Here is a 142,839-nt window from a genome sequence, read left to right on the forward strand (position 1 = left end):
TTGAAATCTGTATTTCTGCACCAAACTAAATATCGAGCAATGCTCCAGTCCTTTACTGAGAGTACTATTGAGCCGAAAGCAAAATATTGGTCTCCATTTGAACATGAAGGACATGTCGAGTTTGGTGGAGTGACTCCTCAACTGTGTCAACAGAAGTGATGGCAACAACTCTCATTGACTCTTTTACACAGGTAATTTAAAAATGCACCTCTCATGGTGTAAAATTCGTGATGTGGCATACTTGTCTATAATACATGATGCAACATAAAGAAATGGATAACACTGTTTTTTTTTCATTTTCCATCTTTAATAGCTATCCTTGCATTTTCTAGAATTTGTTTCTTCCATTGTTCATAGTCAGTTTTTATATTCTGTTCTTCCTCTTCTTTCTGTTTCTTAGGGGTAGACACTTCATCTGAAAAACAGTCAATGACAATGGAACTTGAAATACTTTGATAAAAATTTCATAAATACCCAACAAGAAATGCATATATGAGAGTGCTAACAATGCAATTTTCAATGTTTTTAATATTTCCAAGATGCAAAACACTTTAAATAAAATAAATAGGAAATGTGTCCCTTCTAGTAATTATCGTTATAATGGGACATTAATCAAGAACGATAACAGTGATGCTACCCTAATTCATAATTGACCTGAGTTTTGTGGTAATAAGCATTGTGTATGAGTTTCATAACATAACTCTAGAATGATTAAAGTGACTTCACTAAAATTTAAACTTGATCATTGTTTTGTGGTAACAAGCATTGTGTATAAGATTCATAACACTTGGTTATGGCGAACATGATTGTTACAGAAGGGAAACGAAAAATTGCTTTTTTCCTATGTAAAGCGGCAAAACTCTAAATAAGGTAAAAGTGATGCAACCCAAAAATTTAAACTTTATTTGTGTTTTGAGCTTATAAGCATTATGTATAAGTTTCATAACATTTGGTCGAAGCAGAGTTAAAGAAAGTTGATGAAAATCTGTCCAGAATTTTACATGCTATTTCCATGGAATGTATATTTCTTAGAAGAATAACTCGTTTTTCTTTTTAATTGATTGGCACTGATTTATAAAAAAGTCAAAGACATTGCTGATATAATTAATTTAATATCAATTGTTTCAGGTTTATAATTTAATATATATAACCTTGAATATTAATTTCATAAAAATCTACCAAGAATTGTACAAGTAAGAGTGCTCATAAAGCAGTTTTCAATATAGTTGATTAATCCAAGGGGTAATAACTGTTTTAGATATGTTGATCCCCACTGATTTTTGCATGAGACATTACTTACATGAGAGCACGCACAAGATTTTCATTTGTTTTCTTGAGATATAGGTATTGTAAAACTTTGATATATATTTTTTTTCAATTTGGGAAGAATTGTACATTTGAAAAACCCTAAAATAATGGCATTTTCCATTAAATTAATCTGTCCAATGAGTAAAACTCTTTAAAACGATGATTGGCAGTGATTTAAAAACCTGCCCTAGACATTGGTTATATAGACCTTTGATATAAATTCGATAAAAATCTGAAAAGAATTGTGCATGTGTGCTTACTAATTTGGAGTGTTTGATGCCTAGTATTTCTATGTCTTGTGCAGAATAAACTTTATCAATGTTTTAATGAGGATATTGCAAGATATAAAATACTTCAAATTCAAAAATTATTGTGGACTTTTATGATTGTCATAGTTGACAGATCTACACAAATGTGAGTTAAATTATTGGGATTCTAAGAAATGATGCATAAAATACAAAATATGTACTGTGGATTCATTTATTTTCATGGGTACCAATTTTCGTGGATTAAGAAAAACTTGCATATTCGTGGATATTTAATTTCGTGGTTTTGCTGAAGTCTGCTTACAAACCTATAGAAAAATTATCATTCGATGAATATTTAATTTTGTGGTTTGACTGTGCCCACGAAATCCACGGAAATTGGTATCCAACGAATAATAATGAATCCACAGTTTACAACTTTCACAACAATAAAATCATTGCATTTTATATTGGTTTATGTTTAGTTTATCATGTTAGATATGGAAATATTCAATTTTCAGTGTAGACCAACAGACCAACATGTACACATGTTTTTTTTGGAAGATAATTCAACAATCAAATTATTTCAACCTTACCTTGACTAAGCCTTTCTATATCATCAACAATAGTGTTTTTCTTCTTTTCTTGCACAACTTTCTTGTTCCCTGTAACAAATAAAAATAATGGCCTGCATTACTTGTTTTATACTGTTACAGATATTTTATAATGTCTAAAATCTTGAATAGCTTCATTTAATTCATATACTTGTCTGAATTCATAAGATTTTAGGGCTTAATATGTTTTATAGATACTTCAATCATGTCAATAGAGTATGCTGACCTCCAGATGTCCATTTCCTTGTGTTATGCACTGCAACTTATGAAAATATACCCCATATCTGTACACAAAAAATAAACCCCATAATGATATTATACAGCTAAAATCTCAATAAATTAAAGAAAAGTTTCAGAGGAAAGTCAAACAACATGTATAAAAGGGGACTCTCAAACTATATAAAAGAAGAATGTGTCCATGGCAAACAGATGCCCCCCTTGTAAATATACTATGTCAATGTACTTATTCATAGCTATCAGCAATTTGTTTTCTTTGAAACTTCATGACATTTCTTTTTATTTATTTTGTCATTAGAGATTGCTTGGGTGCTCTTATTGTTCAATAACAAAAAGTAATTTAAATGAGGAGATTAGGAACAGTGTAAGTAACACAAGTTACAATTTGCCAAATTTTTCATTTATAAAGAAACACAACTCTAGAACAATCGAAGTTAGACCAACCAAATGTAAACCTTATCTGTGTTTAATGGTAATAATCATTGAGTATAAGCTTCATAACATTGAGGCAAAGTAAAGTATTTTCACCTTAGATCTGAGAAAGAGGAGATCTTGTATGCACACACAAACTATATCTAATTTTACCAATCAACTTTGTAGCTATTTTTTCCAAATCTGTTGTCAATTTGTCAAATGTTGACCTCTTTATACTGCAAACTTCTATCAGTTTGCTTCTGTCAACTTTCATTTTTAAAACTCTGCAAATTAAATAAAAATAAAATCTATAATAGTTGCACTAATTTTAAGTGTAGTTTTTTTATTATCAAATCAGTTATTTCTAGCATACAGGTTTGGTCCAAGGACACAGTCCTTTGGTTTCGTTGTCTACGAATGTAGTCCCTAGTGTAAACAGTGTATAACTTGCATGTTTTATTTGATACACTTTCCCAAGTTATTTCTTGATATTAAATGCATAAAATATTAAGTAGGGGGATATAATTACATGTTTAAAAAATTTGGGTGGTGAATCTTTATGTAAAGTAGTGATTTGGTCCAGTTCCAAAAGGTCAAATTTTAGCACGTCTGAAGCTGTTAAACTGAATTTTACACCCCCTTAACACAGAATTGTCAATATTTTGAGTTAGAGCTGGTAGAAGTTTCTATAATTTTAATATTATTTGTCTCACTGGTAGTACACTACACTGTAAAATTCTTTTTGAGAAAGAGCAGGTGCGATTTTTTTAATTTGAATTTATTGTCTAAAAGAAATGCACTACGAAATAACTGTGTTCTCGGCTGTTTGTTGCAATGTATTTTGAGTATGTCAGTCCTTTTGGATTATGTAGTATTTTATTAAACACTCCTGCTTTTGGTGGTCATTGTGGCTAAGGAAGTACTTTATGTAGGATATCATAAAACACTCGCAATATCTGATGGTATTTGTTTCTTATGAAGTATTTTATGAATTGAAATGAGAAGATGTGGAATGGATGCCAATGAGACAACTCCGAGACCAAATGACAAAGAAATTAATTAATATACGTTTTTTTTAGGTCAACATATGGACTTCAAAACTGAGCAGAGTCAATTCCACATAGTCAGCTACTGTGGATTCATTAATTTTCATGGGTTCCAATTTTAGTGGATGAAGGAAAACTTGCACGTAAGAGGCCATTTAATTTCATGATTTTGCTGTAGTTTTTTTAGAAGTCTGTAAAATTTGTCATTTGTTGAACATTTAATTTCGTGGTTCACCTGTTCCCAAGAAATCAATAAAGATTGGTATCTAATGAATAATAATGAATCCACAATATATGAAGTATGGAGTATATTATAATACACTCTTTATTTCTGGTGGTTTTTGTTGCTAAAGTATCATTATTATTACATGGTATATTGTTACTCTTGTATTTTTTTTAATTCTAGTTCATTTATATGTTTTAGAGTTAAGTATGAAGTTCCTTTTCATTTAACTTGTACACTTATTTTTTAGGGGCCAGCTGAAAGCCACCTCCAGGTTGGTGGTTTTCCCCACTGTATTGAAGACCCATTGGTGACCTTGGACTGTTTTCCTATTTTTGGTCTGGTTATTGTCTCTTTGACACATTCCCCATATCTGTTCTCAATTCTATATGAATTTCATTGATTTTAGTTTTTCAGTAATCAATTCAATACATTAAAAAAAAATCAATTTCTTTTTCCAAAAACGTCACAAATAAAGAAAATATATTTTTTAAAACAAAATCTCTGTTTAGCTATATAGAATATCACAGCATCTTTTCTATATGTATATAAGCTAATCCTTCCATCAATATTCTCGATTATTTTTTAGTTGTACAACATATGAATATTAAAACATTAAAAGTGATTCTTATTTAAATATTTGTTTACCTGCATGCTGCACAAAGGGAGGACGCCATAAAGAGTGATCCAGAGAAATCCATGTCTGCTCCACTGAAGGACTTTTCATATCTGTAATCATAAAACATATCTTTTAAACCATACTACATATTCTCTAAGGAACCTGCATGGCCCACCTTGATATTCATACATAACTCAAAACTCAATATAAGAATAAATGTTCCACAGTGATTATTTTTAAAGGAGCATTAGCTGTTAAGTTCATATTCACCAATTTGACTAAAATTCTAATATTTCATTTATAACATATAGTCATATTAAAATGATTTAAACCTGCTGCATTTGATTACACCTGTCCAAATTCAGGAACCTGATGTTCAGTGGTTGTCGTTTGTTGATGTCGTTAATAAGTGTTTCTTGTTTCTTGTGGTTTTTTTTAATACAGATTAGACATCCCATTTAAATGGTTTTAAACTAGTCATTTTTGGAGCCCTTTATAGCTGGCTGTTTGGTGTAAGCCAAGGCTCTGTGTTGATGATGGTAGTTTGTCCTATGATTGTTCACTTTTACAAATTGAGACTTGGTTGGTGAGTTGTCTCATTGGCACTCATACAATATCTTCCTTTATCTATTTTAAAAACTTATATCAAAATAACAAAAAGTTCACAAGAAAAAGATAATGAATCTCTGTAGTTCTTTTAAAAAGGGAGATTATAAATAATAAAATGGCCTTACGATTGTAAAACTTGACATGCCAAATCTGAAGCTCCAGTACAACCAAATTTTATTGCCAGATCTCTAATTGTGGTACGTTCTTCTAAGCCTAGCATACTTTCAAGAGTCTTAAGACCATTTCTATAAATCTTTTTATTCACTCCTGATAGTCTCAAGGCTTCACCCTGAAAAAAAATTATATATTTTTTATTATACTGAAGTTTTCTTTACAACTTTGATGTCATTCAATCTGGCTTCATGAGTATTTCTATCAAGGCTACTTAAAACCAAACGATTAAGTTGTTTTTCAGTGTAACAAAGCTGAAATAGAAAAAATCTGGTCGATTACTGGATAGTATTACTGCCCCTTCATTTCCCTTTACCTACCATTATGTATCATTTAAATTGCATTTTTGGTTTTGGACTGTTAAACTTCAGATTATTTCACTGTATAAAATGTTTTGATAAGTAAATTCTTTTTTTCTTAAATAAGCAATTATCAACTACCTGTCTACCTTATTTGGTTTATTCAAACTTGATACTGTACAAAACTTGGTGATAGAAAAATGAAGGATAAGTATAATTATATAAAATGCCCATATGCACATCCTCCATTTCAAACCAAAGACAAATTGTCAGATTAATAACTCTCTTTGCAAAACCTGCCAATTTTTTTTAAATAATGTATTCCCATTTTGAATAAACATGATAAACATGTCAGCTTTTTGCAAATATATGTTACACAAACTTTAATTTAATTGGTTGCAATTGAAGGAAGGGTAATAGGATGGACAATATTTTAGAAAATACTTGTAGATAATCAAATATAGTCAATATAAGGTATTTAATAAACAACCTAACACACTTACATCTGCCAAAGAAACATTACATATTAATCGATCTATCTGAACAAGTACTTATAGATCTGATGCTCACTAATGATAAACAGTCAGGGGCATTACTTAAACTAGTAACTTCTAAAATTACCTATACAAGTACTGTAAATTCAGAAATTATTGCGATGTTTTTATTATTGCGAAAAAATGCAACAGTGTTATAATCGCAATAATTTAAACTCGCATTTTGAAATATTTTATATGAATAAAAAAGGATTTTTCTCAATATCGCAAAGATTTAAATCGCATTTGAGTCTAAAATGACAAAATCGCAATAATAAGTGCACGCAATAATTTCTGAATTTACAGTAATGTTGAAAACGAGGCTATTTTAAATATTACTTAGTAATTTTTCTAAATATTTGTTTTAAAGGTGTCCAATTATCCAGATTTTACTAGCTTTAACAAATTTTCAGTCATCTGGTTATTTTTCCCATGAAATATAAACTCTAATCCTTCTGAAACAATAATTGCCTTTCTGGCGCACTTATCTTTCATATTGCTTCTGGATCAAAGATTGGTCTCTTGAGACTATTAAAATATCATTTTCCTTGAAAATCTTGAAGGAAGACAGATAGAAATAGAAACTTGTGATTTAATTAAGACTGAAAGTTATTTATAATTTGTAACCCAAAACAATTACATATGTGCCTTAAATAAGTGTTTAATTACTGATTATTTCAAAGATGCATAAAATAACTTATTCAAGAAATATTTTTGTCGTTATTCTTAAAGTTACCCTTTACCTCTATTATGTCTATACTCCTCTCAAATTTAATAAATTCTTAATTTTATGAAATAAAATGATGTAAACATTCATGAAAACTACATTAAGTCCATGCTTCTATTGAAATTTAAAATAACTCTATTGAGAAATTTTATAATTTTTAAAAACAAAAAATTACCTATATAAGTAACTAAAAAAAATAACTTGTTTAAGTTACGCCCCTGACTGATAAACATGATAAACATGCTTTGAATCTGATGTACAGTACATAGAAGTTGTCATTTGTTTATATAATTTAAACGTGTTTCACTTTTCTAATATCATGTATATAGATTAGACCATTTGTTTTCCTGATTGAATGGTTTTACACTAGTAATTATGGGGCCATTTACAGCTTTTTGTTTAGTGTGAGCCAAGGCTCAGTGTTGAAAGCCGTACAAATTGTTATTTGTTTGAGATTTGTCTCATTAGCACTCACACCACATCTTCCTATATCTATCTACATATTTTACAAGCAGAAAATTTAAGAGCAATGACAACTTATATATATTTAGGAAGCTATGATTTGTAATTCCTGAGAAGAAATCAACAGAAATTTTATGGGACAGACCAAAATATAGATGGACAGACAGGGGTAAAACAGTTCCTTCTCTAGAAGCAGATAATTATATAATCAAAAGTACAATTACTACATAAGTAAACAAGTAAAATAAATGTGGAGATATTTATAGATTATCAATGGCTTTTTAAACAAGAGTGCATTTTTCACCCGCAATCTCATCAACTACCCATAGATGAAATGTGGCCAAGAAATAGTGGAGTTTGAATGACCATTTATAATCTTTTAACAGTGTTTTTCGAAACAAGGTAGGCCAATTTACTAATGACAACTTACAATTTCTTTTTTAAACGACTGAGAAAAACTCATATCACTCCTGTAGGATGATTTGAAAAATTATCACCAAAAAAATCAAAACAAAGTTTTAGGGATAAAATTTACTTTATTTACTGGTTGACCTGAACCAGTAGCTGCTAAGTCTATACACATCACTACACAACATGATCCTGTTAGATTGAGAGCAGTTAAACTTTGGCTACCAACTCTAATATCAACCAGCTGTAACAACTCTTCTGCTTTTCTGTAATATAAAGGGTTTTCATTTCATGTTAGTTTGAATTTTAATCATCCTAATAGGTAGATGAAGTAAACTCGAGGCTCTATTTAAGAGACTGTGTCTCCAACCTGCATCTTTAACAATAGCCATATATTGACAAAAATCATCATGAAAGGGAAATAACTCTCTAATGTCAGTTCACTCATTCGGTTATCAGTAAATTGTAATGTCAATTTACAAATGATATTTACCTTCCCATTTATTCATGCATTTGTAAATATGTTTGTACATGCGGCCCGAGACCACAATTAATTTCTCTATCATTTCTTTATAACGTTTTGTCACATTTAAAAAAATTTAACTGTTCTTTTTGTCTAATTTTTTGTGTGTGTAATGTACAGTACAAGTCCAAAGATATATGCAATTTTCAGAAAAATTGCATCATTACATCATACAAATTTGGCCAATACACATCCCTACCCCTATAGGCAAGTCAAGAGATGTTCCGAAAAGTGTAAATATAACCTTTTTGCACCTGGCCTAATCACTCTTTCCTTATTGAAATCAGTTAAAATAAAACATCCAAAAGTTTATTTCAGCTCTCTTCTTTCATTTCCACCCCAGAAAAGCTAAGAAATGAATGAGAAAGGGAAAGAAAAAAAATAAAGAAGAAATACACCATAACTAAAGGGAACTATATTCGTGAACAACGAAAAGAAGGGTCATTAATTGTGGTCTTGGGCCTATTAGGGGCCAAAAACTTGACCAATTCCAATAAAACTTGGCATGATTTAAGCTTAGTGTATTATGAGTCAGTTTACAAAGTTTCAAAGCCATGTGATATATATTATAGAAAATGTGGCATTTTTTATATCTCAACTTTGGTTGCTAAATTGTGACGTTGAAATAGAAAAATTTCAACTTTCAAATTTTGGCTTCAAAAATCCCCCCAAAACACCAAATTGCACTTTTTTATGTCTCAATGTATAAGATATTATCTATTCAAAGTAAATGATAGCATACTTAATGTATGAGACTTATAAAAAATTGACAAAAGTTAATTTTATATGTGCCTATGCCAAAAAATAGAGGTTTTCAAATGAAGCGAGGCCTTATATGAAATGTAATATTTTCCACTTACAACAATTTTCTGAAGTTTTTAAGTTAAAACAAAACATTTAACATATCATAAATGTTCTTTTCATGTAAATATAAGTTTCAAATAGCATAACACATGAGTTTTACATGGTCTTAAGCAATGTCAAGCTTAAAACAACAAGTTGTCAATTTAGGCTGTTCTCTATATTTCCATATTTAATTGCATATAAATGATATTGGAGATGGAAATATGCTTCTTTTTGCCCAAATCCTTGCTGAGATATGATCAAATATGAAGCCTGGATGTAACAAGACTTGCTTTTAACTATATATGTAGACAGTATGGTCTGATGCAAGGTTTTTTCAATTTTCTGTTTAAAACCTGCTTGAAATTTCAGTCTTGAAATGCCAATATTTTAACCACCAGCCATCCAACAGAAGAAAATAAAGGTATTCTGTGAAACAGACAAGTTTAAACAACCAGTAATAAGTGCTTTGGATATAGATTCAGTGCAGTTTGTTTAAAGAAATACAATTTTTAAGTGCATAGAACTTCATATTTCACTTGCTTCGTACGAACCACTAGACCTAGACTATTAAAACAGTCCAATTTGTACTCTTTTTATGCTTTTATCCACTTTTCTTTGTGTTCAGAGTTCACAAATGAGTAAAACACATGAAATAAATACCACAAACACAAATAGATATCAGAAAAAAAATGTCAGAGAAAAATTAAGGATGCTGCTTTTGCAAAATTATTGAAAAAAGTGAAAAAGCTACTTTTGGGGCATATCAGCTGAAAAGTGACTTTTTTTACAAATTTCTATCAAATAAAAGTGGAAATCATTTCTTCTCATATAGTTTGACAAATAAATACCAATAGATCATTCAGAGAAGTTGTCAAAGTATAATTTCAAAATTTGCTGAAATGCACCTCTTAGGCCCGAGACCACAATTAATTTCTCTATCATTTCTTTATAACGTTTTGTCGCATTTAAAAAAATTTAACTGTTCTTTTTGTCTAATTTTTTGTGTGTGTAATGTACAGTACAAGTCCAAAGATATATGCAATTTTCAGAAAAATTGCATCATTACATCATACAAATTTGGCCAATACACATCCCTACCCCTATAGGCAAGTCAAGAGATGTTCCGAAAAGTGTAAATATAACCTTTTTGCACCTGGCCTAATCACTCTTTCCTTATTGAAATCAGTTAAAATAAAACATCCAAAAGTTTATTTCAGCTCTCTTCTTTCATTTCCACCCCAGAAAAGCTAAGAAATGAATGAGAAAGGGAAAGAAAAAAAATAAAGAAGAAATACACTATAACTAAAGGGAACTATATTCGTGAACAACGAAAAGAAGGGTCATTAATTGTGGTCTTGGGCCATGCATTATATCTTATTTGTTATATTGTTGTACTATCATGCCTTATGTGAGGCCTTTAGTGAAATAAAATGTTTCAATGTTTCAGTAAAAAATGCAAATCACTTGGGTAGAAATGTCTGTGGAAACATAACACAGAAATGTCTGTGGCAACATAACACTGAAAGGCTGTCAATGTCGGAAGAGTATAGTTTTATTGTATAGTTTATGTTTTATAATAGTCTATTTTCATATGACTGACTTTTGACTCCTGGTAAAAAAACGGGTTCTTTTATTTTTTGAAAGGTTACCTACTCTGTTTTATTAAATGATATTCATGAGCAAATCAGCCCTAATACGGATAAATTGGCCTATGCAATACAGATGACGTCCACTGCCAATATAAAATTCAAAAGTTGATATTGCTTTTCGAACAGAACCAATATGGAAAAACAGGACCAATACTGAAAAAGCCCAGGAAAAAAGCTATATTAGCCCATGGGCTAATACGGGACGTTATAGTAGTCTCAGTTTAAATACATATGCTGGTGGACACAATTTATCATGGAGGACAATATCAAATCCTATGTACACCCACATACAGGTTTATAACACTTTCATTATTTGTTCAATCTACTACAACTAAGAGTTGTTTAACGACTTTGACAACAAAGGAGGGTGTGGTATGTACAGTTGTCAATATTACATAGTCATTATGAATATATATTTATGATTGAATAATACTGAAATTAATGATATATGTGTGTTCCTTATAGAGGAAGCTCATACGAAGTGTGACAGGATTGCTTCCCTTAGAAAAACCTAGTAGCTACTTAGTCAGCCGTAAGCAGTTGAACTAAGGAAGTACTTCTTTAGCTCAGTCGGTTAGCGCGCTGCCTTGAGACACAGAGGTCCCAGGTTCCAGTCCCGGTGGAGACAAGCAATTTTGTAATGAAATTCATGCTCTCCGGTTACATTGGTGCCCAACAATAATAACCCAGGGTTAGAAGAATTACCTAGTCAGGTAAAAATATAAATATAAAAAAATGAAAATATCATCATTATAGAGTATAATGACTCTTGAGGTGGGGGAAGTGTGACGGGATTGCTTCCCTTAGGAAAACTTAGTAGCTACTTAGTCAACCCTAAGCTATGCATGTAAGCGGTTGAGCTTAAGGAAATACTTCTTTAGCTCAGTCGGTTAGCGCGCTGCCTTGAGACACAGAGGTCCCGGGTTCCAGTCCCAGTGGAGACAAGCAATTTTGTAATGAAATTCATGCTCTCCGGTTACAGAAGAAAAGACACATATGTCAACCCACTTTAGAATAGAATAGAATATTTACCAACATATATAACATATGCAATACACAGACAATAGATATGTAACGATGCAATAAAAAATAAAATAATAAACTACAGAAAATACACAACAAAATAGTACTATTAGTAGCAATGGGCGGGGGGGGGGGGGGGGGCATTATTATTAAATGTCAACATGACTATCTAATGCGTATTCATGAGCTGTCAAAGTGAAGTGATGTTTATTACCTTATAATAGATTGGGAAGTTACACCTAGATTTTGAGCTACACTTCTAACAGCATTTTTGCTCATGATTATTTTGGAATGGATATACAGCTGATTGTTATTTGCTAAATATACATTTCCCGCCTTTTTTGTATAAATGTAAAAATATCCCGGTAATATTTCCGGATAAGACAATGACTGGTGTAATTTTAAAGCTGAAAACTCATTTATTTTTAACATTTATCCAATGTAGGTAAAGGGGAAAAGATTAATTAGTAGTGTTATGTTGTGCTTCTTAAACATGTGTAATGAGATACATGATTTACAAACGAAAATAAAAGTCACAGAACAACGCAGTCATTTGTTTTCGAAAAGTCGAAAGTGAAAGAAGAAGTTGGTTTTTCAAAAACAACAACAAACTTTCAAAATGACGAAAAGCAGGAGCGGTTTCACATTACAGAACAATTATTTGTCAACGTGATAGAAGAGAATTAACAATTGCTAAATCTTGAATAATCAAAAATGGTAAGAATTTGTAGACATTTTACTGTTCAAATTATTTATATGTTTATCATCGTGTAATGTGTTTTCGTACTAATAACAATTTTCACTGCTTACAGTTTTCACTGTTGAGTTTTTATTCCGGTGTTTACTCAAATTTAAAAAGCATGTCCTGTAGATTGATTTAAGGTATCTAGATTTTTTTTCAATGCTTACTACGATTATTTACTGTTTCCGATTACTTTGCGATTTTTGTATGTCAAAAAAACGGCGTCATATGCGTATGAAATAAAAATTGGATCAGTACACGGACAGGAAATGACTACAAAATCCGGAAATTAATATTTTCTAAAGTCGTGGTTCTAATGATTGCTCGAATCATAAAAAAAGTAAATAAATACTTTTCAGTACTAAAAATTATCAGTAAATAGTTTTAGGTTGGTAAATTGTGTGCTGAAATTTTAAGATTTTGATTAATTTCAGATTGGCACCTGGTTTGTACAAAATACATTATTTTTTCTAAAATAAAATGCAGTTTTCAAAATTTAGGATTAAATATAAAAAGTCAAGACTGTTTCATCTTCATGAATCAAGGAATTATACAAAAAAATTATAAATGAAATATTGAATAATTAGATTTTGAACAACCATTTTATATAAGAACCCTACTAATTTTAACTCGCTGGTTTGTAATTAAAACGGCCCAAAAAACACATGACAGTCATATGTCTTGAAGATCCGGTATCTTACTTGCAAAAAACATATCTGGACTTTATTTTAACCCTTCAGAATTTTTTTCTATAGCTATTCTAGTGATGCATATTTTTGACATTAAATAAAAATGGCTAAATAGGTCCGTTTTATTTAATTTGTTCTAACGTCTTTAAAAAGCGACGTTGAATATGTTTTAAATATGTCAAGTTGTAGTGGTGTTGTTGTTCTAAATATAGAAACCGAAAAACACGCCACAATGTACGCGTATGCAGCCGAAACCGACGAAATGTGGTTGATACGAAAACATATGACATACGAAAACATATGACACGACGATACATGATGATAAATTGATATTTGCAGAGAAAATTTCGAATCTGTAATTTTTATTCCTCATTCAAAGGAGGAACAAAATAGAAAATCACAAGTAAAACAAAAATTGGGCAATGGAAAACCCATTTAAACACCATAACCATGATAACAGTTCTACCAACTTTTCATGATTCCCATGAGATTTGGCCTATTAAAATTGTAAAGATCAAAGAGAAAAAACAATAGGTTAAAGGAAAATGCAGGCAAGTAAGTGCTAAAATGTTTGAATTTCATGCTTAATGTGTGAGACCTGGCAGCCCTGCAATTAATTATTAAAATAAAGACACTCAAGAGTCATGACAGTCTTCAATCTTTGTTGTGATGACAGAGTTATATATAATCTCTCTTGTAAAATTATTATCACCAATGTAGTTTCTCCTTTGTACTTAGATATTGTAGGTAACGCTTTAGAAATATTAAAGAAGCAATGTATGAAGTGAAAAAAAGAAAAAAAGGATTAATTGGGTAATTGATATGACATGAAAAATTGAAATATAATAACATTGTGTACTCCGCTAATAGTTGAGTGATATTTTCTGCATTTGGCAATTGATTGTTAATAATTTGTCTAAATCTGTTGGAATTTGTCCTGTTATGAAGAAGATTTGATGAAATAATTTGTCTCTGGCATCTGAATACAGATCATCACATTCAAAAAGGTAGTGTTGTACATTTTCTTTTAGTTTGCAGTGATCACAGGTTTCCGAGTTGATGTGCTGGTTTATTATACTAAGTAGAGGGGCATTATGTTTTCTGGTCTGTGCGTCCGTGTGTCTGTTCAGTCATTCATCTGTCCTGCTTCAGGTTAAAGTGTATGTTCGAGGTAGTTTTTGATGAAGTTGAAGTCCAATCAACCTGAAACTTAGTATACATGTTCATTATGATATGATCTTCCTAATTTTAATGCTAAATTAGATTTATGACCCCAATTTCACGGTCCACTGAACATAGAAAATTATAGTGTGAGTGGGGCATCTGTGTACTGGGGACACATTCTTGTTTGTAACTGAATTTCTAGCTGCTTTTTTACATCTTGTTTTGTAAATACTATGTCATCAACTGCTAGTGTTTCTGCTTCTGTAGCAGCTTCTTTTGCCCGGGAGTCTGCAGTATCATTTCCTTTTATGTTGGCATGTCCTGGTTTCCAGTTTAAGTTTTTTTAAATTCCATGTTCGTTTAAATTTTTTATTTTCCCTTTGATTTCATTAATGGTTTTATGATAGCTGTCACTTTTCCAATCAAAAGTTAAGATACCTAATGCGGTTTGACTGTCCGAAAATAAAGTTAAAGTATCAATTTGCGCTTTTGAAAAAGATTCTATGTAATCCAGTACAATTTTTATTGCTACATGTATAAGTTCAGCTAGCAAAATTGATCCTTTGTTCAATGAGAGACAGGTCTTTTTAATTTTTCTTCTTGATCATTGATGTAAATTATAGCTCCTGCACCGCAAACATGACCCATCTGTAAAAGCGACTGCTGTGTTTGGTGTTTGAGATTTGAGTTGTTCAGAGATAATTTGTTTCTCTCCTCTATTTGGGCTGTTGTTCTTGATTTTGAGCTGCCTATGTTACGCCAGTAGTCAGGGGCTCTAATGACTGATACTAGACCTTGGTATTCATACTGCGGTTCTATCTTGTTTATATCAGTCAATTCTGTATCTCTCAGTCTCATGTCTTCTGTTTGTTGAAACATTTTTCCTAATGGTGATATAATTTTTCTGGATTTTCCTCCTCTTTCCAAATTTCAAATTTTCTTTTAATTAGGACATTATTACTGCATGAATTAATTTTTCCTAACTCTCTGATGGCCATTTCCTCTCTTCTTAAATCTATTGGTAATGTTCCACTAAGTACTTCTAATGCTTCAAGGGATGATTGAGATGGTAGATCTAAACACAATGCTAACCCTTTTCTTTGTATTTCATTTAATTTGTCAAGATGACTTGAAGTGCTGGATTGCCAAATGCTGCTAGCATAATTACAAATTGAACATACTAAGCTGTCAAGTGTCTTAGTTGGTACTAATGCTATTCCTTTGATTTCTCTTATGACAGTGGCTATTTTGCTGGCTCCAGTAATATAGCCTCTTTAACATGTTTAATATTATTAGGTGCTATTTTACCAGCTGTGGCATAACTTCCTCAGTGCTTTTTACAGGCTCCAGCAAAATCAGTCAGCTGTATAAAGTCATGCTATTTTGCGGACCTGTTTTATTTAAGATTTTTCTGAATTCAGGCTATATTCTAAATTGTTATATTGAAACTGAAGTCAGCTGTTTATGACAGTCTGCTGATAGAGGAGGAACCTAGAAACCTGCCCTGAATGGTTTCAAGTTCATGTGTAGACAAACTAATGACTATAAAATTAATTAAGAAATATGATCAAAAATCTATACCATTTTTTCAGAATTCAATAAATTTTAGAAAATGGTATAGAATTTCTCAGAAATCATTAACAATACTGATTTGACTGTCATTACAAAGATTTATTTTTATGATTGGGATTTTCCAAATGACATTTTTTTCTGAAAATTCAAAATTGAAACTAGAAGTACATTAACATATTTATTACTTCCTGAATTTGACTTGTAGTACATAAATAGTAGGCTTCTTTATACTTCTTTTTTCATAACTATAAAGATATATTTAACATTATTAACTATTGGATAATCAAAAGTCAGTCTAGTATTCCAATCAACATGTCCAAGGAGTGGAATAAAGGATAATTTAAAGTCAAGCTTTCCATTTTGATTTTATTTCTAAGAAATCAATATTGAAAGTTGAAGTGCACTAAGTACTTCCCTAAAACATAAATGCAGTACAAATGATTGAGATAGTAGATTATGTCATATTTTATCAATAGGAAAAGTCCAGTTTAGATTAAATAAGCCTTTCCTTAAGTCAATATTGAAAGTAGAATTACACTACTTCCTTGAAGCATATAATAATAAATTTGCTGCTTAATAAGAACTTAACAAGTAGTTAATTGTTTCATTTATTTTTCAAGGAGTGAAAGTCTGATAAAGATTAACCTCCTTCTTACTCATGTTACTTCTTATGTCAATTATAAAATAACAAGTCAATTTTACTTCATATAGTTCTATTGTGATAAACATGATAAATGCATTTTTTTATTTCAGATGTGGTTTGAGGAAATTTTTTAAGTTGTGAGTTATTTTAATCAGTTTCAAAAAGGTAAGAATACCATACATATATGTTAAGTTACTTTTGTGTTGGGTTTTGTTTGTGGTTTATGCATTTGTTAAGGCAGTTTAAAATTTGATGTGTTCTTTGTTCTTGTTTTATGACCTTGTACAGTCATGACAGTGCATTTGAATATATATGTGAAACATTTGTGTACTGTATGGTAAATTTTGCGAAATAATTTCTACTACTAAAGATAGTGAAATGTTTAATACACGTAGTATCCATAAACTATAAAAAGCAAAAATGATCAGCAATACAAGATTTAGATAACTGCTTTATAATAAAGCTCCTTGAAATTTATTTCACTTAAAATAATGTTGATTTTAATCCATTTTTGTGTTTGGTTTATTTTGTTGAAAATTTTATTTAATAATTGTTTAATCAATCCTACAGAAACTTTAAACATAAAAAATAATCAGCAATACAAAATCTATAAATTTTTGAAAATATTTTTTTAATTTTTTTTAAAGTTGTCTTATTTGCCATCATACCATATTGTAAATGCTGTTAGTGGTCTTTTTTCATCAAGAATCTTTTAGAGTCAGTAATTATTTTTCAGGTAGCAATATCATCCAAGCTTAACAATGCCTGGTGTGCAACCGGAAACTGAAAAGAAGAGGAAGGCTCTAAAAAAAGACCTTCATAAAGTATTGGCAGAATCCCCTGGTGGGATCATTAAAGAATATGTGTGGCCTCGTCTTTCAGCAAGTTCGGAACTAAAATTGACAAACTCTGAGTTCAGAGTGGGGTCAATGGATGATATTTTCTTATTGTTTAGGGATATGGTCCATTCAGAAAAACGAGATGGCAGGATATATATTTGTCTTAATCAACATGTATCACCAGCAGGCAGCAAACCTTTACAACAAAATGCAGGGAAATATGTTGCACCAGCAAATAGACATAATTACTCACGAAATCCAGTTCAGGCTCCTGTTTTATTGCCTCTTAACCCATTCTCAATGCCAGCTCCATTAACACAAGCTGTTAACAAGAAATCAAACAAGCTTGATGAGGGGGGATGGCCAGTATTAGGAACTCCAGCACCACCCAAAACAAGGAAACAACAAGAGACAAAATCTACAAATGAGTCGTCGCATAAATCAGGTCCTGCCTATCATGTCTATGCTCAATCTAGTCAGGGACTGTCACATCCACATTCTGTAAATAAAAACAAGCATTCAAACATTGAATATGATGATGGTGATGATGATGATGAATATGATACAGAATCAATTGGAACTGCGAGTGATTACCAATCATCAGAAAATGATTACTCAACAGACAGGAGGTCAAGTCAGCACTGTGACACCTCAACACCACTTCAATTGCATAGGTCAAATCAGCATGGCGACACGGCTTCACCAGTTCAATCGCTTATATATAGCAGGTCAAATCAGCACAGTGACACCTCAACACCAACTCGATCACTTGGCTCAAATCAGCATGTAGACACCTCCACGCCAGTTCAATCCCATAGGTCAAATCAGAAAGGTGAAACAACAAAACCATCCCAATCACTTTGTAACCCTACTACACCATTAGATGCAAAGAATTTCAAAGATAAAGAAATGAATATAAAACCTTTTCGATTGGTGGCAAATAGTAAAGGACTACTACCAATTAAGCAGCTTGAAACTTGTGCCCAAGAATGTATAGAATTATTAGCAGAGTCTAATAACTATGTATCGCAGGAGAGAATTCAAGCGTTACTGCTGCAGAGATGTAATATACCAAGTTTACAAGTGTTGGGACTTCGTAGAATTGATGAACTCAGTTGTGTTAAAGAACACAATCGAGCAATTGCAAGAGTGAATGCATATGTGCAAGCTTTTCTCAAAGTAAGATCTATTTGTACATTGCATGAACTGAAGTATTGCTTGAGAGAATGTGACCCTCAGAAAACTGATTTTAATAACTTGAACTTGGGACCAATGCAGCGGCTTCCAATCATATATGAATACTTTAAATTCCCTACTGATATGGAAGAAATTCCAGTGATTACAACAGTAGATATATTGGAACATTTGAGGAACTACTTAACACAGAATAGTAAATGGAGTGAAAAAGTAGACTTAACACAGTTTATGGAATACCTTGTTCCTCAGTATGAAGCAGATAATGCCTATCAGCTTGGGATCAGAATAAGTAGTGTGGCATTGGCAATACAGGTTTGTAACTTATCATATGATCAGTGGCGGATCCAGGGGGTGGTCCCACGGCGCACCGGACCACCCCCATGACGAACCTCAATTTTTTTTAAAGTGTCTATTTTTTCAATAACAAGCTAATTAATAAATTAACACTTAAGATTAATCCTTTCATTGCACTAATTGGTTATGGATTACCTGGATACCCGGAGATGTCACAATGATAGAATACGGATCAATGCGTTTCACCTGTATACATGTAATTAAATTGTCAAAACAGCTCGTCAGTATGAAGATTGATTGATTGTTGGTTGCTTAACGTCTAGTGGCAAATATTTCATGCATATTCAGGACGAGAACAAGTTCACAAAAAATACAATAGGTAGGTGGATACGATAGAGGCCATCTGGGATGATGGTCGGGGGAATTTGGACTGCCACTGGAAAATGAGGGTATATTGGATAGGGACAGAAATTTTGCCTTGCAACAGGCCACCTACGGACCCCTCAAAGAGTTTTTGCAAGGGTTCTTGACGTGCAAAGAGCGTGGCACTCTCTTTACACGAGGCATCGGATTTAACGTCCCCCTTCTGACCGGACGTGACTGCGAACTTGATACATCCCGCACAGCCAAACGGACGTCCCACTTCGGCAAGCGTTTTACTGCCGGTCGGGAGAAGAACAAGTGACCATATTTCTATACCCCAGTCACCCTAGGGGTTTCAATATGAAGAAGTTGACTTCTTATTTTGAAAGGTAAATACAAATTGACTGTCAATTCTTTCAAAACCAGAAACTGTAGCCGGTACTCTGAAAGAATGTTGCAAAACAAACTTTCCAAATATTTCTGTTATCTTAAAAATCATAGCTACCATGGGGGTGACGAGTTGCGAATGTGAGCGATCCAACAGTGAGTTATCACTTTTAAAAACCTACCTGAGAACAACTATGGGGCAATCGCGTTAAACGGACTTGCGTTGATGCATGTGCACTACAGTTTGGAACTTAACATAAAACAAATTATAGATAACTTTGCAAGGAAACACCCGCGATGCATGATGTTGAATGACCTGATAAACGACTCTTTGTTAAATTAGTAAATTTTGAACAATTTTACGTAGAACTATTTTTACCGATTCGGAACATTTTAGCTAAACTTTTTTTACAGCTTGCCTAATTCAGATGACAGTTGTACATGTATGTTGTGCTATTTTAGATTGCAAGATATTGTATAGAGTCTTAAATAAAAATCAGTTTTACATGTCTTTAAATTCCTTTACCTAGGAATATGTGCATTGCATGGTGTTGTCCAAATTCATGATCTTCCATAATGTCGAAGGTATTTTTTAACCTTTTTCATACCATTCAATATTCATTTGGGACCACCCCCAAATTTTTTTCTGGATCCGCCACTGATGATATATACATTAACATCTCTCTTAAGTAAAGCATTAAAAATCATTTGGATGTTTTTTAGGCATTTTATTAGGAGCTTGGTACATTTGTACATCTAAAAGTTGGTATGTATTAATTTGCTACAAATTTTGAATTCACAATTTTACTTAATCAAAAATGTTTAATAAACACTGATATTTTGAATGAAATAAGATAAAACTGACTTCAAAATTTTGAAATCCTTTCAGTGTTAATCATATCTTCCTTTTTAGTCTGACCATGTTCTAAACCGGGGTGGGGGGGGGACACTTCAATACATAATTGATAGAGGTGCCGCTGGGGATCTGTTACCCCACCCTTTTCATATAATTTAGATGTTAAAAATGTATTCCTTTCCATATATTGCATAGGTAAAAATGTAACCTTTCCCCATTTTGTTAGGGTTTTATGTGGTGTGTATAGTACAACTGGAATACCAATGTGTCAAAAGAGAGAAAATTACCGGTAGTTAATAAAAAAATATAGCCGGAAACACCAAGAAAGATGACTAACATGACTAATGATTATAATCGATATTCTTTGAACATGTTGAACAATTCAGGTACTGAAGATGGCCCAAAGACATGCTTCTGAGAACAGAAGAAATATAATAGAGATGTTCAAAGGTCACCTTCATGATGACATTGAGAAAGCATTCCAGAAGTTCAGAATGACCGTCATTCATACATCATCTGATGGATCATGGGAAGTTAGGAACCGTTACATGACACTTGGCCCGGAAGTGGCAATACAAGAAATCTTTGAGAAATTTAAGTTTATTATGTTAATGGAGGAGCCTTCTGGTAGATCACAGATTAAAATGCATCAAAAGATTGAATCCTCCATCCTGAACTTTCTTCAGATTCTAAGAGCAGATGATAATGCCAGTGCCTTGTTTCATTTAGCAATATGTGTCAGCCATTCTGTGCTTCAGGAGGCAGCCATGAAACGTTTGTTACCCAAAGAAGAAGATGAGAAGACAGAACAGGATAGAGAAGAAAGAGTTAAGCCACCCAAAGGTAGGACTTAAAAATGTATTTGATTTTTAAGAATTTCAACTAAACTATCAAAGCAATACATGAATAGTTGAAAAAAAGTTTCTTAATTTGATATTTTTAAATTGAAGGTTGAAACATTTTATGCCAGTTGACAAATGACAAGAATATTTCTATAATCTCATTGACCTAGGTTTTTTATGCCTTGCTATGGTGGAGGGGTATAAAGTGTCACTCTACTTTATTTGGCCTTTTGTTTCAAGCTTCACTGAAGAGTCTTTTTTAGATGAAATGCACGTCTGGCGTAAATACAAAACTCCATCCTGGTATCTATTAGTATATATGATGAGTTTATCTGAACGTCCCAAAATTAGTTTCTGTTCTCTAATAGCAGTTTGCCTCAACCAAATGGTATGAAACTTAAACACAATGCTTGTTACCATAAAACACAGATTAAGTTCGAATTTGGGAGCTTTCACTTTTACAGTTCTCTAGTTATGTCCCTTTATAATGAGATTTGCAACTGTGTCCCATGGACACATTCTCCATTTATTTTTGTTTTGTTGTATGCAACCTTCATAGCCCATGAGTAAGTAGAGTTATATAAACTTCAATTGTTTAACTACAAATTAAAGGAGTGAGTAATTCAACACCAAACAAACAATAATGGACTTCAAGAATTAAAGTTGGGGTATACTGTTTTACCTCTGTCTGTCTGTCCTTCCATCCATCCATCCATCTGTCCCTCCATCCATCCTTCTGTCCCATGAATATTTTCATCGCATTGTTCTGAGGAACTACATTAGAAGAATTTCTGAAATTTGGTTTTAGGGTTTACATGAGTCAGCTATACCGTATGATGCATTTTCAGATTCCTGTTAACCATCAAGTATTTTAGTCGGGGGATGATCAGTGAGCAGTTTCACTTGTTTTAATTTTTTTGCAGGTGATGTTATTAATCTGCTGAAGAATTACCTGAAGCGTTGTTTACAACGTGGTGCATTAAATTTATCATTGCTTGATCAGATAGAAGAAAAAATTGCTGAGGAGTGTAAATTTCCGTCCTTTGTTGAAATTGGTTATGGGAGATTTCTACACTTTATATTACAGGAAACAAAAGAGGTAAGTTATGATGTAGAGTATGGGCGATTTATTCGCTTAACCTTACAGGAGATATATATATATATAAGAAGTAAGTTTCTGGCAGGGTATGAAAGATTTTTACACTTAACCTAACAGGACACAAAAGGAGTACTAAGTTATTGTTAATATGAAGGGTTGGGTGATTTCTAAACTTTACATTCAACAGAAGAATTTAGTTTTAGGTAGGGTAAAAGTTTTAGAAGTTGTAAACCTTAAACTTTGAATATTGCTACTAATGTAATCTGTATTTTACACTTTTTTCTAAGTCATAGAAATCTGTTATGTATTTGGTATACGGGTATTCAATACCTTTAAAAGGCTGATTGAATTCAATTTCCAAGGTAGTTAAGACACAAAGTAAAGGATTTAGAAAAAATGTAAAATGCTTGTTTTAAAATTGTGATTAATTTGTGTTATTGTTTTTTTTAGTTGCTTGAAGAATATGGAGGAACATCACTTGGTTCTGGTTCAGGGAGCAGTGATTCTGAGAGTGGCTTTAAACCTTGTAATGGGGATATTCTTAGCTTCATCCATCAGTGTATACAGTGTGGTAAAAACTCTGTAAGTAATGGTCAATCTCTATGTTTTACATGCAAATTCAAACATGTTCTGACCTAAATTAGTACAGTAGAATTGGAAAGCTGCTCTGATCAAGATTCTGCATGTTGTACATTTTGTTTTTATTAATAATCATGGTGGGATTATACTGTATACCAATTTCTAGTTGATTTTTATGAATGAGTCACACTTGATGATCTTTGGTCAATTGAGGTAAACCACATCATTGAACAATCAGTTTTTACTGGAACGTAAAATCATAAGCATTTTGACAGAGGAAATTACAGGAAAGTGCACAAATTTAAAAGTCTTCTATAAAAATTTGTATAGAATACAATAACTTTGGCATACATAAAGGAGAAAATTATCAAATTTATGTAGGAAGAAGACATAGATGCAGCTTTATGTAACCAGTTCAATGTAAAGGAGACCAAACATTTAGGTTACGGGAAGATAAACAATCTGATGACAGCATCTAAGAAACCAGGTCAACATCAATATCAGGAACACTCATTGGTGTTTGAAGTTGCCATGGGAACTGATGTCAGGTATATTGCTGTATATATAAGAAAGTTCAAATTTATGCTTTTTTATTTACATGGTTTGTCAGTCATTCTCAACAATCCTGTTATCATTCTGAAATCAAACAGTTGCATTGACTATATTTCTTTTGACTACAGAGTGGAGAAATGGGGTACTGGAAGATATTTTGTGGTAGAATCTGTTTCTCTAATGATTTTTCGAAGATATGCATCCTTCCATTTGAATGATTTTCTAAAAGATGTGTCCATTCGTTGTTAAGTCATCAGGCATGTTTTTTTTTTTTTTTCTTGACATCCCAATCGCCAATTCAGAGTGAAGCAAGAACATTTTATGTTGTAATTGAATTTTGACAAATAAACACATTGATTTAAAAAAATAATCAACAGGTAAGGAAATGATAAATTGTCTAAGAATCAGAGAAATTGCTTAATCCTTAAAATATGCTGCTTCATACATCATGTACATACTGAGAGCAAATAAAAGTTAAGTTATTTTTAGGATACACATTGATTCTTTTATCATATTTTCAGAATAAAGACAGAAACAAAGATAGGAATGTTAGGCCATCAAACTAAAGAAGCAGCCCTTGCATGCCTACATAATTGCCCACTATTAGAGGACATGGAGATATGGAGCCACTGGTCTCTTGTGTTTGAACCAGAACTAGGCAAACTGAAAGATTTTATACAGAAATATGGAGGAACAAATACTATTCCAGTTGATGGTCAGTCATATACAGAAAAACTTTGAAATTATGTCAGATAAATAAAGCAGAATTTAGGATCAATCAGATTTACTCAATCCTAAATCCCATAAAAAATAAATGCTTTCAAAATACCAGTTTGAGGTTTTACTTTAACACTTAAACTGCTTTCAAGGTTTCACAAACTTTGGATACAATTTTTTTTGACAGTATTAATATTTGGATTAAGATAAACATATATAATCGTGGAACAGCCAAAATTCAGATATTGACGTTTTCTTATATTAATGATAATTTGAAATCTTTAACTTCATACAATTAACAACTAGATATGAACTCTTTAACCATGTAAACTTCATACAACCAATAGCTAAATGACAAATATTTAAATCTGTACAGTCCAAAACTGAGTAGAAACTCTTCAACGTCCTACTGAACATGCTTATAAACAACTTAATGTAAAATCTTGAACTTCATACTGATCATGAACAAACAGCAAAATGTTTTAATCTAACTTCATACAATCATTAGCTAAATCTGAAATCTTTGACTTCATGCAATCAACAACTAAAACCAACCTGCCTTTGGAAATATATTTATTGGTCGATTAGAATTGATTTTTGAAAAAATAAAATAGTAAACTTATTTATTGTTGATAAATGATCTTGAGGTATTGAAAATATTATTTTTGTGATTTTTGTGATTAGTAGATTTAACTAGAAAAAACACTTATACTTTCAATCCTAATTCACATAATAACAGTTAAATATCAAAATGAATATGTTTTAGGTGGTAAAAGGTCATTTACATACCATATCATTGCCATTGAAACATCCCCAGGAGTTTTACTGAAGTTGACCAGCCAAACGTCCACAGAATTGTTTGAGGAAGCCCTGATGCAGAGGAACCCCCGAAATGTTTGTGGGCAATTGATGTCTCTAATTGTGTCAAATAAAGGCATAAAGAATATCCCTATGGCTCTGATAACTAACCAGATGAAATCTCAATTGTTTACCATGCATGCTGCTGATACTAATGACAGTCTACCTGGTAGGTTATAATTAAACAATATTTTTAATGTACTGTTTTAAACCTTTCTAGATTATAACATCAATCATGTGATCAACTTAATCTGAAATTAGTTTCTCTTATTGCAAGGGGAGAGACATTAATTTTTACATTGCGATAACTTTTAGGACATTCCTATGTATTGTAATCAACTAGATTTCAACTTACGTAACTTTCCTGTTTGACTGGTTACATATAAACATATAAAAACGTGGACATTATATATGGAGTGGAAAATAACATTCCTTTCCTCTTGTTAAGGTCTTTCCTTTTTCAAAAGGGAAAGACCTTACTGTATTTCTTCTGTTTATTATTATTCTTCCGCCAAACTTTGACGAAGTAAGCAGCCTTAACCGTAAGATGTGTCGCTTTTATGTTCACACTTTGTATCGGTGTCATGAATAACTATCCGGAACTCACCCTGTGAGTCGAAATATTGTGTCGGTTCGGAGTAATCCCTCCGAAACCCAAAAACCTTGTTATTGTTCCAACACCGTAACTGTAATAGGTAGGAAAAAAAATGAAGGGTGGAATTTGTTCAGGACCAGACCCTGGTTCTTCATTTCATTTGGACCGAAAAGATTGTACGATTCATTGGTAGGGTTATGCCCCTATTAAAATTAACCGGTTGGCCACCAAAATCAGAAACCGTAAGTCGTAGACACCTAGGATCTTCACCATTCATCATCAATTCATGTGACTTTGAAAAATACCTCAAGGTCAAATGTGTATGTTGACCTTGACCTTTGACCTAACACCTTGTTATGGGATAATCTCAGCAACCTTGATACTTTCAAAAGTGTTGTATAGTGGAAAATGTTTGGGTCATTGATGCGTAACTTTGTTACATTTTGACCGAAGAGATTTGACCTTTCTGTAAGGGGCATAACTCTTGTTTTAGGTTTCTGAAATGGCAAAATAAGCTTTTACTATATGACCAAAGATCCTAGACCCATGGGGTCTTCAGCAATGACATTGGAGACTAATGACCTTTCAAAGGTCAAAAGGTCAAAGGTCAAGTCCTTTATAGCGAATTATGTGTTTTTGACCTTATTTAAAGGATTTTCAGTGTGTTTTAGAGCTTTTTAAGGTTGACCTTGACCTTTGACCTTACAACTTTTTAGTTGATATCTCAAAAATGATTGTACTTACAGAAATAGTAAATAGTGAAAAACGTTGAGGTGGATGAGGCACAACTTTTTAGCTCACCTGGCCCGAAGGGCCAAGTGAGCTTTTCTCATCACTTTGCGTCCGGCGTCCGGCGTCCGTCGTCCGTCGTCCGTCGTCCGTCGTCCGTCGTCCGTCGTCGTCATCCGTCGTTAACTTTTACAAAAATCTTCTCCTCTGAAACTACTGGACCAAATTAAACCAAACTTGGCCATAATCATCATTGGGGTATCTAGTTTAAAAATTGTGTCCGGTGACCCGCCCAACCAACCAAGATGGCCGCCATGGCTAAAAATAGAACATAGGGGTAAAATGCAGTTTTTGGCTTATAACTCAAAAACCAAAGCATTTAGAGCAAATCTGACATGGGGGTAAAATTGTTTATCAGGTCAAGATCTATCTGCCCTGAAATTTTCAGATGAATCGGACAACCCGTTGATAGGTTGCTGCCCCTGAATTGCTAATTTTGAGAATATTTTGCTGTTTTTGGTTATTATCTTGAATATTATTATAGATAGAGATAAACTGTGAACAGCAAAAATGTTCAACAAAGTAAGATCTACAAATAAGTCAATATGACCAAAATGGTCTGTTGACCCCTTTAGAAGTTATTGCCCTTTATAGTCAATTTTTAACCATTTTTCGTAAATCTTAATTATCTTTTACAAAAATCTTCTCCTCTGAAACTACTGGACCAAATTAAACCAAACTTGGCCACAATCATCATTGGGGTATCTAGTTTAAAAATTGTGTCTGGTGATCCGGCCAACCAACCAAGATGGCCGCCATGGCTAAAAATAGAACATAGGGGTAAAATGCAGTTTTTGGCTTATCACTCAAAAACCGAAGCATTTAGAGCAAATCTGACATTTAGTAAAATTGTTTATCAGGTCAAGATCTATCTGCCCTGAAATTTTGAGATGAATCGGACAACTCGTTGATAGGTTGCTGCCCCTGAATTGGTAATTTTAAGGAAATTTGCTGTTTTTGGTTATTATCTTGAATATTATTATAGATAGAGATAAACTGTAAACAGCAAAAATGTTCAGCTAAGTAAGATCTACAAATAAGTCAAGATGACCAAAATGGTCTGTTGACCCCTTTAGGAGTTATTGCCCTTTATAGTCAATTTTTAACCATTTTTCGTAAATCTTAGTTATCTTTTACAAAAATCTTCTCCTCTGAAACTACTGTACCAAATTAAACCAAACTTGGCCACAATCATCATTGGGGTATCTAGTTTAAAAATTGTGTCTGGTGACCCGGCCAACCAATCAAGATGGCTGCCATGGCTAAAAATAGAACATAGGGGTAAAATGCAGTTTTTGGCTTATCACTCAAAAACCAAAGCATTTAGAGCAAATCTGACATGTGGTAAAATTCCTTATCAGGTCAAGATCTATCTGCAACAACAAAAGAAAGAGAGTTTTTAACGACCTCAGCTGGCTATACAACCCTTGCACAATCAACTGAATTTTTGCAGAAATCATTAATAGGATAGATTGCCCTTATATGATAATTTTTTATTACCTTTTTGGTTTTTTTTGGCAAATTGGGGGGGGGGTTCAACACCTATTGACCAAATTAATGCATTACTTTGCATTTCTTGTTAGATAAATTTTACAAAAATTCTCCCCTGAAACAACTGTTGAATTTAAACAAACTTGGTTTAAATCACCACTAGGATATCCAGGAACCACTGTGTATGATGACCCTGCCTGCCCACATGGCTGAAATAAAACATAGGTTTCAAATGCACTTTTTAGTATTATATCTCTGAAACTAAACGACAGTACAACAGTTGCATTTATCATGCAACAATTGTAAATAAAAATATCAGGTGAGCGACACAGGGTCCTTGGACCCTCTAGTTTACATTTGACCGAAGAGATTTGACCTTTCTGTAAGGGGCATAACCCCTGTTTTAGGTTTCTGAAAACTTTTCAATACATTCTATGTCTATTGGAACATGTATTTTATATTACAGAAGGAAAGACCTCTCAATTGTTCAAGAACAATTGACATTTTAATTATAAATTCATTTCTTCAATGAATACTGATAAAAATATTTTTGTTTGACAAAATTTATAGTTTGAAAATAATTTGTTGTAGTAGAAATATTTATATAAGTAAAAATATTATTGATAATATCTTTGCACATGTACCAAAAAATTGTGTTAACACATGTGGAAGAATATTTAAGAATGTTTTGCGTCAATCTCCCATGCAGAGTTATCGGTTATTGCTCTCTCTCAGAGCAAGGACCGATAACTCTGCATGGGAGATTGGTTTTGCAGGATTTTTTTCTGAGACAAGTGCTTTTGACTATCCACAAGAACTTGCGGTCATCTGATGTTCAGTACTTCAGTACTTTGATTTCCTTTATTTTAGGAGCACCACCATCAGACAACCATACAGATGAAGCTGTGCAGTTTGTTCTGCAATGTCTGCTTATTTTGCCTGTCAAAACCTGTGTGTCATTAGCCAATCAGGTATAAGCATGCATTAATTTTTTTTTAAGATATTAAATTTTTTAATTTTTATACAACCGCAAAAAAAATGTTTGCGTCGTATAATTGTATCATCTCGTCTGCGTAGTCGTCGTTGTCCGAAGAAACATTTAGTTTTTGGATAATAACTTTTGTTTTAGTGAATGGATCTCTATAAATTTTTACCAGAAGGTTCAATAGCACAGAAGGAAGGTTTGGATTGATTTTGGGGGTTATGGTCCCAATAGTGTAGGAATTAGGGGCTAAAAAGCATGCCCAAAATAAGCATTTTTGTAGTTTTCAAACAATAACTTGTGTTAAAGTGTATGAATCTCTTTGAAATACACCACAAGTTTCCATACAATAAAGGGATGGTTAGTATTGACTCTGGGGGTTTTTGCTAATTTTTTTTATGTAATTAAGGGCAAAAGGGCAAAAAAAGGGGGAAAACTAGGTTTTTCTGGTCAATGAACAATTAAGACATTAAAGCGGTGTAAGGGAGGTAATTCAAAAACAATTAACATACAATGTTGGTTATGTTCTGATTTACTTTCCTTCACTACTTGTAAATTAAGTATAAAGAAATGTCAGGTTTTGGTCTAATTGCAAAAAAAAGGGGGATGGTAGCAGTTTTCTTTTTAGCTCACCTGGCCCAAAGGGCCAAGTGAGCTTTTCTCATCACTTGTCGTCCGGCGTCCGTCGTCATCGTCCGTCGTCGTTAACGTTTACAAAAATCTTCTCCTGAAACTACTGGACCAAATTTAACCAAACTTGACCAAAATCATCATTGGGGTATCTAGTTTAAAAAATGTGTAGCAACCCGGCCAACCAACCAAGATGGCCCCCACGGCTACAAATAGAACATAGGGGTAAAATGTAGATTTTGGCTCATATCTCTGAAACCAAAGCATTTAGATCAAATCTGACATGATGTAAAATTGTTTATCAGGCCAAGATCTATCTGCCCAGAAATTTTCAGATGAATCGGACAACCCGTTGTTGGGTTGCTGCCCCTGAATTGGTAATTTTATGGAAATTTTGCTGTTTTTGGTTATTATCTTGAATATTATTATAGATAGAGATAAACTGTAAACAGCAATAATGTTCAGCAAAGTAAGATCTACAAATAAGCCAATCTTCTCTTCTGAAAACCAAACTTGGCCACAATCATCATTGAGGTATCTAGTTTATAAAAATGTGTCTGGTGACCTGGCCAACCAACCAAGATGGCCACCATGGCTAAAAATAGTACATAGGGTAAAATGCAGTTTTTGGCTTATAACTCTAAAACCAAAGCATTTAGAGCAAATCTGATTTTGGGTAAAACAATCTTTAGGTCAAGATCTATTTGCCCTGACATTTTCAGACAAATCGGACAACCTGTTGTTGGGTTGCTGCCCCTGAATTGGTAATCTTGAATATTATTATAGAAAGAGATAAACTGTAAACATCAATAATGTTCAGCAAAGTAAGATCAACAAATAAGTCAACATGACCAAAATTGTCAGTTGACCCATTAGGCATTAAGGAGTTATTGCCATTTATAGTCAATTTTTAACCATTTTTCTAAAATTTTAGTATTCTTTTAAAAAATCTTCTGCTCTGAAACAACTGGGCCAAATTTAACCAAACTTGGCCACAATCATCATTTGGGTATCTAGTTTTAAAAATGTGTTGCGTGACCCTGCCAACCAACCAAGCTGGCCGCCATGGCTAAAAATATTACATAGGGGCATAATGTAGATTTTGGCCTATATCTGAAACCAAAGCATTTAGAGCAAATCTGACGGGGATAAAGTGTTTATCAGGTCAAGATCTATCTGCCCTGAAATTTTCAGACAAAACAGACAACCTGTTGTTGGGTTGCTGCCCCAGAATTAGTAATTTTAAGGAAATTTTGCAGTTTTTGGTTATTATCTTGAATATTATAATAGATAGAGATAAACTGTAAACAGCAATAATATTCAGCAAAGTAAGATCTACAAATAAGTCAAACATAACCAAAATTGCCAGTTTACCCCTTAAGGAGTTATTGCCCTTTATAGTCATTTTTTAACAATTTTCATAAATTTTTGTAAATTTTTAAAATATATTTTCCACTGTAATTACTGGGCCAAGTTCATTATAGATAGAGATAATTGTAGCAAGAAGAATGTCCAGTAAAGTAAGATCTACAAACACATCATGATCACCAAAACACAATTTTGTCATGAATTTATCTGTGTCCATTGTTTAATAGACCATATTGTGCACATAAACCAAGGTGAGCGACACAGGCTCTTGAGAGCCTCTAGTTTTTTCCCAAATTTCTCAAATTCCAAATTTTTTTTAAAGTTTGAAGAAGAATTCTTTAATTGCACAATAATGCGCAATAGATTTGTAAGATCTTGACATTTGTTTTGTGTCAGAAACTCATATTATGTCAAAAATTTGATCACAATCCAAATTCAGAGCTGTATCAAGTTTGAATGATGTGTCCATACTGTTTAGGGTTCGACCTCTGCGGTCGTATAAATCTGTGCCCTGTGAAGCACCTGGTTTATTTTTATTTGTCTCACAAACAGAAATGTGAGATGAATGTTGCCAACAAAATTTTTCAATATTTATTAAACAAATATTGTATGCTGGATGTTAGTTGGTCAGCTAACTTTTTTCTAAAAATTTTCTTGTGTGTAAGAAAAAAAAAAATGAATCAGAATTTTTTGTCAGTGGCATATGCAGCATTTACTAAGACACATGGAAGACAAATAAACAATGAATGAAATAGAAGAAGAAAAAAAACCAGATGTGTTTGCTACACTACAATATTTGAGCGTTACATATTCATTATTGCATAAAATTAAAGGTGAAATAACTGGTCCTTGAACCCTAGTAAAATAAACTTGCATTGACCCAAACTCTGCATATTAGATAAATTTATCAAACATGTTTTTTAAGAATGAGACTTTTTCGTCCATTTCAGATATTTTTGGAGCCATTAGGTCAGGTGGTAGGATCATCTAAATCCAAGTTTTTGTTGTTATCTGCATGTCAGACAGCAGACGACAGTAACAGACTGCAGGAACTAGGATGTATGTTAGGGGTAGGAGAATGGACGAGTCAGATACAACAGAAATGTCAGATATTGATGACAGATGTAGAAATCATACCAGAGGAGGAGGCTGAGATGATGGTTCTGGACAACAATGAAGTAGAGGTTTGTAATGTTAAAGGTTAATGGTCAGCTGCAATCCTTTGAGAGTTCATTCCTACACTCTACAAAGTGGCTGTGTTATGACTGCTATTGTGATATCAATGTGCACTTGTCCTCATAAACCCATGTTTGAAACAATAGAAATAATTTTTTTATGCCCCACCTACGATAGTAGAGGGGCATTATGTTTTCTGGTCTGTGCGTCCGTAAGTCCGTCTGTCTGTCTGTCTGTCCGTTCCTTCGCTCGTCTGTTTTAATGCCAAATTAGAGAATTTATTCTAATTTTAATGCCAAATTAGAGAATTTATTCCAATTTCATGGTCCACTAAACATAGAAAATGATAGAGCGAGTGGGGCATCCGTGTACTGTGGACACATTCTTGTTATTTTTTGGAAAAGTTTGTTGCTAATGACACTTTGAAGTATAAATCTTTCAGTTTTACTATCCTCCATTTTGTTTGTGTAATTAAAAATCCTTTGACAATTAATTTGATTTAAACAGCCTTAATGGTTAATATGTAGAATTTTAAAATCAAATTTCATAAGGATATATCTAGATTTGCATTGACCTGTAACAATCTTCAGGGAGGTGAAAATCAAACTCATGACATCCAACACTTGAGGCTATCATGCTATCAAGTGACCACCAAGGCTGATTGGATTGCATGTAAGAGTATATGTTAGCAAGAGAAAAATCAGAGAAATTTTATAAACATTATATTTATGCTTTGTTAACCAATGACATTAACAGACAGTCAATTTATTTCAATTAAATTTATCTTTTTAAAAAAGGAAGATGAAGAAGAATTTGAAACAGCCTCAGTGAGCTCTGATCTCAGTGATATCCTGTTAGAAGGAGATATTGAAGAAGAAAATGACAAATCTACAGATAAAGCACCATTGACAGATATTGAGGTGTCAGGTAATGTCATTACTTAGACTTTACAGGACGTTTTCCTCTCTTTCATCATAAGAAAAGTACCCACTTTCACAGTTATAAATTGTATCCTTAAATCAAATTGAAGGGACCAAATTCTTAATTTTCAAAATATTTTTGTATCTGAAAAATTACTGTAAGGCAAAAGATACCAAAGGGACATCTTAACTCATAAATCTAAAACAAACTCATGAAACTGACAGTACCATGGCAAAAAAAAAATGAAAAGATAAACAACAGTTCACAAAACACAACATATGTTAAGAACTGCTCAATCCATGCAATGTTTTATCATGTTAAAGTTCCCTTAACATGCTTAAGTGGATATCAGATGGTATGCAAGGACCATTAAAAGATGCAGTTTACTTACAGTTAGTTGCTTATAGGTGTTACTGTAAAACTTTACCAAGAGCTCAACCTGTTTTTAAAATTGACAATACAATAGGGACATTTAAATTGACCAGTTGGTATTGTTAGATTTAAATCTACCTTGATGCTACCTGTAAAAAAATTTATTCACCTAACCCAAAGTTTCAGCATGCTTTTTTCCTGAACTTTTTCTTACCTAGGATTATTCTATAGAGAGATTTTTATTTTACTGTCATTCAAAATATTAGGAGTTATCAAGCCAAACAAGAATGACTATATCATATATGTTATTTTCTTGCAGTTTATTTTAAATTGCATGGCCTAAAATGCACTACATTTCATCTTAATGTTTGCATAGCCACTACTAGCAGTGTTTAATACCCTAAATAATCCAGTCGTAATATTTCACTCACTTTATGAAACATCAAAATCATATTTGAATAAACAATTTCATTTATTTTTTTACACTGATATTTGACATCTCATCCAGAATTCCAAAGTTTTTAAATAATTCCCAATTTTATTCATTTTTCACTACTTCACTAGATTTTTTTCTAAATCCATAGTATAAATTCTGATTAACTTCCTATGATATACATCCTAATTTAACAGGTGCAGAATCTATACATAATTCAGAATCTTGTAAAAAAAATTTATCATTTCCATTACTATATTCCAAATAGTTATCCTCACTTTACAAATATTTTGTAATATTTTATTTATATTTTTACTATATATCACTTGATTTTTCTATATCCACAGTAAACATTTTATTTCATTTCCTATTATAAATTTCCAAATCAAACAATATTTGATCCAGAATTTTATAATGACTATTTCCAATTTCCCATTCACTTAAAACATTTCCCCACGTTAGGAATATTTTAGAATATTTTACTTTCATTTTTCACTTTATAATATCACTAGATTAGACTATATCCACTGCATTAATTCAACATTTTATTTCATTTCCAAGATCCCATTTAAATGGTAAATCATCTTAAGTTTGTAATAGATCCCAAATTAATAATGAATGTTTTTAAAATCACATTTAAAGCCACAGAAACATGTTGGATGAACTCACACTATATCTCCTACTTGAATTCCAGTTTTGAAATTTTTTAATCTTTAACATAACTAAATCCCATCATATGAAAATTTGAATTTCCTTGAGCAAACACAGCATTTTATGTACAAAAGTCCCACTAATATTATAATAGATTTCAAAGAAAAAACACAGCAAGGTATACTCCAAACTTATTTTCAAATTTTACATGTACAACATCATATGTAAGCCCCACAAAACAGTTTGAATGAATTATTTCCTCCTTGGTGTCCTTCATGACAATAAAATCTTGAAAAAAACACATCACATTCTAAGAAGCAAAATTGCTATAAAAAATCTAAGAAGTGAATTCAAATAAAATAAATCCAATATTGTATGCACAATGACACCAAAAGATTACAAACATTGCAAATAATAATCCAAAATGAGAATCTTGAATGGTCATGTGAAAAAATGAACAACATATCCATCTGAAAATTTAAACTGTAAACACCTGAACAGCTATTTCTTGTTTCACGGGCAGCTGGACAATACTATATATAAGGGTTAGAATTTTAAAGAAGCATTTAGTGTGTAAAAACATTTTAATTTTCAAACATAGTAATACATATTTAATTTAATCTTTTACTGATTTAGAATTTTAGGTAAAAAATAGATAAATTATATATATCAGGGATTTAAAACAATGAAAACAAAAACTATTTTCTTCCCTATCAATTTTTTAATAGAATAATCCTAGGTAAGAAAAAGTTCAGGAAAAAAGCATGCTGAAACTTTGGGTTAGGTGAATAAAAATCTTTACAGGTAGCATCAAGGTAGATTTAAATCTAACAATACCAACTGGTCAATTTAAATGTCCCTATTATGTTGTCAATTTTAAAAACAGGTTGAGCTCTTGGTAAAGTTTTACAGTAACACCTATAAGCAACTCACTATTAAAGCTGTTGTCAATTTAAAAGTTCATATGTATTTTAAACACAACATAGAAAACTAAATACTAAGGAACTGAATTAACTATGAATGAATTATTTTATAGATTTGTTTGTTGAACTTGTACACTTGTATATATGTCATTAGAAAGTTGACATTATTTTTTTGTTGTTGTTATTATTAGAATGTATAAGTGAGACCACAACACCAAAAACCAAGGAAAAGGAAGATTCAGCAGATGAAATAAGTGATTTAAATGATATGGAAATTAAGAATGATGAAGAAATACAATCAGAACTATTTATAAATCCCTGTGAAAGAGTTGTAAATACTATTCGTAAAGAAGAATTTGGAATCGGTATAGAATTAAATGAAGATGGACAAAAATTGAAAATAGTTCAAGATGAGAGACTTGGTAGAAGTTTGGATCGTCTCTCAAAAGATTTGTACAGTAAAGATACTCACTTTGTGCTGGAATTGATACAGAATGCAGACGACAATGATTACCCAGAATCCTTAGCTAAGAATGGCCAAATGGCTTCTGTGAAGTTTATCATGCAGACAGATGGAGTGACTGTTCTCAACAATGAAAGTGGATTTTTAGAGAAAAACATCAGAGCACTTTGTGATGTAGGAAGAAGTACAAAAGGAAAACACAAGTTTGGATATATAGGTAAACATTTAGCTATCTTGTGCCACATAAACTACTATTAGATTGTAACTGGAGAGCATGATTCTTCTCACAAAATCATCTTTGTCTCCACCGGGACTCAATCCTTTGATCTCTGTGTTACAAAGCATTGCTTTAACTGACTGAGCTGAACAAGTACTTCCTTAGTTCAGCCGCTTATAGCTGACTAAGTATCTACCAAATTTACTAAGGGAAGCAATCCTGTCACGAGATTATCAGGCACTGCCCTATAATCACACTTCACTTAATTGACCAGTAATACTTATAAATGTTGGGTAAAAAATTATCACATCAGAAAGTTGGGTCAAAGTTCTTACAGTCAGATGAAACACTTTACCTCACACAGCCATGGTATATATATAATGAGCAAGTAATACAGCAACAGGGAAGACCATTATACAATGAATAAAATGAAAGAAAAATTAGCAAACATTTGGTTGATACATGTTTACTTTGGTCATGTTGGTAGGGGTTGTATTGAATTTGAACATGCCGTGATCATTTGCTCTGTGAATAACATTCCCGTTTCTTTGCTCAATTTGTTTGTGTTTTGTCAAGCAAGTGTTTAGATATATATTGTGTCATGAATAAATACACTTAAACTTTTATGAAATACAATAATAAATCTTTGGTACACATTAAAAAAGAGCTGGACCATACCTTATATATTATATCTTTTGTAGGTCAAAAGGGTATAGGGTTCAAGTCAGTGTTCCGAGTGACAGATAAACCAGAGGTACATTCTAATGGCTACCATATCTGTTTTGATGTTCAGAGTGGACCAATGGGATACATTTTACCACACTGGGTAGATGATAAATTGGATTCATATGAAAGGTATACACATATTTATATTTATATGCAAGTTTTCTTCTATACACATGATATATTTGATGCTATTCAATAAATAGAACTTTTAAAGGCAATTATTTGAGAAAAAGACCTGTTCTGAGTCTACCTGGTCTTTCGGTCATAGCTTGCCTTGGAAGTACAAAATTTATGCTCAAATTTAGTATTTTTATTATTAGTACATTGTATTGATTACTGACTCCGAGTATGATTAACTAACTCCAAATTTGTATGACTGTATTGTGTGGTCTTCTTTGTTTTTTTATGCCCCATTTATCATGCCCCAATTATGGGCAGTATGTTTTCTGGTCTGTTCCTTCGTTCGTCTGTCCGTTTGTTCGTTTGTCAGTTTGTTTGTCCGTCCGTTTGTCTGTCTGTCTGTCTGTCCCGCTTTAGGTTAAAGTTTTTGGTCGAGGTAGTTTTTGATGAAGTTGAAGTCCAATCAACTAGAAACTTAGTATAAATGTTCCCTATGATATGATCTCTCAAATTTTAATGCCAAATTAGAGATTTTATCCCATTTTCACGGTCCACTGAACATAGAAAATGATAGTGCAGATTCTTGTTGAAAAGTGTTATTTTACATGCAATTTCAAGGATGTTCTTATTGACTGAGTGGTTGATTTGTCCCATTACTTTTTATTACAGTTGGACAACAAAGATAGTGCTTCCCTTGAAAGAAGAGATGAAGATTCATATGAGATCATTAGCTGCCAGGTTTAATGACATTCATCCATCTTTATTGCTGTTCTTACACAGGTTGAGAGAGATAACTATTGATAACAAGGTTAGTAGATCATTAGCAGCCAGGTTTGATGACATCCATCCATCTCTGCTGCTGTTCTTACACAGATTGAGAGAGATAACTATTGATAACAAGGTCAGTTTTATTTTAGCATAACAAACCAAAAAAGAAATCATTTGCTATCATTTTGTTCTTACTAGACGTTTTAAGTTAAGGTCTGAAAAGTAAATTTCCTTTTCCATTCGGTTTTGGTTATTTTTAAACTTTCATAATAATAAATTCAATACTGTAAGTTCAGAAATTATTGCGTGCATTTATTATTGCGATTTTGTCATTTTAAACTTAAATGCGATTGTAATTTTTACCATATTGAAAAAAATCCTGTTTAATTCATGTAAAATATTTCAAAAAGCAAGTTTAAATTATTGCGTTTACAACTCTAATAAAAAAACTCGCAATAATTTCTGAATTTACAGTATTTATACTGATATAAAGTGATTGAAGCAACTTGTTAGGGATCATAATTTCAGGTAGAGAATTCGTCCCAGGTGATGAGGAGAAAGGATTTAGGTAATGGAGTGATAGAAATAAAACATAACGATGGAAAAGACAGATGGCTGGTTGTCAAGAAAATGTTGGATGCTTCAAAAATATCTCTCCAGGTAATTCTTTTATTAATTTAAAGTATGGCTTAACTTTTATTAACTCATATCTGTAAAAAAAATCTCCTGGTTGGCTGAACTTGTATTAACACATATATCTGTACAAAAATATCTCCCCAGGTATGATGTAACTTTTGTAATGTCACACCAGTACAAAATATTGCTCCTTGTATGGATATTTTTTTAATTCCACTAACCTATACAAAAAAAGAAGGCAATTGAAAGGGATTTTCGTTAAACAAAGATTGAAAATTTATTTTTTAATCATTAGAGAAACAGATACTTACATGGTTACTTGGTTACTTGTGGATTATAGAATTTATCCAATCTTGATAGTTAAATTATAAATTTAAAAAAGGCTTGGACTTTTAAATTGATAATTCAACTATCTAGAATGGATAAATCAGATTTTTCACGGGTATCAATGTAAGAATTCATATTTATCCTCAACCAATAAAAAGACTACAAAGTATTTTATTGAAAATAAAAATGCTTGTAAGCCTCAAAATAAACCTTAGTAAATTTTTATTTGTAGGCCAAATCTGGTGTTGAGGTGGAATCTACAGAGATATCTTTGGCATTCCCCCTGTCAGATCAGTGTGTTTTAAGTAAGGTAAGTAGAAACAATTTATTTTTGTCAAGCCTGCGACTTTTGTCGCAGAAAGCTCGACAGGGATAGTGATCCGGCAGCTATGGGGGCGTGGGGGGGGGGGGGGGGGGGGGGGGGGGGGGGGGGGGGCATAAGCTAACTCCTTAAAAGCTTTATATTTTAGAAGGTGGAAGACTTGGATGCTTCATACTTTGTATGTATACAATTACATGCCTCATGCTACTAAGTTTTCGTCAGTCACATGTTCAATGTCCTTGACCTCATTTTCATGGTTCAGTGACTACGTGAAAAAAAAGTTTATAAGTAAGTAAGTAAGTAAGTAAATTATTTATTATAGTGACATGTGTAAATTATGTACAGATTATAAACATATAATATATGATAAATAGTAATACACCCGGCCCAATGGACCTATAAGTCACCTCAAATAAAGTAAAACAATATAGTTTATATTTTTTGTAATGTTGAATTCTCTCTTATTATAAGTGATAGGATAACTATATTTGGTATGTGCATACCTAACAAGGTTCTCATGCCTGTTAGACAGTTTTCACTTGACCTTGACCTCATTTCATGGATCAGTGAACAAGGTTAAGTTTTGGTGGTCAAGTCCATATCTCTGATTCTATAAGCAATAGGTCTAGTATATTCGGTCTATGGAAGGACTGTAAGGTATACATGTCCAACTGGCAGTTGTCATCCGACCTTGTTTTCATGGTTCAGTGGTTATAGTTAAGTTTTTGAGTTTTGGTCTTTTTTTCTAATACTATATGCAATAGGTCAACTATATTTGGTGTATGGAAATATTTTATGATCTATATGTCTGTCGTGCAGGTTTTATTTGACTTTGACCTCATTTTCACGGTTCATTGCTCAGTGTCAGGTTTTTGTGTTTTGGTCTGTTTTTCTTAAAAAACTATAAGCAATAGGTCAACTATATTTGTTGTATGGAAGAATTGTTAGCTGTACGTGTCTGCCTTTCCTCATTTTCATAGTTCATGGGTCAATGTTTAGTTTTCTTGGTAAATGTAAAGTTTATGTGACAGTTGTAATTAAGCTTTTTATGTACCGATTATCAGGTTATCTACATGTTGATATTGTAAAATATCAGCTGCGAGACATAATATGAAGCTTTTTGTCGAGTGAGCGTAGCGAACGAGATCAAAAATCCTTCATATAATGTCAAGCAGCTGATATTTTACAATATCAATATGCAGATAATCTGATAATTGATTTATCGGGTTATATTTGCGTGTTTCGGAAGCATTTTCTTTGTTTCACCAGCACACAAAAGATGACTTGATAAGTTCGGGTCAAAGTTATTAACTTCGGTTCAAACATTATGACGTCGCTGATATGTCCGGGTCAAAGTTATTAAGGCCGGGTCAACGTATTTGACGTCACAAAGACATGATACGGAATAATATTAAGAGTTGAACAGAGTGATATAGACAGTGGGACGACCGATAATAAGGACTATCAACATAATATCAATGATTAGTAAAGGAGGTGAGACATTTCAGCGAGTGCACTCTTCTGTTACTAATTTCATATCTGTCAGCCAAAATATAATGTATGTATGGTCAATGTTAATTAATAATTACAGTAAAAATGAAGTGGAATTTAAATCTACAGTAAAAGGACTGTAATTTGTGCTTTATTTTAATATTCATAATGTACATTGATTGGTGTGTCTCTCCAGAACAGTTTTGTAAATCTACTGACCAGTTATACAATTACATTTGATGAACAAAAATGTTAATGTGTCAGAATTTTTAATTATATAAGGAATTGCATTTAGTGGAGTGAAACACTTCACCCTATATATCACAGTAAAAAACAATCAAGAATTATTTTAATATATGCACTGAAAATTTTAAAACTACTTGGATTTGTTCAAAAGTTTTTAAATTGAAAGTTTTTTGTTAATTCTCAGTAACATGTTTGAAAGATATTGGTGTGTTTTTTGTTTTGCAGGTTATGCCCCCTAAACAGCCAGTATTTGCCTTTCTTCCACTGAGGAGTTATGGGTTTAGATTTATCATTCAGGGTAAGAACCTAAGTAGCTCATATCTATCCTGTTTGTATGAAAAAAGAACACTTAAGACAGCAATTAAACAACAAAAATTTGCCTACTTACTTCTTATTGGTGATTTTTAGATGTGGAATCCTATTAGCTATTTTTACTCACAAGAGAGTACATTGTCAATCATGTCAATCGTTATAGAACATAAATTTTATTTCCAAATATAATTCAGACTTTTAACATGAACATGTATAGTCCCCTTTCTGCTTTTATGATTAAAAAGGGATTTCAATTGACACTATGTAAACAAACAATGTAAGCTTTAGTTGATGTGTTTTCCTCGGTTTTAGTTTGTAATTCAGGTTTGTTTACTCTCAATGAATTTATGACTTTTCAAGAGCAGTATACTGCTCTTCCCATTAATTTAAGGCCATTGTTCAGACCTTTATAGCTATAAGACTTATATAGATAGACACTTTCAAAATGTGCCTTGAAAAGGAACACATGATCATGAATCTGGATGTATGAACAAAATATAAATAGATAGAAAAAATGAAAGTTTTAGTGTACCTATCACTAGAGATCCTGTAGAAGGTATCTTTTGGGAATCTGCCTTACAAATATTAAAGCATAACACAAGGTATTCTTCATTAGTGTTGTATATAAAAAAAAAAATTGAGTCTTTCATGTATTATTTCCAGCTGATTTTGATGTTCCGTCCAGTAGGGAGGATGTGGATTGTGACAGTGCATGGAATCAGTGGATTAGAAATGAAATCCATAAACTATTCTTGGAAGCTCTGGAAGTGTTCAAGGTAATGTTTTACAAGTTATGTCTATGAAATATCATAGCTGATTTCACAATACTCTGTCAAACAGGAGATTGGACACTTTTCTGATTCTGTCCTTACATTACTTTAAAAACTGGCTTTCAATTATCATGCTTGAAAATGATGACCTTGTAGTTGTAGTAGGCTTGGCTTTAAATTAGATATTTTATTCTCCATTATTGTTTAATTTACAAAGTAAAATGGTAAATATCACAAGGATTTGAGCAAAAAAAAAATCAAATATGAAAACAACCAAATGTACTTTATTTAGATAGTGTTAATAGTAAATTGATTTAATTGATACAGACTCCATGTTGCAGGTGTGCATGATTTGTCATGTGCTGGGTAATAAAAACGTTTTCTGTACAATGATAGTATATTGCAACATGCTTCTTGTGTCTGCTGCTTGAAATGGAGATTTGATATTTGCAATTCTCTTTTCAGAATCACAAAGAATTTACTGGAATGAAAGCCTTGATCAATTTTCTACAGTTTGTTCCAGTAGAGGGAGAAATCCTAGATTTCTTCAGACCTGTTTCTACACAGATTCTAAAACAACTTAGAGCTAAACCTTGTCTTCCAACTCAGCCCTACAATGGTGGTATGATTTTTCCTCATGTAGTCTAAAATTTTGTACATTGTTTGACATTTTTCAACTCTCAAAATGCATTTATGTCTTTTCAAATTTTGTTTTTAAGCATTCCTGATATAGATATATTTTCTGCTCTTTAACACACATCTCTTTAATACCTACTTCCTGTCTTCTGACTCTTGGAATAAGAGGAGAGCGGGTAGTGCTTTTAATTTTCATAACCATCTCAGATCTATATTCTAATATCTGGAGTTATTTGCAGGCATTTCCAAAACAATTTATGTATAACAGATATTAATAAAAACAATATAACATTTCAGGTGAAGTATTATGGAAGTTACCAACACAGGTCGTTACAGTAAAGGACTCATTAGTGCATGAAGTTGTCACACCTGAATTCTTACAGAAACATTTGGACCTTTTCTACCTCCACAGAGAAGTTGCAGATATGTTGAATCCGACCTTAATACAGTGTTTAGGAATAGAATCTCTAACAGTAAACCACCTTATTCAGATAGGAAAAGCTATAACAATGTCACCTATCGATGAAGACGGTAATTATCTTTATATAAATTGGTTGGTAAAATATTTGGTAAAAATTGATTGATAGCTTTATTTTGTGAAAAAGCATTTATATGTGCTTGTTTGAGCATCGATATTCCTGATGCATTTATTTATGCTTTTATAAATCTAGTACTAAATTCACATGTATTAGTCCAAGTCTGAATGTGTTTATTCATGAAGAAAAAATATAATCAGCTCCTACCTATTAGGTCCCATGTTAGCAACTATCTCAAAAGATTTTTTTTGGGGGGGGGGAAGTTATTTTACCCAATATAGTAAAATTTTGGTAATTTTGTTGTAACATCCAGATTATTATCCCCCCTTAGTTTCAATCATTTATTCAAGAGTTATCTCCTCTGTAAAATCTCCTTTTCTGTGATTCATAATTATAGGTCAATAATTGAGATAATGTCTTAAATATATCTCAAAGAATAAGATAAAAAAAATTATAAAGATTTTTTTTTAATGTGCACAATCAATAAACTGCAGCATTTTGAAGTGAATCAAAGAATCTGAAATGTTTACACCATTTCATTTATACATCATGGAACCGAATAATTTCTCATTTGAAGCTTATAGAATACATTGATTGTTAGGGACCATAACTTTGTGTACCAGTTTCATTCTTCATAAATGAAAGATAGCTCCATTGAAATGTGTTATTTTCACTAAAGTAACATAGTATTGTGTTTTTCTCTTTATGCAGATTTCTATACCAGGATATATGTAATAGCTAAATGGTTAGCCTGTGTGTATCGTAGTTTGGATGAATTTCATGACAACCAGGAGATTTACAGTGAACTAAAGAAGATGAAGATCATACCTCTGGCTTCCCAAGTGTTTGTATCATTAGAGGATAATACTATCTTCTTTCCTTTGTCGCTAGAAGAGATGGCAAGATCACAAAAGTACAGAGGTATGCAAGTAAACGCTTAATAGTAATTTATAAGGTATTAAATGGCTTATTCTATATTTATTCATTCTTTTTACATCCTCTACCTGTATGACAATTGCTTGAAATTTAATGACACTCATTGTACAGTAAAAAAAAATCATTAGTGCTTCAGTATACATAAACCAATGGCATGCAGTGACTCAGGTCCAGACCTGATATTGATCTTGTTATATATTTTATTGGTCTAGGGCCTGCATAAACTATTTATCACATTATATTGTAGGAAAAGAGTTTAACTATAAACTATTTATCACATTATATTGTAGGAAAAGAGTTTAACTATTCCTTGGAAGATTTAATTTTTAGGGAAATATCAATATGCAATATATAACAGATAAAAGATTTTGCATCTGGCTTGTACAATGGAGTTATTGAACCGTGAAAATTTCACTGAAGGGTTAAATACCTGCTTCTTCCACAAAAATTAGACACATTATTGATTAAAAAAGTGATTCAGGCAGCTTCTAACCTTTAGTTCTAATTATAGAATAATAAACTTTTTGTAGATCCAATATCCTATCTACAAGAAGACATGAAAACCATTCATCCATTGTTTCTGGCAGCACCTGACAATGAAGTCAACTCCCAGGTTCAGAAAATGTTGGTAAAACTGGATGTGTGTCAGTTAACACCAAATGAAGTAATTAACCACCATATTCTTCCTGTGTTAAAGTCAGATACGTGGAAGGTGAGAACTTAGTAGAAAAAGGTGATGATGGAAGTTTTTAATGACCTTTACTGGCTATTCAGCCCTTGCACTGTCACTCTTGCTTTCAGTCCTTTTATATGTCCCTTGAAAACAAAGTTCTAGGGTATATAGGAATGACCCTGTCCAACCATCCCTCTATTTGTCTGTCCATGTGCCTTGTTAGCACAACTAGTCATAATGTATGTCTTTCCATATGCCTTGTAAGCGCAACTCCTTCTAAAGGACTTGATAGGTTTTGTAAGATTTTAAAAGTTGTTGAACACTACTTCAATATGTTTTTTGATGAATCTCAGTTATGATCCTGCTATTTTAAGGGTAGATAATAAAACTATATTGCAAAAATGTAATTCCATATACCAATATGTGCTAATAGTATCATATGAACATCTCCTAAATTGCTAGATTGATATTGATGAAACTCTTCTACTGCCTGTGCATGTGCATCAAGCAATAAAATCTTAGTCAAACATGTGAAAAGGGAGATAATAAAAAAAATATTGAATTTAGCACTATTGTAAAAGATCTAGAGGATAAACCCATGGTTTTTTTTTTAATTAACAGTAATGTATTAGAATAATTTAATTTTGGATGTAATGCGTCTTCTGATTGGCTGACATCATTTTGTTTATCAGCCCATAGACATAATTTCGTGATGTCATCAACCTTTCTTCCTGATTTACTCCGGTTTAAAATGGATTTAAGAATTAAATTATAAGAAATGACTGTAATATTTTTCTGTCTATGAAGAAATAACATAAAAAATGTGGTGCACAATGAATAACCTGTGTAGTTCATTTTGTTTCTTTAGAAATTAAGAATTCCTTTTTTTAATCTGTTTCAGCATAAAAACAGAGAAACATTGATTAGCTATCTGGTTTATATTAAAGAACAGACAGAAAAGAACAGTTCATTGGTCAACATGGATGAGTTAGCTACTGTTGCCATAGTGATGACCAATCAGGGTGAAAAGTATCCCAAAAAAGACAATGTTTATTTTACACCCGTATATGGAAACAAATATAATTTGATGCAAATTTTCCCAGGTTATATATATTTATACACTTTTCCAAGAAATATTTTGATCAATTACTTACTTAACAAATTAAAAAAGTTAAATTTTACTGATTGTCTAAAGCACATTTCCTTACTATTAGCTTTTGGTGATATATGATATATACGGATATTTTCATGGTTCTCTTCGATCATTCAAAATCCAAGGTGACTGGCTTCAGATTATAAGATAAGATTATCGGATAAATATAGATTCTACCACCACATCAAGTGTAATACGATATTTATCCACTCAAGACAGTTAAATTTTTAAATATTTAAAATTCAACTGTTGAGAGTGGATAAATATTGTAATACATGAGATTTAGTTGTGGAATCTATTTCTCTAATGATTTTAAACACTATGCAGGCAAACTTATTTCTTCTTTTGAAATGATCTTCAAAAAGATGTGTTCTTTCTATGTGAAGTCATCAGGCATGGTTGCCTTTTTTCAGAAGAAAGCAAGAAAGTTTGATCGTCATAATCGAGTTTTGACCAATGAAATCAAACAAACCACATGTTGATTAAATAAAAATTAATCAACAGGTTGGGAAAAGGATATTAAGTAGAACTAGAGAAAAACTTAAAACAAAATTATTTCCATGTTATTATATTGTAAAATGTTGTTTATTACTCACCTTCACTAAAATTTTATACTCTGTAGAATGTTTTCTACGAAAGTGCATGCTTTTGTAATCCTGTATTTCTGCGGTTTATCATGTCTTGCCTTGTCTATTTTTCAATAAAAAACATGTGATATCTTTCATAAAACAGAAAAAAAATATACAATGCTTTTCACTACTTCATTGAGGTTCATATTTTACCCAAATAGATATATAAAGTAGACAAATTGCAAATAAAAAATACTGACATTAAATTTTTAACTAAATTAGAAATTAGTAACAGGAAAGGGATATTGTAACTGGTACTATATATTGGTATATTTTTCAGGATATGATTGGTGTTTGTTGGACAGTGTTTACATTCGGGACCAGAGCAGTAACACAGAGAAACAAAAATGGCACAAGTTTTTCTGCAGACTTGGCATTACTGATTTAATCACTGTTAGACCTATACAAGTGGAATTGGATTCGGAATCAGTTGTAGGTGTTTTTCCTCTTTATGTTTTACTTTGCATTACAAAAAATATACTTTTCATAAAATGTTTTTAATAAATGAAATTTAAGTGAACACATACACATTTCTTATCTTTGATATTTGTTCAGATGTTTATTTATGTTTCAATATAATTGTATAGATTTTTTAGTCGATAAATGTTCACTCAGTACACTAAAAAATGAGCTCATTCTCTTGTTATTCCATTACAGAAAGAAAGTGCCTGGTCGTCTATAGAACAGTTGTATCCTGATGACTTCAGACAGGGTTGTGTCATAGAGGATTACAGCTGTGACGAAATCAGAGATCTACTGAAATCTAATAAGTGTCCCCAATCTTACAAACTTCAGATGAAATCTCTTTGTGAATACCTGGATCAGGTGTGGGATACACAGTTTGTTAGATACACAAAAACAAAACTAATCAGAAAGGACAATAAACAAGAGAGAGATGTTGAATCCTCCTTTTGTATCTGGCTGAAAACTTGTGACTGGTTACCTACCATTGAAGTGAAAGCAGGAGTAGAAAATAATGGTGCCATTAAGTATACAGAAGAAGTTTGCTGTAAGAAGCCCTCCACTTTATATTATCCATTTGAAAAGATTGTTAAGTTGCTCCATTACACTGTCAATTATGTTAGTGGGCCGTTTGATACAAATAAAAGTACATTTGCACAATTTTTGGGTTTGAAATTTGAAGTATCCTTAGAGGATCTAATCAGTAGTTTAAAAAAATGGGGTCAGAGGTCAGATGGCGGTATTCCAGCATTATTTGCAACTTCACAAAGCCATATAGAGCATTTGTACAGCTACCTTGGGGAAAATCTAAACAAGAAACAGATCCAGGACCTCTTAGACAAGGCACCAGTTATTTTTGTTCCTGTGATTACAAAAAGTGTGGGGAGAGGAGATATGAATCAACAAAGATTTGCCGTCAATGTTGCCGGTCAGATGCTTAGCAGACAGGAAGTTTGGTGGGAAGACAAAACAGAACTATTCCAGAAACATCAGGATATTCTAACTGAGATCCATGCTGATATTGGTAGAAAGAAGATTCTCTCTAGATATATAAATTATTCTAGGTCACCTAGTCTAAGAGAATTTTTCATGATGGGAAAAATTCAAACTTGTCCAGATGTTGAAGAATATTCTGAGTTACTCGTTCATGTTGCAAGTTCACAGAGTCGAGTAGAAACAGAGACTTTACATGATGTCATGAAATTATTGTCAATGATCGGAGATTTAATGTATGTTGATGAAAATGATCCAGAAAGTGCAACCAAGAAAATGTTAAATGAAATCCAAAGGAAGAAAATGTTGAATCGTTTCAAAGGGCAGAACATCATTCCAACCAAACGAAAAACATGGACATCCCTTGAGAAAAATCCTCTAATTGCTGACAACAATGAATATGAAAACATCTTTAAGAATGAAGACAATGTTCATTTTGTTCTGATGGAGGAAAATGAACATCGTAGAGGGCAGCACAATGTTAGAGCTTCAGGTAATCTATAATCTTTATACATAAGCTATCAATTAACATGACTAAAGAAATGCCAAAAATTGTATTTTCCACCTTATAAAACAAAACAGTTTATTAGCAACATTCATTTTCCTATATATATTTTAGTGATAAATAAATTTTCAAAAACAATTTTGAACTTATTTTTTCACCATTATTTGTCTTACCTGTAGAAAAAGTCAGAAGTTTTTGTGGTGTAGTCTGTTTCCAAGATACTATAAGCAATAGGTCAATAATATTTGGTGTATGGAATAATAACATGGTGTTCATGTTGTATGTCAGGCTTTATTTGACCTTGACATCATTTTATGGCTCATTGGTAAATGTATTTTTGTCGTAATAAGGTCTGTACCATAAGCAATAGTCTACTCTATATTTGGTGTATGGTATAGAATTCAATCATTATAAGTTAAAAGCAGGCAAGACATATCAGTGTGTGAAATCTAGTTTATCAATTAGACTCTCAGATTATTTGTCAGTTATTCTAAAAGTCCCCTTGAATATTTTTGAATTATTTTTGTGGAATTCATGTTTCAATTTCAACCTTAGATTGATGATTACTGCAAATTCATGAACATTTTTTTCGAAAGAAAAAAAAATGTTTAAAAATATAACACTATTTTTTGTTTATAGCAAATAATTTGAATTACTCTTTTTTCCACATTCTGTATTTAACCTATACATGCTATAAAAAAAAACCATTTAAATAGTTTTAATCTATGAAAATCAGCAGAAGCAGAGTTAAACCTATACAAAGTTGATTCTGCAACTTCTGAAATATATTTATATAAAGAATGATATGTAATGTACACTTCAAATATTTGACGAGAAACAATGTTGCCTTATTACAGCCAGAGAATCCTACCATATAAATCCTGAGGCCATGATGAGTGTTCTTAGAATGTGTGAGATTGAGAATCTCAGTGATGTTGTCGAGGAACAGATTATTCCTAGTGGGTACAAACTCTCCCCACGTTTACAAAACTACATGATAAAGTGTGTACCACTGTTACAAGTATTCCTGTTTAATAACTATGGAAATATCTACCAAAGTTTGATTGATGAAGGCCTGGTAGATACACTTTCCAGACTGAATTGTATTGAGGTAAATAAAATATATATACTTTGTATGGTACATACTTTGTTATTTCAAGATCATTTTGACCTTATGATCAATTCAATGGAATTGACAATATGAATTTCTTTTATCTCCACTTTCTTTCTTGATTGGTTTGCAAAAAATATTTCTCCCCTGTAGAGAAAATTTGTCAAAGATTGGTAAATTTCTTGATTTTTTCTGAAATTCCTATTGTGACATCATGAAAAAAAGAAAACCATAATGCCCGATGAATCCCATATAAAGAACACAACTTTTTGCAAATCTTTGAAGAAGTGGAATAAATTGTTTAGATATCATCTTCAAATCAAAAGAGAGACAGATCCACCACTATATCTTGTGTATTATGAAATCTCTACACTCTCAATGGCATACCTGCCAACTTTTCAAAATCCCCATGGGGGTTTTATGTGCAAGATGACTCTTGTAGTTCTATGAAACCTTCATGGGGCTTTGAAATGTCTTTTAATGTTGTTTTTTGGCTTCTTCATACTTTTACAAGCCTATAGCCTATAGCCATTGTAAAATTAATTGTTTTGTTTAAAAATGTGAGCTTTTGGGAGCCTCCATGGGGGAAATCCCCTTCAAATTATGAGTGACAGTTTGCAGGCATGCAATGGTTTAATTTTAAATGTTTATGGAAATCTTGACGGGCCTTGCATATTAAAATATTAAATGATGCAGTGGTTGAATCTATATGTTTCTTATGATTTCACCAGGCATAGACTTAGATAAAGTGTAAATACATGGTTTGATTTTGATTTTCTTTTTTACCTTACAATTTTGATGGGATGAAAAGGTGTGCCTATTATACACAAATAAATATGGCACATTGTCTAAAAAAATATTGCTTTTCTTTTTAAGAAGTTTTCTTTATTTCAGACTGACAAACTTGAAGTGAAATATTGGTTTAAGAATGACCCAGATATCTTTAGATTGAAGGAAGAGATTTGTAAACTTAACAAAGAGGAATTCTTTTTTCAAAAACGATATGAGGAATCCTACAACTTTACTGATATCAACAAGGCTATAGCGAAGATCTTCAGTAACAATGACCGTGCTTGTTTCAATGATTTAAGGTAAATGTTGCCAAATTATAATGTGAAAAAGCCCATGGCAATGGAACAGATGAGCTGAGTCCTTGTTATTAATTTTTGTCTTCCCTTGATGAAGTAAAACTAGCAAGACTAAATATGCTGTATGTCACTTTACTGCCTTCAACAATGAGCAAAGCCCAAACTGCATAGTCTGCTATAAAAGGCCCTGAAAAGACAAATTTATGTAGAAAAATGAACAAATATGAAACACATCCACAAATGACAACCACTGAATTACAGGCTCCTGACTTGGCACAGTCACATACATACAGCATATTGCTGGGTTAAACATGTAAGCTGAATCCCAACCCTCCCCTAACCTTGGACAATGTCATAACAATACAACATAAGAACGAAATATAAAAATCAGTTGAAAAAAGCTCAACTCATCAGATGGACACAAATAGAAATACTACACAGAGTGAACGTCTGTCTGTCATTCATGCCACAAACTAAATTAGCTTTAATTATCCTGAATATGTTTTTTATGCCCCATTTATGGGCATTATGTTTACTGGTCTGTGCGACCCTTCGTCCGTCCGTCCCTTCATCTGTCTGTTCATCTGTCCGTCTGTCCCCCTTTCAGGTTAAAGTTTTTTGTTGAGGTAGATTTTGATGAAGTTAAAGTCTTATCAACTTGAAATTTAGTACACATGCTCCCTATGATAAAGTAAAATCTCTAGTTTTGCATTAAAATTAGAAAGACCATATCATAGGGAGCATGTGTACTAAATTTCAAGACCATATTTTCATGGTCCATTGAACATAGAAAATAATAGTGCAAATGAGGCATCTGTGTACTATGGATTTTATTTTCAGCAATTATATACAATTTAAAATAATTACATGTATCATTTGATTTCAGAGATTTGCTTACAGATATTCACAGTTGTATATTTGAGAAAACAACCGAGTCACTGGAAGATTGTTTAAGGAGACATAGTGATACTGACATTGATGAAGCTGAAGTTGCATGGACAGTCCCACCCTCTATGTTACCAGATATTGAACCAGTGGGTGAGTATTGTAAAGTAGAATAATTATTTTGTTTCTATATTATTTTGTTATGTTTGTTCAGTTATTTCTGTGCAATCTTAAAAATCTCTATTTACAGGTATGGATTCCAACTAAGACGATGTGGCTTATATATTAATGAAAAAGCTGCCCAATAACAAAACAAACTACAGCATAAAATTATATATATATGTCAAATTTTATTTAAACCAGTTCTCTGTCCTCTTTTAACATATAACTCTTCAAATGGTTGTTTTTTATTATGCCCCACCTACAATAGTAGAGGGGCATTATGCTTTCTGGTCTGTGGCTCCGTTCTTTCGTCTGTCCGTTTGTCTGTGCATCCGTTCAGGTTAAAGTTTTTGGTCAAGGTAGTTTTTGATGAAGCTGAAGTCCAATCAACTTGTTGCTTATGATATGATCTTTCTAATTTTAAAGCCAAATTAGACTTTTGACCCCAATTTCACGGTCCACTAAATATAGAAAATGAAAGTGGGAGTTTCAGGTTAAGGTTTTTGGTCAAGGTAGTTTTTGATGAAATTGAAGTCCAATCAACTTGAAACTTAGTACAATATGTTCCCTATAGTATAATCTTTCTAATTTTAATGCCAAATTAGATTATTACACAATTTCACAGTCCATGGAACATGGAAAAGGATAGTGCAAGTGGGGCATCCATGTACTTTGGACTCATTCTTGTTTATATCCTTGGTTTTCAAATATTCTTTGATATCTTATGAATAATAAATAAACTAGAAGAGTTCTTTGGATGCATGACATTTTTCAAGTGTTTTTTTTTTTCTCTCTATAAAACACAAAAATAAATTTAGCTGAAGCAATCAAAGATCTGCCATGAACAACACATTTTCAAAATAGAAAAAAAATATTACATTCTACAACTATTGAAAATGTTACTGAAAGGGACAGGCTCATAAAAAGGTGGACTTTTTTTTTAGCTATTTAGTTTGTATTATTGAATATTTTAATCAATTCTGCACATCTCAAAGCGATAATTCGCAAAATTTTGATTCAAGACAATATGTAACTTTTTTTTATGTGTTAGATTTTTTATAATATAATGGCAATTTTTTTTGCTTTTTTTGGAGATCATTTACATATTGCTTTTTTTCTCCAGTTGAAGAAGAAGAAGAAGATGTTGAAGAAGAAGAAGAGATCACAGCTTCAACCAACGAACCTGCTATTATGAGAGCTTGGCCACCTATGTCAGATGGCAAAAATCATTCTAAGGCAAAAAGTAAATGTTTAAAGTAGAACAAAATATTAATTTTATTTAAAACTTCAATGTTGTTTATCTATTGCAATTATTTCTTGCATATATATACAAGACATGAAACTATTAAGAAACGAAATAATTAGGTAGTTTATATCAAGTTGGTTAACATTGATGAAAGATTAGAGTTAAGAACCTTTCTCACAGGGATAAATGTCAAAATATCCTGAAAAACATGTACTAAGAGCTAGAGAATATATATTATGGATAGTGGTGGTAAAGAGTTTAAGTTTTATAATTAAGTATATGTTAGCTGTTCTTTATGCTTGTTGTCTGGCGTCTGTCTTCTGTTGTGGTCCGTCGTCCGTCATCATTAACTTTTACAAAAATCGTCTCCTCTGAAACTACTGGTCTAAATTTAACCAAACTTGGCCACAATCATCACTAGGGTATCTAGTTTAAAAAATGTGTCTGGTGACTCTGACGGAGTAAAATTGTTTATTAGGTCAAGATCTATCTGCCCTCCAATTTTCAGACAAATCGGATAGCCCGTTGTTGGGTTGCTGCCCCCGAATTAGTAATTTTAAGGAAATTTTGTAGTTTATGGTTAATATCTTGAATATTATTATAGAAGAGATAAACTGTTAACTTCAATAATGTTCAGCAAAGTAAGATCTACAAATAAGTCAACATGACCAAAATTGTCAATTGACCCCTTAAGGAGTTATTGTTCTTTATAGTCATTTTTTAACCAACTTTCTAAATTTTTAGTGATCTTTTAAAAAAATCTTCTTCTCTGAAACTACTGGGCCAAATCTAACCAAACTTTGCCACAATCATCACTAGGGTATCTAGTTCAAGAAATGTGTCTTGTGACACGGCCAACCAACCAAGGTGGCCGCCATGGCTAAAAATAGAACATAGGGGTAAAATGTAGATTTTGGCTTATAACTCTGAAACCAAAGCATTTAAAGCAAATCTGACATCGGGTAAAAGTGTTTATTAGGTTTAGATCTATCTGACCTCCAATTTTCAGACAAATCTGACAACCTGTCGTTGGGTTGCTGCACCCGAATTAGTAATTTTAAGGAAATTTTGCAGTTTTTGCATATTATCTTGAATATTATTATAGATACAGATAAACTGTTAACAGCAACAATGTTCAGCAAAGTAAGATCTACAAATAAGTCACGATGTCCAAAATTGTCATTTGACCTCTTAAGGAGTTATTGCCCTTTATAGTCATTTTTTAACCATTTTTCTAAAATTTGTGATCTTTTAACTTTTACATAATGTTTTCCTTTGAAACTTGTGAGTCAAGTTCATTATAGATAGAGAAAATTGTAAACATCAAGAATGTTCAGTAAAGTGAGATTGACAAACACATCATCATTACCAAAACACAATTTTATCATGAATTCTATTCTCGTCTAAAATTTGTGTCCTGTGTTTGATTTGTTGCTTGCACATAGACCAAGGTGAGCTACACAGGCTCTTTAGAGCCTCTAGTTATTTTCAATTAATTCATGTGGAATCAATTCATTTTAAAATTGTTTTTTCATTCTTTTCAGGCACAGTTGACAGGGATGAACAAGCAGAATCCAAAGTATGGCCTCCTCCTAGAGCTCCTGATTACATGAAGACTGTTAAAGACTTACCATCTGGTGTTAGAGTGGTTAGAGAGAGCCAGGAAGGGGACCAGAAAACATCTCAAAATACAACAGACAAACTACCGGTAGCTGATATCATAAAGTCTGGTATGTTATGAATGATTTATAGTGATCATAACTATGGAATTCTTATCAAAATCAATCCCAGCATGAAATTATTATTTCCCATATGAACGAGAACTATGAGGATATAAAATGAACACTTTACTTGTACTTAAAGTGAGGAAATCACTATGTGATCCGTGTAAACTCATTGAACCTTTAAACAAACTTATAAGCAAGGGTTATCGTACCAATATTGTAATTAGATCTCTGATTATAGTTTGCATTGACACTAATATCGATTTTGTCATTAGCAAATTAAAACATAACTAAATTGTATCTTCTTTTGAGGCGGGGTGTAAAGAGACACAGACACTTTAATTTTTATCTCTATAGAAGTCGCTCCTCACTATCCTACTTCCTGTCAATACATTTATTTTTGGCATTGCACAAGACATGTCTTCTCTGACTGTTCATGACTTTAAAATACTAAATCCCTGGGATGTGTTTTAGTTGATTTTAGTCTCTGATGCATAATTTTTTATTGGGGTTGACCAGAGTGACATTCCCTCACATCATTCATTTTGTTTTTATAGTGTGGAAAACCCCCCAACAAATCTTACTGAGAATGATGAGATGGGGAGACACAAATGAATAAATTGACTTTAAACACTATTTTACACATTTCCCTTCTGTTTCTCTCGAAATTATCGTATATTGAGCTCTCCTTTACACTATTTACGTTTCTTTTACAATCCGGAAAAATCGGTATGACGAGATATTCTAAAAATATCCAACCTACATTATATTTTATAGTGACGTCATTGTTGGAATGCCACACTACGCATAAGCAGGGATATCCTTCACTGGTTATTTAAATCATTCTCAAAGATTGTGCACTTATTAAAAAATAGTATTTGTTAAATTTAAACATAATGATGGTTGCTGTAGATGATTCAAACATCAACATGCAATACTTTAATTTGTAGGTCAACAACTTTCAAAGTAACCAAAAGTCCGAGGGCCTACATGAGATTGGGGAGAGAAACGATCTTTTCCATTTTTTTCTGTAAAACTCTGTTTTGAGAATCTTCCTCCAATTCAGGAGCACCACAATTTATGAGCTAATTATCCACTAAAAAAACACTTAAAATGTATATGATAAGTAGTCTTCCATTAAACTGAATTTTGTGTACCAACATAATCATTGTAATAGTAACAAAAAAAATTTAAAATGTTGCATTTTGTAGTTTAAACCTATGTATTCATGAAATTTTACAAATATTTCAAAATGTAGGATTTGGAAACAAGCTTCACACAGTTTACATCAATCATATTGTTATTTTTATTAGTACCTGTATCCCTGTGATGAGAGATGTAACTGGGAACTTTATCAATGGAAATTTAAAACTGAATAGATTTTTCAGTCCTAACTTTCTTAAGAAAAAAATTAAAAATCTTAAGAGTACTGTCACAAAAAGTGGAAAATGGCCCTAGCCTGCAGTTCAGTTGTACACTATTAAGATTTCAAAAATAATTGTAATTGTTGTTAAATGACAGAATTCAACTAGTTGAATTTTAGATAATTAACTATCAACTTTAATTGAATGTTTAGATTTAGAAGATGCAGATCTCTTCCATTGGTCTAAATTGAATCCTAAACTAAAGGAACGAAATTACATTAAACAACAATTGATTCCAATAGTGTCAACCTTCCACATGTTCTAGCTGTTCTATTTTTTTCATTCTATATATGAAGACTATCAAAAGATACCCCCCCCCCCCCCAAAAAAAAATGAAATAGAAACAAGGGCCGTCTTTCCCCTCAGAGCTATTCAGCTCTTTGATTATTAATTGTTTTTGGCTTTTAATTAGCTGTCAGTAACTGTGAGTACTCTCAAATCGTATTTTCTTGTTAATTCGACCTGTTGATACTGTTTATAATGCTTTTTTGTTATACCAGCTTTGATTATTTGGAATATCTTCTAATTTTCACTTCTTCGTACTACATTTGTATAAACTTCAAGATTTACCTGTATTATTAAAACCGTTTTTTTTCAAAAGTGATTATTTTCGAAGGGTTAAATATTTCGCAGTGGTGTCTTGCCATGGCTTTGTTTGGACTTGTTTGTTTGCTTTTTGGCCTTGAATGTTTGTTCCTAATATTTTATTAACTGTGCATTTGCATTCAGATATCACAATCAAATTTATGCATTCATGGTGTGTTAATTTACATTTTTTGATTGAGTTAAGCCTGCCAATCGATATTTTATCGTGTGTTTTTCTATGTTGTGATGTTATGCTATTGTTTCAGGAAAAAGGGAGAAGGTTTGGTACCATTAAAACGTTTGATCCTGCTGCAAATGTTTGCACCTGTCCTAAGTCAGGAATCTGATGTACAGTAGTTGTCGTTTGTTTATTTAATTTATACGTGTTTCTCGTTTCTCGTTTTTTTGGAAAATGACGCAGTCATTGTTCCATAACTGCCGACCTGAACTTCATTACATTTCTCTGCCTACCGCGCTTGGTTTCGTATTTCCTATTTTCCATACAAACTGGAATCTGCTTGTGTTATCATTATGCATCATTGTGTAGTATTAATTCAGCCAGGACCCAGTTTACACTGGTTTTTGCTTGTATTCCACTACACTCGAACAAAGTGTTGTAGTTTGACGGGAACCAGTTTTAAAATTTGTAAACTACAAAACGTAATCGGTTATTGTTCATTCCGTTTTGGTGTTTCATACCGACTTATATGGTTTGAATAAGCTTAAGACCCTTCAAACATTAATGTGATAGGTATATTAAAGATTGTTTTACAAAAGGATTGAACTGTTTTACTTTCAAAGTCGTACTATAGGGATATCTGTCATATACGGATTTCCACTCTCACCGGTTAATTTCTTCTTTTACACGTGCTTTGGAAACTTCCTGTTTAATCGCAAGTTTTAAAATTGTTTTTGAGTGAATTAAACTTATTTTAACAATCATGAAGCGTTCCAGAATCATTTTAAAGCAGTTTCTTCTTCTCTTTGATGATGGAAAATAGGTTTTCTCAAGAAAATACCGCAAACGATCGCAGAGGAATTGAAACGTACAAGTCAAGTCGGCACCTGGTTAAATTGGCATCTAGTCAAATCGGCACCTATTCGACGTCAATTCGGCATCCAATAATATTTGTTATAATATTTTCTATTCAATTAATTAATTACTGTTACCAAGTACATAGTGAATATGTTGTTGTGTATTTTGGTAAACCACGAAACGAAAGTGAATATGTAGTGTATAAAGGTAAACAACGAAGCCCTTACAAAAGCTGTTGTTTTAACAATTAGACAATTTGTGTAATTGTAAAAACAAGTCAATTATTAAAATAAAATGGAAAACTATGAGTCCCTTTCAATAAATCAAACTTTCATGCCAAATAATTAGCAAATTTAAGGTGTTTGTCTTTCAGTAAAGTTTAAACAGCATTAAACCAACAATCCTGTAAAATGCTCAACTGGTTGAAATAATGCAGAAAAATACACAATATCTCATGTATTAGTCCAAATAATTATGACGTCTGGCAAGGCTATTTTATTATTTTTCTGGGACGCCTTCATACGACGTTCGTAGGAAGGCGTCCCAGAAAAAAAATTAACATAGCCTTGCGGTTATAGGAAGGTGTTCCAGAATAAAATTAAAAAGCCTTGCCAGACGTAATAATTATTTGGACTATTAATATATATATATATATATCATTAAAAATACACCAAAAAAGTCATTAGTTGAGAAAAATAAATATATACAAAATGTACATGAACACCCAAAAATGTGAAAGTTAGTATTTAACTCTTTTTGCTTAAATACTGAAAAAAATTCTGGCAACCCCTTTCTTATTTTTACCCTATTGCGTAAAATACTGTTAAATATATATATTTAACATGGGTGACGAATTGACTATATCAGGTGTCGATTTTAACCAGGTGCTGATTTGTCCAGGTGCCAATTTAACTAGGTGCCAGTTTGACTAGAATTCTTTGACAAATGTTTGAAACTATCTGAGTTTCATTAGACCTTTGATAGCAGTAACAAACAGATTATTTACTTAATATTTTGTGGGAGAAGGGGGTTCAGACTGTGTGGTATCAGGTCTGTTTGTGCCCAATACATTTTCGCACCCTACACGTTCGCACATTCACACTCTACTCATTCGCGCCCAATTTTAATTCAAATTCAAGTTGAATAATTGGAAAATCATGGTTGTTGTTTTAAATTGCTTTGGTGTAAATACTGAATGTATTTATAGCTTGGTATGAGTAAAACATTGAAGATTTAAAAGGAAAAAACACAAAAGATAATTGTTTTTAACAGCTTGGTCCCATTGATCTGAAACAACGAAACAATAAAACATAGCAATCCACTAATATAACCAAAACATGATAAAATTTATTCAACACGCAGAAACAAACATAGTCAGAATCTCACTTCATTTTGAAACAAGTCAATGAAACAAGTTATAGCAATACACTAACCAAAACATGATTAAGAGTTATTCAACACAAAATAAAACGTTGACAAAATACCACTTTATTTAGAAAGGATTATTATTATTTTTAGCAATACCTTATCCAAAACATGATTAAGATTTATTCAACACAAAAAAAAATTGCTGTCTCACTTTATTTTGAGACAATGACAACAATTATACTTATAAGAAAACACTTGCTTACAGAGTTATTAAACACAAAACCAATTAAGATTGGGTGCGAACAATGTAGGGTGTGAAAGTGACAGGGGTGAAAATGAGTGGGCGCAAACGTGAATGGAAGCGAACGGACCCAGATTCAGACTATGTACCAGTGAGAAATATACAAGCCTTTCTACGGTATTTATTTGTACAATTCAGCTAGTCTTGACCTATTCATTTGTCTTAAAAAACCAGCCAGTTGTCACCTTCACTTCACACACACACACATATACGAATATCAATTATATGCTCACGATACATGTTGCATTGTTAAACTAATTACGGTATGTGAAAATCAAGACTTGCATAAAAACTATCCCAATATTAGAGACAGTGGCGTCATTTTTCTTCAGAGCTTTCAGCTCTTTGATTATATAGATTGGACCGTTGGTTTTCCTGTTTGAATGGTTTTTCACTAGTAATTTTGGGGCCCTTTATAGCTTGTTGTTTGGTGTGAGCCAAGGCTCCGTGTTGAAGGCCATACATTGACCTATAATGGTTTACTTTTATTAATTGTTATTTGGATGGAGAGTTGTCTCATTGGCACTCACACCACATCTTCCTATATCTACTTTATCATACTAGCATATCAATACCGGAAATCTGACTTTCGTAGATCAAAAATATTTTTTATGAGAATTAAAAGATCAAAAGTTGTACAGTTTATATTATTAAAATAAAGATTAAATGGGTATAATCCTGCATGCAGTTGTAGTTCTGTGACTGCTATTAAAGTATTATCAGATTTGACGTTCTTCAATATATTCTCTAGATCATATCAGTAGTCAAACCTACCGATGGGGATCTTTCCATGTCTTGATTTGGACAATGGTTGTTTTATTTCGTTGGACACTTAAATTCGTGGATAAAGTCATCCATGAAAACCACGAAAACTGGTACCACATGAATAAAAGTACTTTCACAGTATGTGATTTTTTAAAGAGTTTACTCCCTTAGATGTTCTGTAAACTTTAATAAAAGCTAGACTACCAAAGCTCTGCAAACAACTTCTGTAATTAACCAATTGCTGACTAACAGCAAACCAGTAACTTCAATATACTAAGTAAGTTTTGACTCATAGATATATTCATACAGCAATACAAATTTAAATGAAAAGAAAACTAAAATATTAAGATATTGAATTTTGCATTTCATTTGACCTTATAGCATTTTGCATCACAATGAATTTTTTTTGTACAGATGAAGAAGAACATCCATCTGAGGATCAGCATCAAGAAAGACCTAAAGAAACTGTTGATGAAGATAAGTCTGTTCCTCCAAAATCAGTCAGTGATGGTATACCAGCAGTGGCCCAACATGATGATAGGCCTCCTTCATCTAACCAGCATGATAGGCCTCCTTCATCTAACCATGGTGATAGGCCTCCTTCTTCTCACCATGATGATGGGCCTACTATAATACACCATGATGGAAAGCCACATTTGAATCATCTTGAACAACATGACAACCATTCCTCAACAACATTAAGAAACAAAGTTCCTGTTGATGCCCAAACAGGTAAACACTTAGGAACTTAACATGCATATGACTATAATAAAACTATGAGAAATTACCTTTGCGAACAATCCATCACAAAACTAGTGAAATTTCTTAATATCTTCAATTTATCAGTATATTTTGATTTGTAAAAATAAAGACACTCTAAAGTAACAAAATGAAATGGCTGTAAGAAAATATCGGATATTAATTTGTTGTTGCCAATTGAAACAACAAAGGAAATCTGGTAACAAAAACCAGCATTTTTCATTTATTTCATGAATTTTGCCCGATTTTAAAGGCATAACTATGATTTCATAACAATGAATATTGTCTTAATTTGTAAAAAATTCTCAATTTTATGTACCGGTATGTCCCTAAGTTTTTTGGAAATTTGAAGTTGTTTTTAGACTTTATTTTTTTGGGGCCAAAAAGAGTCAAAAATATAATCAAGCCCCCCTTAACTGAAGTCTTTAACCTATGCAAGAATTTGGCCTGACCTTCAAGTAAATAACATTTAACCAATACTATAGTCCGAGAAGCTTTTACCTGTATTTAAATGTAGTTTAGATTCATTTGCATAAGTCTAAATAAAAGTCTCCATAATTGTTGTAGGTTTACCAATATGGGTAAAAGAGTTAGAATATGAAGTAGAAGAACTGGCAAGTGGAAAAACCTTGAAATTACCCAATTTTACAATGTCTGATGAAGAAACTCCAGCTATGGCAGAGATTGGGCAATATGGCGAACAAATTGTGTACAACTATCTACTCAATGAAAAAGAAAATAATGCAAACATTTCATCTGTAAAATGGTGCAATGAGGAGAAAGAAATCGGCCTACCTTATGATTTCACAGTAGGCTTGAAAACTGAAAAGGAGGAGTACACTGTTTACATTGAAGTTAAAAGTACAATATCTGATACAAAAGAAATATTTGAGATATCTTATCCTCAGGTGAAGTTTGCACAGAACAACAGGGAGAGGTTTCATGTGTATAGAATTTTTAGTTCTCTAAATCCTGACAAAGTTAGACTTGTTCGTATACAGAATTTAGCACAGAAAATCAATGCAAAACAAGTGAAGTTATGTTTGTTAATATGAAGTGCCTTTACTTTTATATCATTGGAGAATTCGTTGCTTTTCTATGATAAGTAAGGAGATGTAAATTCAGTAATTATTTGGATGTTTTTAAAAATGCTAAAACTGAGACTAAGAGAGACATATACTGTTATTATAATTACTGTAAATTCAGAAATTATTAGGATGTTTTAAAAATCCAAAATTGGGACAGTATCATGTTTGCAATAATAAAAACTTGCATTCATAATTTCAGCAATGATTGTCTTTCATATGTTCCTAAAAATTTTGTAAACACATTAATTAGATATTATATTTTGTCCTCAGCACAGGGATTTTCAAAATAAATGCACACATTAATTTCTGAATTTACAGTTATATTTCAATTTGTATTTATCTACGCAATCAATGTATCTGGTATAATAATAATTAAATAAAATTTACACAATATTGAATAAGTGTAAAGGATGAAAAACCGCTTCTTTTTTTGTGGTCTAACTCCTAATTCATTTTTATGATGATTTCTTCAAAATACATTAAAAACTTCCTTTTGTAGAAGACAACTTATTGAATAAAAATGTATGTAACTTTTTTTAATCAAAATATAGAACAGAATTGATCGCAAAACCAATTTAGCATTGTCCCTTGTTGACTGATAAATTCAAATGGGAAATTCAGGTAAAGCCATATATGAATTATGAGTGAAAACACTATTTTGGATTTTGTCAACAAACATAAAGAAACTCACAAAAAGCATGATTCTGTGTCAGAAGAAGAGACATAAACAATTGTATGGACATTCAAAATGTTTTGCATTGTTTTAAAATGATCTAAGGATCTTTATAGGACCACATGGCAATTGACTGTCATCATTGTAATGCGTTTCATCTCTACACTTAATTTTATATACATATGTTCATCCTAGCAATCAAAACCAGTTTTATAATCTTTTTTTGAGATAGTCTTTTTTCTATAGTATATTATGTTGTTTTAGATAGACTTTCAAATGAATATAAATGATTTGATGATTGTATTTAATTTTTTCTTATGTACTTTTATTGATGTTTTGAATCTAGATTCCTTATTTTTAATTTCATAATATTTAGATATTGTGTGATATTTATCATGTATTTTTTAATGGTTAAAGGAACAGATTCACTTAAAAAAAAAACCATTATCATATAAATCAGAATGAGATTTATTGTGTATTGTTGATTATTAGATTGGACCAAATAGTGCTTCTCTGTGTTTGACTTATTTTAACTTTAATTTTATCTACGCAAAACCTGTCATTTTATGTGATTAAGTTCAGTATTATTTTGATCCATGTTCTTCTTGAGGACTAATTACTGTCAGTTACCAGTAACTGTCACAGGCATTTTTTTTACAAAAAAGAGACATTTCCATATTATCTTGAGACAAATACTTTTATTTTATCCAAAAAAAATTTGTTTTGTTTGATCTGATTTAGACACAGAAATGTATAGTTTTGCATTTGTTAACACATTGTGTGAAGATCTACTTGTGTCAACATGACTTGATCACGCTTTATGACATCATTGGTATTAGAAATCTTCTTATTTTCAAACCTTGTAAAATCAAAGCTTGCTTTAGACCATAAAATTACATTCATAATATGTAGAATGGTATATAAATCTGACAATCAAATTGCTCCTGTCCAATACAGTGTTACTTTTTGATTTCCATTGACATAAATTCACTGTTCAGTTCAGATTTAGCAAAGACAGAAGAGCTTTAGATTTTATTGAAGGAATAATAATGTGTTTGGTTTCATTTGACATGTCTTCTGTATTTTTTACACAAAACAGCTAAAAAGACTTTTTTTCCAATTAAGTGGAAATTTCTATTATTTTGCAACTAGACCCTACTACAGCAACCAGTCATGGTGTCCAAACAAATTCATTAAAAAAAATCAACAAACCTAAGCAACCCACTTTAAATTTATAAGAGTGTTTTAATTTTGAGCCTGTGTTTATAAAACTGATTTTTGGTAACCGATTAGTTATATCAAAAATGTTTCCAAACAAAGTGCTAAAATATATCCAAGTAAAAACTGATTTTGTGACAGTTACTAGTAGTAGTCCAGTAGAGTTTTCATTTTATGTGATTACATTTATCATATAATTTTTATTTCATTTTTTGTATTTTTGTTACTTTTTTATTCAAAACTCATTATGTCATTAAGAAATAAAGTTATAAAAAAACATCATAGTTTGTGTTATTCCAGGTTTAGGTGCATATATTTGTTTCCTTTTCTCCATCTGTAACCATTAGTCATCACATCAATCCACCGGCCTGTTTTTTTCACACATTCAATTTCCACAATATGTATTTTATTCCCATCTTAATTGGGCATTGAGTTTTAAGGTCGATGCTTCTGTTCGTTCGTCTGTCCTTCTGTTCTGGCTTCAGGTTAAAGTTTTTGGTCAAGGAAGTTTTTGATGAAGTTGAAGTCCTATCAACTTGAAACATAATACACATGTTCCCTATGATATGATCTTTCTAACTTAAATGTGAAATTAAATCTTTTGACTCCAATTTCAAAGTCTATTGAGCATATAAAATGATAGAGTGATTGGGGCATCTATGTACTATTGACACATTCTTGTTTTTCTTTAATTTTCCCATAAAATATATAGGCAAGATGTTCCCATGTATTTGATTATAAAGATTGATTGATTGAGCTATCCTGTTTCACTCATTTGCAAGTGAACACATTTAAATTTGTATGCCCCACCTAGGGACATAATGGTTTTTTTTTATGTGTGTCTGTTTGTTTGCCCATTTGTCTGTCAGTACGTCTGTCCCATTTCAGGTTGCAGTTTTTTTTTTTTATCAAGGTAGGTTTTGATGAAGTTAGAATCCAATCAACTTGAAACTTAGTACGCATGTAACCTATGATCTTTCTAATTTTCATGCCAATTTATAGTTTTGACCTTAGTTTCAGGATCCACTGAAACATTCTTGTTTTTAATATGAAATGCAAAAATTATGAAATTCTTGTCCAATTTATTTATTTATTTCATATCTTATGCTTCATTCAAGAATAAATAAGGAAATGATGTAGGATTGCCATTGAAACAATTATCCAACAACAGCCAAAGAAAAATGATGTGATCAATTACCAGTTGTGAAGAGTAAACACATGTGACATTTTCAGACCCCACCCTTTGTCATTTACATCTTGATTACCATATTTTTCTCTAATGTTATAGTACGGCTTTTGTTTGGACTCTTTAACTTTGACAGCAAAGAGTGGCCATAAATTATAGATATTTGGTACCAAACTTGATCTTGATAAGCCATTTAATCACAGCAAATGTTTATCATCAAGTTGTGATATACACCCTACTACTTATCGTATTCTGGATTTTATGCAATAATGAACATAGTGCATAAATAAAGTAACCTTATGTTATATTGAGAGAAGTATTCTAATTTATTATGACAAGGAAGTGCCCTGAGAAATAGTATCCTCTTATTTAATTGACTTTAAAAAGGCATCAAGTTGTAAAGTACAAGATGTTTTTTTTTCTTCAGGATATTATAGTTTATCATAAATAGTTAATACGCAGGGTTATTGTTGACTGAAGACCATTATAACACTATATTAACAAGAAAGGCAGAGGTACATAGATCAAATATATTTGTCAGTGTATGTTCACTTGTGTTTATGTTTTTCGATTGAGTTAAACCATTTCAATAGGAATTGTATGTTTGGGTAAGGGTGAAGGTTGGTATATAATTAAAACGTTTAAACCCACTGCATTTGTTTGCACCTGTCCTTAGTCAGGAACCTGATGTTCAGACGTTGTCGTTTGATGATGTGGTTTATAAGTGTTTCTAGTTTTTTAAATAGGTTAGACCGTTGGTTTTCCAGTTTGAATGGCTTTACAGTAGTCATTTTTTGGGGCCCTTTATAGCTTAAAAGGCTCCGTGTTAAGACCGTACTTTGACCTATAAGCGGTTTACTCTACAAAATGTGATTTGGATGGAGAGTTGTGTCATTGGCTCTCATACCACATCTTATATATCTAAAGATGTGTTAAACTGGTATAATACAACCACATTTCGTTTCTATACAAACTCAGGCTATCTATCTGCAGTCGTGTTTTCACAGAGGAGTAGGTTTCTTGATCGTGGTTTGCTTTTGAACATATGTTTTTTTCTTCGAAAAGTGTATTGTTAGTAGTTGGTGTTGTCTATTACACTTCAGTGTTTCTGTTGTTTTCCTCTTATAGTTGATGGGTTTAATTCTGTTTTAGTTTAAAACCTGGATTTGTTTTCTCTCAATTATTTTATGACTTTTAAACAGCGGTATATACTAGTACTTCTGTTGCCTTTATCTATTGCCTGTCTAATACTATGTTTGTTGCTGCACCAGCTAGAACTTCTTGATCGTTATTGTTTACTTTTAAAGTATACCTTTTTTTCGAATTGGTGGTTTGTTGGTGTAATTTACATGATCAAGATCTTTTCCAACTTTGTTATGTTGGCACCTCCTAGAGGAAGAAAAAAAAGTGCACTGCAAAAGTTTTAAATTTTTGACAAGATTAAATATATTTTAATTACATTTATCTAGGGCATGGTGTGCGTTAAAACTTTCCTAGATAAACTTAGGTAATTTTGAGGTGTAAACGCAGCCATTTTAGCTAAAGGATCCACATGAACCTTAAAAAGGATTTACTTTGAATCACGGACCGTAGATACTGTGCACGTATTGATGTAGATACATCTACTGTAGACTTCTAAAGACTTGGAGATAATTCTGTAAAAGACAAGATTTTAAACACAAGCAACATGATGGTTGGCACTAATGGGACAGACGCTGCTCATTATTCAATATTATAAGATTACTCCAAGTATTGCTTTTCAAAGAAAACCCTAGCTTTTTACAGATGGTATTTAGTACTTTACTGTTTATCTTGTACATCATTTGCTGCAGACTCGGGAATCATTGTTGGATGTCTATCGGATAATGAAGAACACCGATAAAAGTGTTGTTTTGTCAGACCAAGGAATTGTATATTTAAATAGACAATTCCTTGATCAGACATACAAGGATTTTTTTTTCATGAATTGGTACAGTAAATTTTTGTATTTTGTCTATCAGGTTTCTAATTTCAAAAGCTAGGTGTACAACTTTGTTACTGTTTGAACCAATAATCACTTATTGGAAGAACGCATTAATTATTTCTCGCATTAAAAAAGATAAATCCCATATATTCTTGGTATTTTGGGGATTTACTATAAATATATAGCTGATGACAAAGGACAAAAAAAATGAGAATGATACCAATAGAATATTCAAACTCATTAGTCGAAAACCAACTGACAATGCCATGTGAAAAATCAAACACAAAGCACAACTTATAAAACTGAAGACTTAGCGATTCGAACCAAACCAAAAACTTGTGTGTGTGTGTGTGTGTGTGTGTGGGGTAATCTTGGGTGCACCGGAAGGGTATTGAGTTGGAAAAAAAAATCAAGACCTTATGTCTAAACTTATACACCTGAGTAAATATTTCCATAATTGGACTAAGCTTACGTATAAGAGAAACATAGTTGTCTGAGACTTCTTACATTATTTTCACTTCTTAGCTCAGCCACTTTGTAAACAGAAAAAACACACACACACATTATAAGATAAATAATAATGAATAATAATAAAGTCCAAAACTTTGACACTATGATTTATTTACATTTGTAATTTACTTTCAAGTATTTGTACGTGCCATTGCATGGATCCCCAAACTGGTGATTCTTAGATTCTAATTTACACGGACTTCTTCTATTGCACTGCCATTTTATTTTCCTAATCGATACTGAAGATCTACAATAATGAGTCCTAATAGAGGGGTGTGGACAAACACTTCAACCAGTACTCCTTCCGTAGATTGCTGAAATTATTTCGATGCGTGGTTTTGGCCATCTACAGTGAAGGTATGCGGATTGATTTTCACAAATAATTATGTCGGAAAAACCTGAAATTGAGTTAATGTAAATTATTGCTTTAAAAGTATATTTATATACATTTATATTTTCGAGTTCACACTTGGTAAAAAAAATCTGTTTGTGTCATAGTCCTGAGTTTAAATGTGTTGAATGCCACACTCTAGACTAGGACACGAACGAAAAAAATTAAAAGAATCTACAATTAGACCGCAAAAAAAAGTCACTATTGAGTTCAGACATCGTATCTGGCAACTTATTGCATATGTAGTGTCGATATTAGTCGTTCTTTCTCTGACATCTCTTTGACAAATTTTGTGTAAGGAGCAAACACATATTAATGAAGTATTTATAGTGTGCACATGTATGAACATACCGTATTAACTGAGATATGTAAGCGCCATACAATAGATCAGAGGGTTATCAATGCTATCCTTCAATCATGTTCATGTAAAAATGTTTGTTTTGATCGATTTTTAATTTAAATCTTAAAAAATAATTGCTGAACATTTTCCTGAAGTTTGAAAAAGTTTTGATTCTTACCTAGTTCGCATTAGAAAACTAGTACTATAACAACTGCATATATATTGTATTTATCAATCTTAAAATTGAGAAAGGAAATGGTGAATATGTCAAAGCGACAACCACCCGACCATAGAGCAAACAACGGCCGAAGGCAACCAATGGGTCTTCAATGTAGCGAGAATTCCCGCACCCGTAGGTGTCCTTCAGCTGGCCCCTAAAATATGCATAATAGTACAGTGATAATGGACGTCATACTAAACTCCGAATTATACACAAGAAACTAAAATTTAAAATCATACAAGACTAACAAAGGCCAGAGGCTCCTGACTTGGGACAGGCGCAAAATTGCGGCGGGGTTAAACATGTTTATGAGATCTCAACCCTCCCCCTATACCTCTAGCCAATGTAGAAAAGTAAAACAATAACAATACGCACATTAAAATTCAGTTCAAGAGAAGTCCGAGTCTGATGTCAAAAGATGTAACAAAAGAAAATAAATAAAATGACTATTTCAAAGTTGCTTTAGATTTATTCTATGCTCTCTGTTTTGACATTTTGCGTTTTTTTAAAATAGATGAAATACAAAATGCTATATTTTCATTTCATGAAATTTAATATCTATAACTAGGAACATGTGTCAAACACGTTATAAGTATTGATCATTATGCAACAGTTGTTGAATGATGTATTGAACACTCGATAAACAAATTTTGGGTAAATTTAAATCTTAAAATTAAAAATATATCTCTCTCACTGTACTCTCATATGAAGGTTTTGAATTTCCCCCCCAAAAAAGGACTTTTTTTAGACATAAAACTGTCTATGCTTATTTCAAGAAGTCTTTTTGTCTCTGTATACAACAGTCCAAAAGTCTAAAATGACTAAGTTGTACACATCAACTGCCATATGGCAAATTACTGCTTTAGCTGTAATCAGCAATGCAACTTATCAGTTGAATGACCATACCACTATTAGTCTTTATTTTAATTTAAAACGTTGAAATTTTAGGAAGGATATGACAAAAAATTATATAAAAAAATTAGCTGAATCCATCCAAAGTTGATTTTGAGTGTGGGAAAAAGAACTTTTGTTTCTCAGTAATTTCTTAATATATCATCGTCGAATTTTAGAGAAAAATATGTTTTGATCATGTCGTTTTTGCAGCATTGACTTCTGAGCTGATGATATCCTTAATGACTAATGATCAACAAGCAGTTGTACCTTCACAGTACTAGTTGATATTTACAAAACTGTAAAAACTTCCTGTTATCAAATACATCAATATTATACGGCGTATGACTGAAATAATTTTTACGCTATGTTCTGCCGTAGCAACTATCTAAACTCGGGTCGACTTGCCTATTTTTGAACATCCGTTAGTTATGTTGCTCTTGAAACGTCGTTGACGTTTCTTTGAATCATTTGTAAAGTTGTTTGTAATGATCAATTGATATAAATATTCTAAACGGTTATATATTGATTTTCAAGCATAAAAAAGGGTTAGTATTTGGTAACAAGCACTTCTATTGGTTAAATTACAAAGAAGTTTTCATACAAATTTCGAACAGTTCCTAGAAAACTAAAATACTGTTTATATAATACCATAGCATCTGCAACTGAAAACATGACGAATCAATACCTTATGAAGAACAGTGAAGGTTAAACCATTAAATGTATAAATTATGATGTATCAAATGATATTATGGGAAAACTCTACACGTATTATATCACGATTCTTATATATAACATTAAACATGATACAGATACAGATTGTAAGGGTTTTGTTTCTTAACATACCAAGGGATGTGAAGATTGACCAAGTGCAATTTTTTTCGTTTTTGAAAATCATGACCCTTAAAAAATTGTGTAATACAAGAACAAAGATATGTGCATTATCTTACTTACTTTTATGCTGTCAAAAATATTTTATTCTGTAAAAATTAGTCGAAAATTGTAACGCATTTTACCGACCTCATTATAGCTTATATTTATTACTTTAATGTACTGTCAAAGAGAGAACATTCGATGCATATTATTCACATTAAACTATAGGAATCTCAAATAAATTCCTTATTTAACAGCAAATATTTTGCACTTCGAAGAAAAATTAAGATAAATATACAAAAAAAAGATGTAAAATAACACGAAAAAGCTACCTTCAGGAAAATTTAAACCGGAAAGTTCTTTATGAAAATGCAAAATCAAAAGCTCATACGCATCAAACAAATCAAACAAATCAAAAGCACATATACTTCAAATTATTTGTAGCCGATTAACGAAGTAGTAAATTTGTCCAACCAATCTAGTCAAATTTGTACAGTTTTGCAAGTTTCTTTCTTGATAATTACTCACCATACCGATTTTTTGAAACCGTAGACCCGAATTGTGCAGACATATTATTTGTTACCACTTTGTTATAAAAATAGCTCAAACATTTCAAACAAATGGAAAAACAACCATGACATTCCTCACTTGGTACAGGCATACATGTATCATTATGTAGAAAATATTGAATTCTAATATGACGTGCTTCTTTAGCTTTGTTAACAACACTGTGATAAAATTCTCGATAAAATATACTTAGCGCAGACTCAGAGATATACATAATAATGGCTGTTACAATATACTTCCCACGTAAATCTACATGTATTGGAACCTATTTGCAGACCCTTTGCCGATTTTATTGTTTTAAAAAGTACAATTAAAAAAAGACAAAATAACTTTTATTCTTATTCGTATGCCTAATAAAAAGAAGTAATGCACAAGAGCTCGGTGAAATCAACAAAATAAAAATTAAATAATATTCCGCGAAAGTCTATTAATCTTTTTGGCGCATTTAAGTCATTTTAAAACATGACGTCATACAAATGAAACCGCTAAAGTTGAAAGTTTTCTTTTACGTGAACCATCGGAATTCGTATGATATTGTATTACAACTGATCTTGAGGTAGGTTTTGTTTTATTTTCTATTTTATTGCATTATTTGCATATTTACTCATTTCAGCAAGTCAACATGGCTGCTCCTTAGTTACAAAATGTCAACTTTGGATTTGACGGAAGCTTACGAACACAACATGTAAATTAAAAATGGCAAATGTTGGGTTTGAGAGTTTAAAGAATTAAAAAGTTTTTTTCTAGCAGTTATTCACGAAATAACCTACGCAAGCTACATAATTATAAAGATATTTGAGCTTTATCTAACAGGGAGTAAAAAAGAACAGCCACACACACAGCATACCCACCCTCGCTTCAGTTTTTTAATGACCGTATTTGTCCTATTAGAATCGAAATAATTCATGGAAGCCATAGATTGTTGGAAATTTGCACATGGCCTGGGCCGTGATATTCGTTGATTTTATCCCTCGCTAACGCTCAGAATAAAATTCGAATATCACGGCCCAGGCCATGTGTAAATTTCCAACAATCTATGGCTTCCATGAATTATTTCTTAAATAAACCTGGTTATAAACCGATCATTTGCATGTTAGCCAAATATATCATTTTACCAAAAGCGTCTTTTATTGTTGTTTAAAGGAGTTGTTATCCCAAAAATATATTTATGCTTGTCTGAAATTTCTTACATTAAAATGTTTTTTTTTAGTTATTTTTGTTTTCATCACTCGAGACAGCTTTGACATATGTCATGTATTCTTGACTAATTTTGAAAACCTTATGTTTTCCGCTTGCTTGTCGTTTTGTTGAGATAGAAACCATATAAAATTGAGAATGAAAATGGGGATTGTTTCAAAGAGAAAACTACCCGACCATAGAACAGACAACAGCTGAAGGTCACCAATAGGTCTTCTATGCAGCGAGAAATTCCCACACCCGGAGGCATCATTCATCTGGCCCCAAAACTAAAATATATACTAGTTCAGTGATAATGAACGCCATACTAAACTCCAAATATACACAAGTAACTAAAAATTAAAAATTTCTTTTTTCACATATATCTTTGAAAAAATATAATGTATTACATTATAACATAAATATTCTGGACGGTAAATGATATACAAAATTGACCAATTTAATATTTGTAAACATTCAATTCTCTCCGTTCATTTAACCAACATATGTATTAATATTTCAATCAGTTCCCAGAAAATTAGTACATGAAGTATACAAAAACCAACAAAATACCATCTGCTACTGGAAATACGAAGAAACAATAGTTTACAAATATCAGCGGAGTTTCAGTCAATTTAATATGAACAAAGAATCAATGTAAGGATAAGAGAGAACTTCTTTAAAGTTGAAATGTAGAAATGAAAACATGAATTAATATTTTCTTTCTTTACACCATCATCATGATATACATATTGAAGGCAAGATGTATTTAGTTTTAAATTAACGACGATTTGTGACTACATAAAAGGAAACCTCTTAAGAACAGTATTACTATTTCAACTTTTCTTTTAGCATAGTAAGCTGAGTAAAAGAATTCATTTGATTAATATTTATCTAAATTAACAATGGATGATATCTACGTTTTCCAAAATGATAATGGAGCAGGTGAAATGTCCTCTAGTTTCTATTTGGTTTTGATTGGTTAAATGCTAGTTTCATATCACAGACAAGTGCACTTAGGCTTATAAATTCCTTTAAAAAACAATCGTCCTTCTATGAATATATTTATATTTAAAAATGCGTAGTTTAACAATCATTATCTTAGAAGATCAATAATTTTTTTTATTTATTTTTGAACAAAGTTTGAAAATAGTCATATCTCTTACTAAATTCAAAAGGCCAGATTTTAGCGGTAGGTACTTTGCAATTTTTATTTCGGTTTTCATTAATTTGCTCAATACATAGTTTGAGGCGTAATATATAGCAGCATATATTACAGTGAAGATGAATATTCATATCAAATAATTCGAGTTAATATATAACATAGAAACGTCTTTGATACATACTTGTTTACTATAGCGTAATACAGTTATATTTCATGAAATATACCAATATAACAGAGTAAAATGCATTTCATTAATTGACCAAAAACTGGGGGTGATCTCAGGTGCCCCGGAAGGTTAGCAGATCCTGCTCCCCATGTAATAAGTTTTGAAGTCATGTACATTTTTTTGATAATGTGAGATCATTGGTAGTCTCTGTCAAATTTAGTCTATACTTCTTTCTAGACACTCACACTTTGATTTGTCTTCAAGATAAATTAAAGTTATGCTTATCACATCAATTGTGTAAGATCAAATTTCCTTCGTTTATTTCAAGATAAGATATAGCATCGATATATGGATATTATTTTGGATAAAACTCTTTTAAAAATCCGTTTCTTTTGTGTACGAGTAACATTATAAAACAACAAAGCTAATGTATTTCATTATGTTTTTTTTATTTTATTTTAAGTCATCATTTATTCAACCAGTTTTCACTCAGACGCGAACAAGGACAGTGAAGTATATCATAATTGTAGCAGTAATGCTTTTCATGATCAATGGTAAGTTATTAAAGTTTTGATCCAATATTTTCTGGCATCTTGTAATACCACTTAGACTTTTTTCCACTATTTTAAGTGCATTGTTAAATTTATAAAATACCAACTACTCTGCATATCCGCTTGCTGGTGCATTATTATAGATTTGGTTCGCAGAAAGGGTCTTTTTTTCAGATGTACCTTAAAAATAAAATCAATTTTAATAAACAGAGACACCATCGTTCGTGTATTAAACAACAGTTATTGAGAAAAAATAGAAAAGTTATTCTTTTGGTAATTTACTTTTTTTTAAATTTTATATAGAGTCATGAGCATTTTTCGACTGTTTGATATTTTTAACTATCGTGGGTTTACTGACTGTAATCACATATATAGGCTTGTCCCGACATATTATTTTGGAAAATTGAATATTATCATTGAAGGCTTTAGTTTTTATTTTGGATAATCACAATCCATACCGTAATATTAATTGTAACGACAACATGATTGACCATATACAAACAAAAAGCCTGATTTACAATAAGCAATAAATGAAAGACAAGATATAACAGACAACACTCTCTGACTACTATTGATTAGATGGTAATGCTAGAGCTAGCTAGACTCTAGAGTGATTATTTTACATGGGGTTTATAGTTCTGTACTGAAGGCTGGTCGGTATAATTATCATGCATTATATGTGCTTTCATCAAAAGTGGTTTAAAAATTGACAGTCTGTATTCTTTATGTTTATGTTTCAAATGATACATTGCATAATAAATACATATATTTATAAATATATAAATATATATGTAGACTTGACTCTACCTATGGTACAGGCCAGCAGCTGTAAAAGTAACTGTGCTAAGAATGCATGAGACTGGTTTTGCCATCGGAGGAGATGTAAAGACGCTACTTGTACAAAATATTGCTGTAGATGTAATAGCTGTAAGCAAATAGTCCAATTGTCAATTACTGATTTGATTCTGTTATTACACACTTTTTAAACGAATTAATTCCCTTTGTGAATCGAAGTCTGGTTCCATACCGGACAAAATTGGCTTTTTCCAATGCAAAACATAGCAAATTGAAAGTGGCGTATCGGTGGTTCAACTAATTTATCACGAAAAACAAATTCTGATGACAAAAGTATTTAGGTTAACAACAAATTAATGCAATTAAAAGATTTGAAAACCTTAAAGATTACTCATATTACGCACAGTTAAATTTGCTCTTTCTGCTAGCTCCCCATTGTAAATAAAAATTAATGTCCCTCATAAGGGAGAGAAATAAAAAGGGATCTCTAATAACAGGGTCAATTGACGGGAATTGGCAAATAGCCTATTACTTCCTTAAAATATTTCACAACTCGTATCTGATTACTGTGATACACATATTCTTAGGTAAATACAAATGTTAAGTAAGAAAATGATAATCTGAAACAATGCTATAAATTGCAAAATGTTTTTCTTTCATATCAAATAGGAACTTAGTTTATTTAATGAATGGCTATTATCTATTTTGAATTTATTGAACCATAAAACTAATTTTTGACTCTTCACATTGAATAATCCGCGAAGCGGATTATGTAAAATGTGAAGAGTCAAAAATTAGTTTTATGGTTCAATAAAATCAAAATAAATTATTGCCATTCATTATAAATAAATTTCTATCAAAAATAAGGCTTAAAGAATTTTTATATCATTTATATTTACAATAACAACGTACACACATGTTGGCGTATGCATACACAACGTCAGAGTGGGCGTGTCGCCATCAAAATTGACAACATTGAAAATAAAACTAATAATTTTAACCAATCAGAAAACAGTAAATACACCAAATTTATTTATTAACGACTGGTATTGTAAAAGAGATCAACCTCACCAAATTTTTCAATTATAGGTAACAAAATTTAAAATCTAGCACAAAATTGAACTGTTTAAAAGTTATTTTGAGACAGGGACGACAAAATTTCATGCATTTCACAGAACAAATAAAATTTTTGAATAACGTATGCAAAGCTTTACTTTTGTTTGTTATCAACCATAAAAGGACATGAAAAGGTTTATAACCTCACAAAATTATGAGTTATTACCAATATAATAATTAAAGAACGTGATTTCATTGCAACTGCGAAATCGGTGTTCAAATGAAGTGGGAACAATCAAAAATAGTGAACAAGAAGAAATACTCATACTTTGTAGTTATCTAAAAAGGCCCACCGTGAAAAATGAACAAAAAAAAAAAACCAAACGATTTGCGAAACATAAACTTAAAACAATAAAAAATAACGTTATCTGAACCATGTGTTTTTCTTTTTTGAGTGTATGTTTAGTTCGGAGGAGTCGGGCGTGGTCTTTTGGACAGAAAAGTATTGTTGTTATTATCATATTTCTGTAATGCATATGAATTATTGATGATGATACATATAAATATTTTCACGTAAATTTTTTAGGAAAAAAAATATTAGCCCAAACACAAAGTATGACATTATTTTTTAAAACTATTTTTTGAAATTATAAACAAAGTATACCCTATGCAACATTTCATAATTATTTATTTATAATTGCAGGTTATGCCCCGTCACATTGTCCTCCTTCATTTCCCGGTCTCCCACGACCACCTGGCTGTTGAAAGTGTGATCAATGGAGAGCTGGCAACCTGAAAATGTGACTTTAGAATATTGAAATAAATGTTATATCTACTATTGTGTCAGAATTTCAAATTATAAAGTCACATTATCGAATAAAAAATGCCATCGAATATCAGTCTTTTTTCTGTTCAACTTTTTCGTCACAAGAACTAGGAGAAGAAAATCGCAATTAACTTCAGGGTAGACCGTACAATGATATTCCATTTGTTCAGAATCTTGATTTTAATGATAAGTAACTGTCATATATTGACGTGAAATAGGCAATAAGATGATGAAACCTGATGTTTAAAGTTTGAATATACCTCCACAGATTCAAACAGTCATTTTTAATACAATTAAAACCGAGAGGCTCATGAACCGCTCTTACACATTTTGCATTCCTGATCGATGAGTCATAACGGTTGACTAAGCATCAAACAGAATTAAACTTGTCAATTGGTCACAAGCCTAATTCGAAATAAAAACTGTTTTGCGGACAAAAATCCATAGACCTTTCATATTGAGAATTAGTACAGACATAACAAAGATAGTAAATAAAAAATACAACAGCGAAAATGTATACAAAAGAAAAACCAAATCCTCTTAAAACTAAACATTTTAGGAACTCAGATTTCGTAAAGGTACGCAATTTCTAAATCACCAAAAATAACCGTAGTGCTGCTCACGAGAAGCATCATATGTTATATTTAGAGGGGTAGAAGTATTTAGGTGCAAGTTGAAGCATGCTTGCGGCAGTGGAATTGTCGTGCTGTATTTAAGACCCATTGCTGGACTTCGGCTGTTTTCTGGTCTTTGGTCGGGTTGTTGACTCTTTGATGCATTCCCCAGTTCCATTTTCAATGTTATTGTGGTAGTCAGAATCCGGTTGTCGTTTCCCCTATTGTTCTGTCACCGAATGCGACTTATAGTAGGATTGTTACATATAATTAAGGACAAAATTTTTATGGTATCGAACAGCTTACACTTCGGATAATACTATCGAGTTTTTTTGGCATTCGCATTACTCTAATTTGTTTTGTTGACTAATATTTGCCATTCTCTCTTTTTTGTCTTTTAATCATAGTATTGTCTGTTTGTTAGACTTGTGTTTTCCCCCCTCCTACTGTTATCTTCTCCTCTTATGATATAAGGATCCTCTTATTAGTAGAGAAGGTAGGCTAAAGCATCTTTTTTGCAAAAGTTTTTGTGAAAAAGTCACGTAGATAAAACACATGAATTTCATCATATGTGTGACGTCATAGTGACATTTGACCTTTCAGATCAAAATGTCCAGATTATAGTAACCTGTTGCTGTATTTATGCAATTTGCACAGTTTTGAAATACATTAATGGGTTTACTGTATCTGATGAGTTAAGCCTATTTTAACTGATTTTTATAGTTCGTTCTTATTTTGTACTGTTACACCACTGTCCAAGGTTAAGGGGGAATTGAAATCACGCTAAAATCTTTAACCCCGCCACAGTCTGTATTTGTGTGACTGTGCCAATTCAGGAGCCTGTAATTCAGTGGTTGTCGTTTGTTGATGTGTTACATATTTTTTTCGTTCATTTTTTGTACATAAATTAGGCCGATAGTTTTCTTGTTTGAATTGTTTTAAATTTGTCATTTCGGGATCTTTTATAGCTGATTGTGCAAATAAGGGCAACAGTAGTATAACTTGTTTAAATTCACAAACTGATTGAGAGAAAACAAATTCTGGTTACAATCTAAAACCAAGCACATCAAATGCTAACATCATCTGCCAATAATCAATGTATGAAATTTTTATCAGTGTTTTCTTAATTTATTGAAGTTCATTAAACGTTCTGTTTCTGCTGTTTTGTTGTATACGTTCAGATATTGTTAAAAGAACCGTCGGTGATTGGACAGAACGTGAACTGATAAACAGTTTTTACAGAATGGCTAAATTTATCACAGTTGGCAATTTGGAGAAAACATATGATGGTCGCCTTTCAATGTTTTTTTTATTATCTTGGACATTTATGAGACATTGTCGATGAATGCAAATTCGTTGTCCGGTTGATATATAGTTGAACTGTCCTAATAAATCTATGACAAAATATTGTCAAAATTCAAACTTACTATTTTTTATGAGTATTAATTAGAACGTCTTACAATTTGTCTATATCTCGAATTTTAAGAAATATTACGAGGGATTCAATGAATTTGGGTTATCTTTTATCGGGTATATCAAATCCTAAATTTACATCTGTTGGTTTCTTTCGAATATTTAATGATTCAACGTTGTTGTTCCTTTTCTGAAGCAATACAATTTATTAATATATGTATCTGTACAACCCGCCAGTGTTTTATTACGTTTTAGTAATTTACATTTATGTGCATGCTTTGTCTATATTCAATTTTGTTTTTCATTGACATAGTTTTTTTTTTAAAGTGATTGAGATTATAACATAATTTTGACTTTTGACGTTTTCACCAATACGCCTGTTTGTGTAGCTCACAAATTGTTGTCAATATAATCGGTTTTATACGACTGAGAAAAATGAGAAGTTTAGCTAACTACCATGTCTAATCCATCATTTTCTACATAAGGAAATGCCTGTACCAAATAAAGGCAACAGATGCATATAGCTGTTCGAAAGTCATAAATCGATTGAGAGACAACAAATCCGGGTTGCAAACGAAAACCGAGTTAAACACATTAACTATAAAAGAAAAGCAACGAAATAACCCTGAAATGCAACATAAAACAAACGATAATGCAACATATATAGAAACGAACTATAAGTTAACAACTGCCATATTCCTGACTTGGTACATTTACTTTTTTACTTTTTTTATGTAGATACCGACAGAAAAACTATAAATTTAATCGAATAAACTCGTTTTATTTATAAATAGGTATAATACAACTACATGTATATTTTGTTCTTCGTTTAAGGTTTAAATATTATATCATAAAATTCAGAATAAATACACAAGCTATCTATGTCTTTTTGTATTAAGGATAAAATTCTTCCTAATCGCTAGAATCTGTTGTACCCATTTCTGTGAAAATAAACAAAAATAAGGTTGCTACAAACAAGTTAATAAAGTATTTGTTATGTATTTATGTCTTGTTCAATCTTAATATAGCCTATCTGAATTTATTTAATTTCAAAAGATCAAAATAGCACTCGCCACAAGCCAACATATGCTTCACATCATACAGGGTTTGTACTCTGTCATCATTTCAATATCTGTATAAAAACGATCAACACCTGTCAAGGTAAGCTAGGTTTAGGATTAACTTATACAAAATAGGGTCAATATTTCGAATACAGACAGGCAATGAATCCTGAATTACATGCACAATATATGTTTACATGTAATTCAGGATTCATTGCGAAATATACGAATTTGTATTGCCTCTTAGAACATTATCCTCGAAAGCACATATATGTAAACATTTATTTCTTGATATATTATGTGGTTTTCTATTTGGTATTCGTTGTCATTTTGTAATAACTTTCATGTATTTAGTTATTAGGATGTACATAGTTAAACAACGCGTTCCTCTAACGATATCTTCCCCAAAGTTTAAGTTGAGTTCTAGTTTAAGAATCTGTATAAGAGAGACAGAAGATACCAAAGGGATATTTCAACTAAAACAACAAACAGTAAATGCCTTGGCAAAAACAAAACAAACAAAAAAGGACCACAGGACAAACAACAGTTCACGAAATACATCATAGAAAATTAAAGAAAGTGTAATACAACACAAACCCTATCAAAAACCGGTCTCAAATTATATGGCATTCGCTTTCTTGTCGCTTCTTTGGAACCAGAGCAGTATCGCCTTGAACATGGAATGAATAATGACATGGAGGCGGAAAAAGATAAAGGGGATACTCACAAGTCCAAGACGATCAGAAATTGCAACGGTAAAACAAATGACGAAAGGCAAAGCAGTTCACAAAACATAGAAATCAAAGGTGTGAGCAACTCGAACCTTATCAAATCCAAAGTTGATGTCCGGTGCTCTCTTAAAGTCAGCATTTTGACATCCGTCGCGTGAGGTCGAGGCCATATGAGCTCCGTTGTCTTACATTTTTGTTTTTAGTTCGTTCGAATCTAAGTGACCGGATAATACAAGTTGCATGTATAAAAGTGCAAAAAAGGTCCAAAAATTAATAGATGAAAATTGAAAATGTAATTTCTTATCCTTATGATCATTATCCATCTTTGCAATATTGAACCTTGTAAAAAGATAATAAACCTCTCTCAAACACATACATGCCGAAATTAAAAGATACACCATAGATAATAATGATGAAGGCCAATATTTTGACATAATTTATTTATTTACATTTGTATTTTACTTCCAAGTATTTATAGGTGCCATAACATGGATCTCCAAACTGGTGATTATTAGAATCTAATTTACACAGACTTCTTCTATTGCACTGCAATTTTATTTTTCTGTTCGATACTGAAGATCTACAATTATGAGTCCTAATAGAGGGGTGTGGACAAACAATTCTCCCAGTTGTTCGACCGTAGATTGCTTGGTAAATTTGGATGCGATGTCTTGGCCATTTGCAGTGAATATATGCTGACTGACCTTCACAAATAATGATATCGGAAAAACCTGAAATTGAGATAACATAGTTCATTGTTTACTCTACACTGGGTGTATGTATAAATTTAAAGTAAGGTGATATAAGTTTATCAATGTTCAAGTCATGTAAATCTAATAGGAAGACATAAATCATCATAAATCAAAGAAACAAACAAAACTGATGGTGATTGAAACAAAGTTATGCACACTCCGAAACAGCGGTGACGTTGCTTCGCTAAACTATCATTACTTCGACCAGCACTTCGCTGTCAAGTCAACGTGGCGCAGTAAAGAGGACATACTTGCTGTTTTGGAGTTCGAAACTTATGCAGTGTCGATTTCAGTCATTCTCCAACATTACTATGTTGGTACAAGTGTTGTGTTAGTACCACGCGCCTGTTATTAGATTAAACTCATAATCAATACAGGATCAAAATTTTGTACGCAAGACTCGTGTTTCGTCTACAGAAAACTCATCTCTGAAATGTGATTATGAGAATAACTTATTGACTGATATATATATATATAAACGCCATACGATGGGACAGAGGATGTGTTACTGCTATCTTTGTCATTACTTACACATTTATACATAAATCGATTTTTAGTTTTAATTCTAAAAATAATGGCTGACCAATTACATGAAATTTAAAACATGTGTTAGTTCTTACCTTGGTCACATAAGAACAGCAGTACTATTACAGATGCATATATATTGAATTGATTCATGTTGTATATTTCAAAGCTGAGTTATTTTTGAGTTAATAAACAAAATACCAAATGATATATTTTCATTTAATGAAATTTAATATTTATAACCGGGAACATGTGTCAAATATATTATTAGTATTGCCTATAATGTAACAGTTGTTGAATCCTGTATTGGAAACTTGATGACACAAGTGTTGGGTCTTTTTTTCAAAACCAATATATATATATATATAGTTCTGTACTCTAACGTATAGGTAATAAATTCCCTGAAAAAAAATGACTTTTGTAGAAGAAAAGACTTTAAATGCTCATTCTAATAAGTCTTTCTGTCTCTGTGTTCTGGGAAAATGCGTGCGACAATTACGACAAACAGAAAAAAGAAAATTACTGAAAGGTACACATCATTCTTTAATAAGAAATGTTTAAGATAACAAAACCAGGGACATCCAAGAAACAATTTTTAAAAGTAAACTATTATAGGTCAAGGTACGTCCTTCAAAAAGGAGCCTTGGCCCCAACCGAACAGCAAGCTATAAAGGGCCCCAAAAATTACAAGTGTAAAACCAACGATCTAACCTATATAAAAACGAAAAACGAAAAACGAGAAACACATATGAACTAGATAAACAACTACTGTGCATCAGATTCCTGACCTAGGACAGGTGCAAACATTTGCAGCGGGATTGAACGTGTTAATGCTACCAAACCTTCTCCCTTTTCTGAAACAATAGTAAAATATCACAACATAGTAAAACACATATATGACTGAAATACTTTTTACGCTACGTTCTGCCGTAGCAACAATCTAAACTCAGGGTGACTTGGCTATTTTTGAAGATCCGTTAGTTTTGTAGCTCTTGGAACGTCCTTTTGTTTAAATGATCTTAACGGTTGACATTTCGTGGTATCCTTTGTAAAGATGATTGTAATGAACGATATATATAAATACTATTAAGCTATATATTGATTTTCAAGAATAAATATAAAAGTGTGTATAAACATTTCGAACAATCCCTATAAAAATTATAACATCAACATAGAATACCGGTAATATAATACCTTAACATCTGCACCTGAAAACATGAAGAACCAATATTCTATCAAGAACAATGAAGGTTAAACCATCAATATATGAATTATGATGTATCAAATAATATTATTGGAAAACACTACACGTATTATATCACGATTTCCTAATTTCCGTGGCACGTAGTGTAACGGGAATTAATTGTCTTCTCACGTAGTAGTTCGAAGGCGTATGAATTTTTTGGGCGGGAAAAATTATTGTGTTAAATGATAGGTGTTTATATGGTCATTTCTAGCCCTGCTTTGCTTGAGTGAACATCAATTTTTTTCTGAGTGCCATGATGGATCCGGACATCGAGAATAGTGTTAAGCGCAGAAAAAGGTTGCATTTCAAAAGTTAACGATATACCTTTTGTGGTTAATCCTTTAACGTAGCTTTTAGTAGATCAAAGAAGCCCCGTTTAGTTTTGGACTGTAGGCATATCAACGAATGCATACACCAGTTTAGGTTTAAATTTGAAGATGGTACAGTTCCAAGAGAATTGTTTGAAAAAGGCAATTTTTTGTTTAGATATGATCTTAAAAGTGCATATCACCATTTGGAAATATTAGAGGAACATAGAACTTATTTAGGTTTCAGTTGGGATTTCAATGGTATAACAAAGTACTTTGTATTTAATGTTCTTCCTTTTGGTCTGGTCAGTGCAGGTTATATTTTTACCAAAGTTCTAAATGAAGTGATAAAATACTGGAAAAATCAGGGGTTGAAGATAATAATGTATCTTGATGATGGGCTTGGAGGTGCAAATGATTTTCAATCAGCTGAAAAAGCTAGCTCGTATATAAGATCTAGTTTGTCTGAATTTGGTTTTTTAATAGCTGAAGAAAAATGTGTTTGGTATCCACAGGAAAATATGACCTGGATAGGTTTAGTATGGAATATGGAGTTTAGGAAACTTAGAGTTTCTAGTGAACGTATTGACAGATTAGTTGATGTTATCAGTAAAATACTTTTCTGTGTCGAAAAAGGAAAAATGTTGCACAATGCAAAGTTTGTTTCCGGAATTGTTGGTCAGATTATATCAATGCAAGCTGTGTTAGGTAATTTAGTTAGGCTTAGAACTAGAGAATTGTATAACTGTATACTATTAAGGACAAGTTGGAAGTCACTTGTCGCTCTGACAGCCCCGGCTGTCGAGGTGCTCAGATACTGGTTAAATTCAGTAACGCAGTTAAATGAGCAAGGTAATGATCTGCATGAGTCAGATGTATGTGATTTGGTGGCGTTTACTGATGCCTCAGAAGTAGGTTTTGGGGGCTATATTGTGCCCACAGTTGATGGCATATGTGCCGAGTCGGTCTATGACTCGTTAGAAATTCTGACTGACTGTTGTCTAGAATTACCAGGTAACAGTTTGAATACTGTAGTAGGAAGTTGGACAGTATTGGAAAGTGGTAAAAGTTAAACATGGCGTGAACTTGAAGCAGTAACAAGAACAGTGAAAAGTTCGTTAAGATGTTTAGAAAACCATTGTTTAAAATTGAATACAGACAATAAGAATGTAACTAGTATAGTTAAAAATTGTAGCAAAAAACCGGAACTGCAAAATATTGCTTGTGAGCTAAATTATTTATGTTCAGAGAACAATATAAAAATTAAACCACATTGGATTCCAAGAGAACAAAATGAAATTGCTGATGGTCTGAGTAGATATTCAGATTGCGACGACTGGGGTATTAAAGAATCTGTATTTCAAATGTTAGATAAGTTATGGGGTAAACATACAATAGACAGATTTGCTACAGATTACAACACTAAATGTTCGAGATTCAATTCTAAATGTTAGTGTAAGAATACAGAAGCAATTGATGCGTTCTCACAAAACTGGTTTGGTGAAAACAATTGGTTAGTACCACCACCAAATGTTGTTTGTAAGGTTATAAGAAAACTGTGCAGTGATGAGGGGAATTGTACATTGGTGGTTCCATTGTGGTATTCTTCACCTTATTGGTTGATGTTGCATGATATTTTTGGAAATTTGAAACATTTCATAAAAGAAAAGCATCAAATAATGAGCATTAGTCCTGTTGTTCCCGAAAGGGGAAATAATGGTGTATTTGGGAAATATATGAAATTTTCCTTGATTGCATTTAAGATCAGATTTAATTGATTTTATTTTGTATTTGTTTTTTGTACAGGGTTAACGCTTGGACATTTGTAACAGAAGCCGTGGAGGATAGTGGTATTGGAGAGGATCATCCTTTACATGATTTGGTGGATAGTTTTTCGTCGAGACTGCTTGATTCCAGGAGGGACAGTACTGTTAGAAAATATAACTATGCTTTTAAAAAATGGAAAACATTTTCGCATGAACATAATTTGACTTATTTGCCAGCATCGCCTATTCATGTTTCCTTATATTTAGTTCATTTGCTTGATTCAGGTGCTACATACAGTACAATCAATAGTGTTTTGTTTAGTCCATTAAATGGGCCCATGACATGTCAGGTCAGTTAGATCCTACAGAGAATGCTTTTGTAAAAAATATAGTTGAGTCGGCTAAACGTACTGCTAAAGCTCCAGTTGTAAAGAAAGATCCTGTGTCCAATGATAATTTGATAAGTTTATGTTCTATGTTTCAAGGGTCGAATGATTTAACAGTAGTTAGGGATCTGGCTATGATTTTACTGAGTTATAGCGCTTTTCTTAGATTTAGTGAGTTGAGTAATCTGAAATGTAACGACATTATTTTTAAAGATAGTTATTTAATTGTAAAGATTAAAAAGAGAAAAACTGACCAATAAAGAGCTGGAGATGAAGTTTTAGTTTCTAAAGGTCAATCAATGGCTTGTCCCTTTGACATGTTATTAAAGTATGTTGGTATGGTGCATTTAGATATGTTTTCAGACAAGTATTTGTTTCGTCCATTGTACAAATCTAAGAACAAGTCTGGTTTAATTCAGGTTAATAAACCGATCAGCTATAGCACAGCTAGAGAATGCATACTGAAGCGTTTGAAATTAGTTGCTCCAGAGTTAAACCTTGGTTTGCACTCTTTGATGTCTAGTGGTGCCACTGTGGCGGCTAATTCTGACGTTAACGAAAGATGCTGGAAGCGCCATGGTAGATGGAAAAGCGATTCTAGTACGGATGGTTATGTGGCTGATTCTATTGAAAACAGATTAAAAGTGTCGAAGCAATTAGGTTTATGATTTATCAATCGCAGGTTTGATGTTAGGATTTGTTTTTTTGTTTTTTTTTGTTTAATTTGAAATTTATTTGTTATACAGCGAGTCCCCTCGCAGATGATTCAGAGGACGACCGTAAGATTCTTAGAGCGCAGACACGAGCGGAGAGAAAAACAAAATCAGAGAAAGCCAAGAAGAAAAGACCAACGCCATATAGCAGGCCACCTTTAACTGCTACTTCTAGTGATGCAAATGGGAAAGCAAGTGGGAGGCCCGGAGTTTGCTACAACTGTTACAAGCCTGGTCATTGGAAATTTGAATGTCCAGAGAAAAAACGAAAGTTAAGTACAAATTTATTTAATGTTAATAAATTAAGTAGCATTTGCTCAGATTTAGTACATGGTAATAGTTTTCAGGTGAATACGAATCACCTAACTGACAAGTCTTTAAAGTATTTCATGAATGATGATAGTATTTGTTTACTCGAGCGTGGACGTATCGAACAGGTGTATAGCCAGTTAACGGTAAATTCAAGTTTACTCACACCTGTAGGTAAATTGAAAAAATCAATACACAAATGGAGAGATATATACAAGAGCATGTATATTTTAAGTGTTATAGAAAAAGGATACGTTATTCCGTTTAAAGTACTGCCAGATAATTTTATATTGAGAAATAATAAATCTGCTAGGGATAACGGGGAATTCGTTATTGGTGAGATTTTGAAATTGACAGTCTAGCTATCTTTGTTGTTTTCTATACACAAGCAGCAAGCTAGTCGACAAACATACGTTTGTGTTTTAGTTGTCTGTTGGTAGAAGTGTTACTATGTTAGGAACATTAAGTATAGAGAAGACTTCCTAATTTCCGTGGCACGTAGTGTAACGGGAATTAATTGTCTTCTCACGTAGTAGTTTGAAGGCGTATGAATGTTTTGGGCGGGAAAAATTATTGTGTTAAATGATAGGTGTATATATGGTCATTTCTAGCCCTGCTTTGCGTGAGTGAACATCAAAATTTTTAACCTGTACGTTAAGAAACGTTCTTTAAATGTTTTTTTATATATAAGTATGTCCAAATTAGCATTAAAGTTAAAACTTTTCGTTATATATGTAGGTGGTATGGCTATACAAACGTAATCGGATTTGGTTATTTCAGACTCATTTCTGTCTTCAAATTATTTTTCATTTAGCCGCGGTCTTTTGACTGATAGCAGATTCTTTGTTTTTAAATGTTTTCTTAAATGTTTATTGAACATTCTTATATCAAGTGCGGTCCAACACTTGGGGTTTCGCCTGGCATCTGGCAAACGGACACAGGTTTCTAAAAGTATTTTTTCCTGGACGGCCACGAAACATTTAGATATTAGTAGTAGATATTTGAAGTCATTATGATTGCCAAAATTTGTTATGTGTATTGATGTGACATGTTTGTACATATTTGTTTAATAAAATTCGGCAGCTCAGAATATACACAAGCAGCAAGCTTGTCGACAAACATACGTTTGTGTTTTAGTTGTCTATTGGTAGAAGTGTTACTATGTTAGAAACATAAGGTACAGAGAAGACTCTGATATATAACATTAAACATGATACAGATTGTAAGGGTTTTGTTGCTTAACATAACAAGGGGTGTGAGGATTGATCAAGTGCAAGATCTTTCGTTTTTGAAAATCATGACCCTAAAAAAAAATTTTTTTACTCCAAGAAAAAAATATTATGCATTATCTGACTCATATACCGTCAAAAATATTCTTTTCTGTAAAAAATTGTAGAAAATTGAACTGCATTTTACCGATCTCATTATAGTGGGATATTCTTTACTGATGCGTTTAGATATAACACCTTTAAACGCTCAATTTGGATTATGAAAATGCACTTACATGTTTAACCCCGCCACATTATTTATGTATGTGCCTGTCCCAAGTCAGGAGCCTGTAATTCAGTGGTAGTCGATTGTTTATGTGTTACATATTTGTTTTTCGTTCTGACTATGCGGTATGGGCTTTGCTCATTGTTGAAGGCCGTATGGTGACCTATAGTTGTTAATGTCTGTGTCATTATGGTCTTTTGTGGATAGTTGTCTCATTGTCAATCATACCACATCTTCTTTTTTTTATATGTACAGAATCAGGAATAGGACAGTTGTTATCCAATCGTTTGATATGTTTGGTGTTTTGATTCTGCTATTTGATTACAGACTTTTTGTTTTGAATTTTCCTAAGAGTTCGGTATATTTGTTATTTTACTCCTCACTAATCTAGATAAAAATGATTTTAAAGTGCAAGTCTTATGTTAAATTATTTATAGTATTGGATTTATAAAAGGAGGAGATGCTATATATAAATAAAAAAGAAGATGTCATATAAATACCATTACGAAAACTCTCCACAAGAGAACAAATGACACAGAAATTAACAACTATAGGTCACCGTACGGACTTTAGCAATGTCAAATTCTGTATGTATTTGCCTGTTCCAAGTCAGGAATAATTCGGTGGTTGTCGTGTGTTGCTTGTTACATAGTTGTTTTTCGTTCATATTTTTGTACATAAATTAGGTCGTTAATTTTCGCGTTTGAACTGTTTTACATGTGTCATTTGCGGGCAATTTTTGGCGGGCATTGCGGAAGGCCGTTCGGTGACCTATAGTTGACCTAATTGACAAGCATACCACATCTTTTACTTTATACTTACATATTCAAAGGGAAATAATTACAGAGCAGGAAAAATAGATTCTGGAAATTACATAATCTAAAAAAAAATGCTCCATCTGATCAGCATAGGTTACCCCGTAAATAAAAAAAATATAATTACTTAATATTGTAAAAACTGTTGTTTTGTCATTGACATCAACATTAATTTCCTATGAAAGCGGCAATACTATTTCAGTTATATTTCGTGAAATGTCTTTAATGTATTGTCAAAACATTCTCTCCATATTTATAATGCACTAAAGGAAATCACAGATGAACTACTAATTCAACAGCGAACTTTTGCACTTGTGAAATAAAATTTTCGAAAAAGGTAAAATAACAAAAAAAAACTACGTTCTGGAATATTCAAATTAGGAAGTCCCGAATCAAATTGCAAAATTCAATAGCTCAAACACATCAAACGAATGGAAACAACTGTCATATTCCTGACTTGGTACATGCATCTCCTTATGTAGAAAATAATAGGTGAAAAACTGGTTTTATTGCTAATTTAACCTATTACTAGTACATCATTATGATCACAATCGTCTAATGACTCCTTGTAAAAGTTGTTACCCCAAAAATATCATTATGCGTTTCATAAGTTTACATCTAATGGATTCTTACTTTTACAAGTTTTCTAGTTATATTTATTTTCATTACTCGAAACGACCTTGATATATGTCATACATTCTTCAAGACGTCTTTGTTTGTTAAATTGCTTTTCATGTTTGCCGTTTTGTTAACTTATAAACCATATCTCTATTTCCAAACAAATATTTGGTATAGTAAAAAGTATTGTATAATACTATACATTGTAAATAAATTAAACAGTTACTGCTATATATATACAAATGATAATATATGTAAAAGTTAAATTCAATCGGTTAAAATACACTGACATACGTATAAATATTTCAACCAGTTCCTAGAAAATAATACATGAAGTGTACAAACAAATTACCCAACACCATAACATCTGGTAATGAAAAGGATCAACAACTCACCAATAACAGCGAAGTAAATCTAGAATAAATCATATGCATAGAATCAATATCTATATATAGTATAGGAGAAACACTATAGATCATAGAAAGTAAATCGCACTTCTTTTAAATTTGAAATATAGAAATGAAAAGATCTTATTTTTTTTTATTTTTTTATATGTAAATGAATATTTTTATTTTCTTTACGCCATACAATTTTATAGGCAAGATATATTTTTTGTTTAGACTTTAAAAAGTTTGTAATAATATATATCTTGATAATATTTGAACTGCAGTAATGCAAATATTCAATAGATTTGACTGATAACTATATGACAAGTAACTTATTGGATGTACCAGATACTCATTTCGATCGGACATATAGAAATTGAATATTTTGATTCGAAAATTTAAAAGATATGCTTGTGGACTTATATTAACCAAACAAGGGTCAAAATCCTGAAAAGGAAACGTCTTGAAGGCGTGCCGTTCATCCTCCTAAATTTTCGACTCTGTAGTTATAAGTAAGAGTAAAAATTGCACATACCGTTCACAGTAAATGTGTAACGTGAATACCAGTTATTTCTCGCTACATTGAAGACCTGTTGGTGACCCTCTGCTGTTGTTTTTTATTTGGTCGGGTTGTTGTCTCTTTGACACATTCCCCATTTCCATTCTCAATTTTATTACAATAATCATTTTTGAGAAGATCAACATTTTCGAAAAATCTTTAAAAATATTGATGTTGTGTATATATATATGAATATGATAATATGTTTTGGCTATATAAGTGCTGAAATGTGACGTCAGCCGCAAAGTCAATAATTGATGCACTTCATTTTATAAATTGAAAATGTCCAACAACCTTACAAACCGAAATATTTCCTCTGCATCTCAAATTTAGCATTGGGCAATTTGTGACTAAATTAAGGTATTTAAAAAGTATTTCTATTCTAATATTATCATAAGCATAGCAAGTTGAGTAAAATATTTTCATTGTTTAAAGTATTTATTCAAATTAAAAATAAGTGATATCTTAGTTTTTCCAAATATTCAAAAACCAAGTAAAATGTTCTCTAATTTCTGATGTGTTTTGATTGGTTAAATGCTAGTTTCATATATCACAAATTCCTTTACTTCTGTGAATATAATTATATTTTAAAAGGTGTGGTTTTACGGTTTTACCACCATTATCTATGAAAATCAATAATTCTGTTTATTTATTTTTCGAATTCAGTATGAACTAGTTATATCTCTAACCAAATTCAAGAAGGTAAGAAATAAGCGGTAGGTCCTTTGCAATTTTTTTTTCGGTTTTCATAGATTTGCTCAATACATAGTTTGAGGCGTTATATGATATATAGCCGCATATATTACAGTAAAGATGGTTATTCATATCAAATAATTCGAGCTAAAATATAAAAAAAAAAGCAAACGTCTTTGGTACATACTTGTTTTTACAATAGTGTTATACAGTTATATTTCATATTTTATTTATAAAATAAACCACTACAACAGAGTAAAGTGCGTTTTATCAATTTATCAATCAAATTCGAAAAAACAGGGTTGATATTAACAAGGTGTGACCAAACATGTGCATTTTTTGATTATGTAAGAACATTGGTAGTTTCTGTCAAATTTAGTGTATACGTTTTTTCTAGACAATCATACACTACTTTGACTTGTCTTCAAGATAAGTATAGTTATACTTATCACATCAATTATGTAAGATAAAATTTCCTTCGTTTATAACAAGAGATATGATATAGCATCTACATATGGATATTATTTTGGATAAAACTCTTTTATACATCTTTTTCTTCTGCGTACGAGTAACAATATAGAACAATAAAGCTAATGTATTTGATTATGTTTTTTTAAGCCATCATTTATTTAACAAGTTTTCCTACAGTCACGAACAAGGACAATGAAGTATATCATAATTGTAGCAGTAATGTTTCTCATGATCAATGGTAAGTAATTAAAGTTAGTAAACCGGGTTACTCTTCAAAATGTATCTTCAAAATGTATCCGAATCGATTCTATATTTTCTGGCATCTTGCAATAACACTGACTTTTTTCAACTGTTTTTTTTTAAACATTGTTATATTTTTAGTGTCAATCCCTCTTGCTGATGCATTATTATGAAATTAGTTTGCAAAAAGAATCGTTAAAAGAAGCAACATAAAGTAAAATCAACTATCGTTCGTCTACAAATCAAAAGTTCTTGAGAAAAAATAGAAGTGTTATTTTCTTTGCGAGATTATTTTATTTGATTTTACACATTAAGATGCATTTTGTCAACTGCTATATATTTTCAATCTTCTTACAAAATTCCTCAATCATATAGAGAGAGAAAAATACCGGACACATTCTTCCTTAAAATTCGATAAATTTTGAGTCCTTGATGTTTTTATCTTGTGTATAATGAGTGTAATGTAAAAAAAAAAATAGTGATTATTCTTCGAATAAATGTGTACAGTTTACTCACAAGTGCAGTAATTTCCGTCTGTTTTATACATTTTTAACAACCAAATCAGTCTCGGCAATGAGAGTGAGATAAGAACGGAACTCGTTTGCGATAAAGAACATGACTTTAATAACCCCGTCGTGAGTTTTCAATATATATATATCACTATTCCACAATGATCTGCTTACGGTGGAAACGATAATGCAAAGCTCGTCTTTTTTCAGGATTTCTGTTAAAATAGAAAGTTATTGGTTACTAGGAAGGTAAATAACCTTTATCGTGAACATTCCACATTTGCGGATATTAAGGTCTTGAGTTTGTTAATAAAGAAAAGTATTTTTTTACATTAAAATTATTCAACCAAACATAATTAAAGGTAAAGGTAAATGTCAGAGGGTTATCGACCAGTTGCTTTATCTATATAAAACATTATTCATATCTATTATAAAGTAAAATTCATACAATCCTACTGCTTGTCAATACTTATAGTTAGGAATAGTATAAGTCATGTCTTCTTTGACTGTCCATGGCATTTAAACATTTAATCCCTAAAATGTGTTTTGATGGATTTTTGTCTTTGGTGAATGATTTTGTTCAATCCCATTCTATCCAAGGTTATTGTTGTTTTTTTGACATTATTTTACTTATCGTTTTTATATTGTGTCAAACATCCATTTTATTTGTGGAATACCAATATTGATCCTAATATACATCATTTGAACTCTTGTGAATAATTGTTTCGTTGGCATTCATACCACATCTCCGTGCCTTTACATGTATGTCTGTAATCACATTAATATTTTTTACATAGCGAATATTTACTGTATGATATCAATTTCGGTACGCCAAAATGGCGACTTTTCACACCACTTGAATCGACATCGATATATGTATGTTTGGATCGGTTTTTGGTGGAGTTCGTATTGCTTTGGTCTTCTATGTTGTGACATGTGTACTAGTGTATTTTCGATTTATGAGTTTGACTGTCCCTATGGTATCTTTCGTCCCTCTTTTTGAACATGCGTACCTAGTCGTTGATTCGTTTAATAGTTTCAGTATGTTTACAATGACGTGTACATGTTTTATTTATCCAAATATACCTATGCCAGTGTCCAGGCAATAATGTATAAGATGTTGCAAACAGTAATATATACAAATGTTTGTTTTACTACAAATGTCCTTCTCAATACAGTAAAAAGAATTGTTATAAAGTGTCAGTATATCTAAGGACAAATCATTCCAAATATGCATTTTCTTTTAAGATTCGCATTAGTATTTCTATTAAGAAAGCTTTATTCAATATTTAAAATAAAATATAAAAATAAGATAAATTAAACTTCAAGAAAACAAGATAATATATGGGTGATTATATCTTTTTATCACAAATACTGACTCACATTGTGTGGTCCTTACCGTCATAAACATTAGGTTTAAACATATAGTTCACGTCTTACATAAGGAGTACGTTCGTTTACATATTTTCACCAAAATAAACCGTGGCCACAATCGCATATACCCGATCAAAAAAATACCCGAAAAATCGAATCACAGTCGGCCACAATACCTACTGGACAGGTGATTGTTTTCGCATTTGTTGTTTGAACCTGTCACATGTTTTAGTACCCTAGATCTAGTGCAATTGAATTCAATAATCATAGGCCACCGTATTTTCAGCTATATAGGATCCGATATGACAAAATGAAAAAAAAAACTCATTCATTTTTAATCATTGAAATAAAAAAATAAAAAAACCAACTAACAATCAAAGACAACTACAAATTAGAGTGTCACGACTAGAAAATAATCAAGAGCTTACCATTTTACGTATTTTCTGAAAATTATTTTTCAGACTTGGCATTTCCAATGGCTTACACCAATAACTGCCTAAACAACAGGGCACAGAGAGCATGTCAAATATATTGTGCAAAGATAACCTGTATGCGTGCTACATGTAATTATAAAAGTAAAAGCTGTATTTGTAATTATTGTAAGTATTTTCCTTAGAATATCTTATAATACAAGTACAAAACTGTTTTCTTTCATAACAATGAAGATAATTTGTTCCTTTACGACTCTGCAGTTCGAATAAATTTGATTATTTTTTTCTATGTCCATCTCGACAATTTTGCGATAAAAGCTCAAAATTTTCCAGCAGTCCTGCAGAATTGTAGTGGTAAGTAATCTTTAGGCAGACACTACTTTTAATAGTTCGGAAATGCACTAAAATTAAAAGCTTACAGTAAATGTAAATATAGGATAATGGAGGTTTGAATAGGTTTATCATTTTCAAAATGCAACTGGAGTAAAAATCATCTATCAACCTTTTAGGGTGGTACGGGTGTCTTTTGCCATCTTGGATTGTAAAAAACAGAGATTTTCAATCAAGTTAGCAAAATTTAATGCAGGAATGCCGATAACTTATGTAAATTTTCATTCAAAAGACCAATTTATAAGAATATAACTTATAAAAATTAATATTTTCACAAGTGTATATTATTTTGGTTGATTTTTAAATTTCTTTAAATTGGCATTTTATCGGGAGGTAACTCTGGAACAGTGCATTTTTTTAAAGAATCTATATGTAAATTTCCTATTTTGTATTTGAGCCGGAAAAACGTACGGTGACCCTATCTTTTCTTTTGATATTCTCAAAGTAGTCGGATGTAGTAGGTCGAAGAGTAAGTTATTGTTGTGACTATCAGACTGGTGTAATGTATATAAAAGAAATGTTTAGAAAAGTAATTATTAGCTCAAACATCAAGTATAACATTAACATAACGAGGTATTGACGGAGTTATACCAAACTTCTTAGTTATAATTTATTTGTAATTGCAGGTTTTAAACCGGATGAGTGTGTCCTATTACCCGGTAGAAGAATTCCATCTTTCTGTGACCAATACAATTGACAATTACAGATTAAAGCTCTTTAACTTATATTGTGTCTGATTATCAAATGAAAAAGGCGCATGCTATAAAATAAAGTATACCATCAAATATCCACGTGTTCTCTATTCAGTGTACAATTCAAAAGAAATAGGAAACGAGAAATGCAATTAATTTTAGAGTAGACCGTTCATAGGTATTTTTTGCCTTCAAAATTCGGATTGGAATGAAAAGTAATTGTCAAATTCTGAGATGACACTGGCAATCAGGGAATGATAACGTTTGTTTAAAGGTTAAACAGTTTATCATGCCTTCTCAAAACATAAAATTGTCATTTTCAGTTACAGTAAAAATTGGAATAATTGGATATTATGAATATCGGAATGTGACAGTTATTATTCATTCGTTTGATGTGTTACGTTCAAGCTTTTGATTTTGCCTTTTGATCATTGACTTATTTTCCTCGGAGATCGGTGTTTCTGTTATTTTACTTTTGTTTTTAGTAAAGAAAAATAAACAGATTTCGTACCAGTTCTTGCACATTTCGCATTTCTCCTTCTACAATCTGTGTATACAACTTAAGTTATCATACAGTAGCGAAAAGACCAAGGAGTCCAGTCTTATTCGAAGACATAACATAATTTATAAACCATATGTACATGTAAAGTATTTAGACAATATATATCAGGGTAGACAAAAAAACGAAAGATGAAACACAAACTTACAATGCTTGCAAAAAATGAAGATAATACAAAAAACAGTACACATGGCATAACATAGAAAACTAAAGACTGGCAACACGATCCATCCCAATTAAATGCAAACGTTGTATATCGCTGCTCAATAGTTATAAATCGATTAAGCTAAAGCAACAAATCGAGGGTGATTTCAGGTGATCCAGTAGTGTAAACAAATCCATATTTGTCAATCGTCGTGATGCTCATGTGAATACAAACATTGTTAAGATAAATTAAACTTCAAGAAAACAAGATAATATATGGGTGATTATATCTTTTTTTCACAAATACTGACTCACATTGTGTGGTCCTTACCGTCATAAACATTAAGTTTAAACATATAGTTCACGTCTTACATAAGGAGTTCGTTCGTTTACATATTTTCACCAAAAAAAAAGGTGGTCACAATCGCATATACCCGATCAAATCACTCGAAAAAATCGAAATACAGTCGGCCACAATACCTACTGTACAGGTGATTGTTTTCGTATTCTCGTTTGAACCCGTCACATATTTTAGTACCCTAGATCTAGTGCAAACAATACAAACACGTTTGAAAGTCAAATTTGCTACTTCTCACATTCGAGAAAAAGAAGAAGGGATTGAAGTTATGGCAGTTGGACCCATTCGTCGTCATCTTATAAACAGATATGATATATATGTAAGACTCAGATCGATATCTGGTCTCTAACCGACGTCCGTTCCTCAAATCGACGTCCAAATATGACGACACAATATAATAACATTCCAAATCGACGGCCAATTGTATGCCTATCTAATCGACGTCCATTTTTTATCTTCTCTAATCAACGCCCGTTTTGTACACAGAATACAAAATTGAACTGAACCGATAGCAGACGAAACCTTTAGACCGTTAAACATATTATGTGTGGTATGATTTCTAATTTCAAACTGTTCAGCAGAGCTCAAATAAAGAAAATATGAGCAGCTGTAGGCAACCGTGCAGCTTTCAACAATGATAAAAACCCATTCGACAAAGGCTATCAAAGGCCACGACATGAATAATGTATACGATTCAAATTCGATGAAAGACGACTACACACTATCTGACGTCGTTTTAGCAATACATGATGTCACATTGGATGTCGATTAGAGTATCAAAATATTGGACTTCGATTTGAGAATGTGAAATCAGATTTGGACTCCGATTACAGGCTGGATGTTGATCTGAGTCTAACATATATATTACGATCAAATATCGTTTGAATTTGTTTTGAAATAGTTGATTACAACTTCACCACCTATAGATTAATTGCAGTTTGCCTCGAACGGCAGTGAAATGATGACTTAAAAGAAATAGACTGAATAGAACACGAACCCTCTAAGGCTATTTTGTTTTCTTTGTTGAAATAGATATTTGTTTTGAAGTGATTAAGATCAAAACAAAATGTTGACGGCTGTACGCCAATTGTTAACAAACCTGCCTGTTATGTTTGTTTGTTTTGCTCATACATTAATGTCAATGCGACTGTCACACAATTGAGAGGTTTCGCTAGCTGTAAAAGTAGGTTTAATTCACCATTTTCTACATCAAGAAATGTCTGTTCGGAGTCAGAAATTAACAGTTGTTTTCTTATTGTTTGATGTGTTTGAGTATATGATTTTGTAATTTTTTATAAAGGACTTTCCGTTTTTAATTTTCTTTGGAGCTGGTATTTTTGTTATTCAACAGTTTTCCTTAAAACTAAATGTATGAGTGAAATCATTCTTCTGGAATGGTTAGCCGTTTCTGCCTTACTAAAATCACCCACGGTGTTGGTCTTGAGGAGTAAAGATCTGATAAGTCATATTCAATGTGTCTTAAAACAGGATAGTAAAACAGTACTACTACTGGCAAATTGTTCAAAAGGTCAATTAAATCTATCATATGATAGCAGCGTCACATATTTTATAAGGATAGCTTTAAATAAGTTCAACTTGTTGTCGTCACTATCTTTTCCTCTATTGTTCTCTCAACGAATGATTCGTATCATTCAAAAATGACTTATAATATAAGACAAAACGAGTGCCCTATAAGTTGATTCAAATAGTAAAATCACAAAAATACTGAACACTGAGGAAAATTCAAAACGGGAAGTCCCTAATCAAATGGCAAAATCGAAAGGTCAAACACATCAAACGAATGGATAACAACAATTGCTTACTCTTCCGAAAGAAACCGTGTTCATGCATGTTTTTGTGACATTTTTCATACTCAATCTGTATAACATACAAAAATAAAAATATGTAGTATGATTGCACAATAGACCTAATGATATAGAAGTAATCACTTATACGTTACCGTACGGCTTTTAACAATGAGCAACACACATACCGCAAAGAACGCCATAAAAGCCCTGATAGATAAAGGATCAGTATAATAATAAAGGTACGTTTTACCCCTTTTGAATTCAAATATTCAAACGAATTATAAATCTACCAAAAAATGTTCTTCCGGTGTTTATAAAACATCAGTATTAGTGGGATTTTTTAATTTTTTCATTTTCTTACATATGACATAAGGGCTTAACATTTTATAATGTGAAATACCGCAAAAACTGCCAAAATTGCCTCATATTTTGTAAGATCTTGTCATCAATATTTAGATATGACCAGCATCTTTACACAAACAGATGTATTGCTGCAAAATTGATTTTTACAAACATGTTAAAAAATTATCTTTTTACACACAGATATGTTTGGAACAGATATTTCAGTTAAAACGTAAATGTCAAACATGTTTGTGAGGTCATATACACATTACAAGTGATCTATATGGACTGAAGTGTCAGGAATATAATTATGGTTGATCTTGCAATGGTTCTGTTGATCATAAACTCTTTGAGTGGCTACGTATCTTTAAAACCCCAGATTTCAAATGATAAAGTTGGAGGGTTCCTGATGAAGGTTAATCCAGAAAAGATCGAAATTATCTAAGTATAATTAATATGACAGGCTCTGTATAAAAAAAGCCAATATTAAAAAAGATACAGAACTACAAGGTGAATTCAAATGAAGGAAGTCTCTGACAAAAAAATGATTGACTATACGAGAATAGACCTGTAGTCTTATTAATGATGTTCAAGAGTAATAGTTACTGTATTTACCTATTTCGTTAACAAATTATTTTCGAAGGGATAAGTTATAAGATTTGTCTACCGAATCAGCAGTTGGGTATTCGTTGTAAGTTGGGAACGTCAGTTAAGGATGTTTTTAACGTCATTTGTACCAGATTTGATATTTACGAAAAACATTTTTTTGAAGCTGGATAATCGATAGACAATTTAAGACATTAAAATTTCAAGAGGTATTAAGGTAATTTGAATTTCAAAAATTGTCGTCTCCGCCGCTCCACTATTTGTCTTTTTATAATTTTAAAGTTTATTTCTTTGTTGTGCTGTTGTGTCACTGTTTATAATCTGAGATGCTCACTTACATGCTTACCCCTTCATATTAGGTATATGCTTGTCCCAAGTAAGAACGAAATCACTCAATGTATTTCGTTGGTCGCTGTCTATAGTATTTATGTCTAATTTATAATTTTGTACATTAATCTAGCATTGGTTTTTCTTGTGTATTGTTTTTACATATGTCATCCCGGGGCATTGTATGGCTTGTTGTATTTATGAAATGGCTTTCGCTCGTGGTTGAAGGTCGAACGGTGACACGGAGTTGGCACGTTATTTGGTCTCCGGAAAATTATTTTCTAGCAATCATTTCAAATTCTTCTAATATTAGTATTTACTCTTTCAATCAATTATTTTCTTAGAATGAGCTTTGCTTATGTTATTGGGAGAGAATTTAAAAAAGATTTCACGAGGTGAGGTATGAATGGTGTGATAATCTACTTAAACAGGTCTTAGATATTTCATATTTAATGACAAAATTGATAATAATAGATTGATTGATACATGTATGCAAGTTACCAAAGGATGCATATATAACATGATATGTTAATATCACACGATTCTTGCTTTTCATGGTGTTTCTTTTGAATAAAAGAAGATGCGATATATATGACCATGAAACAGCATTTCATATCACCAGTGTACATATAGATGGTAATATTCATATGTTTATTTTTTTTATTTGCACATCTTATCTTTATTTTACGAGTGCACCTCATAAAACTTAATGAAAAAACACGTGTCATGCCTACCGACAACGTTATATTTTTTTACAACTACATTGATGCAAAAACTTAAACGACATATGCTTATCATTCCAAGCATGGTAACCTCGTAAGATCTATGATTATTCAGAATAAAATGAAAACATAAAACAGTATTTTTTTAAAACGAATTTTATACCAAAATTATTTATCAGTATCTGTATCTGGTGAAGGGAGACAACTTCTACTTAAATATATACCTATTCATGGGCGTCAAGTTGGTTACCTATTCCCTATTCCCTATTCGTTACCTATTCCCTATTCCCTATTCGTTGCCTATTCGTTACCTATTCCCTATTCCCTATTCGTTACCTATTCGTTACCTATTCCCTATTCCCTATTCGTTACCTATTCGTTACCTATTCCCTATTCCCTATTCGTTGCCTATTCGTTACCTATTCCCTATTCCCTATTCGTTACCTATTCGTTACCTATTCCCTATTCCCTATTCGTTACCTATTCGTTACTTATTTGATTTTTAATATCCTTCCCCCTTTTTAATTATGGCATGGAATAGTTTAATATGGCTGCCGTTACCATGGAAACGGCACAATTGTGAAAAAAATGAGCTTTTGGTTTTTGGTGAACTGTTTGGATATGCTTCAACTCAGAATCATCATATTTTAAAACAATGTAGGTGCCCACTATATACAGGTGTTGGATGATTTTGGCGATCATTGGAACTACTATGTTGCCATGGAAACTACACCAAAATTTTCAAAATTCTAAAAATGCTCAAAACTTCATGAAACTTCACAGTAATGATGAGCAACATTGGAGTTGGAATTTCCAAAATAGGTCTTGTTACCATGGAAACAATGCAAAAAGATCAAAAATTTCAAAAATAAGAATTTTCCGCAAACTGGATGAAACTTTACAGAAATGGTAACTGGCATAGGCAGAGTTGGATTTAGAAGTTAGAATTTTCAAAATGGCCGCCGTAACCATGGAAACAGCAAAAATATCAAAAATTCAAAATGTTCAAACTTAATGAAACTTTGCAAAAATGTTACTAGACATCTGTAGATGCTCTCTTTGACTTTGGAATTGTCAAAATGGCTGCCGCTCACCTGGTTATAGGGGGAAGGGGTGCCTTCCGTTATTGCTAGCAATTACAAATCTAGTTGTTAATAGTCTTACATATGGTAATAGTTCTGAATTGGTTGAGGTAAAATGATCTTTTTATGACCTATTTATATGTGTTTGTGCTCAACCGATCCTTTTACTTCATGTTCGATACGCATTTGTTCCTTACTTGTTTTTTATACGTTCTACCTTTTAACTGCTTTATGTCCGTATGTTTGAAGATGGATCTTGGTTCGACGGGATGAAATCACCGTGTTAGCGCTTGCGTAAAAACGAAGATGTGGTATGATTGCCAATGAGACAACACTCCACATTAGACCAAAATGACACAGAAATTATCAACTATAGTTCACTGTACGGCCTTCAACAATGAGCATAGCCCAAACCGTGTAGTCACCTATAAAAGGCCCAGACATGACAACCTCATACGATTCAAACAACAAAACTGACGGCCGTATTTCATATACAAAAAAATAAACGGAAATATGTAACACAAAAACAAACGATAACTACTTAATTTCAGGCTCTTGTCTAGGGACAGGCACATACTTACATAATGTGGTAGAGTTAAACATGTAAGCAGGGTGCACATCGTTTCGGAGCATGCTATTACCTTGTTTAATTCGTTCCATCACTCGCTTATAATTCGCTTATAATACGTGTATCTTACGTTGCACCTTTTAAAACATGATTTTCAATTGTTTTGTTGTCTCTGGTGGAAGATTTGGGCTCTTAGAGGTGATATAACTCTATAAGTGCATTTGTATCCGTTCCAGCGGTCGGATAATACCCTGTTAAATATTCGTTACTAATTCGCTTTTAAAAAGTTTGTTGTACGTTGCACCTTTTAGAAAAGGATTTCCAATTGTGTTCATATCTCTGGTGGTAATAATGTGTTCTTATAGATGAAATACCCCTTGAAGCGCATATGTACCCGTTCCAGCGCTCGGTTAATACCCTGTTACCTATTCGTTACCTATTCATTACCTATTCGCTTATAATACATTTTTTTATACGTTGCACCTGTTAGAAAAGGATTTTCAATTATGTCCAGGTCTCAGACGGTAACAATGTGTTCTTAGAGATGAAATGACCCCATTAGAGCGCATGCACCCGTTCCAGCGCTCGGTAAATAACCTGTTACCTATTCGTTACCTATTCGCTTTTAATGCGCGGGGTATACGGTGCACCTTGAAATAAATCGTTTTTTAATTGTGTTCAGGTCTCTGGTGGTAAGAATGTATTCTTAGAGATGAAATGACCCTATTAGCGCGCATGTACCCGTTCCAGCGCTCGGTTAATACCCTGTTACCTATTCGTTACCTATTCGTTACCTATTCGCTTATAATACATTTTTTTATACGTTGCACCTGTTAGAAAAGGATTTTCAATTATGTCCAGGTCTCAGACGGTAACAATGTGTTCTTAGAGATGGAATGACCCCATTAGAGCGCATGTACCCGTTCCAGCGCTCGGTAAATAACCTGTTACCTATTCGTTACCTATTCGCTTTTAATGCGCGGGGTATACGCTGCAACTTGAAATAAATCGTGTTTTAATTATGTTCATGTCTGGTGGTAACAATGTGTTCTTAGAGATGAAATGACCCCATTTGAGCGCATGTACCCCCGTTCCAGCGCTCGGTAAATAACCTGTTACCTATTCGTTACTTATTCGCTTTTAATGCGCGGGGTATACGGTGCACCTTGAAATAAATCGTTTTTTAATTGTGTTCAGGTCTCTGGTGGTAAGAATGTGTTCTTAGAGATGAAATGACCCTATTAGCGCGCATGTACCCGTTCCAGCGCTCGGTTAATACCCTGTTACCTATTCGTTACCTATTCGTTACCTATTCGCTTATAATACATTTTTTTATACGTTGCACCTGTTAGAAAAGGATTTTCAATTATGTCCAGGTCTCAGACGGTAACAATGTGTTCTTAGAGATGAAATGACCCCATTAGAGAGCATGTACCCGTTCCAGTGCTCGATAAATAATCTTGTTACCTATTCGTTACCTATTCGCTTTTAAAGCACGGGGTATACGCTGCAACTTGAAATAAATCGTGTTTTAATTGTGTTCATGTCTGGTGGTAACAATGTGTTCTTAGAGATGAATGACCCCATTAGAGCGCATGTACCCGTTCCAGCGCTCGGTAAATAACCTGTTACCTATTCGTTACTTATTCGCTTTTAATGCGCGGGGTATACGGTGCACCTTGAAATAAATCGTTTTTTAATTGTGTTCAGGTCTCTGGTGGTAAGAATGTGTTCTTAGAGATGAAATGACCCTATTAGCGCGCATGTACCCGTTCCAGCGCTCGGTTAATACCCTGTTACCTATTCGTTACCTATTCGTTACCTATTCGCTTATAATACATTTTTTTATACGTTGCACCTGTTAGAAAAGGATTTTCAATTATGTCCAGGTCTCAGACGGTAACAATGTGTTCTTAGAGATGAAATGACCCCATTTGAGCGCATGTACCCGTTCCAGCGCTCGGTAAATAACCTGTTACCTATTCGTTACTTATTCGCTTTAAATGCGCGGGGTATACGGTGCACCTTGAAATAAATCGTTTTTTAATTGTGTTCAGGTCTCTGGTGGTAAGAATGTGTTCTTAGAGATGAAATGACCCTATTAGCGCGCATGTACCCGTTCCAGCGCTCGGTTAATACCCTGTTACCTATTCGTTACCTATTCGTTACCTATTCGCTTATAATACATTTTTTTATACGTTGCACCTGTTAGAAAAGGAATTTCAATTATGTCCAGGTCTCAGACGGTAACAATGTGTTCTTAGAGATGAAATGACCCCATTAGAGCGCATGTACCCGTTCCAGCGCTCGGTAAATAACCTGTTACCTATTCGTTACCTATTCGCTTTTAATGCGCGGGGTATACGGTGCACCTTGAAATAAATCGTTTTTTAATTGTGTTCAGGTCTCTGGTGGTAAGAATGTGTTCTTAGAGATGAAAGGACCCTATTAGCGCGTATGTACCCGTTCCAGCGCTCGGTTAATACCCTGTTACCTATTCGTTACCTATTCGCTTATAATACATTTTTTTATACGTTTCACCTGTTAGAAAAGGATTTTCAATTATGTCCATGTCTCAGGTGGTAACAATGTGTTCTTAGAGATGAAATTACCCTATTTGCGCTCATGTACCCGTTCCAGCGCTCGGTTAATACCCTGTTACCTATTCGTTACTTATTCGCTTTTAAAGCGCGGGGTATACGGTGCACCTTGAAATAAATCGTTTTTTAATTGTGTTCAGGTCTCTGGTGGTAAGAATGTGTTCTTAGAGATGAAATGACCCTATTAGCGCGCATGTACCCGTTCCAGCGCTCGGTTAATACCCTGTTACCTATTCGTTACCTATTCGTTACCTATTCGCTTATAATACATTTTTTTATACGCTGCACCTGTTAGAAAAGGATTTTCATTTATGTCCAGGTCTCAGACGGTAACAATGTGTTCTTAGAGATGAAATGACCCCATTAGAGAGCATGTACCCGTTCCAGTGCTCGATAAATAATCTTGTTACCTATTCGTTACCTATTCGCTTTTAAAGCACGGGGTATACGCTGCAACTTGAAATAAATCGTGTTTTAATTGTGTTCATGTCTGGTGGTAACAATGTGTTCTTAGAGATGAATGACCCCATTAGAGCGCATGTACCCGTTCCAGCGCTCGGTAAATAACCTGTTACCTATTCGTTACTTATTCGCTTTTAATGCGCGGGGTATACGGTGCACCTTGAAATAAATCGTTTTTTAATTGTGTTCAGGTCTCTGGTGGTAAGAATGTGTTCTTAGAGATGAAATGACCCTATTAGCGCGCATGTACCCGTTCCAGCGCTCGGTTAATACCCTGTTACCTATTCGTTACCTATTCGTTACCTATTCGCTTATAATACATTTTTTTATACGTTGCACCTGTTAGAAAAGGATTTTCAATTATGTCCAGGTCTCAGACGGTAACAATGTGTTCTTAGAGATGAAATGACCCCATTTGAGCGCATGTACCCGTTCCAGCGCTCGGTAAATAACCTGTTACCTATTCGTTACTTATTCGCTTTAAATGCGCGGGGTATACGGTGCACCTTGAAATAAATCGTTTTTTAATTGTGTTCAGGTCTCTGGTGGTAAGAATGTGTTCTTAGAGATGAAATGACCCTATTAGCGCGCATGTACCCGTTCCAGCGCTCGGTTAATACCCTGTTACCTATTCGTTACCTATTCGTTACCTATTCGCTTATAATACATTTTTTTATACGTTGCACCTGTTAGAAAAGGAATTTCAATTATGTCCAGGTCTCAGACGGTAACAATGTGTTCTTAGAGATGAAATGACCCCATTAGAGCGCATGTACCCGTTCCAGCGCTCGGTAAATAACCTGTTACCTATTCGTTACCTATTCGCTTTTAATGCGCGGGGTATACGGTGCACCTTGAAATAAATCGTTTTTTAATTGTGTTCAGGTCTCTGGTGGTAAGAATGTGTTCTTAGAGATGAAAGGACCCTATTAGCGCGTATGTACCCGTTCCAGCGCTCGGTTAATACCCTGTTACCTATTCGTTACCTATTCGCTTATAATACATTTTTTATACGTTTCACCTGTTAGAAAAAGATTTTCAATTATGTCCATGTCTCAGGTGGTAACAATGTGTTCTTAGAGATGAAATTACCCTATTTGCGCTCATGTACCCGTTCCAGCGCTCGGTTAATACCCTGTTACCTATTCGTTACTTATTCGCTTTTAATGCGCGGGGTATACGGTGCACCTTGAAATAAATCGTTTTTTAATTGTGTTCAGGTCTCTGGTGGTAAGAATGAGTTCTTAGAGATGAAATTACCCTATTAGCGCGCATGTACCCGTTCCAGCGCTCGGTTAATACCCTGTTACCTATTCGTTACCTATTCGCTTATAATACATTTTTTTATACGTTTCACCTGTAAGAAAAGGATTTTCAATTATGTCCATGTCTCAGGTGGTAACAATGTGTTCTTAGAGATGAAAATACCCTATTTGCGCTCATGTACCCGTTCCAGCGCTCGGTTAATACCCTGTTACCTATTCGTTACTTATTCGCTTTTAAAGCGCGGGGTATACGGTGCACCTTGAAATAAATCGTTTTTTAATTGTGTTCAGGTCTCTGGTGGTAAGAATGTGTTCTTAGAGATGAAAGGACCCTATTAGCGCGCATGTACCCGTTCCAGCGCTCGGTTAATACCCTGTTACCTATTCGTTACCTATTCGTTACCTATTCGCTTATAATACATTTTTTTATACGCTGCACCTGTTAGAAAAGGATTTTCATTTATGTCCAGGTCTCAGACGGTAACAATGTGTTCTTAGAGATGAAATGACCCCATTAGAGAGCATGTACCCATTCCAGAGCTTGGTAAATAACCTGTTACCTATTCGCTTTTAATGCGGGGGGTATACGCTGCACCTTGAAATAAAACGTATTATAAGTGAATAGGTAACGAATAGGTAACGAATAGGTAACAGGGTATTTACCGAGCGCTGGAACGGGTACATGCGCGCTAATAGGGTAATTTCATCTCTAAGAACACATTGTTACCACAAAAGACATGGAGACAATTAAAAATCCTTTTCTAAAAGGTGCAACATACAACAAACGTATTATAAGTGAATAGGTAACGAATAGGTAACAGGGTATTAAGCGAGCGCTGGAACGGGTTCATGCGCTCTAATAGGGTCAGTTCATCTCTAAGAACACATTGTTACCACCAGAGACATGAACACAATTAAAAAAAACGATTTATTTCAAGGTGCAACGTATACCTCGTGCATTAAAAGCAAATAAGGAACGAATAAGTAGCAGGGTATTAACTGAGCGCTGGAACGAGTACATACGCGCTAACAGGGGTATTTCATCTAAAAGAACACATCATTACCACCAGAGATATGAACTGAATTAAAAATCCTTTTCTAACAGGTGCAACGTATCAAAAAAATGTATTATAAGCGAATAGGTAACGAATAGGTAACAGGGTATTAACCGAGCGCTTGAACGGGTAAATGCGCGCTAATAGGGTAATTTCATCTCTAAGAACACATTCTTACCACCAGAGACCTGAACACAATTAAAAAACGATTTATTTCAAGTTGCAGCGTATACCCCGTGCTTTAAAAGCGAATAGGTAACGAATAGGTAACAAGATTATTTATCGAGCACTGGAACGGGTACATGCTCTCTAATGGGGTCATTTCATCTCTAAGAACACATTGTTACCGTCTGAGACCTGGACATAATTGAAAATCCTTTTCTAACAGGTGCAACGTATAAAAAAATGTATTATAAGCGAATAGGTAACGAATAGGTAACGAATAGGTAACAGGGTATTAACCGAGCGCTGGAACGGGTACATGCGCGCTAATAGGGTCATTTCATCTCTAAGAACACATTCTTACCACCAGAGACCTGAACACAATTAAAAAACGATTTATTTCAAGGTGCACCGTATACCCCGCGCATTAAAAGCGAATAAGTAACGAATAGGTAACAGGTTATTTACCGAGCGCTGGAACGGGGGTACATGCGCTCAAATGGGGTCATTTCATCTCTAAGAACACATTGTTACCACCAGACATGAACATAATTAAAACACGATTTATTTCAAGTTGCAGCGTATACCCCGCGCATTAAAAGCGAATAGGTAACGAATAGGTAACAGGTTATTTACCGAGCGCTGGAACGGGTACATGCGCTCTAATGGGGTCATTCCATCTCTAAGAACACATTGTTACCGTCTGAGACCTGGACATAATTGAAAATCCTTTTCTAACAGGTGCAACGTATAAAAAAATGTATTATAAGCGAATAGGTAACGAATAGGTAACGAATAGGTAACAGGGTATTAACCGAGCGCTGGAACGGGTACATGCGCGCTAATAGGGTCATTTCATCTCTAAGAATACATTCTTACCACCAGAGACCTGAACACAATTAAAAAACGATTTATTTCAAGGTGCACCGTATACCCCGCGCATTAAAAGCGAATAGGTAACGAATAGGTAACAGGTTATTTACCGAGCGCTGGAACGGGTGCATGCGCTCTAATGGGGTCATTTCATCTCTAAGAACACATTGTTACCGTCTGAGACCTGGACATAATTGAAAATCCTTTTCTAACAGGTGCAACGTATAAAAAAATGTATTATAAGCGAATAGGTAATGAATAGGTAACGAATAGGTAACAGGGTATTAACCGAGCGCTGGAACGGGTACATATGCGCTTCAAGGGGTATTTCATCTATAAGAACACATTATTACCACCAGAGATATGAACACAATTGGAAATCCTTTTCTAAAAGGTGCAACGTACAACAAACTTTTTAAAAGCGAATTAGTAACGAATATTTAACAGGGTATTATCCGACCGCTGGAACGGATACAAATGCACTTATAGAGTTATATCACCTCTAAGAGCCCAAATCTTCCACCAGAGACAACAAAACAATTGAAAATCATGTTTTAAAAGGTGCAACGTAAGATACACGTATTATAAGCGAATTATAAGCGAGTGATGGAACGAATTAAACAAGGTAATAGCATGCTCCGAAACGATGTGCACCCTGCTTACATGTTTAACTCTACCACATTATGTAAGTATGTGCCTGTCCCTAGACAAGAGCCTGAAATTAAGTAGTTATCGTTTGTTTTTGTGTTACATATTTCCGTTTATTTTTTTGTATATGAAATACGGCCGTCAGTTTTGTTGTTTGAATCGTATGAGGTTGTCATGTCTGGGCCTTTTATAGGTGACTACACGGTTTGGGCTATGCTCATTGTTGAAGGCCGTACAGTGAACTATAGTTGATAATTTCTGTGTCATTTTGGTCTAATGTGGAGTGTTGTCTCATTGGCAATCATACCACATCTTCGTTTTTACGCAAGCGCTAACACGGTGATTTCATCCCGTCGAACCAAGATCCATCTTCAAACATACGGACATAAAGCAGTTAAAAGGTAGAACGTATAAAAAACAAATAAGGAACAAATGCGTATCGAACATGAAGTAAAAGGATCGGTTGAGCACAAACACATATAAATAGGTCATAAAAAGATCATTTTACCTCAACCAATTCAGAACTATTACCATATGTAAGACTATTAACAACTAGATTTGTAATTGCTAGCAATAACGGAAGGCACCCCTTCCCTCTATAACCAGGTGAGCGGTAGCCATTTTGACAATTCCAAAGTCAAAGAGAGCATCTACAGATGTCTAGTAACATTTTTGCAAAGTTTCATTAAGTTTGAACATTTTGAATTTTTGATATTTTTGCTGTTTCCATGGTTACGGCGGCCATTTTGAAAATTCTAACTTCTAAATCCAACTCTGCCTATGCCAGTTACCATTTCTGTAAAGTTTCATCCAGTTTGCGGAAAATTCTTATTTTTGAAATTTTTGATCTTTTTGCATTGTTTCCATGGTAACAAGACCTATTTTGGAAATTCCAACTCCAATGTTGCTCATCATTACTGTGAAGTTTCATGAAGTTTTGAGCATTTTTAGAATTTTGAAAATTTTGGTGTAGTTTCCATGGCAACATAGTAGTTCCAATGATCGCCAAAATCATCCAACACCTGTATATAGTGGGCACCTACATTGTTTTAAAATATGATGATTCTGAGTTGAAGCATATCCAAACAGTTCACCAAAAACCAAAAGCTCATTTTTTTCACAATTGTGCCGTTTCCATGGTAACGGCAGCCATATTAAACTATTCCATGCCATAATTAAAAAGGGGGAAGGATATTAAAAATCAAATAAGTAACGAATAGGTAACGAATAGGGAATAGGGAATAGGTAACGAATAGGTAACGAATAGGGAATAGGGAATAGGTAACGAATAGGCAACGAATAGGGAATAGGTAACGAATAGGTAACGAATAGGGAATAGGGAATAGGTAACGAATAGGTAACGAATAGGGAATAGGGAATAGGTAACGAATAGGCAACGAATAGGGAATAGGGAATAGGTAACGAATAGGGAATAGGGAATAGGTAACCAACTTGACGCCCATCCTATATTCTGCCTTATTTCGATAATGAGATTTGTGAAATAATATTGAATGATTGTTCAATACAGCTGTTCAGTTATTAGTTGTTAACATTTTCTTTTACTTTATATTAGCAGAGAAAACTGATAAAAAGTTTGTTTAAGTTTTCCTGAAATAGAAACATAGTCATTTCTTACACTATGAAGACAATGACCCTAAAATAAGTGCACACCATCTTTTACGTCCAGATTCTGTTATACTTTTTAATACATTTTGAAACTATGTTCGATTAATAATTAGTCAGTCTATTTCATTTTTATATCATAGTTATGTTTCAAAATGAACCCAAGACTAGCATTATCCGTATAATGCTATATATTTTAAGCTTGAGTATCTAACTTCAGTGCACATATATAAGTGTCAAACAAGTTACGTTTTTAAATCTAGTATAATTACATTAGAAAATATATAATAAAGATTTAAGAACAAGTGCAACACTGTACGATCAAAAACATCTTTAAAGTATAAATAATAGAGTTGTTGGTTGACTGATTATTAACCTGATATATGACTAAATAGACAAAAACGATAACGGACTTCCATATCATTTGTTTCTGCTTTCCAAAATATGCACATAATTGATCGTAAGTGTAAGCTATTAAAACAATGGATTTAAATCGTATCTTCCAGCTTTTTTTTCTGAAGAAGATAAGCTGAGACTGAGTCCATTAAGCCTTTGAACAAATCAAATTGAAGTCGCCAATTAGGCCGTGTCTTCTCTTTTTTTTTTTTTTTATCTCTGCGATATATTTATCAAAAAATATATAATAATTCTTTTCATTTTAATAAAAGTTAATAATAAGCCATCATAAATTAACCAATCCAAGATGGACGTCATCGTGTTGTTTAATAGATATTTTCTGTAAAAAAATGGTAAGAAGTTCAATTTCCATAGTTTTGGTAAATATAAAATCTGAAATGTGAAGAATCACTCTTCATATGTTAACAACAAATACATGTACATAGAAAATGATTTCACTAAAACGCTGGATAATGAAAACATACCTTGAGTTTTGCAGAAAGATATCGATATTTCAAAGGACATTTGTATTCCATACGAGTTTACACCCCCTACTGACCGTTTTGTGGTGTATTTACATAAAACAGAATTCATACAAAAAAAATGTAAGGACAATCACTAAAGCTTCATTATTTTTACTCAGATCATGTTCAGATATGTTGATGATATTCCGTTACTCAATAATGCACATTTGAATCTGTTCTCATTAAATATAAGAACACATCCAAATGTGCATTATTATTCATCCTAGTGCCGGGTTTAAAAAAATGAAAGCCTAAATATTAACACAAACGAATGATTTAAACTAGAATCTATGAAAAACGGAATTATGTCAACATAATAAATTTCAGTCCATTAAACTTATTCTTCAACCTTACTTCACACAACGTTATCAATATGATAGAATTTGATGGAACTGTCATACAAGTGAGATGTTTAGCTAGCTCTAAAAGCAGGTTTAAGCCACATTTTTCTACATAAGAAAATGCTGTACCTAGTCAGGAATATGACAGCTGTTATTCATTCGTTTGATGTGTTCGAAATTTCATTTTTTCCATTTGATTAGGAAGACTTTCCTTTTTGAATTTTCCTCAGAGCTAAGTTTTTTTGTGATTTTACTTTTTTTGCCCCATACTTAAACCAGATTCTACATATCCTTTTTACAAAGTATAAGGTATTGTTATATAAAATAGATAAAAGAAACAAATACTAGTAAATAGAAAAGGATAATTGATTACAAGTATATACAAATGTAAATACGTGCACACTTAAAACTTTTGGTAATCCCATTGGTTAGAAAACAAGGATGTATGAATGAATAGTGTAAACAATTCCTAGAAAATATTTACACGCATGCCTTACAATACAACATCTGCAATTGGCATTATTATACCAATAATAGGTATTTTATGTCATTATTTTACCAATAATAGCTATTTCATATTTACAAAACATTTTGCAGCACGATATACTAAGTATATCGAATTTCACTAAAATTTTGAAAAATACACACAATAAATTAAAATATTATTCGATTATTTTTGCCTATCATAAAACAATATTTTAGGCCATGAGCTTTATTTTTAATAAAACATACAAAAATCACGTAGCTGGTGTCATATTTGAAAGAATCTCATGCAATCAGGAACATAAAGGAAGTGCAGGTTATATATTATAATTTGTCAGTTAAATTCTAAATAACATACAGCCTTTCCTCAATAATTTTTCATTTGCATCATGATGGCACATCAGACAATTTGTTTCCAAAATAAGGTGAACCCTTTCTGTTTAGTTCTTGAGTAAGAGAGTCACTGTTTCAAGAGTAGAATATGTATATATAGGTAATTAGGTAAAACATTTAATTCGGGGAATACATTTTCTTGAAATAACTACGGATAATATAAAACTTCAAGAAAATACTCTTAATGTTCTCAAAAATTTACCAGTGTTAAACATCACATTTATTCAGCGAAACAAAATCCTTCTTATGAATAAGTTAGTAATTGAAAAAAGGTGTGATCTTACAATCAATGTTTTGAAAACTATTTACTAAATTTCAAGTCTATTTATAATCTTTCAAAAGAAAATTGAAACTTCAAATAACTAATCACATTAGATGGACAAGGAAAATACATTACAACAATACCGAACTTCAATGTTTATAAAAACTGGAGAAGTCCATGAAAACTGACGCAATAAAACATTAGTCTTTATTTACCAATGGAATGACTGGTAAACAGAATTGTCGTACTCCTCACTCAAGAAAATGGTGGAATAAACTTGCATTTATAGCTTGTATACAGCTTATAGTTTTGTTTTATTGACACAATCAGGTGAGCAACATAAACATACATAATAGATTATTGTGACAATACTTGGGAGTCGGAAGCAAATACTGTGCAAACGCACATTATAGACATACAGCAAAAATGACTTTACAAATAGAAGAACGTACTATTCATTTAGAAAAAAATCACACACCTAATTAAATGGGCAGAATGTGAATATATATATTCAAACTTTTTAGGTCATTTTTTAGTAGCAATAAACAAAAAAAAACTATGTCAATTGGACATGCTTTGATACTATATCTGCCCTTGAATTTTTACTAGATAACATTTTTGTTCGCTTTGGAGATTCTGTATATCGTCAGGTTATCGGTATTCCAATGGGGACTAACTGTGCTCCACTTGTTGCGGACTTGATTTGTATTGTTATGAGTTACAATTTATGACAAAAATCAGCAAAGACCCATCGAAATAACATCTAATACACAAATTTAATAATACTGTAACGATAACCGAGCGGTCAGGCTTTTGTGTTAACTATAAATATTGGAACCCTTAGTGTGTTGCTATAAGAATGGAATATATGAACTAAAGTTATAACTGGCGACTCTTCTTTGGTAACGTGGTTCTCTGGTATCGTGGTATTCGGGTAGATCTTCAGTTGGTTCTGTATAGGTTTTGTGGTACGTTGTGGTATTCTGATAGATCTTGATTTGGTTCCGTTTAGGTTTTTGTAAGAATAACAGACTCGTCGAATAAAAATCAACTTGTATTTACGTACAATAAATATCAGCAATTCGTACACATAATAAATAACTTATTAAATAAGTAACAGTATTCTAGTTTAACAAATAAATACCTTACTTTATTAGAATATCGTAAAGAAAATGGATAGCGGAACTATAATACATAAATACCTAGAAAGTTTACGAACAAGATAGTTTGGTAATCGGCAAATGGTAACGGAAATTCAATGTCAAAACTGATAACGTTTCTCTCGAGAAGTAATTCTCTAAATTATACAACTTGTTATGGAACTAACAAGCCAACATTATACGGAAATAGTCTGGTTATTTCTGATTATTCAATCGCTTGGAATTAGCGTGTGTCACTTGCCCAGGGTAAAGTCGTACTGAAGTCTTATCGGTTTTCTCCACCGTATTTATACTTCGGTAAACCATTAACAAAATGGTTTACCATTTACCATTTCGGCTTACCATTTTTACCATTTACCAGTGGTGAAAAATACCTAAACTACCAAAACCGGAATTGGTAATTACCAAAATAATGTTCGGAACGATTGGTAAACGTTTATGTACTTCATTTGACATGAACAATCGAGGGGAGTTCCGAATATAAATTCAAAACATGGACGTTAAGAATAATAAAAAGTTAACAATGTTTACACAAAGTTGTACAAGAAATATAAAATAAAAACAGTCAATAAACGGTAAGGTTTTAACAACATCATCACACAATTTTAGGGAAAACAAGTTCCATTTCAAAGAACCCCCATTTTGTTACACTCTCCCCACCTTTGAAAAATAATGTTTGCCCTCAAACATGAATAGCCATTCCCTAAAATTTAAAACAAGTTCTCCAATATTTTTCATTTAAAATATTCTATAACATACATATTCAAAATAATAAAACAATATTTGATCAAACAGAAATATAATACAATCTTCTGAGTTTTCATTGTTCATTTTCGTCTTCCCGCAAAGTTGACTCCCGCACAGTTCTTTATGATCCTTTAGTTTTGTAAATGTTCATATAGCACCATGCAACATCTCTTCTTCCCATAATGATTGTTCATAAAAACGAGTTCTGTTTATTTCAACGAATGTTTATAGAACACAGACATATCTTCTTCACTTGTGTTATGTTTATCTTTTTAATACTGGTTAATGAAATCATTACAGTGTGTACTGGCTGGTCATTATCGCGTATGATACGATTTTGACACGCCTACATAGCTAATAAATATTCATGACTTTATAGATAAGGACAGCACGTGTAGCCAAAAACGAGGGTTGTAGATTTGTAGTATAAATGTATAGATGTAGTTTTGAGAATAGAAAATAGTTACAAAAATATAGTTATTATTTATTAGTATCCGAGAAAGGAAAACACGGATCTATTATGGTGGAGGACTCAAATTATATTTATTAATATTGTGACTTTAATTTTAAATGTTTACATGAATAACATACGCAAACAATTGTCGAAAATTGACGAAATTCCGTATCTAAACAATAATTTAACAAGTGTTCCGGTTATCTTATCTGACAGCAAAGATCGATGTTTACAAAATCAACTTAATTTCCGAAATTCAATTAAATGGTGTTATAAATCAGGAGCTACTACGAAGGAACAGTTTAATTTTTTGAAGCAAAATTTAGCAGAACTTATAAATCAGTATACTAACATTACATTGTTTGTGTGGTTAGGGACGAACGATTTAACTAAGAAAGAACGGGATGGCAGTATTTCTTTGAAAAGTAGTGGGAATGACAGTGTAAATCATATTTATTCGATCTACAAAGAAATTTACTTTTTCGTTCGTAATTTCGAAAAGGTCAAACTTATTTATATAGAAGTTCCGGTATATTCTATTTATTGGTGGAACGTTTTCCATAATCATTCAAATCCAGAACAATTTCGTGAAGATGATCTGTGCCTACATACTCAAATAGAGCAGTTAAATATTTATATTCGTGATATCAACCGTATTTTACATGTACATTCCCCAAGTTTGTCGAATGATTTAGTGCAAACACGGAAACAAGGAAAACGAAAACATACGTTTTCTAGTTACACTTTTACTGGATATTATGATGGTATTCATCCGCGTCCAGAGCTATCAAGATTGTGGTTATTAAAACTTTGTCGTGTATTTAATACGTACTGTGTTTAGCTAAAATATCCGAGAATTCTGTCTGGAAAGGGATTTATTTGGAAAATTCAACTCAAGTTATCTGTAAGTACGTTTCTCTATATACTATATAATTGTATGTGCAAATTGTCGCGCTACAATATTCCAGTTCCGAATTAGGTATATATTTGGGAATGTGTTACAAAATGCAAGAGATGAATCATTGTTTTCTGTATGTGTACATTGGTACGCTACAAATTGATCTGTAATTGACATGAGTAGTCCAGAGATTGATTTTTCTTCCGCTGAAAATAATAACACCGCTGAATCTACGTATTTGTATCAAAATGAAGATGATTTTTACAGTACTATTTTAACTCCAGATTTTCTTGAATTTAACGAATTTAAAGAACATGACATTTTTCTCTCCCTACCAACACCAAGGAAAAGTTCCACGCTAAAATTGCATTCTACACATTTAGATTCAACACCTCCAAAAAGCGAAAACTCCATTGTAAAAATGGAAAAACTTGCCAACTGCTCTACATTTTCGGGTTATTCCCAGGACAACGCACAGAAATTTTTATCGGAATTTAAGTCATATGCTCTTTTGCACGATCTTCGTGATTTTGACGGGAAGAAAGTAGCCGCGTTTCATCTTCATTTAAAAGGCCCAGCATTAACCTGGTTTAATACTCTAAGTGAACGATCAAAAGAATCGTGGAACGCCATCGAAGTTTTGTTTGAGGGAAAATTTACAAATTTTAAAAATCACAGTGCTATGGCTATGATGGAAGGTCAAATTTTTAATACCCTTAAATTAGGAAAAGCTCAACAGCTTGAAGATTTCCATAGTCAAATTCTTGAAAAAGGAAACCTCTTACACAAACCTGATCATGAGGTTTTAGCTCGATTCATCGAGGGCCTACCAGAGAAAATGGCATTTTTCGTACGAGCTGGCCAACCAGCAGATTTGTCCGCTGCTTTAACGTCTGCTAAAATGGCCGAAACATGTGGATACCGTGAGAAAATATTTGAAAATGCAGTTTCCACCTCTATCCCTGACCAACAAAGCGATATTTCTAATTTCTCAAGCCTCACCTCTGAAGTAAACAAATCCTCTGAATTTGCTAGTCTAACGAATGAAGTTGCTAAACTCAGTAAAACTGTGTCAGAGCTTTTAATTTCGAAAGTCCCACAAGCATCAGGAAATAGCCAATACGAATCACCACAAAATAATTTTCAAAGGAGTCAGCAGTATCAATACCCAAACACAAACACCAATTCAAATTGTTTCAACTGTAATTTTCCAGGACATAGGAAACGAGAATGCAATTGGAATGGATTCGGACAAACAACAAGTAGTAAATGCCAAATTTGTCACCAAACGGGTCACACTGCTTATCGATGTAAAACCATTAAACCAAATCAGGAAAACTACCAATACCCGGTCGATACAAGGCCAAATCGTTCGGGTCCATAAATTCGAGGTCTAAACAAGTCAACTATACCGATTCCAAACCAGATAACCTATCTACTTTTGATAATTTTATATATATGAATGTTTGTTGTGGTAATGTTGATATTGCAGCTTTGATTGACACTGGAAGTTCAATTAACATTATGTCCGCTCCACTATATAAATCTTTACCAAGGCATGTTAAATCCGATATCAGTAGGTTCACTGAACCCATTAAATTAGCAAATGGACAATTAATATTTGTAGAAGGAACTTCTTCCGTAACAATACAAACAAATCAAGGTTTGCATGAGGTCAAAGTGTACATTCTTAGCACAACATCCCATCCGTTAATTCTAGGTATGGAATATTTGAAATCTAGTAATATTACATTGAAGTTCAGTGAATTTAACACAAACAGTAAATATCATCATGTGAAATGTAATAAAAGGCTAAGTATTCAGCCAAATTCTGAAATTTTTGTTCGGGCAAATGTGCCGAAACATTTATCTGTTGGTCTTCAAGGTATATGTACAAACAATCTGTTTTCTTTAGGAAAAGGACTGTTTCTTGCAAAAGCGTTAGTCACTGTGTCAATTGATAAAACTATTCCTTTGAAGATAATGAACCCTACAAATACAACAATTTCAGTCTCTAAAGGGTCAATCTTGGCGAACTTTCAGATATTGAATGCTGACTTTAGTGTTATAACTGAAGACATTAAATGTCCCCCTGTAGTTCAAAATGTACAGATTGGATCCACTCATCCGATTATTTCAACGAGTAAAAACAATGAAATTAGGGATGAAACTAAGACAGTGTTTTTGTCGAATTTTAGTATTCCTGAACCATTAAATCCGGGACAAACAACACAATTAACTGACTGTTTATATGAAAACAAAGACATTTTCGTCACAAAAGAAAATCCTGATCTAGGGTTCTCAACTTATGTACAACATAAAATAAATCTTAAACCTGATGTTAAACCAAAACACCAACAACCGTATCGACTCCCGCCACATAAAAGAGAAGTATTGCGGCACCATTTAGACGAACTCCTTAAACAAGGAATCATAGCACCGATTAGCGAGGAAGAAAATGTGCCTATCACAAGTCCAATAGTATTGGTGACTAAACGAAAAAGACAAAATGATGCTTTTCACAGTGAAAAGGATGCAGCCCTATCACAATATAGATTTTGTTGCGATTTTAGATATTTAAATTCATGTACAGAACAGTTTAAATATTTTATTCCTAATCTACAAGAACTTACAGAGTCATTTTCACAATTTGTTCCAAACTATATATCGTCAATTGATTTGTCCTCAGGATTTTTTCAGTTAGGCATTGACCCTGAGTCTTCACGCTACACCGCATTTAATACATGTTTTGGTACATATAAATTTTTGCGTTTACCGATGGGACTTTCGTCATCACCAGCATCTTTCCAATTACTCATGGACAAAGTGTTGCATGGGCTAAAATTTAAGTCATGTCTTTGTTACCTTGACGATGTTTTGATATGCTCGGAGACATTTGAGCAACATATTACTGACTTACAAGAAGTTTTTCATAGATTTCGTTCTGCAGGTCTTAAGTTAGGACCAAAGAAGTGTTCGTTTGCTCAGTCGTCATGTATCTTTTTAGGCCATTCTATTTCAAAGGAAGGAGTAAGTCCGCCACCTGATCGAGTACAGGCAATTCAGGAATACCCACCACCTAAAAATATAAAAGAGCTACGGCGTCTTATAGGAATGCTTAACTGGTTCCGAAAATTTATTCCAAATTTCAGTGCAAAAATATCACCATTAACTAGATTACTGAAAAAGGGTCAGTTTTTCGTTTGGAATGTTGAACAACAATCGTCATTTAATGATTTGAAATATGCGTTACTGAACTCAAAAATATTAGCATTTCCCAATTATGATTTGACATTTAGACTTGCTGTAGACACATCTTCGCGTGGGATTGGTTACATGTTATATCAAATGCATCCTAATGTAAACGGTGAAGAACAACCAAGAGTTATACGATTTGGTTCAAAATCGTTAAGTAGATGGCAACAGTCCTATGGACCGACAAAACTCGAACTTTTGGGCATGGTAGTAAGTATACTAGACTGTGCTGATTATTTACGTGGAAATCAATTTGTTGTTGAATGCGACCATCAAGCTCTGAGACCTATTTTTCAAAAACAATTCAAGGGTGCAATTTATGAACGATGGATGGCTATTTTACAACAATTCAATTTTGACCTGCAATATAAACCGGCAGAACAAATGCAAGTAGCAGATGCATTGTCCCGATGTACGAGAAAAAATGATGAACCCGTCATCAGTCCGGATGAAGATGATCCATTCTTTCCTTATGTCACAGAACGAACTGGCCAAATCAAATTGCCGTCCGGTAGAAATTTAGCTGACTTTCTTCATAATTCTGAAACCGAATCCGCAACGGTCATAAATGTAAATAATGTAAATAATATAGATATTTTCTCTGAATGTGTTTATGATGCTGATACAGACGATGTTCTTGAGACACCAAACAAAAAGAAGAAAACTAAACTTAACAAAAAGTGTGAAACTGTAAATGTTACCCAAGTTCATAACAATGACTCTTTATATGATAAATCAACTGACCAGTGTAGTGACAAAATAAACATTTTTGATATTTCCACAGTGTATGATACGCCAAGTGACAATAATTTCGATAAACCTACGCAAAATCATGAAAATACTTTATCGGAACTTGAAATTTTTAAAAACAGTGATTTAACACCACAAAATATTAAAGATTTGCAAAGGAAAGATCCTAATTTATTACCTATGATTATTTACTTGGAAGAAAATAAACTTCCTAATTTACAGAAAGAAGCTAGGAAATTATTATTACAAGCGGCTGATTATCTTTTGATTAATGGCGTATTATTTCATAGCTCGGTAAAGAAGAAATCCCGTAGAGCAAGTAATTTAGACAATTTTCAACTTGTGGTTCCGAGATTAATGAGAAATTTAGTGTTACACATGTGTCATGATTCACCTCTAGGAGGTCATTCTGGAATTAAAAATACAATCGATAGAGTACGTGAACATTATTATTTTTCGAGGTTATCTACAATAGTATCAGAATATGTCAGGACATGTCACGAATGCCAAATACGTAAAACCTCAAGTGTACACACTAAAGCAGGTATAATTTCTTTTCCGACACCATCATCACCGTTTCAGGTATGGGAAGTAGACTTATGTGGGCCTTTCCCACTTTCATCGGCAGGACATTCACATATATTCACTGCTGTTGACATGTTTAGTAAACTTGTGTTTGCTGTACCTTTGCATAATTGTGATGCGCTGTCTGTATGTCATGCACTTTTTCAATTATTTTCGTCTTATGGTGTTTGCCATACTTTATTGAGTGACCAAGGGTCAGAATTTATTTCAAAAGGTACAAAAGAACTATGTAAAATGTTGGAAGTTTCCCAAGAGTTTACACCAAGTTTTGCGCATCATTGTTTAGGTACATGTGAACGTTCACATCGAACATTAGAAGAACGAATGACTCCATATATAAGGAAAGGTCGACCTTGGAATGATATTTTACCAGCTGTAATATTTTCAATGAACTCCTGCACAAATGCAGCTTCACAATACTCGCCGTTTGAAGTGGTATATGGTAATAGACCCCAATTTCCGCTTTCAACTCCTCATGATTTAGATTTAAGAGATATTCCAAAAGATATACACGTTTACCTTAAACAATTGCAACAAAAATTGAGCACAATAAGAAAAGAAGTCCAAATAAACGTTGAAAAGGCAAATGCTAAAATGGTTGAAAGAGTTAATAAAACAACATCACCTCTAAAATTATCAGTTGGAGACTATGTGTACTTGCACGACGAGCCTATTGGTCAGGGACGAAAATTACAAGCTAAATTTACGGGACCTTTTATTGTTGATAAAATACCAAGTCCTCATTTAATTAAAATTAGAGATCCTGAAAACAAGCGAAGACTTCGAATGCCTGTACATATAAATAGATTAAAAATGGCATATATTCGTGCCCCACAACCACAGCCGTATTTGCAACACGTAAGTGAAAGCCAAAGTTCAAATACAACTGTCGACTCTTCTACTTCGTCATATTCTGAACAAGTCCCCGTACGTCAGTCAACTAGACATAAAAAGCCACCCGCAAAATTTAACGACTTTGTTAATTTAGATTCCGAATTAGGAACAGATTCAATATCATCAGACGACAATCGATATCATAAAATCAAACGTGTTTTAGCCAGGAAAATCGATAATAATCAACTAAAATATCTTGTACAAATTGTCGGCGAGCCAGCACAAAATTCTATATGGGTAGAGGAGTCAAGTTTATCACCTAAAGCAAAGAAGATAGTTCAAAATAGACCACCTCCAATGATACTGTGAATGTATCTTTGTGTGTGAAAATTGTTTCGCCACAAGCAATCGACATTAATCCAGTCGTGATATATACAGATCTGTGTGTGAAAATTGCCTCGCCACAGAAAGTAAACTTCTATACTTGTGTGTGAGAATTGCCTCGCCACAAGATTCCTTTTGAGTGTGTGAATATTGATTCGCCACCTCTAATGTGTTTGTCTCGCCACTTTGATGTCTAAATACCAAACCAGAGATGAAAGAACATTTTAGAGACAATGTTGAAATTTAATATTTTGTTGATATGTGTTAATGAGAACACTGCTTTACATTGAATTGTTTGTGACATGTTATTAATTTGTTTGTTTTATTTGAATTGGTTCTTTTGCATGCTTATATATATAGGGCTACACGTGACTGCATTTAGTAGTAGTATATTTGTTGTTGTTGATACTTAAATCATGCTGATAAGGTTTTGTAAAAGTTACTTTTGCTATGCGAATTGTATTTGGAATTATTAGGTTGAATCAAATGATTCGTGAGATATTTTATATAATTGTTATAGTGGCCAAAAATTGATGGCTGGGTAGAATCAAATGATTCAAGAAACTGAGTAGTAGTGGTCAAAAATTTGTGACCGGAATTTTGTTATGAGGGTAAAAAATTAGTGGCCAGGTGGAATCAAATGATTCAAGAGATATGAAGTATAATAGGGGCCAAAAATTGGTGGCCAGGATTTGTGAATTGTTTGAACGTTGGACAACAGATGTAGTAGCGCAAAAGATGTTATGCTAGAAATAACCTTTGTTTTCATATATTAATATCTATTTTTGATTGAATGTTGTAAGAATCTTTAATCTCAGTTAACGGAGCATTAATGAGTAATTCTGTGAGAGAGTGAGAATAGACTAGTTATTATTATTTGAAATATATTAAGAGTCACGGGTCTCTGCTAGTGTCATCACTTTGAAACATGTATGTTTATTTATAAAGCTACATTTTTATGCATCGCAAGTGTTCACTTGAGTAAGTTGACAGTTGTAATTTGTCGTGCTCTTGGAAGTATCCGTAAAATAAACAAGTGAGAGGTTAATGGTCAAGATTTTACGACCTATGGTATCGAACATCTGTGTCTGGGATTTCACAGAGAGATATTTATGATGTTGTGGTTTTTACATAATGAGTTCTAATGAGATTTAATGGATAGATTAGTTGATTTGTAACTATAAAATTTCTGCACACTTGTCATTGTGACAGATCAGATAAACAGAATTTCCGTTTCAAGACTACATTAATTACACTGGGAACTAAGTTGAAACAATGATCATTGATTTTAATTGATACAAATGTTTAATTTTTTTTTCATATTTATTTTGACCTTATGATTTTTTTTTTACTGCATATTTTAGCGATGAAAAAGAAACCTTTTATTCTAGATATTTTAAAATTTTCTGTTTTTATTTTTTTAGACTACAAATTTTGAAGTTATTTAATTTGAAACATAGTTTTATTATTTAATGAGGACCTATGATAATTTTTTTTTACTGTGTGTATATTAAAGTGCAATTGGTATTTGCTTGAAGATATTGTTTCAGATTATTTTTTTTCTATTATTATTAATAATTTTTATATCTAAAGATTTCATTTACCAGTAAGAAATTTTTAGAAATTTCTAATTTGTGGGCGGGGATGTTATGTTTATCTTTTTAATACTGGTTAATGAAATCATTACAGTGTGTACTGGCTGGTCATTATCGCGTATGATACGATTTTGACACGCCTACATAGCTAATAAATATTCATGACTTTATAGATAAGGACAGCACGTGTAGCCAAAAACGAGGGTTGTAGATTTGTAGTATAAATGTATAGATGTAGTTTTGAGAATAGAAAATAGTTACAAAAATATAGTTATTATTTATTAGTATCCGAGAAAGGAAAACACGGATCTATTACTTGACGACAAATGTTCATAAAACACCAACACATCTTCTTCTCATTACGAAAGTTCATAGAATACGAGTTCTGCTTATTTTAACAAATGTTTATATAGAGCACTGACAAATCTTCTTCACATGACGTTCTAGACGAATGTTCATTAAGCAGCAACACTTCTTCTTCTCGTTATGCATGTTCTCGCATCAGAAATAATTCTGTGTATTCTGACAAATGTTTATAGAGCACCATCAAATATTCTCTGCGGGACGAATGTTCATAATTGTGCTATTTTACAAATAATTTTCCTGAAAACAAATTACATATTACACAACAATCATCAAATGTACACAATTTCAATAAAAATCTGAAATAAAATTACATTTCATCTACAAAAACTCTTTCCCTTATCCAATAAATACATGGACTTTTATCTATAAAAATCAAACTCAATAATCATTGATACAAGTATATCTATGTCAGCAATAATGAGACACGATACCGAGTATTTATCAGACTGTGTTGGTAATACAGCAGTCCCCATCGTCATAACTACGCTTCCATTAGTCATGCAGGGGTATCCCACTACGTGTATTGGTTAACACTGTCTTCACAATCTTGGACATGGTATTATTCATGGATGAATAACAAATAATAAAAAAAAACTACCCACATACAATGGACCTGGTATCAATCAAACAATTTAATTCTATGTCAAAAACATTGACAATTACATATAAACTATCAGAATATTTTTATCTGACTCAATTTTTCAAAATTATTGGACTCTCCTATAAATCATAATTAGTCTCAGCTAAAACTTGGTACTCAGTTTCAGTTACTAATAGTTTCCCCGACCAGTCATTTGGTCTACCACTTTTTTTTCTTGGAATTAAAAATTGTTATTTCTTGTTATATGGAATTTTTGAAAAACGACCTGAAATGTCATCAACTTGTTCAGACAAATAAACTTCCCTATTTAGATCAAAATTATTATATTCATTTACAGTATTTACGTCTGTTGTTTTGGAAGGCTTCATATTCAAGAGCTACTTGAATGGCGTTATCAATATTTTTTGCTTTGGCCTGGAAAATAGCCCATTCCATGTCAGCATCATTTAAGGAATCAATAAAACAATCACGTGCTAAATATTCTCTAACTTCCATTGGAGCTGATGGATAAGCTAATCTTACAAGACGTTTTATGTCTTGACCCAATACAGGTATTTGTTCCGTGCGCCCGCGTATTCTACTTTTCATTTGCGCCCTGTACATTTCTACTTGGTTTTCTGGTTGAAAACGTGACGCTAAAGCTGCAGTCAGTTGTACAAAATTGGTCCGCATCTCTGGTTTTAAATTGGTTAAAATACTTTGGGCGGTACCTCTTAAGCTAGTAGCTAATTCTAAAGCTTTCTCTAGGTCAGACCATTTATTAATTGCTGCAATTAATTCAAACTGAACTAAATAGTCTTCCCAATTAGTCTCTCCATCATAAAGCACTGGTTTCTTTTTGTAATAGTTTGTATTTTGTAAGTTTATATCATAATCATGGTCAAAAATTGGTTTATTGCTAATGCCAGAATAATTTAAATTACTGGTCATTTCATCAGTACGGTGTTCATGGTCGGTCCTGTTAACCCCAACTCTGAATCGTCCGCGGGACGTCAAAGGTAATGCTTGGTACGTTGCCCCCATATTATGGAGTACGCCCCGGTCCAAAGTCCTAGGTAAATCTCCCGAATCCCATCTGGATTCACAAGACGTTGCGCCTCGTCTTGTATTCCCGGAGTCTCCCTCAGCAGAACCCTTTGCCTCGGCAGTTCCCTCTGCTCCAGCATAACCCTCTGCTATAGCAGTACCCTCTGCTATAGTAGAACCCTCTGCTTTCTGACTCCAAAACCCATACCTAGACCTGGCAGCATGGTTATAAAGAGTGCTTGACTCTTCACCAAGATTCTGTTTTACCGGCCACGTCGCATTTGGTTCCAAATGCACAACCGTTGCCCTATTTGAAACTTCCTTATTTTTCGCTTGGTCAATGGCCACTTTCGTTGATGGTGATAGACCTCCTGACAATGGCCTTTTGTCAGTATGGTGTATACCATCCTTTTCGTATCTATCTGTATTCTCTTGTGAGGGCCATTGATCTTGGTTCACTCTTATGCTTATCTCTCCGGTCGGCGTCAGATCATGGAAAGTTTCACAGGACCGAAATCGGGGGAGTACTGGTCTACCCTGGGCAGTTAACCTAGGTGTTTCAAATCTATTTTCCGCGCTATCCATTTTACTTATATTTATTGATGCCTTATCTTAAATATTGTTACACTTATTGTAAGAATATAAAAATGTAGGTACGTGCCTCCGCTGCCACCACTGTAACGATAACCGAGCGGTCAGGCTTTTGTGTTAACTAAATATATTGGAACCCTTAGTGTGTTGCTATAAGAATGGAATATATGAACTAAAGTTATAACTGGCGACTCTTCTTTGGTAACGTGGTTCTCTGGTATCGTGGTATTCGGGTAGATCTTCAGTTGGTTCTGTATAGGTTTTGTGGTACGTTGTGGTATTCTGATAGATCTTGATTTGGTTCCGTTTAGGTTTTTGTAAGAATAACAGACTCGTCGAATAAAAATCAACTTGTATTTACGTACAATAAATATCAGCAATTCGTACACATAATAAATAACTTAAGTAACAGTATTCTAGTTTAACAAATAAATACCTTACTTTATTAGAATATCGTAAAGAAAATGGATAGCGGAACTATAATACATAAATACCTAGAAAGTTTACGAACAAGATAGTTTGGTAATCGGCAAATGGTAACGGAAATTCAATGTCAAAACTGATAACGTTTCTCTCGAGAAGTAATTCTCTAAATTATACAACTTGTTATGGAACTAACAAGCCAACATTATACGGAAATAGTCTGGTTATTTCTGATTATTCAATCGCTTGGAATTAGCGTGTGTCACTTGCCCAGGGTAAAGTCGTACTGAAGTCTTATCGGTTTTCTCCACCGTATTTATACTTCGGTAAACCATTAACAAAATGGTTTACCATTTACCATTTCGGCTTACCATTTTTACCATTTACCAGTGGTGAAAAATACCTAAACTACCAAAACCGGAATTGGTAATTACCAAAATAATGTTCGGAACGATTGGTAAACGTTTATGTACTTCATTTGACATGAACAATCGAGGGGAGTTCCGAATATAAATTCAAAACATGGACGTTAAGAATAATAAAAAGTTAACAATGTTTACACAAAGTTGTACAAGAAATATAAAATAAAAACAGTCAATAAACGGTAAGGTTTTAACAACATCATCACACAATTTTAGGGAAAACAAGTTCCATTTCAAAGAACCCCCATTTTGTTACAATACTTTTAGATATTTGGATGATATGTTGGCTCTCAATAATGACGGCTTCAGTATGTATACTAAAGAAATTTATACTGTTGAACTTACTTAAATAAAGCAAATACTAACAATGACCACTGCTCTTTCCTAGATCTTGAAATCTATATCATTAACATGATTAACGGAAAGCTTAATACTAAAATTTATGAAAAAAGAGACGATTTCTCATTTCCTATCGTTGTCACCATCTTACGGTGTTTATATATCTCAACTTGTACGATTCGCTCGTGTATGTAACAATGTTTTAGATTTCAAAGAGAGAAATATATGTATTACTGAAAAATTGTTACACCAGGGTTTTCGATATCACAAACTAGTCTAAACATTTACTAAATTTTATCTTCGGTATAAGGACATCATTCGTAAATATAGCTTACCATGCAGACGTCTTATACGTTCAGGTATTTCACATCCAATTCTTTATTGAAATATTCTTTATAAAGCACAAAAATATCAGCATTCACCTCAGAAGCCAACAAAACCTTTTAAATAGACTTATTAAGAAGGGATATAGTTACGATACTGTTAAAAACTCATACTCATTAAAAATTGCATATTTTGGCGTTAATATTAATTCACTTATAAGGTCTTTGCATCGGAACTAAACACATTTATTTATAAACCAGTTATTGGCATGACACGGGTTATGTTCTTCCCATATATGTTATGATGGTATGATACTAAACACCTCACGGGAAGGACAGTGCCTGATATTCATATGATGAAGAAATAATCTTTCAGTCAGTTTAATTGAAGTCTGGAGCTGGCATGTCAGTGAACTGCTAGTTGTCTGATATTATTTATGTATTATTGTCATTTTGTTTATTTTCTTTGGTTAAATCTTCTGACACTAGACTCGGACTTCTCTAAGTTGAACTGAATTTTATTGTGTGTATTGTTATGCATTTACATTTCTGCATTGGCTAGAGGTATAGGGGGAGGGTCTAGATCTCATAAACATGTTTAACCCCGCCGCATTTTTGCGTCTGTCCCAAGTCAGGATCCTCTGACCATTTGTTCATCTTGTATTATTTTAAATTTTAGTTTCTTGTGTACAATTCGGAGTTTAGTATGGCGTTCATTATCACTTAACTGGTATATATATTTGTTTAGGGGCCAGCTAAAGGACGCCTTCGGGTGCGGGAATTTCTCGCTGCACTGAAGACCTGTTGGTGACCGTCTGCTGTTTTCCGCTTTATGGTTGGGTTGTTGTCTCTTTGACACATTCCCCATTTCTATTCTCAATTTTATATATGCAATTTTTATTTCAGTCTTCATTGCTTTGGTCAATACTCAGTTTAGTGTGGCAAGTTTGATAAAGATATATGCAAATGCTACTACTTTCATGTGTTTTTTCCAAGTGTCTATAAAGACTTCGTGTCAAGAATTTATACAACAATACACTTGATATTCTGCCATTGCTTCCGGAGTGTCGAAGAGTCATAACCAATTTTTCAATTAACATAATATTTTGAAACAACACTATCGTCTGTTTTTGTCGAATAGTCATTTTGTTTATGTTACTCTGTGAACTGTACAAGAGTGAGTCTTCTAGTACATTTTTGAGACATTTATGTACACAATCTACTCTAAAAAATAGAAAAGTATTCTACCCAAATGGACATAAAAATAATAGCTAGATTCATACAATGTATGTGTGACCACAAGAAGTTGTAACCTAAGTTTCTGAATAATTTATAATTTCATTAATGATGCATTTTAGAAAACTTTGTGTAAAAGTCATTTAAGTACCGATGCACTGTCTTCTGAACTAACGATACTCCAACAGGCCACCATCAGCTAACATTTCAATAGAGCAATTTCCTCTTGTTTATTTATATAATTAGCGTGAACATGAAAAAAACTCTAAATAGAAATAACTTAATCAGTAAAATTACTTTTGCTCAACAGCAACTGTCCTAAGTCAGGAATCTGATTTCAGTAGTTGTCGTTGTTTATGTGGTTCAGAAGTGTTTCTCGGTTTTTTTTTTTATAGATTATACCGTTGATATCCCGTTTGAATGGTTTTACACTAGTAATATTTGGGGCACTGTAAAGCTTGCTGATCGGTGTGAGTCAAGGCTCCGTGCTTAAGACCGTTCCTTGATCTATAATGATTAACTTTTATAAATTGTGAGTTGAAGGAAGAGTTGTCTCACTTCATCAATTTAACATTAAACGTTTAAATCCGCTGCATTTGTTTGCACATGTCCTAAGTCAGGAACCTGATGTTCAGTAGTTTGTTGATGTATCGTTTTCTAGATTGAAGCTCTCCCAAAGAGGCTTACAAAGACTTTAGCCTACTGGTTTCATATCACTACAAACATTTGGGTATTATGTGTTCAATTTTAAATTTCAAGACCAGTTATATATAATTGAATTTAAATTGCTAAATAAAATAAATGATTAATGAAATATGTTAAGATTTAATACTACCCAATCATAGTACTTCACATCCGGTTGCATACAAAAAAGGATCGGAAAAATATTTCCTTAAATTTCACAGTTGTATTGGATGTTGAATGTGTACTGAATGATCCAGAGATGCAATGATGTTTTCTATAAGTTGTAATTGGCTTTGATGTCTTTTTGTTGTTGGGATGAACAAGAACCCTGTCACGCCCACGTGTTTTTATATATATATATATATTTTTATTTGTATCAGTCTGTTGAGTAAAATATTTATCAAACGATTTTTATAGTTCACTCTTAAGAGGTACCCGCTAACATGTTTAACCCGCCATATTCGTTATGTATGTGCCTGTAATTCAGTGGTTTTCGTTTTTTGCTGAGTTAAATATTTGATTTTGCTTCAAGTTTTTGTACATTGTTTATAACGTTATTTTTCTCGTGTTCATTGTTGTAACATTTGTGGTTCAGGAGACTTTTATAGCTGACTATGCAGTATGATATTTGCTCATTGTTGAAGGCTGCATGGTTACCTATAGATAGATTTCTGTGTCATTAGGTCTCTTGTGGTCCGTTGACTCATTTGCAATTATATCACATCTTCTTTTTTACGTAATGTGATGGTAAGAAAGAAATATCAGTTGAGATTTTCTCATTCAATATAAGCGTCACCTAAAATTAACAAAATATGATGTAAAGGTTTCCTGAAAAATCTTCCGTACCGCACAATAAAAAATACATACACGACCAGAACATATTTATAACGACTTCCACGAAAAACAAATTTTGCTGAATAGAATATTACTTTCAAAGGTGTCATTTTACAAACAACATATTTTCAAATCAATAACCATTATTCTTCATCTTGGGAACCAAAAGCCTGAAAAATGTTGCATTAATAGCAAGGTCCAATCAGGAGAAAATAGCGGTTGGTGATTTTTGATTTTAAATAATCTTAAATAATGTTTTTTTTAAATTTCGGATATTCAATACTTAGTCGTTTCATATTAAGTTTTAAATGTAAAAATATATCAATAATTATTTCTTATGTTTATTCATTTAAGCGCTATTTCATATCGTTTACCAAGTTTACTTTTAATTTGTGGGATGCTTCACTAGTATATTACATAATTCAGTCTTAACGTAAAATTGTTCTACTTTACAATTTGTGGGCTAATGTTCTCGTTTTATCCTTTTACAAACGCTGATGATTAATTGTTAACTCAAATATGAAAAAGACAGATATAAATTGACATACATTCCGTCTTATAAGGAAAGAACACATTCCTCTTGTAATTATAAAGTTAGGGTTAAAAACAACAGTTCTGAATTTGGTTGTATGTAAAATGAGATAGCTGCTTTTCATATTAATCTTAATAACGCTGTTATTTCGGATATATATCGTTTAAAAATGAATGCAGGTATTGGTGTAATTTTGTGGTATTGTTTCCTTATAAAGTTTATATTGATTTGTCATAAATTGACATACAAAACATCAAAGGAACACACTGTGAGATATTAGGAAACAGCATATTTCATACAAAATGTTACTGACCTGTTTTTTTTTAATTTATTTCCCATACGAAAAGAAATAGTATTGCTAAAATGAAATGTATTGTTGTGTATAAATTGCTTAAATATGTTTTAAATAAATGCAGCTCCTCAACATTTGTTTTCATTACTAAAAGATGCTGTCCATATTGACACTGATCCTCATCGTTTCAACAGCTTATGCAGGTAACTGTTGATGAAAAAGAAAAATAAGACTTAATATTTTCGATACGTATAAATTTAATATAAATATCATTGATTTTGATTTATTGGTAGCGAATGTATTTCTTATGTTTTTTTCTTAGTGTTATTGTTGGTCTTACCATAAACGGGGTAAATGCTAAGGGGTGTGTCTTTTTAGTCTTTACAATGCTATATATAAAAGCTTTCATACGTTTTACACGAAAGCGCTTCATCATTTGTTGACTTTTATATTGACTTGCTTTTGTTATTTTTTCTTTAAGATATATATGAAATGAATCGAATTTGATTTCATTTGCCATCTCTATTTATATTCGGTGAAATTAAATAAAAATATCATGCACAAATTTTCTTTCGGCTGGCAGTTCAAGAAGTTTTACCTTTTCCCCACTTGTGTTTTTCACAAGTACTTGTGTTTTTCACAAGTACTGATCATTAACATGATATAACAATCTTAAATCGACCTCCTTTGTCACATGTTTCTATCATTTCTTTTTAATCAATGGCATTATAGAATAGATTTTTATATAATATCAGGACAGGGGCCAAAAAGACATTGGCCAAGAGGAACTTATATCCTTGTCAGACCTAAAACAGGATGTCCTTCTAGATGGAGGACAGGATGGCGGAAGCAAGACAATGAAGATAAAAGGAACTCTAACAGCATAACACCAGGACACCATTTCCATGCTAGGTTAAAATCATTAAAAAAAAAGAAATTGTAGATTCTATGTAGCCTTCACCTGAAAACAATGCTTTAGTGCGAAAAATTATTGTGTTCTAAATCGTGAACACTGTAAATGTGTTAATATGATGTGTCCTGTTTCCTTTTCATATGTAACACGTAGCTGTCGTTTTGATAAGCTGAATGGTTTAATATACTAGCCGGTTTAACTTACAGTTTCCTTTGGAGGAAATATGGTATTCCACTATTGTACCAAGGATAAGCATGTCAAATCCGGTCATTATGATTGGCCACGAGGAAACTACTGTATTTTGAGGCGAGGAATATCCTGTCCACGAGGTAATTGTAGTTTAATCTTTAATAAAATTACCAGAACTCCAATCCCATGAAAAATAACATGAGATCTGGAAAGGTAAGCAGATTCTACCAGGTTGGCTTTCGTATGAGATGGTTTTTTGTTCTGCATAATAGTACTCGGTCAAGCCAATGGTCAATATCAATACGTACAAGTAGAAAGCAATACAACAACATACAAAAACTTAAATATAATTTTAAAATAGTTCAAATGATAATAGTTATAATGAAATTATTTGCAGAAAATGCACATAACAAAAAATAACAAACAATCCAAACACCAAGGAAATTTCAAAACAGAAAGATGGCAAAATCAAAAGCCAAAACACATCATGAGGAGTCTTTTGTAGACTTCACGTGTGTCTGGCGCAAATACACAATTTCAATCCTGCTATGGTGAGTCTGTTTATATCAAACGAATGGAAAACAACAGTCGTAATCGTCGCTTGGTACAGGCAGTTCCTTATGTATAAAATGGTGGATAAGTCTGTTTTTATATACATAGTTAAACCTCTCACCCCGTATGAAAGTCGCATTTAATTCAATTATATTTATAACAATGTGTGACCAAAACAAACGGACGTTATAGATTAAATTGTAAAAAATTGGCCCAAGCAGTCAACATTGTATTTCAATCTTAATCACTATAAAAAGAAATAATTATTTCAACAAAGAAAAACAAAATGGCATAAAGACACTCTATAGACAAAGTCCAAAAGCAAAAATGAAAGACAAGAATTCAAAAAACGACCATAGTTATAACACAATTGCAGGATGTATAAATACCCAGCTAAACCAATATTATATATTTAGAAATAAACGTATTTACACTTTTGGTATTTAACTGTATTGTGCCTCCGAATGACCTTATATCACCCCCGAAAAACTTTTTGACGTCAAGCAACAGTCACTTTTTAGTTATGACGTCAAATGTTTTGAATTATGAGGTCAAAATTTACCGGAACCTGTGTGATTTTATATAATGGCAGACAAATTTGTGTACAAGTGTAAATACGTCTATTGCCTAAACAATAAAGGTAAAAAATATATTCAAAGAAATTAAAAACCCTATAACATATTATTAAGATGATAGACAACGTAAGTACCAATAATCTATATTTCAAGACCATCGTGTATTAATTGGGAAGTTGATATGGAATAATTATCTGCAAGGGTTGGTATCTTCCGATGAATTTTTTTAACATCCCGTTCTTCATCAACTTTCTGCTCAGATACTGGTGACGTTTAAATCCAGAAAAGCGCTTCGGACGCAAGAAATTATTAAACGTGTTGTTTTCAACTTTTTTACAAAGTCTGGGTAGCAGATACAGGCTCTTGAATACCGAATGAGTGGGAAATGTTTAGCCCATATGCAGATGAAGTTGGTAGATAAAATTTATAATTTCAAAATCGTCTCGTTTGTCACAGTTTAATGTACTAAACGACCACGTATGTCAAATTTAAGGCTTCAGTCTACAAATGAGGAGGAGAAATCCGTGTGTTTCTTTGATTTCTACTTCTGGCGGATATATTAATTTATTAATGGAAAACAATTAGCAAAATTTGAATTGCTGATGAAATAACTTAATCAGTATATCTGAGAATAAAAATTTAACTACTACTGACAATTGGACGATCTATAATTAGGTTTTTGATTATGCAAATGAGACTAATGCTAACAGACAACAATAAGCTGCGTCGGCAGGCTTTGCAATTGTTATATGTTTGATCATTCTTTCTCTAATATCAAGTTTGGTCATAAGTATGCACATTTTTGAAACATTATTAAGTCTTATATTTGATAAAAATCGCACACCTATTATAGAGGGTGCATTTCTTTCTAACCAAAATTTTTCAAACGCTGTGTGCCGTTTGTTATCGTTCAATAAACGCTACAAGAGTAGACACAAATACCTCGTTTAATCAGTGTTTACTGACCCTGTTTGAACTTTCAATAATGCATGCACATGTTGTTGGTAAACAGACTTATAACAAAAGTTCAAACAAATACATTGTTTAGTCAGGCTGAAGTTAGAACCAAATGTAGCTTTTGTACTAACAAACGATGCACTACAAACGGTAGACGCATTTTTAGCGAGTGCATAGTTTGTCCTAGTTTAGTTATACTTTGCAAACGTATGACAGAAACAAATGAGCAACACACGTACGCGCTTAGCCGTTTGCATCATTTGTGTTAGAAAGAGATGCACTCAGAGTCAACTGATTTTCGATTATCGTTTATTAGTTTTGTTTATCCAATTGATTTGACAGTATGATTGTGGTTATAGTACTGGTGTCGAAGTGATTGAGAATACTGTGGAACAATTTGTTCGTGGGTACCAATTTTCGAGGATTAAGTAAAACTTACATATTCAGGGATACTAGTATGTTGTTTGTGGTTTTGCCGATAGAGAATTTGTATTTGTTAAACGTTTAATTTCGTGATTCAGATGTACCTGCGAAATCCACGAAATTTGGTATCCAACGAATAATAATGAATCCACAGTAATACATTTACCTCTATGTTTGAACACTTTGTATAATAATAATGCGCTAATATTGTTAAGGTTTCAGGACAGGAAGTATTAATTGGGATGACGAAGACAGCAGAAATGCAAATGCACTCGGGGGTGTACTTCCTAATGGATCATATGGGAGAAACACTCTCATAAACTATTGCTGCAGGTATTGAACTTTGAATACGAATAAAAGCTTATATGAATTATCATTTATTGCTACACATATTCTTTAGACGAAGTCGGTCTCGTTCTGTTTGGATTTTATATAAATTTCTCACTTGTGTGTGCAACCTGTCTCTTCTTACAGTCATGTGAAATCTCATTTAAAAAAAAAGATGCATATGTTTTTATAACTAAATGGATAGTTTTCATTATAAAACTAATGTACATATACTTTTTTCTGAAGACTTTTTGTCCACATTTAGAATAAGTTTCCTTTTTCATAACTGCTTGCTCCCAGGAAACAATTCGCCGACATATTTTCCGTATACAAGTGACCTTAGCGTGACCCTCTCGTAAAAATCCGGTGATCGCAATACGCATGGATTTGTCATTGAAATAAACTATTATCTGATTGTACATATTATACACGTGCTAAATATCCATGCTTCTTTGTTGATTATTTACTATAAGGTGACAATCGGTAAACTACGGTATCAAAACACGACAATTAATAAACTGCCATATTTTCACATCATAACAGACAGAGAGATTTTATTTTAACTATTGTCATGATTATACGTTATGTTTGCGTAAAAAATGATTAAATCGTGCACAGAATACTAAGTTTTTAATATATATATGCATTGGTTCAAAAATTAGATAATCATAATTTTTCAATAGCCACTCGTTTCATATATCTATCATATACTGGAAATTTTAACGTTACACGTAATTAAAACATAATACCCTAGCAGTACTATGGATATCCTGACAAACATTAGTATTTCATTGTTTTTAGATCTGACGGTTTAGCAAGAAAAAGAATAGCTCTTCATAAAAATAAACCATTCTATTTGTTGCGTTTTCGATCACCATGCCAACAGGGGAAAGGCATGCATGGCAGAGAGGAAATAGTGCACTCAGATGACGAGGACAGTAGAAACAAAAACAGATCCACCGGAAGTCATCCTTTGAATGATGGAGGCAGAAACAACAGACTCTTCTACTGTTATTATCACTAAATGTTTATTCCCATTCGTCTAACAACTGATTTTCTGATTGTATTTCACCTGATTAAAATGCAGAGATTCAAATAACGTACTATCTTATTTCTTTTTTATTTTTCATTTAATGTACGCATAATTTCTTTGTTTTTGGTGCGAGAGGCTCTATCTTTCTTGTTTGGGACGCACATATTCATATCATTTTTCTTTTATACCTTTCATATATGTTTTTACATTAACTTTATACTTTACACGTGTATTGAAATTCTATATCTCGAAAAATAACATAGTTCGCTACTTTTGAGAGAGATGCGATAGATACCAAAGATATATTAAATTCATTACTCCTAAATGAAGTAACAATGCCAAAGGAATGAAAATAAACCACAAAAAATGACAAAAACACAAACTCCACTGCATATAAAACATCATAGGAACCTGTTGTTCAGTGGTTGTCGTTTATTGATGTGGTACGTTAGTGTTTCGAGTTTCTCGTTTTTTATATAGATTAGATTGTTGGTTTTCCTGTATATTTTGTTTACACTTCTCATTTTGGGGCACTTTAGATCACATATTGTTAATTGTGAGCCTCTGCTCTGTGTTAAAGGCCATACTTTGACCTTTAATTGTTAACGTTTTTTACTTTTGACTTGGATGGAAAGTTGTCTCATTGTCACTTATACCCTGATTTCATATTTCTATTTAAGCTGAACAACACGAACCCTACAAAAACCTGAATCGATTCCTGGAAGGGTTAACAGATCCTGTTTAATGTGTTGCGTCGGGAGAGGTACTCTTACGAATTGCATTGATCGAGTCTTATGTGAATTTTAATAGCACTTTCAAATGCCATCCGTTTGCACAAGGCTTGAGCTTTGTTCATTGTTAAAGGCCATATATTGATCTATAGTTGTTAATGTCTGGGTCAATTGCTCTCTTGTGAAGATTTATCTCATTGGCAATCACAACATCTTCTATTGTTATATAGGAAATGGTTGTCAATATTGTCTGTTCTGTAATTATACATTTTACATCTATCTTAAATTGGATGGGGTCAATGCATTGAGGTTTAACACGGGACTTTAATGCTTTAAAAATACAGTATGTTGAACTGGACAAAATATGAGTTTTTAGGTTTTTTATGGTTGTTACTGAATCTTTTGTTATTTATCTGCAATATTTTGCAATGATGAATGACTCTTTGCACACAAGATCACATTTCGTTACTTCAATAATAGGTCACGCTTAATCACTAACTAATTATCAACAACTCTAATTATTTCAATTTTCCAATTTAAATCGACTTTTTCATTTTTGTGTATTATCCAAACAATGAACAATTATGCTAAAGCTGTGGGTCTAGTTGAATTATTCATTGGTCCATAAAGCAGGTAACCTAGTTTCGATTAAACTATGGATTACTTCGTCTCCTACGATGTGATAGTAGTAATCTTTCAAAACAGAATTATGAAATCAAGTCATGTTGCTTAAAGGATTCACGTATCTTCGTCTCCAAGGTACATCCGTTTAGAGCAGTGTTTTCTCTGTGATTGTGTAATAGTGCTTCGATCAGCGTTCTTATTCCAGCTTCGATTAGCATTCTTATTCCACATCGAGTTTGCAAGTCTATGGTAGTGTCTAGTCTGTCAAGGTTTCTCGTTGTATTTCCAAATGCTTCAAGACTAATAGTTTTTGAAATTCTACTTGGTTTTAATTAGAGATCGGCGGCTTACTCCTCGCTTATGAATGACTTCTTAAAGGTTTAGTTTCAGTAACTGTTCCAAATCTTCCCAAACTTGTAAGATTACAGTTTTTCAGCAAAAACAATTGAGAATAGAAATGGGGAATATATCAAAGACATTCACCCGACCAAAGAGCAGATAGCAGCCAAATATCGATATGTCTGGCATTCGTTTAACGTACGATGTCAATGATATTGGCGCTCTATACTGTGTTTACGAAGGCCTTGTTTGCGGAAAAAGTTGAAATGCGTTTACACTTTTTCTTTCTTGTTTCCACTTCTTATCACAAAGGCTTGATATCACATTTCCTACATCAAAATCGCGATATCTCAATAGCAATAGTAGCATTTCCTTTTTGACAGAGGGTCTTTTACTTTCTACATCAATTGCACATTTGATAGATTGATTTCTTTTACTTTCTCTACACTTTTAAGACAATATCACTATTCGGGCCAGAAAATATAAAATTCAGAACTAAATCCATTAAACTAACTAACTGTACAATGTTTGTTTGGATGTGATATTTGAAACAAACAAAGCCATATGGAAGTAATTATATTCTCAATCTTTTCAATAAAGATCATATCGTATAAAAATGAAGCAATGAGGTATAGGATATAGAAAAAATTGTTTTAAACGGTAATGTCTACAATTATATTGTGATGTGGAAAATTTTATGTATTTAATATTTAAAATCATGTTTATTGGAATTTACAAAGAATGATATATAAAACTTTTCGAAATAGTAATGAACTAGGTAAATGTCAATTGCGTTTTGATTGGTAAGCTTGGAGTCGTTTTCAGGTGTGTTTAAGGAGTTTTTGTCAGTTTGGTTTTACAAAAAGATGATTAAAATTTAGGATGGAAATGGATAATGTTTAAGATAAAGAAAGGCAACAGTAGTATACCGCTGTTCAAAACTCATAAATTCATGGACAAAGAGACATAACAACCCGATCAAAGAGCAGAAAACGGCCAAAACATGGGGAGATGATTTCCATACTAGGAGACAGGTCTCATCTGACGTGTTAAACATGTATACTAGTTCAGCAAAAATGAACGTCACACTAAGCTCGGAATATAAATGAACCAAAATTAAAGAAAAACAATACAAGACTATCAAAGATGAGAGGTTCATGAATTGGAACAGGTGCAAAATGTCATGGAGTTAAACATGATTTGTTGGTAACCCCGAAAACTGTAGGCAATAAAGAATAAAAACAACCCGCACACACACACACATAAATACACACAGTAAAATTCTATTTAAAATAGTCAACTCCGATGTAAGATACGGTTACAGAAGAAACTTGGCAAATTGACAATGTTGTTGTTCAAACGTTGACGCTGCTATGTTTGGTAAATTAAAATTGATATTAACGCATAATTGTGAAAAAAAATGTTTGCTTTGAATTTCTCTGACGTTAGTATATATTTTCTCAGGGCGTTGCTCAAGATTGTGCTTTGATGCATTCTTCGAGACATTTTGGTACAGCCCGTAACAGAGAAGTGATCGAATTGATGTTTCTTTACCGTCAAAATTAGCTACGTTATCGACAAACTTAATTGAGTAGTGACCGAACTATTGGTACTTTAACGTTAAAAAGATTGACAATGCTGACAAACTTTTATGTGTCGATAATCAAGTTTAATACCGATAATATTGAAAATAATTCTAATAATATGAAACAAAATATGTCCATGCACCATTTCGATTGGGCGAAAAGTAGTCATTTCTTCAAAGTCATAACAGAAAAAAAGATTTATGGAAGGACGTCTTGATAGTATTATTTCCTTTACAATTTTACCCAAAACTAAAAGAAATATACTGGTAAACAATTAAAAAGGTGTTTGATAGGAATGAAGTCCTTTATTTTTTCGGACTACAATGTGTACCGTATGTGTGATGGATTTGAATTCAATCAATAACTTTGAAATATTTTCTCATATGTATACACAAAAGGGAGGACTGGTATTTGTACTTCTGTTAGAATATGTCTTCGTCCGTTTCACATGCCAAACTTTTTTCTAGTACAGTTTAAACGGGAAAATTTTGTTGACAATTTTTTTTTCATATGACAAAATATTGAGGCAGCAGATTTTTTAAGTCAAAATCAGGGTCAGAATATTGTTTTCTAAAAACTACCAGGCCCCTTCCTCCATGAAAATTAAATGGTCCGTGGCAAAAAAAAAAAATTCCCACATGTTCAACTTTAAAATTTGACCAGATTCTATTCTTAACTGTCGGATAATATTTATAGATTATCGTTGATCATCTCAACGAGATTGATTTTCTCGCTTGAGCTGGAACAGCGAAAGTGAGAAAAGCAATCGAGTTGAGATGACCAATGATAATCTGTTTATCGCTATTTTACCTATGACGACGTTGTCAATTTCATGTCAATTTCGTTAGCAACGCCACGTGGCCTCCTTAGTTTCTAGCGATAATTTTTCCATCTCAAGCGAGAAGCATGATATGAAAATTATCACAAAAGAAGATCAAAGGAAAAATGCACAAAATAGCGATAAACTAGGATAACATAGAAAATGTCCTGTATGGGACGATTCTATACTCATACTTCAAGCGTAGTTAAGTACAAGTGTCCTCGTAGTGAACGCACCCGACTACGCGTGCAGTAAATTTTTTTAGTGTACTCTTACGTCGGATACCGGGCAGTTTCTTTGTTATATCTGTACTTTATCAAATACATGTACATGTTAATATTTACTTAATATTAAATAGGTAAAAATTATTGCTGAAAGCCTGCTCAGGGTTTCTTTCTTGTGTATGATTATATTATTTTTCACATGCCTGTTCTCATTGACGATAATGTAAGGTGCTCTATTAGAAAAAAATGGATTTCTAGTTCGGGTTTGAAAAAGAAATTTCGCCTTTTCTTGAGCCTGTTTGTACATTTAGTTTAACAGATATGATCCAATGGCAATTTTCACATGGAACCTTCGGTTAATAGGAAAATGAAAAGATATGGGGTAATTTACAGAGAGACCACACTCTATCCATGAGAAAAACGGAGGGAATTTAAAAATCTAGAGGTCTCCACAAGGCTTTCAACAAGGGTGGAATCTCACTCCTTCTGAAAAGCTCTAAATCGCCCCAACGTGTACATACGTTTGGTCATCAAGAGATTCTTGTTTCTCTTTTTGTGTGTCATAAACATTCAATTCGCATTTGAATTTAATTTACCGAAACATTTCCGTACAATAAATTTTAGGACGGTCAGAACATTTTAAGGACGCAACAGATCGAAGTACAATTTTAAGAAGTACATAGATGTGCAATAATTCAGCTTCCTGTACATGTTCATGAAGTTCTAAATTTTGAATGTTGATTTCTTTAAAAAACACCATTTTTTTACAATAAAAAATCTCAAAACGTCCGTTAACAATGAAAAAGTTTAACCATGAAAATCACATATCTAGGAAAAGCAGTCGTTTAATTGATTATAAGAAAGTTTCAGTATATCATGTCAAATTTCTTTAATTTGAGAGTTTTCCTTTAGTTACAAATGTAGCTCCATGTCTGATGGTGAAATAAAAATGAATGTCTCAGAAAGTGGTGAATTAGTTTCCATAAATGACAGATGAATCGGGCCAAGCTTAGTAACTTACAGTAAACAGACCACTGTAACATTGACGCACTCGTCGAACTGTTTAAAAGATTTGTGTTTATGACCAAAAATGTATATACAACTTCATTTATAAATTAATCTGAATTTCATAGCGCGTCGCCACAATAATGAAAGTTATAAAAAAAATCTATAACCAGCAGATCTATACTTCTATAAAGAAAGTATTCTTGTACAAAAGGGTATTTATTATAAAATGGTCCTAACTACAGAATAGATCATAGTTTACCACAGAAATCTTAAACGGAAGTTTCGACAATTTTGAACAGAAGAGATTTCAAAATAAATTTAACTCTAAATAAACACTGAAATAATTTTAATATCTCGAAGGTGTAAAGAATAAACCAAAAATCTCAATCTTTAAAAGTGTCTTCATTGCACTTCATTGCACTGATAACCGACGATTTAATGTTTACATTAGAAACAGTGGATGTGACTCCAATAAATTCATTAACATTGTAGTCATGAATATTTATCGCTTATATTAAATTGATAAAGATTTTATCGAGGTCGCACCAACTGTTTCTACAGCTAATATCAGTTACATGTAACATGATCTCGTCGATTCGCCCGACGAAGCCATTGTTTATGACAGAACACAGTCACATTTTAGATTATGTATTTTTGTTTCCGTCAGTTCGAAAGTAATTGATCATTTCAACTCCTGTATATTTCATAATATGTGTCATGAACAAAGACATATGTTCGATTGAATAATGATTTCCTCGTAACAAATGATAGAAATTTCGGAGATCCCGTATTTGATCCTTTACCGTAAAAATGAAAATGCCAATGACAGAGGTTGATTATAAAAAATGTATTACTGTGTTAAAAAACTTCGACTCAAACAATGAAAACTTACACGTTGGACATGAAATATTTTGTCGATGAAGAAAATTAAATTATGTCACTTCTGAAATAAGTTTGTCGATAACGTAACTTATTCTGATGGTAGAGAAACGCGAATTCGATCACTACTCTGTTACGGGCTGTAGATTGATAAATATCAAAAGGGGGGAAAATACTAAACTCCGAGAAAAAAAAATATAAACCATATTTTTTTCCCCTATTGATTCATACTTTTGAACACCGGTATACTCATGATACTACTGTTGCCTTTATTCATATTCTGACATAGGCAATCGGGTAATAAACGTGGGAGTTCCGGTTACAACACATGATTGGTGTGATGGTATGTACTTTAACAGCTCTTCCTTTAACTCCATTAGCAGAGAACAAAAGATAAAAAAAAATATTATATATATATTAAGTTTTTGCATAAATATAACTTTTTCATTTCTCACATAATGAAGGCAATGACGCTTACATTATTCCTCCATTTGTTTAGCCGCTTATTGACAAATATAT

The 142,839-nt window shown here is 32.6% G+C and overlaps 3 protein-coding genes and 1 long non-coding RNA gene across 6 annotated transcripts; 2 read left to right on the plus strand and 2 right to left on the minus strand.

Annotated features, from left to right (window-relative positions):
• Positions 1 to 282: 282 nt before the first annotated feature.
• LOC139525421 (origin recognition complex subunit 6-like) lies at positions 283 to 12,587 on the minus strand. Of its 2 annotated transcripts, none has more exons than XM_071320746.1 (7): positions 12,475 to 12,587; positions 8,043 to 8,181; positions 5,441 to 5,604; positions 4,736 to 4,816; positions 2,990 to 3,102; positions 2,150 to 2,218; positions 283 to 415 (listed from the first exon to the last, which is right to left on the minus strand). In XM_071320746.1, exons 1-7 carry the CDS (start codon positions 12,507 to 12,509, stop codon positions 294 to 296), a joined length of 723 nt encoding a protein of 240 aa, XP_071176847.1. In that variant the 5' UTR covers positions 12,510 to 12,587; the 3' UTR covers positions 283 to 293. The 2 variants fall into 2 exon arrangements, with proteins under 2 accessions (XP_071176847.1, XP_071176846.1); XM_071320745.1 differs by lacking the exon at positions 12,475 to 12,587 and adding an exon at positions 12,171 to 12,301.
• On the plus strand, positions 12,300 to 63,560 carry LOC139525420 (uncharacterized). 2 transcript variants are annotated; one of them, XM_071320744.1, is made up of 34 exons: positions 12,300 to 12,673; positions 16,877 to 16,931; positions 17,503 to 19,114; positions 21,089 to 21,545; positions 22,468 to 22,643; positions 23,094 to 23,225; positions 23,604 to 23,770; positions 24,296 to 24,489; positions 25,258 to 25,518; positions 29,095 to 29,195; positions 32,155 to 32,388; positions 33,178 to 33,307; positions 35,872 to 36,360; positions 37,062 to 37,215; positions 37,876 to 37,986; positions 38,080 to 38,107; positions 38,503 to 38,634; positions 39,170 to 39,247; positions 41,222 to 41,294; positions 41,972 to 42,084; positions 42,544 to 42,700; positions 43,012 to 43,245; positions 43,962 to 44,171; positions 44,717 to 44,898; positions 45,761 to 45,962; positions 46,922 to 47,073; positions 47,299 to 48,589; positions 49,459 to 49,712; positions 50,607 to 50,803; positions 51,687 to 51,838; positions 52,971 to 53,090; positions 54,638 to 54,823; positions 60,711 to 61,028; positions 61,623 to 63,560. In XM_071320744.1, the coding sequence occupies exons 3-34, from the start codon at positions 17,528 to 17,530 to the stop codon at positions 62,108 to 62,110; spliced, it is 8,760 nt and encodes a 2,919-aa protein (XP_071176845.1). In that variant the 5' UTR covers positions 12,300 to 12,673; positions 16,877 to 16,931; positions 17,503 to 17,527; the 3' UTR covers positions 62,111 to 63,560. The 2 variants fall into 2 exon arrangements, with proteins under 2 accessions (XP_071176845.1, XP_071176844.1); XM_071320743.1 differs by lacking the exon at positions 38,080 to 38,107 and having other exon boundaries at positions 37,876 to 38,014.
• A 4,238-nt stretch (positions 63,561 to 67,798) lies between these two features.
• LOC139524990 (L-rhamnose-binding lectin ELEL-1-like) lies at positions 67,799 to 82,027 on the minus strand. Its single transcript, XM_071320162.1, has 3 exons — positions 81,902 to 82,027; positions 80,977 to 81,260; positions 67,799 to 67,981 (listed from the first exon to the last, which is right to left on the minus strand). Exons 1-3 carry the CDS (start codon positions 81,957 to 81,959, stop codon positions 67,802 to 67,804), a joined length of 522 nt encoding a protein of 173 aa, XP_071176263.1. The 5' UTR covers positions 81,960 to 82,027; the 3' UTR covers positions 67,799 to 67,801.
• A 9,061-nt stretch (positions 82,028 to 91,088) lies between these two features.
• Positions 91,089 to 95,239, plus strand: LOC139523189 (uncharacterized). The gene is made up of 4 exons (XR_011664571.1): positions 91,089 to 91,122; positions 91,718 to 91,808; positions 94,155 to 94,292; positions 95,141 to 95,239. It is a non-coding gene; the product is annotated as an uncharacterized lncRNA (long non-coding RNA).
• Positions 95,240 to 142,839: the final 47,600 nt, after the last annotated feature.

The sequence above is a fragment of the Mytilus edulis genome, chromosome 5 (assembly GCF_963676685.1).
Source record: "Mytilus edulis chromosome 5, xbMytEdul2.2, whole genome shotgun sequence".
NCBI classification, from domain to species: Eukaryota; Metazoa; Mollusca; class Bivalvia; order Mytilida; family Mytilidae; genus Mytilus; species Mytilus edulis.

Bases quoted from the DNA above. Each gene is read 5' to 3' on its own strand.
- LOC139525421 (XM_071320745.1), bottom strand. From the start codon at position 12,235: ATGAGCAAAAATGCTGTTAGAAGTGTAGCTCAAAATCTAGGTGTAACT. The intron at 4,817-5,440 runs GTAAGGCCATTT...TTATGATTACAG, and splicing joins GCATGTCAAGTTTTACAATC to ATATGAAAAGTCCTTCAGTG. The intron at 2,219-2,989 runs GTAAAATTAGAT...TATTTGTTACAG, and splicing joins AATAGCTACAAAGTTGATTG to GGAACAAGAAAGTTGTGCAA.
- LOC139525420 (XM_071320743.1), top strand. From the start codon at position 17,528: ATGCCTGGTGTGCAACCGGAAACTGAAAAGAAGAGGAAGGCTCTAAAA. The intron at 32,389-33,177 runs GTTTGTAATGTT...TTTTTAAAAAAG, and splicing joins TGGACAACAATGAAGTAGAG to GAAGATGAAGAAGAATTTGA. The intron at 38,635-39,169 runs GTAATTCTTTTA...TTTTATTTGTAG, and splicing joins CTTCAAAAATATCTCTCCAG to GCCAAATCTGGTGTTGAGGT.
- LOC139524990 (XM_071320162.1), bottom strand. From the start codon at position 81,959: ATGAATCAATTCAATATATATGCATCTGTAATAGTACTGCTGTTCTTA. The intron at 81,261-81,901 runs GTAAGAACTAAC...TCTCAATTTCAG, and splicing joins GCTGTTCTTATGTGACCAAG to GTTTTTCCGATATCATTATT. The intron at 67,982-80,976 runs AAATAAATAAAT...AGTACTGGTTGA, and splicing joins TGGAAGTAAAATACAAATGT to AGTGTTTGTCCACACCCCTC.